Genomic DNA, 115,488 nt, shown 5'->3' on the forward strand with positions numbered 1-115,488 from the left:
CACATTAAACTTATAAGACTTTGATAACTTGCCAGCTCTATGCCCTTATGCATTTGTGCTATCAACTTCTTGATTAGTTTTGGGTTTTGGCGAAGCTTAACTCTCCTCTCTGTTTGGTCCGTGGTTCTAAAGAGTCCAATGTAGATTTGAAGTTTCCCAGGAGGAGGGATTTGAACTTCGTAGTATTGCCTATCGCTAGTTCAACGGCATCATGCAGGGTAACAAATGCTTGTATACTAGTTGAGCAGCCAACGCCATCTCTATAAATTGTCACAAGCTAAAATACTAGTGCTGGTACAAACAATGTATGGTTTGTGCTATCTAAACTAATAAATCATGAAAGTAAAGTTGTCAGAGATACAACTAAATCATTACAAACGCCTCTGACATTTCCGTTGAAGAAACCAACATCTCCTTGATCATTACCCAACTTCAACTTTCAAAGTCTTACTTAAGTCTTATCACTTGCCTAAAACTTGTACTCCAATTTTTCTTTACTAAATTTTCCTCATTTCGCCACGGATTCACCAAAAAAAAAAAAAGATTATTGAGTTGATTATGAATGGAAACTTCGGCAGAAAAGCTAAAAGGATCTCGGATACAATGGAGAGGGAAGAAAACTAACAAGCATGTTTTTGTTTATGTTACATTTTAGTGGATCGAAACCCAATTTCCAACATGTTTTGTTTAGATATAGCCATAGATAACAAACAACAGAAAAACTAGCTTCGATCAAGAGAAGGGTAGTAACTTCTCTTTTTTGCTTTGCTGCTAAGCTTATTGAGATACCAACTAATTTTCTTGTATATACACACATTTATAGCACTCTATATCGGCAACTAGGGCTGTCAATTCCGACACGACTCGATAACACAACTCGAAACCCGCAAGAAATAAAGCGGGTTGAACCCGCACGATTAAAAAGCGGGTCAGCCATGGGTCAACCAGCCATGACCCGTTTAATAAATGGGTCGGCCACGGGTCAACCCGCCAACACGAAGTGAACCCGTATAACATACTTCATCTTGAAATTTTAGACGTTGGGAGTATTTGATAATAGGATTAGACAAATTGAAATATTTTGCTTTATAATTATTGGATTTAATTATTTATGAATTATATATAATTATTTATATTCTTCGTCTTGTGGAGTTTTTAGTGAATTTAATCAATTTATGCATTTTTTTAGTTAAATGGGTCACATTGTTAACCCTTAAATGAGTCATTTTGTCAAAGACGACACAACCTATTTATTAAATGGGTTAAGCGGGTCGAAAACGGGTAACCCGTTTAATAAATAGGTTGGGTTTGGGTTTAAATTTTTGACACGATTATTAAATGGGTTGGGTTTGGGTTTGTATCTTGCGACACAACAAATACCTTGACCCGACACGAACCCAACCCGACACGACCCATTGACAGCCCTATCGGCAACGCCGCACCGCCCAGTAAACCTGATTAGTACGAAACCTTATTCCTTTTTCTTTTGGTTAATTAACCTTATTCCTCTTAGACACATGCATAGACTAGGAGTTCACCATATGGGACTAGGAGTTTTGCAAGGGAAAACAAACGAGAATAAAAATCAGGAAAATTATGCTTGTTTCTGGCGTTGCTTCTACTTATTAATTGCTCCTTTTGAGAATAAAAATCACAAAAGTATGCCCCATGTCCCGCCTTGAAGGTCAGTACAGCTGATACAAAGGGGCTTTACACTAATCTGGATAGTGGATATGATCTGAGCTTTCTCTGAAACAGTTCATCACAAATGTTTTCTTCTCTGTCATGAACTAAGGTGATCAATTTTCTAAGAGTAAGAGGGAATTTGCATACAGGTTAGCCCTATCTAGCTAGAATTAAGGCTTCACAGTTTGTTGGAACTCAGAAAGTTGCTAGTTGTAGCTGGGACAACTTCTGACTTTCAAAGGTTTCAAATTGCTAAAATAACCAAAATTGATCACTAAGCAAACTGATATTGCCAACACATTCATATATATAACCAGAGTTCTTAGATATACAACTAAATCAACGATGAAATACCCCTAATTAATATTGCAATTGCAAACTCAATGTATGATTTATGTGGTTTTCGGTTTTCCCCACTATATCCATTGAAGAAACTACATCTCCTTGATCACAGTCCGATTCGAGCCTTTTTAGTTGGAGTTTAAATTTGCACTGCCAGAGCCAGAGCCCTTTCGACTCTGTCCACCAGTGGCTCTATATTTCTTATCCCAACCATATCCTCCCTCAACCTCTCGAACTTTACATATTTCATTCTCCGCGCGCAGAGATTGATTCAATCCGAGAAGTGCGTTGATGTACTTATACTTTGTGTTGTAGCTGGCCCATTCACCAACCTTGCAGCACTCTCGAACCATCTCTGCACCATTCTTCATTTCTACCCTGAAACTTTCTAGTTCCTCCTTGGAGTGCCACTTGACATCATTCCTCTCTGGTTTTCCTGATTTGCGGAGTGTCAATACGAGATCACCGAGGGGTTTAAAAATGGTTGCACTCCGGTCCTCCATTAGTTTAATACTCCAAAACAGGCTCTGATATGCTGATTCTAATGAAGCATACATTACCTCCGCTTCTTCCTCTTCCATTCGATCAGGCACTGTTAGTGTTAATGTCTAAAAGTTCGGCGGTAGCTGAACCTTTGTTAACGCTGATCCGGTGGGCGGATCGATACTTGTGGTGTTCTCAAAGCTTCCGCTACCTGTCAAGTAAAATACAAAGGGCGTCAGAGGGAGACCGCGATGCCTAAGTTAGTCAATGTATTTATGTTGACAAAGTAACAGTAGGTAAGTATTGAATGCGTAATTAATGAGGAGAGAGGAGAGAACCTTTTATAGGTGAGGAGGAGGCTGACCTCTTCCTTGTTTTCGATGTGGGACTGATGTGCTTAAGTTCCCAGCTTCAGGAGCTTCTGATGTTATCTTGGCGCGGCGCGTGGCGGCGTGTCGGCGGTGATCTAGGGGTGATCCGCTGCTGAGGTTGTAGCCCGCCTGGCGGTGTATCTGTATGTCATTCCTTTGGTTGGAATTAGTACCTTTGGCGGTACAATGAGCGTGACCCATTATAGCTAATTATGCTTGCAAATGTACATGTATGTACAGTTAGCGTCGTCTCTGTATTTCTTAATGACAACAAGGCCTCGGAAAAACCTTCCTGCTTCACTAACATCTCCGAAAGTTTCTCTCTACTAAGCTGCGTTAACTTCTCTGCTATAGCGGAGTGTCTCCTGTCCATTTCATCTACCAGTTGGATTTGCTGCCGGCAATCACAAGTTTCGAAGTCCTTTGTCATCAGAAAATCTATTAGTTGTTTAAATTGTCTGTCGGTCGGTCTGTCCAACTGAACAAGTTGGTCTGTGTAATCATATCTACGCCAGTAGTACTTCCATATCTGATATCTGAACGTTGGAGAACTTGCCTACTACCTTTAGGCCCCTGTCAACCAGACATTCTTTGTCCACAAGGTCCTCAAGTCCCTTGCGTTCTCCTTTGATCCATGGTTGGAGAGGGTCAAGCGTGGACTTGAAATTTAAATTTCCGATGAGGGATTCAAACTCGGTACAACTCTGCATTGCTTCCTCAACTCTCTTGAACAGACGCTCAAACAATGGCCGGATTTCAGCCTCTTTGATCGAAGCCACCGCCATATCAGAAAAATCAGCGTACTTGTTTCACTTTAAAAGCTTTAAAATCAGGATTCTTTGATTCTGAAAGACCTAGGGTTGTCAAGATTTGTTAGGCACTTGATATTCTCCGTTGGTGTTTTATTTATTTATTTTGAGAAGCAACGTAAACACTTTTATTAATCGGACTTGAGTACAATCAGATGATAACAAATCCACCAAGAAGCTTGGAGGACTAGTAAAAGAAGAAGAAACTTTTGAACGAAATACCCACCCAGCTAGGTGATGAGCAACTTCATTCTTCTCGCTAAAAATGAACAACCAAGAAATTGAGAAAGACGTGACCCTATATAATATAGGAGATTCCTATAAATAGAGAATCAAGCTGCGAGATCTGAATTACAAAAAACACGTAATTTTCCCTTGGAGATAGAAAATTTATACTTTCCTACTCCTTGCAGGAAAACGGATTCCACCAAATGAAACCTAACCAGAGGAGAAAAGAAGAGAAAGACATTGGAAAAAAAAATATTGGAATTTATATTGTTTTTCTGGTTGGCCATCTGTATATTTAGTTCTTCAAAGTCTCCATCCGAGAGACCTCCTTCTATTTCCGTACTTTGGTAATAGTAGAATGAATAAAAAGGCCAACCTAGAATGAGTAAAATCCTAGCTAGAGGCCCTCAATTTAATTTAGAAATATTCATCCAAACTCTCTTTTATTTGCCTGCAGTAGCTAGTTGTTTCATGGACAACAACGTCCATTTTTCTATGTCACCTTGTAGGAGTTCAACTCAGGTTTGGAAAGGTGTTTGCCTTTGCCTTGCTTCACAAGCATACAAATTGTAGCATCATAATTGAATTTGTGATATGAACTGCTACTACGTACATGTATAGAACATATATATAGGTATGAACTCGTAGAGTAGGAAATTGGATTATAAAAGCCTTGCTTTTTTTTTTGGGCTGAATATTGTTTAATATCCTGTGGTATGGGTCTAACACCAATTCAGTCCCTCGACTTTCAATTTCATTAAAAACACCCCCGCAATATCATCTTCTCGTCCAATAGTTCCCTCCGTTAGGAATCCTTCAATTTCAGACGTTAAGTGGGGCCCACATGGAAGTGAAATTTCCAAAATGACCTTGGCTCTTCATTGTCAGTTTTGCCCTTCTCTTTCTTCTTCCTCTCTCCACTTCTGCAAAAACAATTTCTTCTCTCTCTTCTAACATCGACGGAGCTTAGCTTCCCGTTTCGATCAGAGCCTTCAGTCTCGCATGTGCTTTACTCTCCTCCTCTCAATCTTCAACCCACGAGCTTCTCTCGTATATCCCCAAACACTTCCCGATCGCCGCCGACTGGGTCTTGAATTCTTGAAATCTTATTCCGATTACGGCGAGTAATCTGTTGATGGTTTGTTGGCCGAGGAGAAGGGGTCGCTGCTGAAATTGATGTCTGAGGTGATGTCGTTGTTGGAGGATAAAGGAGAGCTCGATATATAAATTGGCGGATGGGGATGAGATCTAGGCCGCGTCGGCGAGAACAGATAGAGTTTCTCGAAAAAGGAATGCAAAAAGTGTGTGACGGTTGCATTGGGTTGTTGATATTTTAATTGTCCATATCTCATTTTAACTCGTGAATTTTCCCCACCGATCTTCTGTCAAAGTTTGCTTATTTCTTCTGTTTCTGAATTTGGGCTGTCAAAGTTCGATTCTTTGTTCTGTTTTTGAATTTGGCCTTTGGCGAATGTGGGTGTATTTGGCAATGCGATTGTGAGATTGGAGCTGCATTTGAATTGGTTTTCTGTTTTTGATTTTCAATGAAGTTGCGGCGATGTGGTGTGTGAAAGAGGGATGGAGGTTAGATCTGAGGGTGTACATGTGCGGTGCGATAAGCTTCCGTCGCCGAGGCTCCCATCGCCCAAGCTTCCGTCGTCGGTGATTCAGTCACCCAAGATTCCGGCGCAGGTGATTCCGTTGCCGGGGATTGTGAGGATGCGTTTGCAGGTGTGGTTCAAACGGTTGTGCTCAAGCTTGTTTGGTTGGACTTGTTTGGTTCGTTTGCAGGTGTGGAATTCGCTTTGTTGATGAAATTTAAAAGGATTAATTCCAGTTTAGTATCCTGTGGTTTGGGGGTAACATCATGTCAGTCCCTGCTCTTTCAATTTGATCAGCAACACCCCTGTGCTTTCAATTTCAATCAGCCGTGCCCAAATTTTACTGTTCCGTCCAATTTGAACGTTAACTTTGACCATGGGGCTCACTTTGGGGGTTAAAAATGTCATTTCATATACATTTTCTTCTTTTCTCCTCCTCTCTCTCAGCTCGATGGTTTCGCTTTCTCTCTCTTTCTCTCCTCCCTCTCTCTTTGGGTCGCACGACCCCTCTCTCTCTCTCTCTCTCTCTCACCCACACACTGCCACCGCCGAAAATCATGGCGTCCGGCCACCGATTCGTAACATCGCCACTACTACTCGAAACACAGCACAAACCCGACCCAAACCCAAAGAGAATCGATGATTGGCACGAGCCCAGCCACCGTACACTACTCGCCATCTCTCCCTCTCCTTAAGTCTCGCCACCTCTCCGCCCAAACCTCCATCCTCAGATTCGCTCCCACACGTGTCTCCTCAAGCTTTCCTACAGCAGCAAGCTTCTGATGCAGAGTGACCTAGACAAGCTTGCCGCTAAGTTCTATTTCCACGCCGGAAGCTTCTCGGAGATCTACAAATCAAGCTTCCTATCTGTTTCTTTAAAATTTTATGGGTATAAAAATAAAAGCTTTTGAAGAATTCTGTCACGTTTCTGTTTGGGTCTACTGAATTATTGGCTTCTGAATTCTGGGTTTTGATTGGTTTTGGTCTGGGGTGTTATCTTTTTTCGAAGGGGGAGAATTGGGTTTTGAAGGTTTGCTCTTTGGAATTTCTCCCTTATTTATATCGAAGAATCACTTCGATTTTCAATCCAATTGTGATAGTTTGGCTTCTGGGTTTCAATTTATATCTGTTTCGTAGTTAATTGGTACCTAATTTGCAACTGTGATATATACATTTTTGTGACTTTAGGAGGAAGGAGCCATTTTTGTCGAAATGAAGTGTGTGAACAATGAATTCGATGTTGGTATTGTGACGGGGACGACCAGTCGTTGTGTTCTTTGTTGAGAAAGCAAAGGCAGTAGCTCAAAGAGCAATCTTGAATTCGTTTGTCTGAGGTAAGCTGGAGATTGTGGTTATTGTTTGAACTTTGGTTGTTTTGTCCAGATATAGTTTTGAATAGTGAACTTGATGTGCCATGTTCTTCTGTAAGTTTAGTTATTGACGATTAAGAATTGAAGTTGAATGGGTTACTGTTAGATTTGCTCTTTGTGTTTATGTTTTGATCTGCAAAATCGATAGAGGTTATGGTGGAGGATTTATGGTGCAAATTGAGAGTGGGTTGTCGGGTTTGGAGAGGAGGGAAGTGGAGGAAGATGACGAGCCTTAGAGGGAGATGAGTTTGCTGGGTTATTTGGAGTTAACCATCAGAGCTTAGAGAGAGAGAGAGAGAGAGAGAGGGTCGTGCGGCCCAGAGAGAGAGGGAGGAGAGAAAGAGAGAGAAGAGAAACCATCGAGCTGAGAGAGAGGAGGAGAAAAGAAGAAAATGTATATGAAATGACATTTTTAGCCCCCAAAGTGGGCCCCACAGTCAAAGTTAACGTTCAAATTAGACGGAATAGTAAAATTTGGACACGGCTAATTGAAATTGAAAGCACAGGGGTGTTGCTGATCAAATTGAAAGAGCAGGGACTGACATTATGTTACCCCCAAACCACATGGTGCTAAACTGAAATTAATCCAATTTAAAATTTGCAATTGTGAGGAATCCAATTTTGAATGCTTACAGCTCTGAGAACTCAAAGCTTATAGAGTAGAGTAGAGAGAGAGAGAATTGGGAGGGAATTAATTATTAAAGAGCCAGGGTCATTTTGGGAATTTCACTTTCATGTGGGCCCCACTTAATGTCTGAAATTGATGGAATCCCGACGGAGGGACCTATTGGACGAGAAGATGATATTGCGGGGGTGTTTTTGATGAAATTGAAAGTCGAGGGACTGAATCGATGTTGGACCCATACCACAGGATACTAAACAGTATTTAGCCTTTTTTTTTTTTTTTTTTCAAGATTACAACCCTTACCGCAAAGATAATAAAGATCAATACATACATAGTATAATCAATACAGAAAATCATTAGGCAAACCTAAACGTCATGCTCATGCTAAACTTTGAGTAAGAAACACCGTCTCATTGATGGCATACCTAGCTTGTTCTCTTGGTATCACAAGCTAGAGTACTCGTTTCAAGCTTGCTGAGCAACGCCTCTATATTTCTTGACGAAACCTATTCCTTGCTTTAGATCACTTGCCATTTGCTTTCTCAGTATACTCAATTGTTTCTGAATAGAATGATTCAGTTCAAGAAGTTGGTTCATGTATACATGCTTTTTGTAGTAGCTGCTGCGCAGCACGACACCAGGAGAACTTGGGACAAGCTCGAAACCCTTCTCCATTAGTGTTATAATATCCTTTATTCCTCCTCTGCGAGATCCAATACCTCTATCTTCTCGGCGAAGGGTTTTAAGGACTGCAGTGTGGATTTTAGATCTCCAAAGAGGGGTTTAAACATCGTAGTGGTACTCTTTTCCTCCTCTATAACAAGATCAAGCAACCTGGGAAACATTGTAACTAACTGCTCTTCAGATTGCTTGAGAGGCAACTCTACTTTACTTGATGATAATAAGAGCTTCTCCAAGGTCTCCACCATATCCATTGATAGTCTTCTCTTAACCTCATAGTCTTCACCAGGCCAGTCACATACGTGAGTTCGCGGAATTGCTCCTCCATCACTCTACCTTCTCCATGTCGCCACTGGAAGTCTAACATTCTTCTAAGATACCTATATATCCTCCTTTCCGTAATTCTGCAAAACAGTTTCCTCACTCTGATTTTGGGATTCGCCTTATCGGCCTCGATACGCCTCCGTTTGGGTGAATACATTCCCGAGTCAACAAAAATGACTCATTGTCCTTCAAAAAACCGAGCACTTTGCTCAAAGTAAACGGTTCGCAATTCCTGGTATTTGCTCCGATGATCCTCGCAAAATTCATGAAACGCCTCATAACATCTAAGAAATTCCTCATCGTTAACCTTCAATGGAAAAAAAAAAAAAACAAAGGGTAAATATGAACGGACGGCTAGTTCATGAGACTTATAGAGATATTAAATGGAAAATAGTGATCGCCTTACCATTTCCTACCCTGCCATGGTTGAACTTTAAGGTTTCACATAGCATAGTAGACTGAGGCCACTTTGTGTTTGTTTTATGTTCTCCAATACAGCTTCAAACTCTGCCAACCGGGCTTGACCAAGCCTGAAGTCTATTTCCTTAGGTTCAATCTTCCTTTCCACAATTCTGCAAAATAGTTTTCTCACTCTGATTTTGGGATTTGTCTTATCAGCCTTGATACACCCTCTGTTCGGGTGAACACGTTCCCGAGTCAACAAAAATGCCTCATTGTCCTTTAAAAACCGAGCGCTTTGTTCAAAGTAAACGGCTCGCAATTCCTGGTTTTTGCTCCGATGATCCTCGCAAAATTCATGAAACGCCTCATAACATCTAACAAATTCCTCATCGTTAACCTTCAATGGAAAAAAAAAAAAAAAACAAAGGGTAAATATGAACGGACGGCTAGTTCATGAGACTTATAGAGATATTAAATGGAAAATAGTGATCGCCTTACCATTTCCTACCCTGCCATGGTTGAACTTTAAGGTTTCACATATCATAGTAGACTGAGGCCACTTTGTGTTTGTTTTATGTTCTCCAATACAGCTTCAAACTCTGCCAACCGGGCTTGACCAAGCCTGAAGTCTATTTCCATAGGTTCAATCTTCCTTTCCACAATTCTGCAAAATAGTTTTCTCACTCTGATTTTGGGATTTGTCTTATCAGCCTTGATACACCCTCTGTTCGGGTGAACACGTTCCCGAGTCAACAAAAATGCCTCATTGTCCTTTAAAAACCGAGCGCTTTGCTCAAAGTAAACGGCTAGCAATTCCTGGTATTTGCTCCGATGATCCTCGCAAAATTCATGAAACGCCTCATAACATCTAACAAATTCCTCATCATTAACCTTCAATGGAAAAATAAAATAAAATAACGAAGGGTATATATGAACCGACGGCTAGTTCATGAGACTTATAGAGATATTAAATGGAAAATAGTGATCGCCTTACCATTTCCCACCCTGCCATGGTTGAACTTTAAGGTTTCACATAGCATAGTAGACTGAGGCCACTTTGTGTTTGTTTTATGTTCTCCAATACAGCTTCAAACTCTGCCAACCAGGCTTGACCAAACCTGAAGTCTATTTCCCCTAGGTTCAATCTTCCTTTCCACAATTCTGCAAAATAGTTTTCTCACTCTGATTTTGGGATTTGGCTTATCAGCCTTGATACACTCTCTGTTCGGGTGAACATGTTCCCGAGTCAACAAAAATGCCTCATTGTCCTTTAAAAACCGAGCGCTTTGCTCAAAGTAAACGGCTCGCAATTCCTGGTATCTGCTCCGATGATTCTCGCAAAATTCATGAAATGCCTCATAACATCTAACAAGCTCTTCATCATTAACCTTCAATGAAACAAAAAAACAAAGGGCAAATATGAACAGACGGCTAGTTCATGAGACTTATAGAGATATTAAATGGAAAATAGAGATCGCCTTACCATTTCCCACCTTGCCATGGTTGAACTTTAAAGTTTCACATAGTAGAGTAGACTCAGGCAGCTTTGTGTTCGTTTTATGATCGACATTTCTCTTAAGAGGTTTGCAGTCATCACTCTCTCTAATCATTTTTCTCTTTAAGCATTAGACGTCTAATCTTGTATAGGAATATGCACGTTGTTGAAAAAAGTCACCGTATCCCAGCCACTACAATCATTTTTCGTCTAGTTTTTCCCCGCGCATTCTTTTTCTTTTTTATTTTTCATTTTTTTCTCTTTGGTACCCGACGCTATTGTTTCCTGCTTCAAAATAAATTAACTTAAAGTAATACTAAAAAATAAATAAATATAATTTAAAAAAAAACATAAATAAAAAAATAAAACACAGTACATATTTTTTAAAAACATTTTTTTTCCTTTTTTTTTTTTTTCCTCCGTAAGTCTATTTAAAAGGGCAATCGGGCATGGGATCTTAGAAAAACCAGAAGAGAACAACCCTAGGAGCCTATTGGTATGCGTTGACACACTTCTAGTTACTCACTTTCCATCCGACAAACCGTTCTCTAGGCGTGGTTGTCGGACATGCCGTTTATTATGCCATCGTTTCAACGAGTGGAAGCTTAGGGTAGTTTTCAGGTTCCTCTTTCATTAGCCAAGGATGGATACTTCATTTTAACGATTTCAGTGTATTATTACTTGCCTCAATGTCAAAGTTTTGCCACGTCCTTGAATTAAACTCGATGGTCCTGCCATCGTAGTCACAAAAGAATGCGTAGGCAACATCTCCAAAAATAGTTGCCTATGGCGAATAATCGTGTGCGTAGTTACACTATTTGCGAGACAATGAAGTTCTCCAGAGTCCATTTCTAAAAGAGCTCAGAATTAAAATGGAGTCGATATGAAAAAAACTCAAATTTTATTCGTAAAGACAATGGTTACATTAAAGTCTCTAACAATGAAAATCTAATCCAAACTAGCTAATGCAAACAATGGTCGTCACTTAACTTCTTTCAGTAGCTCCAAATTAGACATGACCAGGGATGAAAAGAAGAGATGTTGGTGGAGCAAGGCTCTCTTAAGTGCCACTAATCTCAACTTCTTTCCTAAACATCATGCCTACTTTTGGTGAGCCTATTCAAAGAAAAATTAAAAACTAAAAACATCTACTAAAAGTTTTTGGCGAGTGCATTATTACATTAATCTTGAAAAATAAAAGACTTAAACAAAATCGGTGGTCTAATCAGAGTAGACCCAAACTACTTTATTACAACTGAAACAAAGTAATCAAAGTTTGGGTTAGACACATAATTCATATATCCTTGAACATTATTATTATTGCTACATTTTTAGGCTAATTTGAAAATGAAAATAATTAGATATGCTAAAAATTGTTCAATTTAAAAGTAATGACATGGTAGATACCACATAAGACGCCACATAATTTAGTATTAGTTTTTTTATATAACTTTTTGATGTATGTAGCACTACTCTTCCCGATAATAGGCTACATTCTTAAGTTCTACTTTACTTTTTCACTTTCATTTATTTGTATTCTGTACAAATTCCAAGATTGGTGCCGTTAATCAGCCTGTTAACTAGATATAGATGCTAGATAATCAAATGGCTGGAACTCAGTGGAATTCTAGACCATCAGATGGCAGCCGCCATTACAAGAACTTCAAACAAACTTCCAGCCATTGTTTGAGCTTCTGTTCAAGAGAGTTGAGGAAGCAATGCAGAGTTGTACCGAGTTTGAATCCCTCATCGGAAATTTCCAGTCCACGCTTGACCCTCTCCAACCATGGATCAAAGGAGAACCCAAGGGACTTAAGGACCTCTTGGAGAAAGAACGTCTGGTTGTCAGACCAAAAAAAGAGAGAACGTCTGGTTAAAAAAATCCACAGGGGCTTAAAGGTAGTAGGCAAGTTCTCCAACGTTCAGATATGGAAGTTCCACTCAGCTCATATCCACTATCCAAAGGCTATCTAGTGTGAATCCCCTTTGTATCAGCTGTTCTGTCCTTTTATTCTCAAAAAGCGACGCCAGAAACAAGCATGATTTTCCTGATTTTGATTGTCGTTTGTTTTCCATATGGTAAAGTCCTAGGCTATGCATGCATCCAATGGAATAAGGTTTCATACTAATCCGGTCTGAGTCTAGTTTTTCTATCTTGTAAATTGCAGAATGGAGGCTTAGGTAGTGGATTATGGTATTCACCAGGGTTGTTTAAAACATAGAATCTACAGGCTGCCCTTTAATCACAAATTCATAACACTAGATTCTTCAGAGAACAAACTATAGCTCCCATCCCTGGGCCATTCAGAATCCACAATTCTGTAGTTTGCAGAATGGAGGCCTAGGTAGTGGATTCTGGTATTCTGAACATTTTCTAACATGAAAGCCATTCATTTCTACCCCTGAAATAAGCATAACACCTAGAAAGGGATTCTTAATTCCATTCTCATCAACAAATACTCACGAGCTTAAATAAGGGTGGATGGATTAGGACTCAGGGTGGGTGCAAATTTGCAATGCTTCCAGACCATTACAATAACCAATGCGATCTTTGCAGGGCCAATCAGTAATAAGGGAATCGACAATGATTAACCAAGTGAACATAGGACTAGAAACAACCAACCAATAAGCGGACCAGAAAGGCAATAAGCAACAACTGAACATATATATAAGAAAACCATGTCAGTACATTTACAATTTCAGGATGAGACCAGTACATAAAGTCAATTGCACAATGCTAACTACATGATGCAGAAACTTCACCGCTGCAATATAAGACACTTTTTTTTAAGAAAATATCTGAAGCAACCTGCTTATACACTCCTAAAGTCCTAATGATAAGGGTATTCAGTATTCACAAGGCAATAAGCAACAACTTTAGAAATTTAAACAAGCTATTAGATGAGAGGGATGTACACTCCAATTGTCACCTTAATCCTCGAGTCCTGATCAACTTGTGCTCGCAACTCCAGCTTGCTTCAGCACTCCCACATTGCTTTCGATCTCATTCACCGCCCTCTCCATTTTCCTCACCAAATCCAATGCCTGGATCGCATTCTTGGCCATCTGCCATCTCAGAATACACACCTGTCTCTGCAGACACTGATTCAGCCCCAACAGCCCATCAATACACTCATATTTCTTCTTGCTGTATCCCTCCCACTTCTTACCAACCCCACCGCTCCTCCGAACCACCTCCACCCCCTTCTCCATCTCCACTCTGAAACTCCTCACCTCCTCCCTGGGCCGGTCCAACACCTTGTTGTGGGCCGCCATCTCCTCCAAAAACGGCTGCAACGAGTACAATGTGCTCTCTATATCCGAAACCAGGTACCTAAACATCCTGGGCGCCTCGTTCTTCTCCTCCGCCTCTCTCACCGCCTCAAACAACCTCCGAAACACAACCAGCGCCGCCTCTTCCTCTTCACCACTCCCCCTCTCCTCCTCCGCCGCCGTCTCTGTTCTCAACGGCACCGTTTCGGCCTCCACGGCCTTCTTATAAGCATCAAACATTCTCCGAAGCATCCCATCCATCAGGTGGTTGACATCCCTATTCTGCTGCCTCACAACCCTAAACTCCCTAACCCAAGTCGTCTCCAGCAGACGCCTGAAGTACCTATCCAATTCCAGAAGCTTCTCCGTGTACTCGTCCAGCCAGAAATAGCTCCAAGACCCGAGCTTGGAGACCTTCGCGATTAGCTTCGCTCCCTTCTGCAATTCGACGACGACGGACTCGATCTTGTCGTCTTGATCGTGGAAAATCTGCTGGCCTTCTTGAACGGGCTGGATAATTCGGTCTCTGAAGGAATTGAGCGTGGACTGGAAAAATCCCAGGAGGGTTTTGAGCTTTGTGTTCTTCTCCATGGATTGGGTGACTTGATCGCAGAGCTCCTGGAAGATCGGAGCGAGGGACGCCGCTCCGATTGTCGCCACCGCCATGACTCAAACGGCGAAAGGTATCAGATGACGATGATGATGAAACCCTAGTCTTGTTGATTTGGGAAACCCTAGTTTTCTTGTGTCTGTTCGCGATTTCTGAATTTGGGGAAGAACCGAAGAAGATAAGACTTTGTTTTTTACGTTACTGAACCGGTCAAATTTTTTGTTCCCCTGTTTTTATATGTAAAAGTGAAAATGACATTCATTTCCCGTCAGAATATTCCATCTTCGTCTACAAAGTACTAGAATCTACTACATAGCAGTTTTTGTTTTTTGAACTTCCGTTACATGGAGTGTTAAGATCTTTAGAAAACAATACGTAACCTATTCCTAAAAAACAAACAGACGATTTTGTAAAACAATTATTATTATAATGATGAACGAAAAATAAGCTGACTAATTTGATCAAAGCTTTTTTAGAGATGTCAAATTGAGTCTTCTTCTTCTAGGGTTGTTTCTCTCGTCTCTCCCGAGGAACAGCCGTCACTTCCCTTTTCTTCTCTCCGTTCGACGGCGCGTCGCCTTGATGTCGTCGTCGGACGGGTCTCATTGGTCTCCTGCTGTTATGCTCCCCCTTTGGGTTGGGTAGTGAGAGTGGGGGCAAATAAGCCCCTGGATCGGGTCCGATCTGGAGCATCTAGCGGCTTGTGAGACGATGGGTGAGGTCATGCACGCTGGGTTCGAGCGGTGGAGGAGGTGGATGTCGGACTCGTCTGGTTTCGCAGTGGTATTCTCCTGATCGTTTGGTCGCTGCTCCTTCCGGTTTGGCTGGAACTTGAAGGACGATGGCTTCTTCCTTCTTTTATGGACTGGATCGACGTGGTGGATGCAGGTGGCGTTGGTGGTCGACGGCGGGCATCCAGGCGGGTTTGGCCGGGTTCATGGTTTGCGGCTGATGTGTTGGGCCTCATCTTGGGTCTCTGTTGCTGGGCTAAGGTTGGGTCTGCTTTGTTGGGCTCTGTTTTCTTTAGGGTTTTTAATCTAGTTTTTTAGATTTAAGCTAGCATTTTTTCTTTTTTCTTTGAGCCTCTGCTTTAAGAATAATATTGGGGAAGGGTCTTGGCTGCGTTCGGATCCTCCCTAGTAGTGTCAAGGTTACTTGAATCATTGGAGCTTAATCCTATGGTTACATTATGTTTTGAGTAGTCTAGGGCTTGCTTTAGGTTATTCATTCATGACTCTCTTCTATCGTTGCCCGGAGTCCGGTTTGTAATATTTCCTACTTTATTATTAATGGACTGACACCCCACGCGTTCAAAAAAAAAAAAAAAAAGCTTTTTTAGAGATGATCTTTCCATTATTATAAAGTGAACATGTGTTGATTCAAAGAGAATGACTGAAATGATGAACTGAAGAATTATCCATTAAGCAACTACAAGTCACTGCCTTAAAAGATCATCTTTATCCCCTTCACTTGATGCAACCTGATGGTTTAACTTCTAAATGTTCAATAAGAGCTATTGAGCTAAATAATTGATAGACATGTTATACTCTCTATAATTATGAGTCATCATATAATATCTGTTTTCTAGTGTGGCCACAAAAAAAAAAAGATATTAGAACACTGAAATTGCATGACGACTCTGAAATTATATGACGGCTCTTAGGGGCGGAGCAGCATAGGGGTCTAGTGGGTCCGGTGACCTATTAGAGTTTTTTAGTATAAATACATATAAGGTTCTCTAATAAAGTTACTCTAGTGTAGTGGCTGTTTGATTGAACTAATACCAACATGGTCATGGGTTCGATGCTTCTTCTTGTAACCTTTGTGGGTCTAATTGTTTTTTTATTTTAGTCTGAACATATGTGTTTATTTATATAATATTATATATTACGTATGTGATAGTATCACTATTATTGTTCTACTTTTGAATTATAGAAGTTAATATAGTTATTGATTTAGACAATTTACAAGATGCATTTCATTTTAATTGTTTTTTTTTTTTTTTTTAATATTAAGTTTTGATATTCCGTGAGTGCCCCACCTTAAATCGAAATCTGACTCCGCCACTGACAGCTCTCATATGAGCCTATCATAAAAATTCCAAGCCAAGGCTCAAAAGTTTGAGCAAATCACTATATTTAAGCAAACTGAACACATGTACTAAAGAAAACCAAAAGATAGAATCAAAATTATCACTGACCAAACTGATATTGCCTAGCTAGCCTAGCACAATGCATAGCTGCAGTATAAACACATGCAGAAATCATATAAAAAAAAAAACTAGCTATGGAAGTCCACTACCATTGACACCTTGATCACATTAAATCAGCAAACCGAGAGTTTGATTCTGCACCACACGGTGCACACGTACCACTGCATTTAAATTCATTAACCGTCTCCACCATCATCCTAAAAGCCAAGGCCTTCCTCTTAGCTTGATACTGCACCACAACACTGCTTTCAATTAGGCCTTCCTCGCATTCTTTGCCATCAGCTCTCTCAGTTTGATTCTGCACCAGATAACTGCTTTTTAATTCATTGGAAGCCGTTTTCAAATATTTCAGGAAAAGCAAGTAATGCCTCGCCTTCCTTGCCTCCACCCATCTCGTTATACATAATAGTCTTTCAAGAGATTGATTCAGTCCGAGTAGGTTGTTGATGCACTCATACTTTCTCTTATTGTAGCCACCCCACATACCAAACCCAGAGCTCTTGCGAACAATCTCCACCCCTTTCACCATCTTTGCTTTGAAATTTCTTAGTTCCTCGTCTGGGCCATCAAATGCTTTTGCCTTCTTTTCCATAAAGGGTTTCAACAATAAGAGTCTGTCAAAAATATCGCCAAGCAGCAATTCAAACATCACAGGCGTCTTCTTCTTGTTCAACACTTCATGGACCGTTTCAAACAATGTTTCAAACACCAACAGCGCCGCTTGTTCCATTCCTTCTTCCTCTTCATGATTTGGCTCCTCCGGAGCCATGGTATTCGACTCCCATGCCTTCTCAAAAGTATCTACGATTCTCTGAAGATTTTCATTCAACGTGTTGTACACTTCGGGGCTCATCGAGTATTGCATATAGCCTCTGATGTCATTCACATCACGTAACTCCCTTACCCAAAACTGCTCCATCAGCTCTCTGAGAATACTATCCAAACGGAGAAGTTCGACGGTGTGATCATCCATGCAGAAATAGAGGTCCCAACGTCGGAGCTTGGAGAACTTCTCAGTTATTAGCTTTAGACCCTTCTGCACTAGTATCATCAAACTTTCAATTCCTTCATCTGGGAAATTCTCGGGCTTTTCTTCTATAGGTTGGATGATTCGTTCTTTCACGGAGTTGAGCGAGCACTGAAAGTAGCCCAAGAGAGTTTTGAACTTGCTATTCTTCTCCATCGATTGGGTAACTTGATCGCAGAGTTCTTGAAAGACTGGTCCAAGCGAAGCCGTTCCGATTGTTGCAACCGCCATGATTATTGGTGCCAGAGCCCTAGTGTTTTCTGTGTATCTACTCTAGAATAAGAGAGTACAATTATACAGGAGCAACGACTATCTTGTTCTCCAAGAAAGAATCTCTACTCTAGATTCTATTCCAGGAAAGGAAATCTGGTAATTAATATGATTATATATGATTATCTTGCCTATTATGTTGCCACATACGCCCTCAAGTTGGAGAGTGAATTTTGTTCTCCAAGAAAGAATATCTACTCTGGATGGGTTAGGAACTTGGGTACAATGCATGAAGGGCAATCTTATTTACAGACTCGAGCTGATGAGACTCAACTCACCTCACCTCACCTCACATCGAATCGAATAGAAGACAATACTCTATGTTTCAGTACTAATGGCAGGAGACCTTTGAAAGCTGAGACTTCCTAGACCAACAAGACATACTTGAATGGTTGAATAAATCATCAGCAAATTCCAACAGAAGAGAACATCAAGTCATCAACAGAGAAGCCAGCAAAGAATGGATCCTCGAGAACTGATATTCAATCTACTGATGGAATAGTATTATACTTCCAAGTTTGGACATGGGCAATTAGCGTATCATTTTAACTGGACCGGGGACACATCCATAAACTAACAGCATCCACCATATAACTATCTGTATGTATTCCCTAATTGCATAAAGTGAACGACATCAAAGAAGAAGGTTAACTTATGTCAATGGCTATTGGCTTGAATCATATCCATCACTACATATTTATGTTACAACCATTGCTGGTAAGATTTGAATCATATCCATCACTACATATTTATGTTACAACCATTGCTGGTAAGATTTGAATCATATCCATCACTACATATTTATGTTACAACCATTGCTGGTAAGATTTGCATACTGGCCACTGCTAGATTCAGAATGCAAAAAATATCAAATAGATTTCCTTGTTGCAGAGTAGAATAATGTACCAGCGTAAGTTGAAACCAACACCGAAAATACAATGAATCATTCAGCCAATTACACTTAATTCATTTTGAGTGATATTGGTATCACATAACCTTTCAAAATTTCCATGAACATTCTTCTGTCCAGTGGAAGAACAAAAGTTTTGCCATTAAGCTACCGGAACATGAGTTTTCAATGAAGGTGCAATGCAATTCTCAGATAGCTCAACTTCCTCTGATATAACCAAAAATGTGTGCAATTCTGGGCAGTTAACACATTTGGAGCCACATGTACGTATACATATGTATATATAACTGAGTCCAACTATCACACAGGTCAACAGTGTTTGGTAGAAGTTTCAAACACAGAGAACATTTGAAGTACTGATCTTGATTGAAATCATGGATGAAATTAGTATAAATTAGCAGATAAATCTCATATAACCTCTGGGATCACTTCGTGATATCAGTATGAAGTGTAAAATAACAACACAATTCCATTTGTAAAAAACGAAAACCCAGAACTTAGTTTCCAAATAGTGATGTCAAAATTGCCAAAACAGATATTACAATTATTATATTTAGAAAGTAGTTTGTCTGTAGAGGCTTATCTGGGCTTCCACCAATAGCTTGATACTCTGCCCGGATCTTCTGCTTCATAGAGTCTGATAGCTCTCTCTGCAATTCACATAGGTAATACTATTGAATTTTTATTCCTTTCTCCTTCATTTAAGACTTCCAACTATATTACATGTGAGTTTGACAGGAATTGAAATTGCTTCATCTTGTATTATTAAAAGAGACGCCACTACAAAACATGACTCTTTTTCTAGTCCTGCAGAAAACCATGAAAATTAAAGACCATGAAAAATTTGTACCACACAAAAAAAAAAAAACTTCTGTAATTGTCTTTAATGCTCAAATATGCAAGGCATTCTTTATAATAATTGACCAAAAGAACAAGGAGTTGAGAGTTCCGTGTTTACAACCTTGCCAGATGAGTATTTAGCTGCCACAAACTTTTCCGGTACAGGTTGTGCACCATCATCGATCACAATACCCTGATCATCAAATTTAAGAAGGTCAAATAGGCAAACCGAAAATAAATGAACATTTTCTACATCTGTGGACAAATGAAGTTTTGGGTGCCCATTATAAGTAGCTGAATCTCCAGAGCCAACAAAAATAGTTGTTTGAGGAAAACTAGAACATATATCTAGGGAAAAGAAAAAGGTATTGAGCTCTATTAAGACTATTATCCAATGAAACGGTGCTCAAGCATATGAAACAATGAAACGGTGCTCAAGCATATCAACAATGAAACTGTTAAAAAAAATTGCGTATCACCATGTCAACTTTTTCTTTCTAATTCCTTTTTAATGAAAATCAATTTGGGAATTAAGTTCCCCTTGCTTAAGCATTAAAAATGGATGTGGCATTGTGGTAATTAAACTGGCTGTACAAGTAGTTCAATCCTATAAATAGAAAACAATAGATTGAAAGCTAGCAAACCTCTGGAGGATCAAATTTGGCTCCTAAATTGCTGAGTTTAGCATGAGCTTCAGCATAGTCCTTGAAGAAGGCTTCTTGATCTTCAGCATACTTCTCAGCAAATACCTGAAAATTATGTTAAACTTCCATGTCATCACATCTAAGAATTAAACTGCCTCGCACTCAATTCTATTTATGTCTTACCTTGAATGATGGGTCTTCAAAAAGAGCAGCATCAGTAGGCAACACTAGTAGATCTTCATCCCTTTTTTCCTTGATATCCTGTACAGAACAGCAACAATAAGCAAAAGAAAAACCAGTACCAGCCTGCAACTCCATTTAGCCTTGTGTTGGGTGCAGTGTCAAATTAAGTGTATTTTCAGATTTCAAACCTTGAAGTAGGAATTATCAAACTTCAACCATTGTGCTGTCCAAGACTGTCCTCCTGGTGCACCTGGCCCGTCTTTCTGTTATGCAAAATAATAGTAGTTAAGATTATTAATACGTTCATCATAGCTGCTGCTACTAAGGAATATCTCTAACATATGGCCAACCTGATTCATTATCCTAAGTAATCAACAAACACAAAAGTAAAGTGATATTTTCATCTAGAGAATGATCTTTCCATACTATTTTAGAGTATAAACTAATGAAGGGTTCTTCAAATAAAATGCTTTCCTAGGTCGGCTATGCTAAAGAATCAATGTTAACATTGTAAACAAACATTTATCAATTCTATATGCGCATAATCTGACTGTAAAATCTCACATCCTCAAACAAACTGCTGGAATGGAAAATATCCAACTCAAGCCATGCTAAACTTATTAATTAATGAACAGGAAATGGTAATGCTAATTCAATACCGTATACTTTGTCTCTGGCTTGCCCCAACCACTGCGTTCAGGTCTGGACCTCCCCAGAGTGTGTGCCCCTGATAATGCAACTATTTCCTACACATCAAATATCTTTATAAGTATACACCACATGCACAGTATGATGTCCAGAAAGCTGTACAAAGAACTTTAACTCACCTTGTCATTTAACCCCATTCTGTAGAACACCTCACGTAGATGATCAGCAGGTGAAGGGGGGCCGGCATCTGAACAAACAGCAGACAAATATTTCAAGAATAAGTTGAGAAACTTAGCAAAAAGGGTGTCTAAATGGAGCACCAAACGATCACTTCCATGTTTATTTATTTCTACGTATTGCATTTCTATGTTTGCGCAATCCCCAAACATACACATATCTTACTAACCAGGAAGCCTTCCTTCTTCTGGGCACTGCTCTGGTGCTGAAACATCAACTCTCCCATACTTCATAGGAATCTTTGGGCCCCCAGCATCCTGAAAATTCCAACAGAATACGGCCATTAAATAATTTTCTAAACTAAAAAAAAAAAAAAAAAGGTTTAATCTACATTGATTGACATGATGCTATGAGTTAGAGTAAGACTAACCTCCACAGCGCTAGCACTAGCCAATTGGAACAAGTCTGCGTATGTGACACCAGAGTACTTGTCTTTGATAGGCTGAATAAGCTTCAAAGCATTCACAAGACCTAAAATACCAACTCAAATTAAACATCAACCAACATTTCCAATGCTTAATTTCAATTTACTTCCAAGTAGCTCAGGTTAATCACCTGCATTAGCGGCGTGCTTAAGCTCAAGCTCAAACCTCAAGCTCCCATTAGCTCCGCCACTCTGCGGCCACTCCTCAATGTTCTTGTTGTAAGTTCCAGAATCGTGCCATCCCAGCCGAACCTGCCACAGTAAAAAAAAAAAAAAAAAAAAAAAAAACAGTCAGTCAGTCAATCTCAACGTTTTGGCGAAGATCGCCATTAGCAGATTAAAATTCTCAGTCACAGAATTGATTAGGTACCAGAATTGGATGGCAGAACTTAGTCTTGAGGAGCTCCTTGATGTCCTCCTTCGCAAGCTTGAGCTGCTCGGGATCGGAAGCCGCGCATTTCGGAGCTGCGGCGAAGCCGCGGCTGGAGGAGCACGCCATCGGCGAGGCTTTGCGGCTGAGGAAGAGGTGAGAGATGAGCGGAGAAGAGCCGAGGCCTCGGCATTTGAGAGACGAAGGAGAAAAGCGAGACAGAGAGAGGGAGGCTCTGGCGGAGGGGAGGAGGCAGCGAGTAGATGTAGCGGCGGCGCCGCCGAGAGCGACGGAGGCCATGGCTGGAGTTGAAGAAAGGGAAGTGTGAATTTGGGAGTGGGATGTTGTTGGAGTTGTTGGGAGTGATGGGGAGAGAAGACTGTGATGGTGTGCCATTTTGGTTCACACGATTCGCTGCGGCGTCTCCTTTTGTTTTGGATGGGCTTTTGATGAACTGTAGAGAGCTGGCCCAATTGGAACGGGCGCTGGGCACACGCCCTTTTTGTGTCTCTTTCCTCTGTCCCTTACCGACTTCAAGAGCCGCTGCAAATATTGGATTTTGGGACAACATTTTGAGGAGCTCTGCCTCTCGTAATGGGTATTTTCACATTATTCTCGTTATTTCCTTTAATTATGTGGGATTCAAATTTGCTCACAACTTTAATTTTGTGGTGATTTCACCCTATTAAAACTTGTCACTCTATTGAGGGAATTGTTAAATTTTTGAAGTGATATGCCCTCACATTATACAAATATTAATAAATAAATTATTTTTATATGTGGATAAGATAGTCAATAGACTATATCATATTTGAAAAAATTACAATACATCCCATGAAAAAATGAGAAGATTCCACAAAATTAGGAGAGAAATTGCTGTAACTTTTTTAATTTTTTTTTAAAAAAAAAACCAATTGAATACTTAAATTATATTTTTTTAATAAAACATCATGATTAACTATAATTTTGTTTTATAACACATGACAGTTTTATATTTAGTGTGGTGAACAAATTTGAATCCAATTATGTGTTTACTAGCTATCAGCCTATCACCATGGGGAATCACTTTTCTATGGGGCCACGAGAAAATTTGGAATGACTCCAACATATATTTTCATTCCGCTGGGGGAGTCGATCAGGCAAAAAAATAGATAGAAATAGAAAAATTTACTTGTGTTTAATTAAGGATTATCAGGCTCGAAATAATGATTTTTTTTTTTTTTTTTTGATCGAGATCACACGGTTCCTCAAAAGCTTCCTAGGCCCAGAGACTAATTCGTGTCGGGGGATCATGTCAGAACGCTTCCTCCCCCCTGGCCACCAAGAATATATTGGGATTTAACTCCAATAAGCGTCGGCGGGATTCAAACCCGGGTGTGGGGGTTCAACACCTAGAGGCTCTTACCAACTCGACCACCTGTGGTGGTTCGAAATAATGATTCATGTTCATTCTCATTCCTCTTCTCTCTAAATTCCTTCTCAACCTCCAATCCACCATTCACCATTCAAATTTAGTAACGAGAATGGTGTAATATGGCAATGGGTCTTTCTAAATGTACCCAACAAATATCTAAGTATACCCAATAAATTTTTTACACCCAGCAATTTTCCAATAATACCCATATGTTTAATTAAACCCAGCAAAGATGAAGAATTACAAACCCAGCAGTCAAATCACCAATACCATAAGCACAAAAACTCAACAACACATTAGAGTTGATATAATTACTCGGCTATCTCCAATTGGGTCTTTCAAAAACCTCAAAACCCCCAATTTTAACACAAAAAAACAAGTAAAAAGTTGCAAATATTAGACAAAAGAGACAACGGAGGGAGGAACATTTTAGTGCTCTTGGGAAGGAAAACATGGAGCAAGAAACTTGGGATTCCAAAAAGGGTTCGCAGAGGGGGAAGAATGTAGTGAATGAGTTGTTGATGGTGAATGATTAGGGAGGCACGTTTGGGTTGCCAGATTTGATGAAGGCCGCGACAGAGATTTTGGGAAATGGAGGATTGGGGTCAGCTTACAAGGATCTGATGGGTATTGGGTTGTCTGTGGTGGTGAAGAGGATGAGGGACATGAATAGATTGGGGAGAGATGGAATTGATGCTGAAATGAAGAGGTAGGTATGGAAGATTAAGGCATAGTATACCCTTGCAACTTTCATATCCTCGTGCCATATGATTTCCTCCAAAATATTCCTTGCAGTATTGCCCTCATTCTCCAATCAAAACTTGAAATGCCCAGCTCGAAAAGTAACATATCAGCATTTGGAAGGTAGATATAGGATTGGTCTTCTTCGTTTTAGAACAGAAGAGTTTGTTGGGTTTGTTAATCTTCATCTCGATGAAGTCTTGCTGGGTTTGAAATAAGGGTATTAACGGGAAATTTGCTAGTATAAAAAGTTTGCTGGGTCTTAAATATTTGCTGGGTACATTTAGAAATACCCCATTTATGGCAATTCATGAGTACATTATAAGAAAAATGAACATCAATTGAAATTTTATTGATCTTTTTTAATGCATATAAAACTGAAGAGCAGTGTGAAGTAGTTGGAGTATATATATATATATATAGTGATTTTTTTATCCCTTCTTCACGTCAAAGGGCTAGTATTCATTCACGTCAAAGGCCCAATTTTATGTATCAAATATGCTTCCTCGCCTCTTCTTCATCTTTGAATTATTCGAGCTAGGTTGAGTATGAGAAGAACACATGAAAATGTGAAATATTGATTAAACACTGTGTTTATGGCCAATTAGCATGTGGTTTAATAAACATACAAGACATTTCTTTCCAATAAATATCGGCAGGTCTTATGTTCGATTATCTCCTCTTTCGATTAAAGAAACAAAAAACAGTGACGCGCTTGCCTGCGTAATCTGGCAATTGAATGGAGTAGTTACTCTAGGTAGGAGTTAGTACTCGATCATTTATGTTTAGCTAGGTTGGGCACACCGTTGTTGACAACGCCCTGCTACGTACAATCAATTCTTGTTGGGTGGCAATAATGCAAAGTGATAAAAACTGTGTGTGTATTTATATACATTGCCTGCCATCCAGGCTCAATCAATCTATGATGTACTCGTATTCGATACACTCCTCAACTGTTTGTTTCTGTAATCTGTGCCTCTGATACTCCAATGGCGACGAAGGAGTTGCAGAGCGTAGCGTTCGGTTCAAAAGAGGCGGCGGCTATGGTGAAGGAGCTGAGGGAAAGTTATGGCTCCGGTAAGACCAGAAGCTACGAGTGGAGAGTGTCGCAACTGAAGAACATTGAGAAAATGACGGAGTATCATGAACAGGAAATCATTGAGGCTCTTCGCTCCGACCTCTCCAAACCCGAATTTGAATCCTACATTCAAGAGGTTCCAAACTTCCAACTCCATCTTAATTTGTCGTGCTCTTGTGCACAATATATGTATTTGTGCTCAAAACATAAAAACTATATGACTGTTTAATTTTTCTTTTTTCTTCTGTTATGTTAGATAGCGCTATTGAAGAACTCGTGTACATTGGCACTTAAAGAACTCGAGTCTTGGATGAAGCCTGAAAAGGTCTATTTGCATGTAATGCATTCTTTTGAGTTTACCTCAAGATCTACATCATGATTGGTAGCACGTATAAGAATTTTAGTTTCTGATATAGGAGTTTTATATTGAAAGTTGCAGTAGCAACATGAAGCATGGAAAGACAAAAAATGATAGCAAACTTGTGCTTGCATGTATTTTCAGATCTCGTTCCCTCTTGACTTCAAGGCTAAGATAAGGCCTTAAATACTACATGAATTTAAAGCTTATCTAACCCAGCATGTGGTTAAGATTAAGCAACATTAATTAAACTAGTTTAAAGCTGAATACATATCTAACCATAAATATCTAGATATTTCCATAAAGCAACAGTGTAAAGCAGGTGCATCAACACTCTCCTAGATGAAGTAGGAAAGGATTAACTACAACAATCAACAGTATGTATTTTACCGGCCTTTTTAACTGCAGGTTAAATCTTCACCAGTCATTTTTCCGTCGTCAGCCGAAATAGTGCCCGAGCCTCTTGGTGTCGTACTAGTAATTTCAGCATGGAATTATCCTTTGTGTACGTTAATATCGAAGCTTATTCTCCAGTCCTAATTTCTGTTTCTAAATAATAACATTTGTGTAATGTTGATCTGTTTTCCAGTGGTGACCCTTGATCCAGTTGTCGGAGCCATTGCGGCCGGTAATGCTGTGGTTGTAAAACCGTCGGAACTTGCTCTAGCCACATCGTCATTGCTTGCGAAACTATTAGGAGACTACATGGATAACTCTTGTGTTAGAGTTGTTGAGGGGGCTGTTGCTGAAACATCTGCACTATTAGAGCAAAAGTGGGACAAAATATGTTACACAGGTTCTTAGTTCTTACTCATTTTATAGTCTGTATGATATAATTAAGGATATAATGATTAAAAAAATAGGGGTTGTCTATAGTACTTAATTGGATGTTTATCATACACTCATTTACATCTAATTGAACCAAAATTACAATTTAGTTGAACCAAATTTACAACATTGACAACAACATTATCACATTTGTTTTACACATTTACATATAATTGAACCAAGTTACTACATCGACAACAATTTGTTCATAAACTTGTAAAAATATCGTAGGTGGAGTAATTACCTCTAATAGAACTAAAATTACCTAAAAATAACTCTATTTAGTATTTACCGCAATGACAACAAAATTGTTGTCAGATCTGTAAATGAGTGTATCACATACATGCAGGTACTGTAGAATTTCCCAAAAAAATAAATAGAATATCTCTTTCAATATTGAAAATGGCTAATTCAGATGGTTGTACGTGCATTGCAGGCAACCGAAGAGTGGGACGGATAGTGATGGCTAGCGCCGTGAAGCACCTTACACCAGTTCTTTTAGAGCTCGGAGGAAAATGTCCAGCTGTGGTTGATTCTGGCATTGACTTACAAGTATATATGGATATCTTTCTTTTCCAAGTCCTGAAACTCTAATTTGTTTTTACATTTTCATCACTTGCTGCTCTATATATATATATATATATATATATATATATATATATATATATATATACAGCAACGTTCCAAAGAGGACGTCCGCGAATTTGAAACTACGGATCAAACACGTGTCATCCATTGGTTGGTCGTTGAAATTTCAACGGAGTCAACTTGATTTTCAAAGCTTATATGTGGGTCCCCACCCATATCATCTTCTCTGTCTCTCTTCCTCTTCCTCTTGAAGGATCCAGAACAAGGGGACTCGTGCATGGTGCCCGGTTCGATCTCGGTCTTTTTCTTGAGGCAAAGTGGCTACAAAGCTAACAAAGGTCGCACTGCTGCAGTTAGTGAAGTTAACAAAGGCTACAAAGCATCCTTACAAATCATCATGAACTATCCAATTTCTATTCCAATTTGTCTCTGTTTTATCAAATCTATGATAAGAAAAATACTGCACCAGAACTTCCAATTTCCCGGTCTTTTTCATCTTTTTTTATCATCCACTAATCTAACTCAAATCATATAAGAACCCATAAGGCCATAAGCTGCCAAAATTTCCAAGCAACCCATCGCAATCCATCAGAGAATCATGACCATATTAAGCATCAATCTCCCTATCTGAAAATCTCAGTTCTTTTTTCTTTCATTTTGAGTAAGGAATGAACGTTGGGTTTGAATCAATGATTTTTGGCAGCTCCTGATTAATTGAAATTTCGACTCCGACCACCGTCGATTCCAGAAGCGGCTTCTGTAAATTCAACTCCATCTTTTAGAGCAACCTCAAACCAACCAATGTGTCTCCAATTCTCCCATGTTAGCATTCGCGCCTCCAAAATGATGAAATCGAACTGTTAGTTACTTTCAGACTCTTCAATTTGAATCATAGCCTATATTCAAATTGTTCAGAGACCATGAACTCTAAGATTTTATAGATCCAGATCCCCACCAATGACACATACCACCAGGAAAAAAAAAACTCCTATTCTTCCTCCAATTCTTCTTCTCCCATCTTGCGATGCAATCCTTATAAAAAAAGCTCCAAAGAAAATGATGATTTCAGCGACCCAATCTCATTCTCAACCTTCCTATGCTCCATCAGAACCAGAAACGAATTCACCCAGTGACCAATTTTCACTTCCCGAAAGAAACCAAGTCAGACCCACACCTTTACTGAGTTCACTCAGATGATTTTGTTGGGCATGATGTTTTTGCTGGCAACAATGATGATTAGAAAGGATGAGAGTCGAAGGGGATGGGATTGTGAGATCAGTGGTGGAGGGGAGGAGAGAATGTGAAGTTAGAGCGGAGCTTGAGGCGGCAGTGGCGGTGGTGGTGGTTGGCGGGTTTCTTTAGGGAATGGGAGATGAGCAGCAACACTAGAAAGTGCTGCCCATTTCAAGATTAACACTTTCTATTCAATCTGCTTTTGTTTTGGGATTTGGAGATTGGAGAGACGGAGAAGGATCGGGATTAAGAGAGGATTCAGTCTTAGAAAACCATATTAGAGTTGGAGACGGAGGAGGAGATGTGGGTAGAACCCACATGGAAATGAAGTTGATTGACTGGCTGACACGTGTTTGTCCGCATTTTTCATTCTTCACGGACGTCCTCTTCTGATCCCTGCTGTATATATATATATACACACACACACACACACACACACACACACACACACGGAGGCGTTCTAAAGATGACGTCCGCACTTTTGCTAAAGTGCGGACGTCGACGCTGCAGCTCTGCTCAGGCCGCGACGGAGCGGCGCCGCTTGCCGGACGGAGGCCAGGGGTCGGACAGACCAGTCTGCAGTCGGGTGGAGTCACCGGCGACGAGGTTGCAGCGCTGCCCAGAAACTTGCAGTTGCAGGTCAGGTCGCTGCCCAGAAACTTGCAGTTGCAGGTCAGGTCGCTACCCAGAACCTGCAACCTCGATCTCCTCCGACCTAGCTTGATCGCTACCCAGAACGGTCTGGGATGCATCCAGCCTCCGTCCGGCAAGCCCCGAGCTGCCGTCGCCGCCTGAAACGCCACAGAACCGTCGATATATATATATGTGTGTGTGTGTGTGTGTGTTTCGGTTAGTCATTTTGTTTTTCCTAGGTCGCAAGTAGGCGGATTGTTGTAGGAAAGCGGGGAACACTACTACAATTATATGCTATAAGGACACCTATCAAGGACACATTATTCATGTGGTGTCCTTGAAGGGTTATAAGGACACTCACATATAAATGAGATTATTTAGAGGGTTGAGACTATTCGGAGGACACAGCCGGCCTCTTTAATGTGGTGTCCTAAATAATCCAATTTCAGTTTACTGCTCCAAAACAGCTCCAAAATTAGATTTCGCGCCCGAGCTCTCTCCCTCCCCAAATTTCGCTTCCTCCCTCCCAAATTTCACTTCCCTCCTCCCCCAAATTTTCGACTTCCCTCTTCAATTGAAACCCACTAGAAGAGGAAAGATGATGTTTCTTTTAATCTATTTCCAGTTTTTAGAACAAAAAAAAGAAACTCCATCTGAAAGGAACTTCGAGCTGATTCGAGTCGGTGGAGGAGGTGGCGACTACAAGGTGACTCGCAACAAGGTCCAACTCGTAGTAATGGTGTGAGACATATCATGGGTTCAGTGGTTAGTGAGGTTAGTTGAATTTGGAGGTTACTCGATCCTTATTTTTTCTAATTTCTTGTTATGCTTGTGTCTTGGGTTGGGAGATTCTGGGAAAAATTTGATAGCACTGAATGTCTTATTGCAGCATGTTGAGGTTCTGAACCCATTTTTGATAGGAAGATGTTTCGCATGTATTGGGATTTGGGGCATGGGGTGGAATTGGAAAAGCAGCGATTGCATATATATCTCTGTGGGTTCTTGTAATTGAACATGATCTGCCAGCTTCTAGTCTTAGTAGTAAACAAGTAGGAAGTACTAAACTAGATGGTGCCTAAATTGAATTAATCTTACACATGTAGTGATACTAATTTGGGCTTAAAAATATAAACTTTTATTGAAGTCATTAGTGAGATTGATATGCCATTGTCTATATTTTGCAGTGTTAATGAATTGATACCTCTTGATACGAGTTTACAACTGGAAGTCTATTCGATTTCTCTTTTGTCTAGAATCTCTTCTTTTTTGCTGCTGGGGGCTTCCTATTTGCTGATTTCGGTGAGTAGTTTGTGTTCTATTTTGTATTGGAATGATATTTTTTTTGTTTTGATTTTGGAAGATTCAGGTCCAATCGATTTTTTTTTTAAATTTTGTTTCAGCTTTTGCTGTTCACTCTCTTCCCGTTGCTGTTGCTGATCTTCGGTTTTGTTGTTCACTCTGCATGCATCGATTGGCTCTTCTTTGCCTATTTGGGTGAGTTGCTTCTTATGTTTTTTTATTTTCTTTTATTTTTTTACTCTTGAATTTGGTTTTTTAGCTTTTTTAGTTCTTCATATTTTTTGTTCAAATCCTTTTGAGTTTGGTTATTTGCATAATTGGTTTGTCTTATATGCATATGGTGGATGTTTGAGCATAGAATAAATTAGACAGTTGATGCATATGATGCACAAACCACAAATTGCAGAATGTTTGAATCATTTGTTAAATGATATTTTAGTTCCCATGCTTTTTTAGTTCCATATTCTGGTTGTGGATGATAGCATCATACATAGGAAGTTCATTGAAAAGCTATATAGTAATTAATTGCTCGAAAGGTAGCTAGATGTCTGTGAATTAGTCACTGAAAGAAACATTGGATTTTGTTTTGCAGTGACTGGTTTTGATCGGTAGTGGAACCGGGGCTTTAAGATAAGTACGGGTGAGTGTTTTTTATTTTAGTTGTGTTTCTATTGCACCTATTTTTTATCTGCTGAGGATATTACAGTGCAACTGTTGTTTAGTCTCTTGAAATTGAGGTTCTTTTATGTAGACACCTTTGGTCATTGTTGAAAATGAAGGATGAGGATCACTTGTATGCATTTGTAGATCCTGGCCGCATCTCTAATGAAGCTGGAAAGGTTGAGGCTAGATCATGTGCGCTATCACTTAGATTAGAGTCTGCACAAGTAGATCAATTAATTCTTGCGCCTTATAATACAGGGTATGCTTATTGTTGTACGGCATTTTATACTTATTTTTCTTAGGAGATTCATACACTATAAATTAGAGATTTATTTTATTTTTAATGCAGGAATCATTGGTTGTTGGCTGCCATTAACCCATTTACTACATTGGTATATTACTTCGACCCATTGAGTAACATTAACATCAATCCAGGAATGAAGAACATCGTAGAGCTGTAATGATTTTGTTCTCTGGTTTTCATTTCAAAAATTGAATAAAATGAGATGTTAGAATGTTTTCTGATTTATAACTTGTTAAGTTATTTATGGTCTGAAATTGGACTGATGTTGTTTCCGTAGTGGTCATCAGATCACTGGCTTACTGTTTTCTTACTGAGCTCTTCATGATGCAGTGCTATTAAGATGTTTAATGCTCAAAAGGGAAGAAAAAATCGTAAAGCAATTCATTGGGAGGTGGTTAAGGTTGTTAAGTTATTTATGGTCTGAAATTGGACTGATGTTGTTTCCGTAGTGGTCATTAGATCACTGGCTTACTGTTTTCTTACTGAGCTCTTCATGATGCAGTGCTATTAAGATGTTTAATGCTCAAAAGGGAAGAAAAAATCGTAAAGCAATTCATTGGGAGGTGGTTAAGGTACTTTTCTACTTTTTTGTTTTCCTTTGGCCTGATGGTAAACCAGTACATGCGCTGAAATTTTGATCTTCATCGAATTTTGTAGTGTCCCAGACAACCTGGATCAGTGGAATGTGGATTTTATGTCATGAAATACATGAAACAAATTACTGGAACTCCAAGCAGCTCAATTTTAAATATGGTTAGTAATACTATTTTAGTGGCTAGTAATGAGGTTAATTAGCTCAGCTTTGTTTACTGGTTGTTTCTACATAGTTGTACGTACCTCAGTTTTGTGCACTACTTGCATGTTTCGATTAGTTGTGATTGTTTACTAGCAGGTTGCTTTTCAATCTGGTCATAAACTTTTTACTGTAACATTCACTATATAATAATGTTACAAAATATATCTATTGATCGATCATTTCAGTTTGAGGGAAAAGAGACTTACACTCAAGAAGAGATTGATGTAGTCCGAGTAGAATGGGCAGAGCAGGTTGATGGATATATCCAAGATGAAGTACTAAAATAGTTAGCATGCAAGTATGTATATTTCTTATTTCTGGTATGACTTGAGTTATATATGTAGCAACAATTTGAATTATGTCTCCTACAAACAGTCATAGTAGTAATACCTTAATTCCGGATGTTGGACTTGTTATCTTTGCAGGTATTAATACTTGTTTTGGATGGTGTATATATATGTAGCAGCAACAGCTACCTAGCAGCTAGTGCTTTGAATTAGGTAGCTAGTTAGCTTCAAATAAGCTATAATACATTTGATATGGTGCATGTTGGACTTGTGGTTAGTTCAATTGTGTTGTCTTTGCAGGTATTACTTGTTTTGGATGGTGTATATATATGTAGCAGCGGCAGCAGCAGCAGCTACCTAGCAGCTAGTGCTTTGAATTAGGTAGCTAGTTAGCTTCAAATCAGTTATAGTACATTTGATCTGGTGCATGTTGGACTTGTGGTTAGTTCAATTGTGTTGTCTTTGCAGGTATTACTTGTTTTGGATGGTACGTATGTATATATATATATAGCAGCAGCAGCAGCAGGCAGCAGCCGCAGCAGCAGCAGCACTAGTGCTTTGAATTAGCTAGGTAGCTAGTTACCTTCAAATCAGTTGTAGTACATTTGATCTAGTGTTGGACTTGTGCTTTTTGCAGGCTGCATCTTTTGAATCTTAGGTTTATATGGACTTGTTTGATGTATACTCGATGTTATCGCACAATTTTTATAATATGAGATCGTATTCCCTTATGGATTTAATGACTCAATTTTCAGAACTTTGAGAATATAATTTATGTGTCTTAGTATAAAAAACATGACACATATGAGAATGTATTTTTGTGTCCTCTTATGAATTTAAGGACAACATTTACAGGTACTTGAGGACACAATTTGTGTGTTCTTATATAGAAAAGAGGACACACTTGATAGTGTATTTGTTGTGTCATCTTATAGATTTAAGGACTCTATTTCCAAGGTTTTTAGGACACAATTTATGTGTTCTTGTATAAAATAGAGGACACATTTGAGAGTGTTGCTTTTGTGTCCTCTAATAGATTTAAGGACTCTATTCCTAGAGATTTTAGGACACAATTTGTGTGTCCTCATATAGAAAAGAGGACACTTATTTGATAATATAATGATGCAATTTAGGTGTCCTCTTATACATTTAAGGACACCACGTACACAGCTATTAGGACACATAAACTGTGTCCTCGTATAGATAAGAGGACACATTTTCGGTGTCCTTGTTTGGGACTTACAATGACACCCGGATAGAGGACTCATTTTTTACGTGTCCTTGTATGTATTTAAGGACACGATTTAGGTGTCCTTAAATCATGTTATTGTACTGGTGGGAGTAATAATGGACAGGCTTGCGTTGCACCTGATTACATGTTGACCACAAAAGATTTTGCTCCTCAGTTGGTATGCTTACTAGCTTCATACTCAATTGGTTCGGAGATCGATGTTTCTATATTCGGTCTTTCATCTTCTCCCATTTCTATTGCTCTCAGGTGGAGGCCCTAAAACGTGAATTGGATAACTTTTTCGGGAAGAATCCACTTCAATCGAAAGATTTGTCTCGTATTGTTAATTCTAATCACTATGCTCGCTTGACAAAGCTCTTGGATGAGGAGGACGTTTCCGATAAGATTGTCCATGGAGGTGAAAGAGATTTAAGCAACTTGTAAGTTACTTGTTAATTATTTCGATCTGATCGAATTAGTTGACATGATAATGTATTGACTAATGCCCCGTCGGATCTTTTAATCACAGGAGGATAGCTCCCACCATCTTACTGGATGTCCCACAAGACTCTCTGATCATGAATGAGGAAGTATTTGGTCCCTTGCTTCCCATTGTCACGGTAGGAACCGAACATTCTTTTTAGTATAGGTTCGAAAGAGCAGATCTGTGTTCTTATGATTGAACTTTTTCGCCGAAGGGATTTGTTAGAAATATGTCCTGCCTTTGTTAATTTATTACAGGTTGACAAGGTGGAAGACAGTTTTGATTTGATCAAAACAGGAACAAAGCCTCTTGCTGCATATTTGTTTACCAACAACAAGAAGCTGAAGGATCACTTTGTAAGGAGCATCTCTGCAGGGGGTTTAGTTATCAATGACACTATCGTACATGTAATAATCCTCTCTTAAAACCACTTGAATCTACCTACACATGCATGTATGTTCATCCATGCATAAGTCAGTCTTCATAGGACGGTTGTGCTCTCTATATAAATATAATGTACATTTTTATTCCAATTAAACATGTCTAGAATCTAATTTATATGCATTTGATGGTGCAGTTTGCTGTTGCATCTTTGCCGTTTGGAGGAGTTGGGGAAAGTGGAATGGGTGCATACCATGGGAAATTCTCTTTCGAAGCTTTCAGCCATAAGAAGGCAGTTATTTATCGAGGTTTTGCCGGAGATTTTTCTCTGAGATACCCTCCATACACAATGGGTAAGTTAAGTCTTCTGAAGGCTATGGTTAGTGGTGATAGTATTTGGGGCATAATCTGGGCCCTGGTGGTTTACAAAATCCTCAGTACTTTTAAATCACTTGCTCGTATACTGAGATCTACCAAATCAGAGTGATGGTTGACTTGATTCGCCACTTCGCCGGACGGCCGGAAACAAAGGGTTTGATCTTTCATTGCCCCATTAGAACAGGTCAGCCGGCCTTTTCCTTTTGGTTGCTGGTCGGTGGGAATCTGTACGTCTAGCCAATATATAGAAGTTTGAGGAATTTATGTGCCAATGAAGTGATGTAATTATCGAACCCATGCATTCGTTAGTTTTCTATTTCTATATGTATCTTACAAAACTTTAGCCGAGTTGAAAATCATTTGTCATTCTTGTAACTCTCACTCCAATATTATATATATATAACAGACATCTTTCATTTGTTTCCACATTTTAGATACCCAAATGGTTATGAAAGTGGTAAAGATTTTGCAAAGATGATTATTCCATAATCTATAGAATAATTAGTTTCGACCATTAAATTATATTTTATAATAATTAGAAATAATCAGACTTTACAAATTTAAATCTTGAAGAACTCCTCTTTAGAAAGAGCATATATATCTATATACACAATAATTCGACATATATAAACAAAGCTCATTGGTATTCGGCCACATGTAGGGGCGGATCTACGTTCATCGAGATTTTTTTAAATTTCCTGGTTTCATGCACGGTTGGCAAACATGCTTTGCTTTTGTTAAACCAACCCCAGTTCGAGTCCTCTCATGTGTTTCTTTTTGCAGGTTACATTCCACTCATAAGTCAAAGGACTTCTTCCTTTTTTCCTTTTTCTTTTTTTTGGTTACTTCTTCTTCTTCCTGTTTTCTTCCATTCATATTTCTTACTTCTTCCTATTGTCTTCCACTTTTTTTTTTTTTTTTCCTTCTCTTTTTTTAAAAGAGGATCAAAGGATTTCACTCCTGCCCCCATGGTGACTCGAACCCATGACTTCGTACATAGGTAGGTATTGTCTTCCACTTATACCATACGCTAGGTTTAATTACTTTTTCCTATTTTCTTCCACTCATACCTATTAAATGATAGTTTTAATGACTTTTTCCTATTTTCTTCCACTCATACCTCTATTAAATAAGTTTTTTTTTGTCGAAAATATTATTTCTCTCATTATGTTCTTCTCTCAAGTTTATTTTTATTCAATAAAAAATGATTCCAAATTATTATTTTTTTGCTGTAATCTATTTAATATTGGTTTCAGGCACTTTCAGCTGTGTCTCTATTTTTGACAACTCAATAAAATAGGTATAATATACTTTAGTCAAATATTGGTGTTGCAATAATTTCTCTTATCACTTTACTTGAGAAAAAAAAATTCCAAGCCCACCCCACTCTTAAATCCTAGATCCGCCACTAGCCACATGCATGCTAAGTTGTCAGAAATCGAGTGCATGCAAATGAGCAATTGAAACCACTCACAAGTCACATCGAAAGCTATTCTTCATTTTCACATGTGAGATCTATAGTCTCAACACACCTCCGCACATGTGGCGAAATTTCAAGCCATACATGTGGACAACTTATATTTGGTGGCGTGGAGCATGTGTGGCCGCGAGGAATGCACACATGTGATAACCTCACTCTGATATTATGATAAAGTAATTTGAGGTTCACATATAAAACTAATTAGCAATGAATGAAGTGGCACAAATCTTTATGTTGATCCCCATTTTCCCATATAGAATCTATAATCTCAACAAACAATAACATTCTCACATCATTGACAAATAGTTCTTAGTTGTTGAATTCCTTGATATCAATGTTGATGGAATCCAAAATGAACACAGTTCATCATGCCTTCTTCATTTTTTGGATTGGTTGTATGGGACCATACGTTATAGGCCGGCACTCCCATTATTATTTTCAGCCACTCAATCAACTTGATCTAGGTTACGCATATAACACTGTACATGCGACATAGCTTGAAAGCGTGATCTAAATGATTTAAGGAAGAGCAACCTAGATTGTTGGACCGACTACTATAGATCTCCACCCATGCAATATATTCATGCATCAAGTTTTTTGGACAAGTTAGGCTAGCTAGCCAAACGTGATTAATTGGTATAACTGTATAACCGCAAACGTTAACAACGTACGTATACGTAAAAGAAGTCGCTGGGAATTCAGAAGGGGGTGTTCAAATTTCAACTGGCTTCTGAAAATTCGTTGGAAACTTGGAAACATGCATATATATATGAATTGAATCAACAAGTCGTTCTTTTTGTCAGGGAATCAACCAAGTCGTTAACCTAATACTACTATATGTGCTTCACCAGTCTCGAAGATTTAAACCAAGTGGGTGGCGAATACAAAGTTGGGCCAACCAATTAACTTACGGGATGACTTTAATAATGGATTTAGCTAGATTAAACACGTACATCATTGAAACAGTATAATATTTGTTTCTGAAATTGTTAGCTCGAGCTTTTATCTTTACACGCTAGTTATAGTGTGATGATCATAATATAACTATTTATTTTCTAACTTTTTAATTTTTTTTTATCATAGCAACTACTCATAATTACAACAACTAGTCTTCTATGAATCGAATTCACAACATTTCACTTACAAAAGGAAAATTTATGCCACTAGACCAAATATGCTAAGACGAGCATATTTAGTAATGCTAGTCATTTTGTAGTTAAAGTTTAGCTAAAGTAACTAAAAAGTTATTTTAATTAGCTAGCCACTTTTTAAGAGCATCTGTTCTCTCTATTCTAACGAGTTTTGAATTTATATTATTTATTGAATGAGGAAAAAATAGTTTATTTTTATTTATAAATTACATAGAATTACTTAAAATGAAAGTTTTAAATATACAAAAATAATAGAGAGCTTCATCTTGTTCTCTATATTTAGGAGCGAGATAGTTAAAAGTAAAATGGAGAGCCGCTTAAGAGTTTGGTGTAACTGTTAAAATTGATAAAATGCTAAACACGTTTTCTAAAATAGTTAAGGAGCCAAGATAGAGAGTCTGCTAAAAATGCTCTGCATACGAATGGAAAACTTATGTCACTAGATCAGATATTACCAGCATTCTAAATTATTTTCAGAATAATTCATTTGACAAAATCAATTAAATCGATGAGAAATTTCTAACAAGGTCCTTTACAATAAGGATCATGTAATTAAGATCATTATGAAGTCATTCGATTTTATATTGGAATAATAAACATTTTTAAAAATTGTAACCTTTCACGAAAAGTTTTTTATTTGTTAAATACGTACAACCCATGATATATTTGTTTAATACAATTTTTTTTATGACTAATAAGACATTCGTGATGATATTCTTTTTTTTCTTTTTTTTTGTTATAGACTATATTATTTTTTTTTTTTTCTTGAACAATTATAGACTATATTATCTATTCACGTCACATTCTCTCTTGGATATAATATATAATTGTATATACAAAAAGTTTATGAAATTCCCAAGAAGAAACTCATATTTTATATCCAAATCGTTTCCGATCCGAATTGCCCTCAAGGACCACTCCGGTGGCATGATCAAGAGTAATTCTGTTTAACTTTCCCTTTCTCAACAAAACAGTTCACCCTTTCATCTCCGACCTCCTTCGAACAAAACAAGAAGAAGACGATGAGCTTCACTATAGGGTTTACACAGTAATTTCATTCTACAAAAAAAAAAAAAAAAAACTGGACCAATTAGCAGCTTAGCTGTGAGGCCCATTAACCCGTTATCGTGCCCAACGTTCGTAACTCGACCCTTCTACGTCACCCCCACCTACCGCCCCAGAAAGCATTTTGATCAGACGCACGAGACAAACAGAGACGCCAGCTCCTCTTTCATATCGCTCCTTGTTTCTTGCGTGCGACTATTCTTATATATCTTTCCCATCCCCCCACTCATTAGGGCACGTACTATATATTTGATATTCCTCGAAGCTCCTTGTTTGTGTTTAATCTGTGGCTCTCGAAATGGACACGGCGGAGGTGGTGCAGAAGGTGGTGTTCGATTCGGGAGAGGCGGCGACGATGGTGGAGGAGCTGAGGGCGAGTTATAGGTCTGGGAAGACGAGGAGCTACGAGTGGAGAGTATCGCAGTTGCAGAAGCTGGAGAAGGTGACGGAGTTTCATGAACAGGAAATCGTTGAGGCCCTCCGGTCCGACCTGTCTAAACCGGAATTCGAAGCCTTCGTTCAAGAGGTTCCAATTCTCTGTTTATCTCTTTTTGTTTGTTAATTCATTTTTTAGTGGCTGCTTTTGGGTTTTGGTGCTTTTTGTTTATTAGTGAACATGTGACGCTTAAGATTCTGTTGCGCTAGATAGGCCTGGTTCTGTGCGAACATGACTCCGGTTCAATCCTGTTAGGTTTCGTTTGGTTTGCAGAATCAAAGACTCAGAAAATGAATTACTTTCCTTTGTTTGGTAACTAAAAACTTCGGTAATACTTTCCTAGCAGAGGGGAAAGTAGGGGGGGAAATCATTCCACTTAAACCCCATGGGATTGATTTTCCCTTTCCATTTAAATGCATTACAAAAGTTTTGAACAACAATACCCTCTCTTGCATAAAAAATTGGTGTACTTTTGAATTTTTATGATGTTGTTTTTATTTTAAAATACAAGGGTATTATTGAAACATTGATACATTTTTATTTATTCCTGCACCAACCAAACACCGGAAGAGAAATCAAATGGTGTTTCCTGAATACTTTCCATGCTTTACCAAATAGAGGAAAGGAAACCTGACAGGAACTTTAGTTTCCCTTTCCCATGGGAAAGACAAGGGAATTGATTTCCCTTCCGTGAACCAAACGAGACCTTAAAGTAGTTGTATACTCGCACGACGTCGTATGAGATTGAATTGTCAATTGTCTGTACTCATTTACTTGGAAGTAACCAAGATTTAGGCGATGCTAGTGGAACTAATTCTGCATCTAATTTTAGAGGCAATGGATGCTGATTATAGAGTACAAAATGAAAACCAGGAGTAAGAGAAAACAACATATGCCTTGGTGATATATATATATATATATTCAAAAAAAAAAAACTCATTTTGAAGTTTAAGAGAAGGGTGAGTCTATTCAAACCTCCTAATTTGCTATTTGAACCTCTCATAATTTTTATAAAAATTTAATCTCTCTTTTACCCTTCTAAAACAAAAACATTAAAAAAAAAAAACAAGCAAACAAAAAAATTGAAGAAGGAGACACCATGATCGTCTCCTCATCCCTCTCCCTCTTTCTATATGGCCATCCTAATAGAACTTATAAATCTGAACGACAGACATGGAACCACTATTATAAGGTACTTTCAAGGTTAATTCTTGATTTGATCTTCAATTGCATAGCCTATGAGTCATCTAGCTGAAAATCATTTCTCCATTGAAATTTTGCTGGAGTATTTTGCAAGGGTAGTAGCCTTGCGTTTGGAGGGCCAGCTCAATTGCTCTATCATACAGTTGAGTTTGTTGATTCTTTGATTGTTTGGTATAATCTGTTTGATGGGTCAGTCCCCATAAATTTTAAATTTGGCTCGAAAATGTCTTTGAAGGGGATTTGCAATTGTGTAGGAAGCCATTGACGACATGTAATTGGACTGAGGAATTTTAAAAAGATGTCAGATGAGCAAATGCAAGGACTCTGATAGGTTGATTGACTGTGTTCATCCTTAGTTTGTTCTCTGTGTATGAAAAAAAGGAGAAGTGGTTCCATATTATGTTGAACCAATTCACGTGGCTGACCCAACGACATGAATGGTGTGAAGGTGAAGATGGTGATAAGCAAGTAGAGGGGAAGGAGGTGAAGTGTAAAGTATAGGGGTAAATTAGGATGTTCGATGAAAAAATTAAGATGGGAGGTCTAAATAACAAATCGGGAGGTCCAACTAGAATCACCGTTAAGAGAAATAGTTTGTGCTTATGGCTTATAATCTCATATTCGACAAACAATTAATTAAAATTACTAGAGTAGAAAGATACTTAATAAGTTAAAACTTAAAAAAAAAAAAAAAACACAAAACCAATACAAAATCCTAGGGTTGTAAAAACTCGAATAGGGATGTTGTTTCTCCCATCTACTGACCCTGATGGAAAGATGTTACTATCCCATCAAAAACTTTCAAGTTCCATACAACTTCATCAAGGTGATCCCAGCAATCAAAACAAATAAAATTGTCCAAAATGATGATGCATATACAGTACACATAAGACATGCACAATAATTGATAAAACTGCAGTCTAAATATATATCATACATGTATGTATGGATTGGATGAACTAGAAGCTGCTAGTATTTGCCACTTTGCCCTTGCCTTATCCCACTTACATCAGCATTTATGTCACTTAAACCAAATGACCAACTCAAAATGATTGGTTATGGGTAACGCAGAAGCCACAAAGATGAAACGTGCAAGTTAGTTAGGCTTATATAATAGTCAAATATTCTATAGTTTTATAAGTTAATAATATTACGAATATTGTGTTTGCGACTTAACGTGTTAGATATACATAAATATAACATTAATTCGAAGAAATTTCTTATCCTGTACCTCTAAATTTTTTTTGAACCAAATCAATCATTTCATTCAACTCAAGCCAGAATGGCACGGATACATACCTTCCCTTGCCATCTTTAGACAAGTTTAGGACGTGGTATGCTAGCACCACCCATTAGACAACCAGTGCTCACTTATTCAAAAGCGAGCCTAATAACTATGAAAAGCAATACATAGCAATTAGGCAAAGTTTAGAAATAAAAAACAGAATTTAAATTTTCTCCTTGCCCTTAACAGTTGGGTTAGGAGGTTTGGAGAGATAAGCAAAACAAGTCTCTTGCGCATCCGCAACCTTCTTTGACTTTGGAGGATTTTTATTCTTTGCTCCCAGAGGCCTTCCTCTTTTCTTCTTTGTGCCAGAGCTTGTTTGCATCACATCTTTAGGCACTAAAATATTCCCAGGAGCTTCAACCATACCCAAAGATCGGGCAGAGAACTTACTTGTAAACATAGGCAGTTTTTGTTTCTTTGCCTGGATATCTGGCAGCAACGGTTTGAATAATTCTGGTAGCAGAATCTTTAGTTGTTGGGGAGACTTTGAAGGAGAGGGGGGGAGGTGACGCTTGTCACCCCTACACTCCTTGTTCTCTGCTTCAACCGGTACAGCTGGTTCTGCATCCTTAGAGGCCTTCGGGCTATTTCTTGCAGACCCTACCTTCTTATCAAATTCCATGCCTTCACTTGGAGCGATAAGTTCAGAAGATGAGACCTCCATGTCCGGAGCTGCAATTACTGCCAACGCTAAAGGTTGGTGCACCTCCTTCTTCATTTCTGTGGCACTTAGGACTCTGTCACGCAGTATGATAGGTTTGCGTGCTTTAGAAACTTCCTTGGGCTGGAATAAGGACCTGTAGATAGATGGCAAAATAGGTGTCTGCACACCTTGAAAACGAAAGGTTCCATCTACAAAAGTGTTAGCTGCAAACCCTAGAGAAGGACCAACCAAATCCTTCCTCTGTTCTCCAGTGCTTCGTCTTATACCTGTTGTGGCATGGCTACCAAGCAAAGGGCAATAGTCTCCCTCATGATAAATCAAATTGCAATGATCACACTTGCCAGCCACAGAAGCGATACCTCTGATCATGTCAGGCTCCTCAAACAATGGCGGAATATTACTAAGTCGAACCCAGAAGAAGAGGACAGTCAGATCAACCTCTTCAATAGCCTTGATGCCATCATACTCCTGAAGCACAACCGGAGCCTGGTTAAAACGCCATGGTCCACCCTTTAAAACCTTGATACGATCCTTGCGCAAATCAAATTCCAGGACAAAACGGTTTGGAGCCCGCTCTTGAATCTTGAAACCTTTGTCAAGGACCCATACTCGCCGGAAAAAACGTTTCAGATCATTCAAAGCAGCCGGTTTCTTCACTAGAGGACGTGCCAACAGAAAAGATTGCTTGGCACGTCGCTGGATTCCACTCGAGGCTCTTGAGACATCTACGACATCACTGCTAGCAAGCGCAAGTGATGCAGCAAAGGACGAGGTTACAGCATCAATGTTGGACATGTTGCTGGGTTTGGGATCAACAGAGTAGCGACGGAGGTCGCTTTGGTTGTTTGGTTTGGTGGCGGCACACATAGCGCTGCCCTAGCTAACAATTACCCTAACTAGCTAGACTATCAACTCGCTTTTCCTGTACCTCTAAATAATAAAATAAAATAAGGATTAAATTCTGTTTAGTTCCTGTAATATGACCATTTTTTCGTTTCAGTCCATAACATTCTCAATTAATCTGAAAAGTCCCTAACGTCAAAATTTCCGTCTGATTGGTCCCTCCCGCGTCAAATTAGGAGTTGGCATTAGGTGAAATGTCCAATATACCTCTCTGTTATTTCTTTTTCTCATTTTTTTTTCTTTTTCCTTTGTAATTTCTTTTTTTTTTCTTTTTTCTTTTTCCTTTTTAATTTCTTTTTTGCTTTTTTATTTTTATTTTTCCTTTTTAATTCTTTTTTTCTTTTTTTCTTTTTTCTTTTTCATTTTTAATGACCATCGTATCCTGCCGGTGATGTTCCCCTGGTCAGCAGCTGACCATGGATTATTTGCTCAACAACCGTCCGATTTCAATCGGACGGTTGACATGTATCATCTCCAAAAAATTTAAATACATGTCAACCGTCCGATTGAAATCGGACGGTTGTTGAGCAAATAATCCCTGGTCAGCAGCTGACCAGGGGAACGGGACCGTGTGCTGCATCGGTAGCGCCACGTCGGCGAACCAATCCAAATCGACCCGAAACCCCAATTCTTGTTCTCCATGCCGGCGGCCCTTTTTTTTTTTTTTTCTTTTTTCCTTTTAATTTCTTTTTTCCTTTTCCTTTTTTTGTTTTTGTTTTTTCCTTTTTAATTTCTTTTTTCCTTTTTCTTTTCTTTTTTCTTTTTTCTTTTTCCTTTTTAATGACCATCGTATCATGCTGCATCGGTAGCGCCACGTCGGCGAACCAATCTAAATCGACCCGAAACCCCAATTCTTGTTCTCCATGCCGGCGGCCTTTTTTTTTTTTTTTTTTTTTCTTTTTTCCTTTTAATTTCTTTTTTCCTTTCCTTTTTTTGTTTTTGTTTTTTCCTTTTTAATTTCTTTTTTCCTTTTTCTTTTCTTTTTTCTTTTTTCTTTTTCCTTTTTAATGACCATCGTATCATGCTGCATCGGTAGCGCCACGTCGGCGAACCAATCCAAATCGACCCGAAACCCCAATTATTATTCTCCACGCTGGCGGCCATTTTCCTTTTCCATCACTATTCTTCTTCTTCACTTCTGGTTTTGGTCAACTTGGCCATCAAAAACCATCATTTCAACCAGACCCAAAATCCAAATCACCATTTTGAGCAAGACCCAAAAACCTCAGGGTCTAAAAAAATGGTAGTTTTTCAGTGAAAAGTTTCCAGATTGAGGCTTGATGTGGAGAGAGAAAGTGAGATTTGAGTGGGAGAGAGAGAAGTAGGCTGTGAAAACAAGAGGGGAGTGGTTTAGCGGAGAATTTCCGAGCTGATTGGGATCTGCTTGTGTTTGGGAGATGGCGTCGGCGATGATGGAGGCAAGGGCGGATCCCAACAGAGGGAGATGGCTTCAGAGAAGGTGAAGAAGTGATCGATCAGCTCCTAGCCTCTTGCTTTTGCTCGATGTCCATCTCTGCACTGCCAAGCTAGGTCTTTGCTGGGTTTGGTTTCAATTTGGGGAGAGAAACAGATGGGTTGTGGAGTTTGATCGGAATGGGATTGGTGGGTTGAGGAAGGAGAAAGTAGGCAAAATGAAAAGAAAAAAAAAAGGAAAAAAAAAATTAAAAAGGAACAAGAAAAAAAGAAGAAAAAGCAAAAAAGATATTAAAAAGAAAAAAGGAAAAAAGGAAAAAAGGAAAAAAAGAAATTAAAAAGAAAAAAGAAAAAAAAAGGAGAAAAAGAAATTAAAAATAAAAAATAAAAATAAAAGGAGAAAAAGAAATTAAAAATGAAAAAGAAATAACAGAGGGGTATATTAGACATTTTACCTAAGGTCAACTCCTAATTTGTCGCGGGAGGGACCAATCAGACGGAAATTTTGACGTTAGGGACTTTTCAGATTAATTGAGAATGTCAGGGACTGAAACGAAAAAATGGTCATAATACAGGGACTAAACATAATTTAATCCATAAAATAATTAGCCTTTTAAGAGTGATGAAGGTTCATATCTCAAATTCTCAATTAAATGAGGGTAGGGCACCTCTGTTTCTGTCATGAGAAGATTTTCCTTCAGTTCTGTGGTGTTGAGTGTTTCTTAGATTTTCGTTGTCTAAGCATATTTCCATTTATGACCTGATCCTCCCTTTCTGTTATGAGTCAGAGCATACAGTACAGTAATGAATTATGATAATGATGTTTGATTACTACACGACTACACTAAAAGTCTAGAATTATGAATGAAATTTGGGTCCTGTTAGTTATTAATTGAATGTATGATAGCTAATTTATACATGATCCAACTATCTCGGTACGTGCTGCTTATAGGGCACTGACCATGCTTATATGCTCCCAATATGTCCTCTCATAAATTCTTTCAATTATAACAGAATGTGACATCTAGTCACATTGTGTATACTATATACCATTGTATAATATAACTTTTCGTTGAATTGTTAGCTAATTTAAATGAAAAAAAAAATAGCGAAAATAATATAATTTAAAACACATAGACGAACGGAAATAGACCCAACAAAACCCGACATGTTAGCATACTAATTCTCTTTTTGGATCCAAATATTACCCGGATACTGTAACCGTATCCAAATCCGATTCCTTTGACCCAGGAGTCTGAGTCTCTCACAGATAGGGCTGTCAATTCCGACATGATCCGATAACACGACTCGAAACCCACATGAAATCAAACGGGTTGAACCCGTAAGATTAAAAAGCTGGTCGGCCGTGGGTCAACTCGCCATGACCCATTTAATAAATGGGTCGGCCACGGGTTAACCCGCAAACACGAAGTGAACCCGTATAACCCGATCATGTTATACTTCTTCTTGAAATTTTGGGGATGTTAGGAGTATTTGATCATAAGATTATACAATTTAAAAGATTTTGCTTTATAATTATTGGATTTAATTATTTGTGAATATATGTAATTATTTATATAATTAGTGAATTTAATTAATTTATGCATTTTTTTAATTAAATGGGTTGCATTGTTAACCCTTAAATGTGTCATTTTATCTAAGACGGTACGACCTATTTGTTAAATGGATTAAGCGAGTTGGATATTGAGTTAAGGTGGCATTGTTAACCCTTAAATGAGTCACAGCCCAACCTCTCCGTCACGAAAAGCAAAACTGCTTTTTTTGCTTTCTTCACAAGTCAGATTTTCACACCTGGAAGTGGATATCAGACGCACATATATAAATAGACGCATCCAATTACAAGTCACCACCATTCACACTGTTAGTCGTCGTCTGCTTCTTCCTCTACACCTTTTTCTTCCGTACTTGCGATGGCTGCGAAGGTAGGTTTCGACGGAGAAGACGCGGCGGCGCTGGTGAACGAGCTCCGAGCGAGCTTCGCGTCTTCCAAGACTCGGAGCTACGAATGGAGAGTGTCGCAGCTCAACGGCCTCCTCAAGCTCGCCACCTATCACGAGGCCGAGATCGTCGACGCTCTCAACTCCGACCTCTCCAAGCCGGAATTCGAGACCCTGATCTACGAGGTTTCCCTAAATTTCCAGAATTCCTCATGACCGCTGCTCTCTTTTATGAACTATCTCTATGATTTCAGTATCAGTATCGTAGTTCTTGATTTTGTTTTTGAATTTATTGCTTGCCTACTATAGCTGAGTTACAGTTTCGGTGGTTGCTGATTGTTGAGCACCACAAGCACGAAACGCGCATGACATGTATCACTATTTAGGTCAATTTTATTTGGTACTGTAGAGCTTACCTATTGGAGTAGATATTAGGCAATTAGGGGGGAAGTTCTTGTCACCTTTGTGGTATTTGTCACAAGAATTTGGTCAGAAGAAGAAGAAAAAGAAGTATGTGGGGTATGGGATAGTGAAGCCAGAACTACCTGCTTGGGACGCGTCTTTAACATAAGGAATTCTATCTATTCATGTTATTTCTGACTTGTTGTTTTTTTTGCTTCAATTCTTGTTTAACCAGGGTCATTTAAGTGTGTTCACAGGGTGATTTTAAGAAGTAGGTGAATCACAGGAGCAATTAATGATATCCCCACTTAGCTTCATGGCATAGGCTATAGCCTTAAAGATGGGTAGCTATGTGGCTTGCGAGTGAGATGACAGATGTGAAATCTATGAACTTAAAATTTGTTGACCTTTTTTGATAGGACGCATGCTCTCCAATTGAGGGCAGCCATCTTCCTTCTTTGTAAAAGAAAGTTTCAAGAATAATCTTAGGATTCATTTAGGTTCAATGTGAACAGTTGAGAATGGGAGAAGCCATGTGTGTCACGGAAAACAACCTGGGGTTTCTGAGGATTTTTGGGTGTTGAGTCTAAATTCCTATTCAACTTCTGTTTTATTAAATATAAAAAAGTTGGTTACCGGTCAGAAATTTACAGGAATATAAAATCTGACTCCAATAAATATCTTTCAGTGTTTTGAGTATTTTCCTGAATTTAGTGAGGAGAACCTTAAAGATTGGGTTTCTACTCATGAATGCAATCACTTTAAACAGGTTTCTTTGTTGAGCTTTTGTTCATAGGTCACCCTTCATAAAAGCAATCTTTTTCTCTATGCACATATGACTATGGACATTTACAACCTGGTTGTACACGAATATGTGTGTGTGTTTGTGTGGATGTGACTCTCTTGCTTTCCTACATATGTGAAATGTAAATTGTTGAAAAGACCACTCGGCTATCCAATATAATCATCCGCCTTGCAAAGGGGCTTTGTCTAATAAATTCTTCTGTTTAACAGCTATATGACTGCTCTATTTTGTTGTGTAGATAGGCATGTTGAAGAGCTCGTGTAAATTGGCAATCAAACAACTGAAGTCATGGATGAAGCCAGAGAAGGTATATTTGATCACATACTATGTTTTGAATGGCAACTTCTAGTAATTGTATTGGCTTGACGGGCATTTGTTTGAGTTTCAATATTTGCATTCAACCTTTCGGAGTAGGTAATATTTTGCCTTTTTAAATGCAGGCTAAAACTTCAATAACCACTTTCCCTTCGTCAGCTGAAATAGTGTCTGAGCCTCTTGGTGTTGTACTAATAATTTCAGCTTGGAATTATCCTTTCTGTACGTTAATTTCACCTAGTATTTTTGTATTTAAGCATTGAGATTAAATCTTAATCCCCAGTTCTATTTTCTATTTCCAGAAAATAGTAACAGTGTGATACCTGTTTTTCCAGTGTTGTCCCTTGATCCAGTTGTCGGAGCCATTGCGGCTGGTAATGCTGTGGTTCTAAAACCATCAGAACTTGCTCCTGCCACATCGTCATTGCTTGCAAAACTATTAGGAGAGTATATGGATAGCTCTTCTGTGAGAGTTGTTGAGGGGGCTGTTGCTGAAACATCTGCACTATTGGAGCAGAAGTGGGACAAAATATGTTACACAGGTACTTATTTTCCTCACTTTGTAGTCTATTAACTTGAAGATTTTGATCCACTAGTTGATCAATATATTATTACTAATGTTCTGTGGTAGATCTCCTTCTGTATGATGTCGAAATATAATGATCGTAAAGATGAAATAAAAAGAAAGGAGAATGAATTTTTTTTAACTCAAATGCAGAGGGTTCTGTATAGAAGCTACTATAGGGAGATTTATAAGAAGGAACCATAAGGTCCTTGCATAATGTAGTGCAGGGCTGCTTTGGTGCTCAGCTCTTCATTGGAGGTTGCATTTTCGCCTTTCTGGTGATAATGAATTGCATTAGCAAAATGCCACTGTAAATAATTTTACAGGTAAAAGTAGCCTGAATCTTGTGGTTTGTCAAAGGATGGTGCAGAGCAAGATAAGAGACCGTTGATGTTCTGTTGAATGGAATGCACTCTTTATTTTTTTGTTAGATATCTGAATTGTCTTTGGCTATGCCTACTTTCTTAAGATCTACTATATTATCTTTGTTAGATTTTATTTTTTTATTTTACATTTGAATATGATTCTTTATGCTTTTGGCATAGAAGTTCAACAGTAACATCGTACTTCAAATTAAAGATTTGTTGAACAACGCATTTACATTTGTAGGCAACGGAAGAGTGGGAAGGATTGTGATGGCTAGTGCTGCAAAGCACCTTACACCTGTCCTTTTGGAGCTTGGAGGAAAATCTCCTGTTGTTGTTGATTCTGGCATCAACTTACAAGTATGGAGATGCTATTTCTTGCATAAGCTCTGTAATTTTGTTATTGCACTTGCCCCCATAAATTTTTTTGTGAGTTCCAGCTTCTGTCTAATATACTTCTATTGTCTATTTTGCTAGGTTGCAAGTAGGCGGATAATTGTAGGAAAGTGGGGCTGTAATAATGGACAGGCTTGCATTTCCCCTGATTACATTTTAACAACAAAAGATTTTGCTTCTAAATTGGTAAGATTAACCTCATACTCTATTAGAGATCTGGAATTCAAAATTTTTTCTGTTTCTAACTTCTCCAATTCTTTATTCTCAGGTGGATGCCTTGAAAAGTGAATTGGATAACTTCTATGGGAAGAATCCACTACAATCAAAAGATTTGTCTCGTATTGTGAATTCTAATCACTATGCTCGGTTGACAAAGCTGTTGGATGAGGATAAGGTTTCTGGTAAGGTCATCCATGGAGGTGAAAGGGACACAAGCAACTTGTAAGCTACTCTCTCTCCCCCTTCCTCACTCTCCCCCCTCTCTCTCTCTCATAGTTGACATGATGATCTCTTACATGGGACTAATGCCCATTTCTTTTGATCACAGGAGGATAGCTCCTACCATCTTACTCGATGTCCCACAAGACTCCCTGATTATGCAGGAGGAGATCTTTGGTCCGTTGCTTCCTATTATCACGGTAGGAACCAAATAATTTGTTTGCGTGAATGTGAAGGATAGCATATCATAACCGATTTAAAATAGCTGTGAAAACACTGTTCCATATGACCTCTGCACAAAGACTTTAGAATGAGCTTCCATGAATTGTGAACTAGTAACAGAGCATCTAACATGCTGGATGCTGCTTTTTTGGGATGATTACAAAGGGAAAAATGTATAGCTACCTTTTCATATGAGCAATAGAAGGTGGCGTAGACATCTAAATGTATGGCTGCTTCTTTGGGACCTTATATATTCTGGAACAATGGCACTGAACGAGAGATGCACTAATTGCTACAATGCTTAAAAAATGGGAACTTTTGAAACAGCAATGTTTAAATGATTGAATTTTTTTCTGTTTTTATATGTAACCAGCTGTAGACATTAATAGAATATCCTCCCATTTGTTCACTACAGGTTGACAAGATAGAAGATAGCTTTGATTTGATAACCTCAGGAACAAAGCCGCTTGCTGCATATTTGTTTACCAACAACCAGAAGCTGAAGGATCACTTCGTAAGGAATATATCTGCAGGAGGTTTGGTTATCAACGACACTACCGTTCATGTAATAATCCTCTCTCAAGCTTCTTGAAATGTCATCCATGCATGCTACATATTCATGTTATCGCGGAATATAGCAGTTCCATTTATATTTGTATATATCATCGTTCGGAACAATTTCAGAATCTAATTTATATGTATTCGATGGTGCAGCTTGCTGTTCCCTCCTTGCCATTTGGAGGAGTTGGGGAAAGTGGAATGGGTGCATACCATGGGAAATTCTCCTTTGAAGCCTTCAGCCATAAGAAAGCAGTTGTTTATCGAGGTTTTTCTGGAGATGCTTCTGTGAGGTACCCTCCATACACAAAGGGGAAGCTAAGACTTCTAAAGGCTCTGGTCGGTGGTAGTCTATTGGGCATAATCCGCGCTCTATTCGGATGGTCTAAGGCTTAAAAAGGGCTCTGTTTGTGTGCTTGATGTAATTTCTTCTTCGTATTGTTAGTCTTCTCTTACAATGTGGCATTTCAGTTCTGTTTACAATTGAACCAGGTTTGGTTACAAATGAAAAGGGATAAGGTTAGGCGAAAGATGTATAAGTTGTCGATAAACGTTACAAGTTTTTCAATATTTCCAAGCATCCGATCTGGGCTTCTGCCATTGTACTCATTTCTAAAGCTCTAAACACTGTTTAGTATAGAAACATCGGGTTTGTTACCCTGCAATATACAAGACCCCAAGCTACTCTTTCTTGGGTGATAACTATCTCCTTGAGCTTCTACCTATCTTTTACATGAGGTATTGGGTTCTATACATTGTGCCATGAGAGCTCTTTACAGAGGCACTTTTTCATTTAACATTCCTCTAAAATAGTATGAACATCTGATCTTTGCTCGTGTGTTAGAGAAGTAGGGAACTCAACCAGGAACGTGACTTTCAGATTTCCTCTCTTCCCTTCCACCTTAGGGATCGGCATACCTTGGTCTGGAATGGTCTTTTCGTAGCCGGGGAATATGATGTCTTCAATTGTCAATGTCGTATTTTCTCCACCCAGAAGAGGAATTGAAATTGTGCAACCAGTAAGGGCCTGTATCAATGGGATTTCTACTGTCAACTCCAAGTCATCTCCTTCTCTTACAAACAAATGATGCCTCTTCTCAGCTATCACAAAAATTATGTCAGCTGGGTATGCACCAGGTCTCTCATTTCCCAATCCTTCAAATGTAATCTTCGTTCCTTTCTTCCATCCCGGCTTCACATTTATCGTTACCAATTCCTCTTCTTGTGCCATTTGCCTGCCATAAAAGAAAAAATGTTAATGATTTGAAAAGATCATAAGATGTAAAAACTCTTGATCTCAATATTACCCCTACATGCATGTGTACGGAGCAAATGATTTTTTTTTTTTTTTTGGTTACAAGGGGGCCTGAAGCCCAAACAAAGAAAACAAAAACACAGAAACTAACAAGGGAGCAAATGATTTAAGAGTGCCGCTATAACCACATTGCTTATCACATTTCTCACAAGTTTTTAAGCAGCATTGCATCGCATGTTAGATGATTTGGGAGCTACGTACTTTGCATAATTCTATTTCAAGGACTTGGTAACCTACCCGGTGTCTTTGACAACAACCCTCGTAACCTTCATCTTCTTGTTGCATCCAAAGCACAGCTCCTCCAAGGTGCACTCGAGCTGCTTCTCGATGGCCGGGGGTTTCAACATCCCGGATGACTGCGAAAACATGATGGTGGTGCTTCTCCTGCTCTCACAATTCGAGAGAGGCCCGCTTTTGGAGAGAGGTGCACTTCTTGAGAGAGGCGTGGTACTGGTTGAGTCGGTTGAGCTTTTCCTCCCCGATGAGTTGGAGGTTTCCGGTGAGGCTGGACAGCTTTTCCGAGTCTTCTTTTTGTGATGAGAACGTGAAGGGGTGTGACTCGCAGATCGTGTACCACATCTTGTGAGATTATGACACGACATGTTAAATAAACCATCGACGCTTGAGTGCTTGAAGAAGCTGCTCGAAGATCTAGCGCTACCGGAATCATTTCCTCGCATTCCTGGGCTGTTGAATCTAAAGCTTTGATATTGAAATCCATTCATACTTTTCTCGTCTTGGATTAAACCATCCTTGCCCTCCCCCTGATCATTATCGATCCTCAGATATCAGTTTATGTAAATATCCATATATATATGCAATGCATGCAAGATATACGACAAGACGTGTAATCGAACATTCGACCTATATCATAATCTTAACTCTATCTTGAAACGAAACATTTGGAGATAGGATCTCTTAACAAAAAAGTTTCTTGCACAACAAGGATGCAAATATATATTTTACCTCAACGGGTACATTGTTGTCTATAACCTTGTGGACTTCATCAGCTTTGGGTTCTTCATCGGAAGCCGGTTTCTGCTTATATTTATGCCATTTTCTGGTGATGGATCTATAAGCTGCTCTGTAGAGGTTTCGAATGGAGGCTATTCCGGAGGCTACACCGGATCGCATGGGTAGGAGCAGGCCACCATGAAAGATAGGCAGATTGGAAGAAGAAACGAAGAGAACCAAAAGAAAGAAATTACAAGTGGGTAACTCTATCCGCAAAAGTTTTACTTTTTTCCTTTTGGGTAAATAGCTAAGAATTTTGTGTTTTGTTTCCTTACAACTATATCCACAAGAACTAAATGCCTCTTTTGCCAAATATATATAGACAGCGTTTTAGAAGGGCTTTCAATCAATTAGCTCGATCTGTTAATCAGGATGAGGACAGCTATTCTAGTTTTATTACTGTTATTGGTCAAACCTTCCGGACTAGTCCAACTATAGCCATGTACAATGGAGACGATGTGAGATTGAAGAGTTGTTTTGAGAGATGTCCAGTAGTTTTATATTTTTCATTTCAGATTAGTAACTAAAAAAACATTTTCAACTTCATTAACGACTTTAATTAAAAAAATGAGGTGCATACAGGTAATAATTTGTAACGAATACTCAACATGCATAACTAATTCATAACTCACTATTTTGAATTGATTACAGGTTATGTAACCATATTCCTTCATTAACAGTAATACGGACATTAGTTCATAATATGTAGAAAAAAAATACAATATTGTTCAACAAAAAAAAAAAAAAAAAAACAAGAAACAGAAAGTATAAAAGTGACCATGTATATTGTATAGACCCCCTGAAATTTTAGATTTGGCCAAATAATTGCCAAAGCATAGACAAAAAAAAATTATAAATAAATGAAGACAGTTTGATTAAAAAAAGAAGAAAAGGAAATTGCTACTTTTTTGGGTTAAAAGTTAAAACCTTTCGGAATTTCGGAGCATTTTGTCTTCTTCCACAGTTCGAAGAATTGCTGATAAATTTGCTAAGCGCCTCCGGTCGCCTCTCCTCAAACTTGGCCGGCGGCGAAGGCACACTGGTAACTAAAATCCCTCTTGTTTACTTTGTGTTTCCTGAGCAAAAAAGCATGTACATTGCTGCACAATAGTGTCATCTTTGCTTTGTGGTCCTCCTCACTTTCAATTTCCAAGTTACACTCCTTTCCCTATTCTGGGTTTTCTCATCTGAGGAAACCCACCATCACATTGATTCTGGGTACTCAAATGTGTGCTTCTTATATTCCAAGTTTGATGCTTTATGTTCCAATTCACAGAGGCAGTAAGAAAACAATGGACCTTGCTCCGTTCAAGCGTGACATTCATGAGCGCTTATAGATGATTTTGCTGCGGTAATTTTGTTTTTTTTTTTCCCTTATTTTCTGGGTGTTGCTCGTTGATGGTTTGCTCATTGGGGAGTGGCAGTGTGAGTCAACAAGTTTTGCTGATCTGAAGAGGGTATGGATTAACAAGAAGTTGTCTTACATTTTCGAGGCACGTCCCTCTACCAACTTGGCCCTCTTTATGAAAGCATTGTATGCCCATTCAATTGGTAGGCTCTTATATCATAAGCTTGACTAGGATTACTTGTTGATCAACACCAGTAGGCACTTTAGTTTATTTGATGGAGTGTTGTAAATGCATAGATGGAAATTTTTCTGGTGTTGTGCTGTTAATCGTGGTAAATGGTCTGTTTGTATGTGAAAAACCTGCAGATAGAACTAAATCCAACTAGTATTGGTTCTCTTTTCTGTCATGTATGTAGTACATTAGTACAAGTTGCTTGTTTAAGTACTGGTGGTATTTTTGAGCATTATGAGTGATATTTAGGAAACAGTAGGTTATATGTAGCTCGTAGGCCTAAAAATTATCCATCTCTTCCACTAAATGGTTCTATGGGTTTTGGAAAAGTCTTATTGATGACCTGAAAATCTAATTCCTTAAATATGTAGTTCATGTTCCAACTCTGAGAATCCTGTTTCTGTTTTGTATTGTGTGAGCGAACTACCATATTGTATTGTGTTGATATTCATACTATCGAACATGTCACTGAAGTATTTCACTGATTTGGTTAATCAACAGTTTTAGTAGCATGTGGTACCGCCTATTTGCCAATGGGCTTGCAATCTTTAGCGCATAGTTAGATACGTAGTTCTTGTTTCACCCTTGAGAATTCTTTATCCCTTTGTTTTATATGAGTGGCCTATCTCAGAGTTTCGATGTGGTGCTTCATATTATCAAAATTGTCCAAATAGGAAGCCACATAATCTTGTGGGAAAACCATTCAAGCCTCGTTTTAAGATCTATCTATCTCTTGGTATGTATGGAGATTTTATTCTGAAGTATTGAACATGATTCGAGTTAGCTTTACGAGTGTGTTTCAATGAACATGGCACTACACCGTATCAATATCAAATGGCACTGCACTACATAATATAATATGAAAAAGAAAGATAGATAGGATACTCATTATTTGTTTGGCCAGGCATTCCTATGCGTCATCTCTGGCTTATAAGGTTGAGAAATTTTGTTACCAGTTCATTCTGTTGTTTACTGTCGGCTAAATTGTATGTGTCTCTTTAATGGTAATATGCATGATTATGTAACACTTACACATATGGATATATGTATGTATTCAAATATGTGCTAAAAGGAGTTGCTGTACAAAATACTGGGGTCAGTATCTCTGTTTTAACTTTCGAATCGAATGTGCTATGAGCGTAAGATCAAGACTGATGAGGAATTGGCTGAATTGATCATTTCAGATCAAAGGCTAGAAAAGAGGAGACTCATCATGGCCAGGTATCATAGATTATACAAGATTTGAATCCCACACTTCTTCACCCACAAGGATTTATTAGCGAAATCGCCTGGGTCGACGCGAAAAGACGCCTCAGTGACCTTGTTGAACCCGTGCCGCACAAAGAACACCACCACGTGATCCCCCGTTAAATTGACGCCTCCTGGGGATCCTATATCCGAAACAACGCTGGAATTGAACTGGCCTCGATAGCCTTCACCGTCGTTGTTGGTTTTGAGATTGTACTCACATTCCAACAGAAACCCACTCCTGGATTCCGACCCATCAAGTCGGAAATCCTCCGCAACAACAACGGATAGAGCGAAACCCAAGCATGAGTCTACGGTTGATGTTGTATGATGAGGAGGAAACTTGATGTTTATCTCACATCCCTCACTTTGATAGCTGAACCATCTAGGAATTTCATTTCCTGGACAAAGACCGTTACAGAACAACCCTCCTGTAAACGAACAATTAATGAATCTAGTCATGAATATTTAGTAGCTGCACTATCCAAAAACTTAATTATAAAAAAAGCGGAGGAACCAACCCACTTGAGACTTGAGAGAGAGAGGGGTACATGTTTTGATGATGCCATTCGCGTAATTCTAAGCTCTGCATCATCCATTATGTTGTTCTTTGCACTCTCATCCAATTCGAAGCAATCAGTAAATAAAACCGTCTCTCCACGCTCTCTATCAAACGGACGCGGACGTTTAAGTTGTTCCCGAGGTTGCATCAGTGTACTCCTTGAACTTGCCACGCTTTTCAATGACCAGCAGGCACCCGCGTCCAATTCTTCTAGCTGCGATGGGAGCTCTGGTACATATCGAAGCTTCTTGCATCCGAGCAAGCATAGAGAGCGCAGCTCGGAAACATATTTGATGCTTGCAGGTATTTTCTCAATCATGGTTCCACGTAGATCTATATCTTCTAATGTGGGTAAGCAATTGAGACTATCAGGGATTTCTGATACTGCACTGCAGTGTCTGAGATTCAGAGTTTTCAAAGAGCACAATCGTCCCACAACTGACGACGAGAAAGGCCATCTTTTGAGCTTGCGACAGCCTAAAAGATCCAATGTATGAAGCTTTTCGTGAGACCAAATTGATGGCGATATTTCTTCTATTCCGCTCCATCCCAAACATAAGAATTCTATATTACACGGCATCGCCGAAAAGATTTTCAGATTCTTGCAGCCTTCCAGATTTAAATAAGTAAGATTCTCAAGATTTTGAAAATATGAAGGAACTTCAACCAATCTTTTACACCAACTTAGATCGATCCTTTCAATATTTGGACTACTAGAGAGATCTGGAACTTCAATCAGGTGTTGGGACCAATTAAGATTTAACTGTTTTAAGCTCCCAAGATTCTTGTAACAAAAATATAATAAAAGAAAAATTAGAATGATAGACTAACATGAATAGCTTTCGACACTACATATGTAATTATACAGGACCGATCAAGGGCGGACGTCCGCACTGTCGCTAAAGTGCGGACGTCGACACAGCAGGCGGCTTCCAGGAGGCGACGGTGGCGCGGGGCTTGCAGGAGGGAGGCCGGAGGCGTCCCGGACCGTTCTGGGCACCATTCGAGGTCGGAGGAGGTCGGGCTTGCCGGTTTCTGGGCAGCCACCTCACCTGCAACTGCAGGTTCTCTGCAGCACCCAAAACCCGTCGCCGGCGACTCCACCTGACCGCAGACCCCTCCGCACGACCCCTGGCCTCCCTCCGGTGAGCCGCGCCGCGCCGTCGCCCGTCGATCGAGGCCGGAGCAGCGACGTCCGCACTTTTTCTGGGTTGCGGACGTCCGCTCTCGAACGGCTCCGTATAATTATATATCATATATTTTAATCAACGCATGAACAAGACATAAAACTAATCCATACCTGGCCATTATTCCAAAGTTGCTTAACTTGGCTATGGGGCATATGAATCTCAACAAGCTGTTCAGGAAAATATTTTGATGGCAAAGATTTCCAAGGGTATCCATCCCAATAGAGATATCTGAGCTCTTCAGGCAGAGACTCGAGACCTCTAGGAAAGTGTACTTTCCAGAACTTCCTGAAAACTTCATCATCATAATCACAACCTTGTTGTATGAATCTAGCAATCCCCAGATCCTTGATTTGGCAAGGAAACACAGAAATGCTCCGACCCTAGGAAGCCAAGGAAATGGGCTCGGCTGCTTCTCCTTGACAGTCCATCTTTTCTGACGTATCCATCCCGAATGTGGTACATAAAATTTTAGCAACTTTAGTTTGTGCATATTCTTGAAGGCTGTAGGACTCAATTGTAACTCTGGAATCTTAGACATGTCAAGGTATATGGCTTCAAGTTCTTCAACTTTTGAAGTTCCCTACAAATCAAGAGCAAAGTACATTATAGAAGGCAATCAATTCAAGATTAGATTTTCAGACATCCACAAACTGAATCGGCAAAAAAAAGAACCAAAAAAAAAAAATCTAGAAATTGAGTTCTCCATGGTGTTTACTCTTTCTTGTTCTAAAGATGTCAATCTTACTTAAAAAAAAAAAAAAAAAAAAAAAAAAAAAAAAAAGATGCCAATCAATAAAGCTCTTACGTACTGTTTCATTATGCAATACATGATAGCCATCCTTAGCATTCCACAATCTTTTGCGTTTTCCAAGTTCTTCAATACTACCAGCAATTGCCCTTCCCATTTCCTGCAGCAAATCATGCATCGCTATGCGGTTGTTTTTGATCGATATAAGAGACATATCTTTGAGAAGTTCAATTCCCGACGATGGAAAGAACCCAAGCATTTCCAAAATTCTTTTTGCATCACATATATTCTCCCCTTTGAGAAAACAGGCAATATCAAGAAATATCCCCTTCTCATTTGCTTCTAATCCATCATAACTCAATCTCAACACATCCTGTATCTTTTCGTTAGGAAATTTTTTCAATTTTTTCAATTCCTCTTCCCAGGCTTCTTTATTATTGCAGTGACGGAATGAGGAAGCCAAAACTTTAACAACTAATGGATTGCATCCAGCATAATCGACCACTTTTTTTGACAAGGTTGAATAATCTTTTATAGAAGAGTCATCTTTAAAAGTAATTGATTGGAAGAGCAGACGAGCTTCAGCAACAGACAACTCACTCATCTTGTAGATATGATCCTTCAATAGGCACCTATCTCTCGTTGTTATAATAATTCTACTTCCAGGGCCAAACTGAACTTGATCAAGTAAAAATTCTAATTGCCTTAACTCACTCACATCATCAAGAACTGCAAGGACCTTTGTACGAGAAAGTCTATCTATAACATAAGGGTCTATGGATGGAGAGTCAATACTTAAATGTTCTTCCTTTAACAGCTTACGAAGAAGTTTATCTCGCAAATGATATAGTCCATGTTTCTTTGATTCTTCCCTAACATCTGCTAAAAACACACAAGCATGGAATCTAGATGAGTTTCGGTGAAATACAACATCAGCAAGGGTGGTCTTACCACAACCAGCCATACCCCAAATAACTACTCTGCGAAAGCAAACATCTTGTGCAGGAATGCATAATAACAACTCAAGTTGATGAATGTGCTTATCCATCCCAAACAGGCCCTTTGCAGCATATGACAAGTTTCGATTCAGTTTCGTCAAAATATCCTCGACAATTGCCTCAACTAGTTCATACTCATGCCTGATATATATGGATCAAGATAAAAATCGATCAAAGAGTTAGCATGTAGCGATATTACTATTCTTCTATGAATGAAACCTAGATATTTTGTGACTCGTAGAAACTACTACAAAATGAAGTTATAAAGTTAATTACTTGATATTTTGTGATTGTGAATCAAACCCAGAAAGATTGGTGTTGGTGCCAATTTCGGCATCAACGAGTCAACGGAAATTCGGTTGAAATCCAAGTGTAAAGTGGTGGGGTTGTTTTCTTCAAGTGGGCCTATCTTTCCCTTCGATTAGTTTGACTACGTGAGTAGCCCTGGTCGTCCACTTGTTACTGAAGGTATGGCCTCGGGCTTCCTTCACCTGATGTTGGGTCTCCAAGCTACCTTGTTTGGTGGAACTGGTAGTCTCGTCTCGGACTTCCTTCACCTGATGCTGGGCTTCCAAGCTCCTTTCTTGGGTGGAACTGATGGCCTCACGTCGGGCTTCCTCCACCTGATGCTGGGCTTCCAAGCTCTTTTCTTGGGTGGAACTGATGGCCTCACGTCGGGCATCCTTCACCTGATGTTGGGCTTCCAAGCTCCTTGTTGGGTGAAACTGATAGTCTCGCCTCGGACTTCCTTCACCTGATGCTGGGCTTCCAAGCTCCTTTCTTGGGTGGAACTGATGGCCTCACGTCGGGCTTCCTCCACCTGATGTTGGGCTTCCAAGCTCCTTGTTGGGTGAAACTGATAGTCTCGCCTCAGACTTCCTTCACCTGATGCTGGGCTTCCAAGCTCCTTTCTTGGGTGGAACTGATGGCCTCACGTCGGGATTCCTCCACCTGATGTTGGGCTTCCAAGCTCCTTTCTTGGGTGGAACTGATGGCCTCACGTCAGGCGTCCTTCACCTGATGTTGGGCTTCCAAGCTCCTTGTTGGGTGAAACTGATAGTCTCGCCTCGGACTTCCTTCACCTGATGCTGGGCTTCCAAGCTCCTTTCTTGGGTGGAACTGATGGCCTCACGTCGGGCTTCCTCCACCTGATGTCGGGCTTCCAAGCTCATTGTTGGGTGAAACTGATAGTCTCGCCTCGGACTTCCTTCACCTGATGCTGGGCTTCCAAGCTCCTTTCTTGGGTGGAACTGATGGCCTCACGTCGGGATTCCTCCACCTGATGTTGGGCTTCCAAGCTCCTTTCTTGGGTGGAACTGATGGCCTCACGTCGAGCTTCCTCTACCTGATGTTAGGCTTCCACCACCTCGAGTTGGCGGAGCTCTATGGAAAGGACTATGCATTTTGGCATAGCTTTCGGAGAGAAGAGAGAGTTGAAGTCCCCCCTTCAGCCTTGTGAAGGCTGGGCATTTATAGGAGAAGAGAGTTGATGTGGAAAGGGAAAGGCATGGCTCAATCCCATAAAATCGGGGTGTCAGCCTCCCACTCTCTGCCTACTGACACTCTGGGATGGGCTGGCAGAGTTGGTACGTGACAGGTGTCACCACGATGTGGTCCGATATGGTTGGTGAAGGGTCAGAGACAAGTGTCGCCTATCCAAGCTTCCCTTTTTCCTGGAATTACTCTTAGGCCATGCCTTATGTCGGAACTTGACAGGTGGCATGGTTGGTGAGATTTTGCTTTGATTGGTGCTCCATGTCTCATCATGACGATTACATGTGCGTGAGCTTGGAGGTCGAGGCTTTAGCCTTGGAGCTCGTGGTCATGATCCTTAGAGGTCGATGCTTCTAAGCTTGGGGGTCGAACTCTTGGTCTTGGGGGTTGAGACTCTTGGTTCCTTTGGACTGTGCTATTCTAGTAGTGAGGTCGTGATATGCTTTTGCCTTGCCATCCAAGATGGTGAGTCAATCACATGGCGACCGTCCAAGACTTAAGAGGTGGAGATCCAAGGTCGAAGACTTGGAGTACCAAAGTGAGGCATCTCACTAGTCATGATTATTTCCATCTTAGGGTTATCTTTTCTTTCTCGATGAAAGGTTTAAGTGCGTTGAAAGGTCAGAGTCTTGCGTGGACTCTTTGACATTTCAACGCATCCTACGTGGAGTGGGTTGAAAAGTTAAAAGTATTTGTCGAACCAAATTATGACATCAACAAGCCCCCAGTTCCCTGGCCAGCCAAGGCCTATGTTGGGTAGGGAACTCAATAAGGAAGAATTTGGTGAATTAAGCTCGACTAGGTGGTCATTAGTGAAAGGCCAAGAGTGAAAAAGTTAACCTTATTGTGTGGGGGTGAGTTCTATATGTGATAGGTCATCACTATGGTAGTTTGAAGATTGAACTACGGAGGTCCTAAGTGGATGAAGACGACATCCTTGACTAGGGGTGATGATAACCTTGAATGTCGAAGGTCCACGGTAGGAGACGGAACTCATTGTGATTGATCTCCAATAGAGAGAAGGGTAACATCCTTGACAAGGGTGAGGATAGGTTAAATGACTTCCTTTTGTTTCCCTTTGAGCTTTAACTATTGGCTCTAATTTAGCACATAAGTGCATTGTCCCTACCTTTGCCATAACTAAACTATTAGCATAATTTATAAGGGAGTGTAAGACCTCTAACTATTGTTCGATCTAAAAGTCTCACAACTGGTGGTCATGGTGGTTGAGAGTCAACCGACCTCAAGTGTTCGTTGCGAGTTTCGGCCATTAAGACTCTCTCACCTGGCGACTCAAGTGAGTTGGACCTCGAGTGCACTATGTGTGTTAGTCTCAGTTGTTAAGACTTGCTCACCTGTGACTCAAGTGAGCTGGACCTTGAGGGCACTCTGTGAATTGGTCTCGGCTAGCGAGACTCTTTCATCGGTGGCTCAAGTGGGTTAGACCTTGAAGGCACTCTGTGAATTGGTCTCGGCTAGCGAGACTCTTTCATCCGGTGGCTCAAATCCTTGGGGTGTTGGAATAGCAAGGATGTCTATTATACAAACTACTACTATATTTATCTTAGATGGACTTCTATTGAGATAGCTATACCTTTGTGTTCCAATAAACTTCTAGGAGTTTATATATAGATAGATTTGTGGAACTGGTACCCCACTTGGTCCGCGTCTGGGCATTGACACAGGTTCAACAGTAATGAGCTGATGTAACCAGAGTTAATTAGTCATATGCTTAGCACGGGGGTCTTTGCCGAATTGTTGAATAGATGGATATATTTTCAAGCTAATTCGTTTATGCAAATTCCGATCTCAACATGATTTATAACATGCAAATAGTATAGACACATATAGTAGATACATAGAACGCCATATAAGATGTAAAAATCAATACATAATAGAATTGAGCCCCCAACTATCTAGGGCTAACATATTCCTATTGATGTTCGAAGATTCATCACTCTTGGCATATCAAGGAAATCTTTAAAGAGGATATAATGGTGCATGTGATCATGCTTTATGATAAGACAAATAAGTAATTTAGAGTAGGGTGTACCGTTTGAGGTGTAGCTCGCTCCTTTGAATGTGACTTGTTCCGGACGGTGTCTCCATGTGGGCACTTTCTTGATGCAGGCCTTTGGCAACAAAAGGGTTCAGTAGTGGCACGTCGAGACTTTTTCGATGGGAGTGCAGGTCTAAGGGCAATAAGATGGTGGGTTGAAAGCTCTTCCTTCTTCTGGGGTTGGCTCTCCTAGCCACTGATTTTTCGCCATATTGGTGAATGGGTATTTTCGCCATGCATGAAAGACTCGTAAACCCGTCTATGAATTCGACTCATGCGGCGGTACTCCAGCAACTCCAAATTTCAAGATTATCCGAGCATTGAAACATGATCAGTTGGTGGATGCTGAGTTGCCAATGAAGGTGGAGGGTAAGGCCAAATCACGTCTGTTCTTAAGAGTCAATTGAATCTTCGTGGCATGCGAGCATCGTGGTTCAAGCATATCAGCATTGATGAAGCATTGGGCATGTGCATCCTTTAGCTACATGTTACAACTGTGAGCTAAAGTCTCTCCCACCTTCGTATGATGGTGGTAATTGGCGATGGAGCTCCAAGCTTGTTGAATACCAACGTCAATCAGAGTAGTGGATTGTGGATAGCGAGACGTCGCCTATCATGCATCTCGATACTTCTTATGACAACAACGGTGAATGATTTCTAGCATGAGTGGATTTGAGTCCTTCGTCTTTGATGGGCAAGTGGTCTTGTCGTCAGGCATTTGGCGTTAACTTTTTCACTCTTCCTAGCGACTCCAAAGCTTTTACAACTCTCTCCTATTACGCCAGTGTCCTGGGCTGCCAGGCGTTGGAGGTTCGAGGCCTCTAATTCGATCCAAGGTTGCTACTTCATCGAGTGGTGGTCGCACAATGTCACGAGAATTGAAGTTGCTCGTCATTGACTATGCGTCGGAGGTTCCTACGCGTCCTTGTGAGCTATCATCTAATGACCTGGATGTTGAAGGTAGGGCCGTTGCTGGATTTCTAGTAGAAAGATTCTCCGTGTCAGGTAGCGTGCGTGATCTTTGCGTGAATCTCCTGACTACACCATTCATCAAATCTACAAACTTTGTTTGATCATCAGTTCCCGGCTTGAATTCTAGTGATGGCGCTCCAACGATGATAATCCGCTCGTCACCATCCAGTGATAATAATGATTAGCAGGGGTGATATGAGGATTAATTGCGTTCATCAGCCTTGGGTGGTGATGGTTGCCTCGTGTTCGCCAAACCATCAAAGTGTTTGTCTTTGCGACGTTGGTCACCCTTGGTCTCCTCATCAGTGGCATGTTGGGGGGAGTACACATATGACAACATCATGTTCAAGAGTGGGCTATCTTCCGTCAAATAGAGACATATGGACAAAGATTTGTAGATATGAACATTGAGTGTCCACCCTCCGGTTAGTGTAGAAGGTGGAAGCCGAGGTCTGTAGTGGTAAGGGTTGGCGGACTTCTCCTCTATTCCTTGCAAGCATGGTATACTCGACCTTGTGCTCCTCCTCGTAGGTGGATGTCCACCCTTGCCCAATTTGTCATTGTTTCATCTTTCATTCGTAGTCGTAGGTAAGGCTCTAGACATTGAAGGTCTTTCCGGCATACTACGCGCTTCCTTCTTAACTAAACCAGTGAACACGCGCCAAGCGTTCAAGGTTCCCACAGACGGCGCCATTTGTTGGTGCCAATTTCGGCATCAACGAGTCAACGGAAGTTCGATTGAAATCCAAGTGTAAAGTGGTGGGGTTGTTTTCTTCAAGTGGGCTTATCTTTCCCTTCGATTAGTTTGACTACGTGAGTAGCCCTGGTCGTCTACTTGTGACTGAAGGTATGGCCTCGGGCTTCCTTCACCTGATGTTGGGTCTCCAAGCTACCTTGTTTGGTGGAACTGGTAGTCTCGTCTCGGACTTCCTTCACCTGATGCTGGGCTTCCAAGCTCTTTTCTTGGGTGGAACTGATGGCCTCACGTCGGGCGTCCTCCACCTGATGTTGGGCTTCCAAGCTCCTTGTTGGGTGAAACTGATAGTCTCGCCTCAGACTTCCTTCACCTGATGCTGGGCTTCCAAGCTCCTTTCTTGGGTGGAACTGATGGCCTCACGTCGGGCTTCCTCCACCTGATGTTGGGCTTCCAAGCTCCTTGTTGGGTGAAACTGATAGTCTCGCCTCGGACTTCCTTCACCTGATGCTGGGCTTCCAAGCGCCTTTCTTGGGTGGAACTGATGGCCTCACGTCGGGATTCCTCCACCTGATGTTGGGCTTCCAAGCTCCTTTCTTGGGTGGAACTGATGGCCTCACGTCAGGCGTCCTCCACCTGATGTTGGGCTTCCAGGCTCCTTGTTGGGTGAAACTGATAGTCTCGCCTCAGACTTCCTTCACCTGATGCTGGGCTTCCAAGCTCCTTTCTTGGGTGGAACTGATGGCCTCACGCCGGGCTTCCTCCACCTGATGTCGGGCTTCCAAGCTCCTTGTTGGGTGAAACTGATAGTCTCGCCTCGGACTTCCTTCACCTGATGCTGGGCTTCCAAGCTCCTTTCTTGGGTGGAACTGATGGCCTCACGTCGGGATTCATCCACCTGATGTTGGGCTTCCAAGCTCCTTTCTTGGGTGGAACTGATGGCCTCACGTCGGGCTTCCTCCACCTGATGTTGGGCTTCCACCACCTCGAGTTGGCGGAGCTCTATGGAAAGGACTATGCATTTTGGCATAGCTTTCGGAGAGAAGAGAGAGTTGAAGTCCCCCCTTCAGCCTTGTGAAGGCTGGGTATTTATAGGAGAAGAGAGTTGACGTGGAAAGGGAAAGGCATGGCTCAATCCCATAAAATCGGGGTGTCAGCCTCCCACTCTCTGCCTACTGACACTCCGGGATGGGCTGGCAGAGTTGGTACGTGACAGGTGTCACCACGATGTGGTCCGATATGGTTGGTGAAGGGTCAGAGACAAGTGTCGCCTACCCAAGCTTCCCCTTTTCCTGGAATTACTCTTAGGCCATGCCTTATGTCGGAACTTGACAGGTGGCATGGTTGGTGAGATTTTGCTTTGATTGGTGCTCCATGTCTCATCATGACGATTACATGTGCGTGAGCTTGGAGGTCGAGGCTTTAGCCTTGGAGCTCGTGGTCATGATCCTTAGAGGTCGATGCTTCTAAGCTTGGGGGTCGAACTCTTGGTCTTGGGGGTTGAGACTCTTGGTTCCTTTGGACTGTGCTATTCTAGTAGTGAGGTCGTGATATGCTTTTGCCTTGCCATCCAAGATGGTGAGTCAATCACATGGCGACCGTCCAAGACTTAAGAGATGGAGATCCAAGGTCGAAGACTTGGAGTACCAAAGTGAGGCATCTCACTAGTCATGATTATTTCCATCTTAGGGTTATCTTTTCTTTCTCGATGAAAGGTTTAAGTGCGTTGAAAGGTCAGAGTCTTGCGTGGACTCTTTGACATTTCAACGCGTCCTACGTGGAGTGGGTTGAAAAGTCAAAAGTATTTGTCGAACCAAATTATGACATCAACAATTGGCTGCTGTTGTGAGAGCATTTCTCCACTTGCACACCTTGTCCCTTTTTTGTCTTTGAATCTCTCTTCAAGAACTGCAAATGCATCTGCATAAGTCCGTTTCTGCTGCCGTACATCTGAAGGATCAATGTCATAGAAAACGGGTACAACAAGCTGTCCATATGCTTCTTTACATTTTAGTATATGCACAAGTTCATCTAAGCACCATCGAGAAGAAGCATAGTGTTTTGAGAAAATGATTATCGAAAGCTTGGATTGCTCGATTGCTGTCGATAAGGCAGGTCCAATTTCATCTCCACTCTCAAGCGACTTATCATCCATGTAGGTAAGGATTTGTTTCCGCTTCAAAGCAGCATAGAGATGGCTGATAAATTTAAGACGGGCCTCACCTCTGAAACTAAGAAAGAGATCATACTTTTGTTGAGGGAGAACATCAGCAGCCGTAGAAGAAGAAGCAGCCATATTCATAACCTGTATATTCATATTCAGAGGACTAGGATATAAATAAGCTAGCTAATAACTCATATACCAGACTTTCTACTATAGATAAAACAGAAGAGTGTCGACTAATAAGTTGGTTGATGAAAATTCTGCAAGCTAGGGTAAGTGAGTGGGATTAATTACCTCTAATTAAGAAACAACAAATTGCAGAAAGATTGAGAAGTTCAACTAGCAAGATCAATTCGTAAACAGCAAGTTTCGGTTTCCAGAGAGATTTTTAGCAAGGATTGATTGAAAAGTTGCAGAAAGCCAATCTGCAAAGATCAAATTTTGGCAGTGGTAGTTGTATGGTGTGTATTGTATTTGAGTGCGCTATTTAATCGACTGGAAAGTGGTATAGTAAACGGACCCCTGACCTTGACTTTCCACCGAAATAATCAATGAACAATGGAGAAAACGGAGATGGAGCTTAATTTCCTGGTAGATTCGAAGAACCTCTCTGGTCCCCTTCTAGCTAGTGTGAACTGTGAAGTTGTATGGTAGGTGAGACTGAAGGGTATGGTAGGGACTAGGGACTGCTATTCATGAGGTTTTTACTAACTTGGACTCTTGGATGGAGGAGTCATTTCATGGATTTCCTAGGATTTCATGAGTTCTTGAACGCTGTCGATATTTCGGTATCACTTTTTTTTTTGTTAAAAAATTATAAGAAAAGAAAAAGGTACAAAAAATAAAAATAAAAAAAAACAAACTCAAGAAATTCTCAGAGCATCTTTTTAAAATACGTTTATCAAACCTGTTCTTTTGATACAACTATGTATGCTTTTAAAGTCTAAACTACACGTTAAGTAAATTTTTATACCAAACATTTGATGATAGGAAAACAACACAAATCAAAGGAAACAAATGAGAAAGAAACTTTCATAGTTAATTGTTGACCACTCCCTTACATGTTATCAATGTATGTAATATCTTAAACTGTTACTCAACCTTACACCCACTCCACAAAAGTCTTTCAAAGAAATACAGAAGAAAGAGTATAGTCCTATAATCATAAGAATTTCCAAATACGGAATCTATTTTATTCATGTTTCAAGATTCAAAGTTTGATTTTAGCTTGCCATGTTGTTGAGAGTTTTCTTATTTTTATTAAAGTTTCAAGAACAAATACATACAATGGTAATTTTGTATTAATATCTAATGATATGAGTATTTATTTTGCAAGTATAATAGAAGATGTTGAGTTCGTCTCACAGACTATTTCATGACCAGATTACCCTTGGGAAACAATGAGTTAAAATTAAAACGCAATGGGCAATTTCGACCTTGAAACCTGGACAATCTCTCCGCGTGGCGTTGTCGACGCGGTCTTTTTCCGCTGGCGCGCGGTGAAACTTCCCAAGTTCCAACGGACTTCCTTCTAGAAGAAAGCTGACGCCAGCGACTACTATTTACTCGAAGCCTTACACCCCTTTTTTGATCCGAATCATAACGACGACTCAGACTCAGACTCCCTCACCCAGAGATGGCCAAACGGTGTGGATTGACATTGACGGCGTTTTTGGTTCTGGGTTTGTTTTTCTCTTGCTGTTTCTCGGAAACCAATCACCCCCAGACGAATAAGAAGTCGGCCCACTTGGACAGCTTTGGTTCTTCTGCCGTTTTCCCTCTTCACGGAAATGTCTATCCTCTTGGGTATGTATTTCATCTTTTGCGCCTCTTCGCTTTTTAATTCATTTATATATTTTTTTTGTTTTGTTTTTAATTCACTGTTTGCACGAGCAAATCCTTGTTGAATTTATGTCATTGGTGAGTGGAATGGATATGGGTTCTTGGAGCTGGTTGGGATTAAAGCTTAATCTTTGATATATTGTTTATTATTTTGTTAAAGTTGGTTTCTTTTTTTGAGGGGTTTCTTGACCAACCTTTGACTCCATTTTGTATTGTTGGATTCTTTATCAGTTCTTGGATTCTGTTTTTCTTTTTCATTTACAGTTTTGGGATTATGGGTTTGCTTGTTTTTGCTGAGCAGATGGCTTTTCGAATGGTTAGAGTAGTGTTTCTGTGCTTAACTTTTGGAGACCCTTTTTCGCTTTTTTATTGTCTGATGGCTTTTGTTACCTGAACTTGATCACAATCCCTTCTCTCTGTCCTGTCAGAAGTTTGATCTCTTATAAGGGTGCATATTGGAAAGTTTTGATCTTTCCTTGGTCACTTTAGAAAAGGGGCAAAGTTTCCAGTCCCCACCCCCTTTTTCTTTTCTTTATTTAGGTCTTTTTCTTTTCTTTATTAGATGGAATTGCATGGTATTCTGTCTGTTTTTCCGTTTCCATTTTCATCTGTTCTCCTCTTTGATCTGGTGTGTGAATTTTTATAAGATTTGATTGTGATTTTGCTCTGCAGGTACTACTCTGTGTCCCTCAGCATAGGCAACCCAGGCAAGCGTTTCGACCTTGATATTGACACTGGTAGTGATCTCACATGGGTCCAATGTGATGCTCCCTGTACTGGCTGTACCAAGGTAAAACTTTTTATATATAGGTGAGACTGCTGGACCGACATTATGATGACCATGTTCTCACCTAGTGCTTGTGTGTGTCTGTATCTTTGTAGCCCCGCGAGCATCTTTACAAACCCAAAAACAACCTTGTCCAATGTGAAGACCCTCTTTGTGCGGCATTTCACTCACCGGCAAGTTACCCGTGTAACAACCCAAGTGACCAATGCGACTATGAGGTTGAATATGCTGATCAAGGTTCATCTCTGGGTGTGCTGGTCAAGGATTACTTTCCCCTGAAATTCACCAATGGCTCTCAACTTGGTCCTCGTTTGGCCTTTGGGTGGGTTTTTAGTTGTTTGCTTTTCATATCCATTACCAGCATTACATACTTTTGATATTGCTCTTGTTATCTTTGAACCTTTCGATTTCATAAACATTAAGAGGTGAAGCTTAAGAATGCAAGTAAGCCAAAGTTTATGCAATGGATGAAGCTTGAAAAGAAAGCTTCTGACATGTTATGTTTATGACTTAAACCTAGCTGCCTGTTCAGAGCTAAATCTTATACTGTTTTCTGTTGCTGTTGGCTGCAGGTGTGGATATGATCAAAAACATTCTGGTCTAAGCATGCCCCCAACCACTGGAGTTCTTGGCCTTGGTACTGGCAAAGCAAGCATTGTGTCACAATTAAGTCGCTTGGGTTTAACTAGAAATGTGGTTGGTCACTGTCTAAGCAACCAAGGAGGATTTCTATTCTTTGGGAATGATCTTGTCCCTTCTTCAGGAGTCATGTGGACTCCAATGTCACGTAACTCGTGAGTAGCCCCCATTTATCCCATGTCCTTTGTAATCGAGTATAATGTCTAATTTGTATTCATCTTTGCCTATTTCATAGAAATCACTACTCATCCGGACCAGCAGAACTTGTCTTTAATGGAAAGCCCACTGGTGTGAAGGCCCTTAACTTGGTTTTTGACAGTGGGAGCTCCTACACTTACTTCAATTCCAAAGCTTATGAGGCATTAGTTAAACTGGTGAGCAGAAACAATTGCTAACCATTCTTCTATAGGTAATTGTTCAAATAACTTGCAGAGAAACTGACCATCAATTCTTGTGTTTAGGTGAGAAACGATTTGAAAGGAAAGCCTCTGAAGGACGCAACTGAAGACAAATCACTGCCAATTTGCTGGAAAGGCAGCAAACCTTTCAAATCTGTTCACGATGCACAGAACTATTTCAAACCCTTAGCACTGAGCTTTACTAATGTCAAGAATGTTCAGCTGCATATATCACCTGAAGCTTATCTCATAGTTTCAGTAAGCATCCTTATTTTATTTCTTATTTTACCCCCTTCTGTTAGTAGGTGAGAGAAGAAAACACTTGAAAAGCATATCTAACAAAATCTTATTTTCAGCAACATGGCAATGTGTGCTTGGGAATATTGAACGGCTCTGAAGTAGGACTGGAAAGTACGAACCTCATCGGAGGTATACCGACAAAAAAATCCCCACTCAGTAATTTCTTTTCTTCTCTTCTGTGGTCAAATACTGATATCTTTCATTTGTTCTCTTTACAGATATTACTTTGCTAGATAAAATTTTGGTATATGACAATGAAAACCAGCGAATTGGATGGGCTCCAGCAAATTGCAATAGGCTTCCCAAGTCCTGAACCTTACTCTTACAAATTTATTTTTTGCCTTAATGTCCGGTGAGGGTTTCTCATCAGGAAACTCTTTTTTCAGTGTAGATCGGAATATTGTGGAGGTGTTTCCCAGCGTTATGTAGCCAATTTGGAAGAGTTCTGTCCTGCTTTTGCTTCTGATGATCAGTAATGCCATGTACAAAGAAGTCTCCAATCCAAAAAGTAAATGCAGAAATCCCTCTACAGGATTTATGTAGCAGATACATGTTGCAACTTTTTGATCACTAGTGTTGCAACATAGTTGCTACATATTACAAGCAGGCAAAGCTGTCGTTGGTTGTATAAATCTTTTGGGCCTGATTGCCTGTACTAGAAGTTACAAGCTGGGAAATGTAAGTGGGTAAATATCCCAATAGATAATAAATACATTCAACATATATATAATATTCTCCTGTTACAATCCCCTAATTAGTCACATTAACATTAAGTTTCAATCCCCTAATTAGTCACGTTAACTTTAAGTTACTAGACAATTGCATCTCCTAGAATATTGCTTCCTCCAGTAGTGAAGGAAGTCAGTTGATCTGGTCACTGTTACCAAACTGTACAAAGTACATTATACACTGCTTACTACCTGCAATAGCAAAGTTATATTCATCAGTTCCATGCCGCTCTTATTCCATGGTTTTAACGCTTGAAGAATTCGAGCAATGCATAGTGAGCAGTATAGCAATGTGCATTTGCTAATAAAATATTGGACAAAACTAACCCGAAATACCTAAATCCGTGAATCTGGGGATTAAGTGAACTCAGCTCGCTATAAAACACGATTTGCACACTGCATATAGAAAATACCCAACATTATCAATCGAAGTTCTGGCTCCAATTGTCATCACGGAAAAAGAACAGGGTATCAGTCGCAACTACTTTGATCCAAGCAACAAATATTCACAACTGGACATCATAACTGAGTAGCAATAATTGCATGAGTTGAATAATTTAAGGTGCAAATGAAAAAAAAAATGTAGATGATCCTTTTTTTTCTTTTGGTTTAGCATGTAGATCGTCCTTAAACATCAAGTTATCAACAAAATAGACAGAAGAATCACCTTTGCATGGCAAATCTTTGTTATAGCCTCAACATGAAGGTTCTGCAACTGTTCAAGAGCGGTGACATCCAGACCAGCAACATCTTCACCCTGAATATACATAATCTTTTTTAAACTCTATGTTTCAATTACAGAGCTCCTTGAAAATGAAAATCCAAAGTTATATTGTAATAATAATAAAAATAAAAAGATTTCACAACTACAGCTGAAGTGTTGATAAAATTATAGATGGGGATAATAACCCACAAGATCATTCATGGATATACAGTAAACTAGTTTCATGGATATACAGTAAACTAGTGACTGTACTTTCACCAGATTAGTTTACAAGGAACATACCTTCAACCTAGAAATATAGGATTCTAGCTCTTTGCATCTTCTCTTTTCTTCCAGATAGCTAGCTCTTAAATCTTCTAATGTACCCATCTCATTCAAGTTTTCATTGCTTTCATTGTCCTTGAACATAGCATATGAGTGATTATTAGACGGCACATTCCCATTTCTAATTCTCGTATGTGAACTTTCAGACTCAAGAACCCCTTGAAGAGACACATCCTCAGCATTATTACCAGACTTCCTCAATTTTGCAACTCGCACCCACATATTTGCCAGCTCATTTTCCAAGTCAGCTTCACGTTGTTTCACATTCTCTAGTGTTTTTCGTAAATCATCTTCTAACTGATCTCTCTCATATAGTTCTTTCTCCAGAGCAGCTTCTCTTTGACATCTTGCAGTAAGTTCCTTCTGCAGCTCCTCAACCAAAACTTCATCCTCCGACCTTTTATGGAATCCATTAGCTCGAGCCCCATTTATGCTATTTTTCTTGAAATCATATGAAGTAGACCTTTGGCAATAGTTTGATCGGCATTGAACCTCTTTTGCAGCAGCAAGGTCACCAGTCAGCTTGGCGTTTTCATAAGAAAGCTTTGTTACTTCTTCAGCCAAGTTTCTAAGCTCCACTGCTGCAGCTGAAGCTAACTCTTTGGCATAGGAAGCTTCTTCTGAAAGTTTCAGATTCTGAACTTCAAGCCCCTCCTTTTCCTCAGACAGTATCACCTTCTCTTGCTTTAGATCTTCTATTTTAGAAGCCTAAGAAAACAAATTATTATGGCATTGGTGACCACGTAGCAATATAGACAGCAAAAACCAAAAGGAACAAAAGGAGAAAGGATATTGGGTTTCCCAGAGCTGAAGATGCCAGGAAAGTAAAGGAATAACCTGTGCATGGATTTGGGAATTAAAGTATGCATCTTTGTTACACTCTTTGGAATCCTCAAGCGAAAGGATTCTGTTTAAGCTCATCACACTGGTCGGTGTATTTTCATCAGCACAGGTTTCTTCACATGGAGCAATCCTATCTCTTTCATCATTGTTCTTTTCTTTAGAACTAAGCTGTTGTCTTAGCAGCAGAATTGTCTCTTGCATTTCTGAGTTTTCTGAAATCTGTAAAAAGTGACAACATAATAAAGCACTTGAAGAAAAAGAATCAAGTACATCATAAGAGATCCTTATAATATTACCTTCATCTGTAGTTGCTCCTGAAGTATCCTATTGTCTGCTGTCTTGATCTGAATGATTATCCCAGGACCAAACTAATCAACTTAGTAAATGGTTTGAGCATTTATTACAGAATCATCAGTGTTATGAAAATATAAGGATAACGAACCTCAAGTTCAAAAGTTTTCTCATTTAACTGAGTCGTAAGCTTGGACAAAGCCTACATTAGAATGGAGCAAACTGGTCAGAAAGCAAAAATAATGTATTACTAAAATATTTGAAAACCAGCAATTTTTTGTTAAGCATAGTTCCATCTTTCAACAAAACAAATAAATGACACTCAACAAACCAACAGAAACCCAAGACCAAGACGGCTAAAAGCTCATTACGTATTATGTAGATTTAAGTGGATCATGTGAAATGTAGTTCTAATCATCAATAAAATGATACTGGCTAAGGTCTGTAATCAGAGTAGAGTGAACTCTTTTTTTCTTTGCTATTTAAAATCCCTTGCATAATTGATATTGTTATATCTAAATATAGAATATCCCTCTCAAGTTAACGACATGTGCTTGTTTTCTTGTTCTATTGAAATAGCTTAACCATGTGAAAATGAAAAGGAACAATGGACTTTTACATTTATTTTATGAGAAGAGACTTAAGGATCTTCTGATGAGAGGAGAGACATGTAGCAAGGGGGCCAGTCTCGGCTGTAATGGTATTAGAAAGTTCAATAATATAACAGTCACTCATAGTAGAATGTGAAACGGGAAGAATAGTCTCTTTTGTATTTTTGATTTCATAGAGGCCTAAAAGATTGTTTATCAGATTATTATCTGTCAATCCAAATTTTTACATATAGAAAGATTTGTTCATCCAGCTTCTCTTCAAACCATCAGCAAAAAGAATAGTTACCTGAGACATTTCACTATTGTTCGACCTGTGTGGAGTCATCTCAAGTGATCCAATCATGCGTTGCTCTAGGACACGTATCTGAAACTTCTTTTCACTAATTTCATCCTTCAACTTTTGCATTTGTTCCTATTTTAACCAACATTAGCATCAAAACATCACCACAAGGATACCAATCAGATTTATAAATTTGTCTCTAAGATTTAAAGGGATTTCTCACCCTAAGTTTTGAATCTTCTGGGTTGGTAGCTGCTTGCTCGGACAATCTTTTCAGAGAACTTGTACAGAATGCTACCTCCCCAGCTAACATTTTCACTTGCTCACGAAGGAGATCCATTTGATCGGTTATTGTGAATCCAGTCTGCAAAAGAGTAGTTATAGCAAACCCAGTTAGCATTATATCTTCATGCTCAAGTGTAATGCAAATGCTACATATCACATTGATATTAGACTTATTAGTTCAGCTGATGCAGGGAACAAAGAGAGAAAGAAAACATACCCTATTTTACAATGTCTAATACACAAGCATGCACACACAATTGCTTCTCATTATATTATTTCCATAAGCTTGTATACACTTGGAACATATAATCTACTCGAAGCAAAAACCAAAAAGATGGATAGAATTTCCCTTACTGGAGGCAACTGGCGACCACCAACTGCAGCAGCAAACAAATCACCAGCTTGGGTTCTTTCCAGAAATGAGTCAGTGATGGTATGATCATCACCCCGTCTACTGACAGACTTTCTTTGTCCATCCTTCAAATCATTGGAGTTAACTCTATTTTGAGAAGATTTTGAACAAGGTGCTGGTGAACCACTAGTAGAAGAGCTCTCACTATCAGCACTTGGTGATAATCCATTGAGATTCTCAGGTTTCTGTCGAGAATGCAGTTGAGTTTTGTCTAGATGAGTGTTCAATCCATAGAGTATTAATCATTTGCTACTACAATAAAAGTATATTTTCCTCTTGTATAACTTAAATGAATAACCAAGTTTTAGTAGTGTGTATTGACAGAGAGTCGGAGAGTGATGAATATGTAGTAATATACAGATAGTGACTGAACTAACTAATATCTTATTGGGGAAGAAATAATAAGGCTTAACAATATATCTGAGCTTTCAACTTAATCATCCAACAACAATGCATCCTTTTAATGTTATGCCCACCTATCTATATGAAGCTCAAGTCAACAAGACATGCAATCGTTTCTTCCAAATTTACATCTGCTCCTAACATATAAAGGATGAAGTCTAGGCATTAGCATACAAAAAGAAAAAGATGGTTTCTAGATATTACCAAATCAAATTAGTGATAAATTTTTTTGAAAAATACATGTTACAAAATAGTATAGTTGACGGGCATTGACTTATATATCAGTCCATATGTTTTACCGAAAACTCAGAATGAAAGCAGAGTAAAGAAGACAACCAAGGTGTAGCTTGAAAGTAAGTATTGGCTTAAAAAGGGGAAGGGGGACTGTCATCGCATTAACTAAATCCTATATTTTGTCCTTCTGAAACAAACTCTAAATATATCAAAGCCATACTGAAGTCAGCACTAAAGAAACAAATGAGTACTTACTTTCAGTTTAAACCATCCGAGCATTCCACGTCTTCTGTTTCTTTTGTAATCCTTGACCAACTCATCAAGATTAGTGATATCATCTCTTCCTTCCACTGAAAGCTCGGAAGCATGACTTAGAGCATCATCATCAATCACATATTCCCGTTTTTTATCAGGCAGATATGCTAGCTGCATTGAAAATGGGTCAATTAGTAACCTAACGAGGAAGATCACAGCAGTGGTTTACAGTTTCTAGTTTGAGAAATCCAAATCATAAAACAAGCTCTCACTCAAAACAAAATTCAATGAATCTGTAATCCATCCTAACTGCTGAAATACTAGACCACCCACCTCATCTTCCCCAAATGAATGCCTCCGTCTGTTGCTAGGCAAAGATATGCTATGTGGTATGGTATTTTTTGTGGAGACTAAGATTAGTTTAGTCAATCGTTGTATTCTTCCCATTAAAGCTGCCTTGGCTTCTTCCTCCTCTTCCAATCTTGACCGCAATCTCACCTGACCAGCTTCCAGCTTTTACATGGGAAAAAAAAATCATTAAATGCAAACAACGAACAGGGAAAAAGACAAATGGCATTGAAAATCTTAGGAAAAGATAAAAGCAAAAGAGAGAGAGAGAGAGAGAGAGAGAGAGTAATATATGTGTAAATATACATTTATTGTTCTAGCCCCCTCATATATTTTCATACATATGTAATATATATTTATCATCTCCTAAACGTCCTTAAACCTCAGATCAATAGGCTAGCTTGTCAAGCTGTGGTACTATATCTCAGCTTTGATCAACTACGGATGGCTGAAAGGTCCAATGATAAGATGCATTTTAATGTATCTACTCTTATGATTTGAACTAGAGGAATGCTACCTCATTTACTGTTTTGATGAAGGACCTTGGGATAGGTTTTTCATAGATTTCCCATTTAAAGCTTTACCAATAGAAAATTAAATATAGAGGAAAGTATGCTAATATTTATGAGTTCTCTCACTGTAGCTGCACAAACCTGAAGCTTTAAATTAACCAGGTCTTCCTGAGTAGATGCAGGTATATTTGGAGTCTCCATCATGCCACGTTTTAACTGCTGAAGCTCTTCCTTTAAAATGGTAATTTCCCTTTGATACTTTTTGATAAGAGACTTTTCATCGATAATCTAAAAGTAAACATCAATAAAATAAAAGATTAAAATTGATCAATTAAAACAAATAAATTTGTAATTTCATACTAATAGCACTCGAGATAAAAAGTGAATCTGAGATTCACCTTATTTTGGGCAGCTTTTATTTCCACATACTTGCTCCGATGTGCAAACTTTAGTGTGTTGTGTGTCTCCTCAGTATTGCTAGACGCAGGGGTCAGAGTGCAAATGAGCTAAAGTGACCGTAACAAGAACATTTCCCAGCGTTAGTAACTATGTTGCTAGTAAAAAGAGAGACTTTACATGACACATGATTGAATAGTAGCAAACAGAAAAATATGATCATGTGAAGACTGGAAAATATGAATTGAATGGGACTTACAGATATACGACCATGACCACTGAGGGAGGACTGCAACAAACGGGTGAGTTTTGAATCTCGATAAGGAACATGAGTTGCCTTCCCATCTGTAAGTTTAGATATCACCTGCAACAAGAGACAATTATTAGATAAAAATAAAATTTTCAAATGTGTTGCAAATTTCAAATGAGAATATCTAATAACTAAATGCAATCATATATGCACATGAAAATTCTTGAGCTCTACATTGTAGCATATCAGCTGTGGTCGATCAGCTCTCCAATATCATGCCATGAAAAGCAATCACAGAAGGCGACCAAGTTATCACGTTTTTAGGCACAATTGTACCCTTGAGTTATAAATATGACACGGAATGGTATTTGGGAAGAAAAGAGTATTGGAGAAATAAATAAGGGTAATTTGTGTATATACGAGGAATTGTATATATTCGTGGAACTGAAATCAAAGGCCTGATATAAGCATTATCTTACAGTGCCAAGTGTAAGCAAGCTTTTATTGATGTATGAGCCCTCCTTTCTCCTCAATCCAGTTGTTTCGGTTTTAGAACTTTCAGATCCTGCAAGATCAATTAAGTGCTGCCAAGAATGAAGGAAATTTGAATTATATACGGCTCATCATCAGACACTGATGAAAATATAATTAGAACTCATAATCAAAAATCCATCAGATTGTTGGACACTTGGACCAGATAAACTACAGTATTGGACAAGTCAAAATTGAACTTCGAAGAAGAACAACAGTACAAAAGATTACCAACTGGGACAAGGTGACATCTTCTTCTCCATTTTCACCTCGCGGACTGCTTTCAATAGTCTGATAATTTTATATATTAGCAAAGGTGGAATAACGAGCAATGCAATTGATACAATAATAATGATATGTTAAATTGCTTGATGAGAAATTCTTAGGCTTCATCATCTCTCAAGTTAATTAAGCATCACAAGCTTTTAGTTGACAAAAGTACTCGACCGATATATTCACAAATTAAGAGAAGACTCGTGGAAAAGAATGATTAGAACCTAACAGAATATGGCTTCATCATACTAACAGAGTATATTACCACTTTAATCACATAGTAAAGATAGTTACCAATGTGAATATAGTGTGGCTGCGACTGCTTAGTAGATTAAAATTGTTAGAACCAACGTGTCTATGCTCTGCAAATGAACAGAAAGAATGTTAAAGATCAGCCGCACAAGAGGTGGCTGGCAAAAGATACAGAGAATAAGGGGATGTAAGGAAAAGCAACAGCAAGATAGGGAAAAGGACAATAGTGTTCCCCAATTATTATGTATTCGTAACATTTGACTCAGACACAAACATTAAACAGAGACAACAAAATTTACACCCAGAAGGTGTAGATAAAAGTGCATGTTTCTATACCTTCTCCGGTTGCTATCAAGGAAAGAGCATGAGCAGGAGACAAAACAACTTCCTCTTTGATTCCTTCAACATAAGTTCCCTGCCCAAAGAAATACCACTTTCAAAACAATTCAAAGGCCATATTTTAGATGGTTTCTAGACTCTAGAGTATATTACTCAGGTGAAAATACTCCAAGTGACCAAAGACTATCCTCAAGCATCTGCTCTATTACACTAATATTTCCTTTTTAAACTTTTTTTTTTTAGGGGGTGGGTTGGTTGGTTTCTTTCCCCATAGAGTCATACTATAGTTCAATGAAGAACACTTCCAGTACGTCAGTTTAAGGAAAGAAAGATAAATGAGTAAATATAATTTAAAAGCAAACATATTCAAGAGTATGTTTGAACATATTAAGACCCAAGAACAAAAAATGACTTGTAATTCTTTTATGAATATAAACACCTGAGCATCCTCTCTGATTCGTAGGTTCTGTCCTGTTGGATCAAGTAAGTCGTTTATGACCTGTAAAAGAAAAAGGATGAAAAACAACATAAGCTAATAAATACAACAGCATTACAAAACTGGCTTAATTTCTGTTGACGTTCTTCTTTTTGGTTAAATAGAGGCCCAAAAGACCAAAAAAAGAAAAGAAAAAGCCTTAGCCCATACGGCACATTCCTAGTTCACCAGAAGAAAACATTATATTTCTTTGTATATTGTTGTTTTAGAGTTTAGGACTACCAGCTCACCGAGTGAAACAATAAGTGATACGTAAAGTTGGTCAATCATATGTACTACAAGGATACAGAAGGAAGAAATGAAACTGATCAACAGCTTTTGTCCAATCTTATTACGGAAGCGGAATGGTCTGTGGATCCGCCAGAGGGCTGCTTTTCTCTGTTAACTGCAGGTTTAAGGAGTTGTGGAGAAGGGAGAAGGTCAAAAATCTTGGGCAATTGCAGAATCTTGGTGGTTACCTGGGACTCTGGGTAATTTGGTTGGAAAGGAATAACTGTATTGTAAGGAGCATGGAGAGACGGGGGGTAAGGAGTCGTGGGGAAAGATAGTTTATATTGGTCCTCTTTCTGGCCTTCTATTTCAGCAGCTTTTAGGGGTGTAAGTCTGTCTTCCATCTTGTGAAACTGGAGGACAGCGATCAGCTAGAGTATTCTAAGGGGTGTGCTTGGTAATCTACAACCTAAGGAAATATACTTCACAAGAATACATGTACTTACATACTGTACACAACAATGAAAGCACTACCTCAGTAAGCTTCAAATAAAAGACTTAAGATAAGACTAACCTCATTGTAAATTTCAAGATATGAAACACGAAGAAGAAACTCTCGCCCAGGTGTCTGACATCATAAGAAGGTTAAGTAAGGTAACAAATAAATATTGCAAATTAGTTTAGGAAAGCATCCAGTACCTCTTGTATAATTCCAAACACATCCTTCACTGCCAGTGGAATAACACCGGGTGACTTCTGCTCCCCCTGGATCACAAAATGAAACACAAAAATTTGTACTTCATAACTTGCAAACACTGAAAAGTAAGACACACAATATCTATGACAGAAAGGTACGAGCAGAACTTGAGCAAGACACTGCCTGGAAGGAGGATTTGCTATCATAATGAAGTAAGAAAAACAATCAGAAGGCAAATCAATTTGTCTTCAAGGAATCTCCCTTCACCGTGGTGAAATATAAAGAAAGCAAAAGAAGGATAAGGGCCACATATGACATAGACTTGTATCAATGAACTATAGAAGATCTTGGCTGCAAGATGACTACTGCTTACTATATATACAACTGTCAACTTACATGCATTGTATGCGTCTTCCCACTACTAGTAACACCATATGCAAATACAGTACCTGCACAAAAACAGAGCAATTTTAAGCCAACAGGAAGTTACAAGTCGTCACTATATACACACACCTTAACACACATAGTTGTGTTTGTATAGACAGTGACTTTGACTGCTAAGTGTAACCTTCCAAAGTTACTGAGGCATCAAAAAAACAACTGACACTGAAACTAAAGATATGTGCAATGGTAACTAAGTTCAGTAAAGTATTTACCATTAATCCCTTGCATAACACCACTGACAACTTGCTGCGCCGCAATATCATATACATGGCGCGTGGTCGTTGCTGGACCAAAAACCCTATCTGCCTCACCCCCACAAATAACATAATCAGTCACAAAACCAAAAACCCAAACCACTCTAACAGAAACATCATAAACACACATCGTATCCACATCTCCTTAATCTCAAAATGCAGCTTATGGGTGAAATGCTTTTCTCTATTTAAGAAGTAAAATAACTTCATGAAGTAAATTAGCAACACTTCAATCAAAAAATGACTAACCAAAGCCATAAGCAATGTTAGAATTGAACTCATTCCTCACTGTATAGTCCCCATCTGCATACCACGCAATCTCGTCCCCTTTGTTAATCTCCCGAGCACTGCACAAAAGTCAAAAGTCAAAATTTAAACCCAAAAAATTCAAAATTTTAACAGCCATCGGTGACGGAGCTCCAGCAGACCTGAGGGGGCGAAACCTAACGGTGACGGTGACATTCTCCTTGGACTTGGAGACATCGGGCGGCGCCGGCGGGCTCAAGCTGGAGGCGGAGGCCGGCGAGACAGAGGGCTTGGACGGCGGTCGAGACGAAGACGTGGAGGAAGGCGTGGCGGGACGCACGTGAGGCTTGGACGGCGCCGGCGACTTCCGGGACCGGAACGGCGAGATTGACGATCTCTGCTGGGACCTGGAGGTGAAGGCGCCGGAGAACATTGGCGGTGGTGGGTGAGTGTAAAGAGAAGAAACTTGAGGTGTAGAGAGAGAAAGTGAGCGGTGGTGGAGGAGAGAGAAAGAGCCGTCTGGGGTTTTGGTTGAGACCTTCTCTCTTATTAGTGCTAGTCCTCCTCCTCTCCCTCCCTCCAAAACAAAGCTTTGGACTTTGGTATTGGTTTCTTTGAAAATTTTTGTTGGCTGTGCCTGTGGGTTTCAATGCGGGGGAAATGGCGGAAATGCCCCTGGGAAGGTACTTTTGGCCTTTTTGAATTGAATATAAAATTCTAAAGGAATATTGTCTTTTGGCCTTGGGATGGCCGCTGGCCATCTTTTTCTGGTGTGTTTATTTTGTTGGGAAAAATTGAAATATGTAGGTCTTACTTGCTGTCAGTTTCATCAAATTTTTTGTTGAATTTTCAGACCAAACAAATGGATTTCTCCAGTTAACCAATGGCATTGGGCTATAGAAATTCTGACTTTTTCACCGTTGAGACTATTTCAGATAATCAACGGACTACTACAGTTCACTAATGTAGCAAAATTCAAAATACTATATTTTCCCCGAAACTCGAATCATTTCATTAGAGCAAGTTCACTCATTGGGTTACCGGGTCACCTACTATTCACTACTTTTTAGTGTATATTTTCATTCTCTGGGTCACGAAATACACTGTGCCCGTGACCCAGAGCACGAAATACACTGTGCAGGTCACCCCATGGTGACCCAGAACACTGTACAGGGTGACCCAGGGCACGAAATACACTGTGCTCGTGACCCAGAGGGTGAAATTAACACTAAAAAATAGTGAATAGTGGGTGACCCAACGGGTGAACTTGCTCTTAAAGACTTCTTTAACATATTTTCAAAACTCATGTATTTCTTGTAAAATAGGGTGTTCTGTACATGAAGGAATTTGAGGGATTTTTTTTTTTTTTTTTTTTTTTTTGTCCCCTATAGTTGGGGACATGAAATCATGTTGCAGCATAAAACTCTTCATTCTATGGATAATGAAGGCGTGACTATACAACTGCTGGGCCTAGTGGCATTAAAACCATGCCCTACAGAGAATAGAACTTGGGCTCCAGAATATAAATTTCAAAATTCAAATAGCAACCATTTGGTGCAATGAGTCGAAGTGTCAAACAAAAGCATAGAATCTTAGCAGTCATGTCTGCATAATACACACACAACTAACTTGATGTAAAATTGTCTCATCAGTACGTACTAGTGCGGAATTACATTATTTTGGAAAGACTAGCTATAGTTTCAGTATGCATCAGAGGCTGCTAGTAAGCTCCTGCTCTGATAATATGAAGTTGCACTACTCTTGGCTTGACAAACTCAAAGATCACAGTGTCCCCATGTGAAGTTTTGTTTGCTTTGCATATATTTGACAAGCCCAACCTCATCAGCACACGATCATGGTTAGCACGGAGTCTAAGATGCCATGACATCCCAAATGTATCTTGAATCTTTATGGCCATCCCAGCCTTTAAACCTTCCGCTATGACTACTTCCATCGGAATATACTACAATTCGGAAAACGTACATTGATATATATCAAGGGGAAAAACAAGAAAAAGAAAACAAATGAGTAAGTTATACTAACTTTTAAAGTTTGAACAAAAGCAAAAGGATGAGTAATTAACCTACAACACATGCATTCTAGCCAGAACTCTTTTCAGTTCAGATGCATCATCGTTGAAGATTCTCAATCATTAACAAGTAACGTCGGTTCGTTCAAGATCAGTTATGATGGAGATGTTTTTGCATGAACTTATATCAAACCTGTTCAATAATTCATTTCCCAAGTAATGAAGTAAATACATGGAGAATAACTCGGTCACTTGAACCACCTATTATAGCTAGTGTCCTTCCAAAGATTCAAGTGACAGATGAATGTTGCTATGCTTCAATTAAAAATAAAGAGAAATGTCTTGAAAGATTTATTTTACTATGGCTACATGCTTTAGAATTATTTGAAATGAAAAGAGGGAAAATGTTTTTATTCAGAAAAACAGTTGGCTTGCATATTGGGCGACCAAGTACTCACCACTTCATACAATGTACGTGCCTTCAAAACTCTACAGATAAAAGAATTCTTTGATTGGAATGGAATGGGTCGAACAGAAGTTTCTTCTACATCATCAACTGCTGGTAAATTAAAATGCAGTAAAAGAAGAAGCCATCACAAAATTGTTATAATCAAAAACTTCATAAGCTGTTGAGAAGTAAAAATAGATTAAGAGTATAACCTAGCTAGCAACTTACCCCTTCTTTTGTCAGCATGACTGTCACTTCTCCTTGGCAACTTACCACTTCTTTTGGCAGCAATACCATTACTGTCACTTCTCCTCTTGGCTGCTTTTACATTCTTCTCACAGAAAGTTTTGCCATATATGGTCACATCGAACATGGACACACCATCGTAACCGAAAATCAGAAAATCCCCAACTTCTAGAGGATGATGCTTCACAAATTCCTCCCAACCCTTATGGAAAAACAATCGATTGCCTCTCTTTTCCAATTCCACAACCCAACATTGTCCACTAGGGCCTTTAAGACGACATATGTGCAGTGAGCGTCTGTTCAAGTTCTTGATAAACGCTGATGGTATACGCTGCAAAAGTACCAGATTCTTAAAAAAGAATTCATATACTCAAGACCACACATGAATCCAATCAAAATCATTACATCGATCTACACCATGTTCTTAACCAAAGATTGGTAAAACTATAACTACTTGCAACCAGGCGGAAAATCTCCACAGACCAAACCTCTATATGTATATGCAGGGTCTATAATCACAAATTGATATGTTTCTAACACGAAGAAGGAAAAAGAAACAAAATGTATTTATGTACTTTGAAGTGGAGTATAAGTGGGGAAAGTACGGTGTTGAAAGAAGGAGTGAGACCCCTTTTTCTTTTATGCAGAAAACTCTCAATGTTGTAGAACCACCTGAAGGAGGACTATGGAAGCAGATTATTTTTTCCTGGATATTAGCTGTGATATATTATATGCAGTGGGCTTTTAAAAAATTTACTAAAGATAACTCTATATGGTAGATTTATTTGGTAAAGAAACTTGTTGAGTTACTCATACGAGTTATGTATTATCCTCAAGTCCTCATCATATCCCGGGCCATTGCAAAAGAATTGAGATTCCTTGCCAAAGAACATCGTACGATACCAGAAAGAAGTGGACTCAAACACTCAAAATATTAGTAATTAAGCTAGCAACCATCAAAGGAAGTTCATGAGCATCAACCAGAATGATTCACCTATAGATGAAATTAAGATCTTCTATGACAAAAAGAAAAAGAAAAAAGCGGTAACATACCCTAGTAACATTACTTGCAAAGAGAAAAAGAGATCAGAATGATACCAGATGCTGAGAAAAATCACCCATAAGGGCCTTGAAAAATGCTTCTCTTCTTGCTGGATGCTCAGTCTTCCTAGCCATTTGAAGCTGCTTTTGTCCAAACTCCCCAAACTTTCAGCTCTAGAGTTGAAACAAACAGGAAACCAAGGTCAAAACAGAAGAAAGTGGGTAATTTCAATATGATAATTGGAAGAAAAAAAATAATAACAAGCTGGAAAAAAGAGCCAACCTTGAAGCTTGAAGAAGTAACAAGAAATGCAGAACCAATTGCAAAGTTGCAAAATACTAGAACAGGACTTATAAAATGTAATAAGGCTAGGATAATAAAGGACAATGGAAATAAAAGTCCAAGATGCACAGAAGGCAGAACCACCTTGCCATTATTGGGCAGAAGACTTAACCAAGTAAATTCCCTTGTTGTCCGGCTATAAATGATGTCCTGTGCCATTGGCCAAACCCCCCTGTGCAGTCTGCATTAGCATTCGTCATCAGTCATGCCTATTCTGGGTTCTGAATCCTGAGCACTGGTTAAGCTTTAATAACTGTCCGCCTCTTATTGTGCAAGGTTTCTCTGTTTTGGTTTATTCTTTTTTATTGCGCGAAGAGAGCGGTTTAATTTTCTGATGGACTCAAGCTTTGGGCTTAGGCTTGGGGTTTGTTGCCTCTCTTTTGGGCCTGGTATCAGGTCAGGCCGGATAGGGTGACGTGAACACTCTCGGCCTAGCAATGTCATCAAGCATGGCTTGAAAAAGGAAGGGATGAGCTTAAGGACACCTGCATAATCTTATCTCTTGATCAATACTTCTTTTAGCTAAGTCATCAGCTACCATATTTCGCTCCCGATAAATGTGTTGTATGGAAAGAAATTCAAAGGAATGAAGCATAGTCTGACAGTTGGATAACAAGGTTCCCAAAGGATGAAGATCAATATCACAATGCATCATGAGCTGTATAAGAACAGCTGAGTATGTTTCAACTTTAATATGGGTAATACCCAAACTCCTTGCAATGCATAAACCAGTCATATTTATGTTGATCAGTTTCTGATAGGTCTTTTAAATTTTGCTTATTGATTTTTTTTTTTTTTATTTAGTCGATTCAATTATTGGTTTTAAATTTGTGAATACTCAAAATGAACGCTTAGGTGGAAGATATGGTGTATTCACACTCCATGTTACGTGTGAACATCTTAGCCATTCATGTTGTCTTGATTCAATTTTATGGCTTAGTGGCTTAGTGGTTCTTGCCTAGTTGGGTGTGCTCCCCAACCTAGGTTCGAACCCCGAAGCTGTCAAAGTGGCGAGGCACTGTGCTGCAATGCACAGTTGGAGCATTTCACATGCGCCGAAGGGGTTTATCTTGGGCCTAGGAAGTCTTTGGGTTCCCCTTGACAAAGTCAAAAAAAATGTTGTCTTGATTCAATTTGTAATTTACTAAAAAAGAAAAAAATTAATTAAATATTATAACTAATTACAATTTATGACCAACTTCGTGGAAACTAGACCACAAAATTTTCAAAAAAGAAGGAGAGCAAAAAACCCTAAAAAAAGAGCCTGCGAGAAAAATTAAGTTTTCCCCCCTGTCAGGCGGCGAGCCCTTCCGCCGTCGTCGGACGGGCCTTTGTTGGCTTCGTGTGGGTCGGAAGAACGCCGGATTCCTCGAGCGACGTAAGGTTCGGATCGGGGAGATCGTGGTGGCGGGTTTTGAGGTGAGGAAGGGGGAGATCTCGGCGACTGTTGGGTTCTGGTGTGTTCCTCGATGGTCTAGTCGACGGAGTGGATTGGTGGAGCGAGGTCGGAGCCCGCTGGGTGGTGCAGTGTTTGTGGTGGCGTGGCTCGAGTCTGATCAGTTCTGTCAGATCTAGGTTCGTTCCTTTCGACCTGATCTGGTAATGGTTCGGTTTGACAGAGGTTGTGCATTTCCATGGCAAGGCAAGGATAGAAGGATGCTGGTGGGGGGTATCGTCGTCATGGCGGTGCGGATCGGTTTCTGGGTTTGGTCTCTTCGAGCTAACCCTGGGATGGGTCTGTTTGACTGGGCTGATGTGGTTCTGGCGGCGAGGTGCAGTTGGTCCTAGGTGGAGGCTTGGGCCTGGATTGGGTTGGTGTTTTGTTTCTGTGGTGGTGGTCTGGAGGCGCGACCAGATGGGTGACGTTAAGGTGGTGGGGGATGCGTTCTGTTGGGGATTGGCCGGCGATGCTTGGTTGCCGGCGATGGCGGTCTGGGCCTGGTGGTATTTGGGCCTGGGGCAATTCTCCAGGTCTATTAGGTGTTGTTATTTTTTTATAAAGTTTTTAGGGTTTGGTTTTATTTATTGTTGGTAATAAGACACTACTAAAGGTGTGGCAGAGACAGTCTTCTCTTTCGCAGTCTTGGGGGTCGTTCCTGTTCTGGAGTTGGGTCAGCAGCGGTGGCAAAAAAGTCTGGCATAGACAATCATCCTTGGCCTTCTAGTGGGTCCTTCCTGTCTGGGATCGGGTCGGAGGCGATGGCGTTTTGGAGCAGTGGTGGATGGATGGTGTTGACAAAAGGGAGGTGATGGTGTTGGTTTTTTAGTCCCAGGTCTGAATGTCCGGTAATCCATTTGGTTGAGTTTAGGTCACAACGAGTGTTGGCTTGGTCAATCAACTGTTGGTTAGGAGGACTCTGGTTTGTGAGTTTAGTGTCGACACAAGTGAGTTGTCTAGTCTTAGAGTTATCACTGGCTGAACGAGAGGTGTGATGTCAAGGATTCACTGCTCCTGCGCTTTTGTCTTTGTCATACAGTTATAGTGCAAGTTTAGAGTCGGTCATTATAGAGTTCCAGTGTGAAGTCTAGAGGCCATTTCTGGGTTAGAGATGTCGCCTAAAACTCGTTGTAAGCAGTTCATTATTAATGAAGTTCTTATTTGATCAAAAAAAAAAATTTCAAAAAAGAAGAAAAAACATCATTTCTCTAAGACCGTGATTTCTACTTAAAGTTGTTGACTATAACACGATTTGTAACTAAAATAGCGTGTTCTTGTTTTCTTGCACAAATTTTTTTCACTTAACACTTTAAAAATGGAAAACGTCCGAGATTTTGGCACTCAATCGAAACATGAATATATTTTACAAATGGAATATGAGCATTTCAAAAAAAAAAAAAAAAGTATTAACAAAATTTAAAATTACGTTTTCCTCTAATTCTCAAAAAAGAAAAAAAAAAAAAAGGGACTAGCTAGCTACAAAGGGTAAAATCCCGCCCTCAAAACAATGAAGTTGGCGCCATCGTATCACTGAAACCCTCGATTCCGAGTTGACCTGAACCCCATTGGCTGACCATGGCAGAGCTAACCACTCCCATGGACATCGACGGCGACGATAACAACCCCTCTCTAAAACCCAACAACAAGGGCAAAAACGTCGCCGTTTCCGGCCCCTCCCACGGCAAAGCCACTCCCTGGGTCGAGAAGTACCGCCCTCAGTCCCTCGCCGACGTCGCCGCCCACCGCGACATTGTCGACACCAGTAAGCAATTCCCACTCCCTACAATTAAAGATTTCACCTTTATGTAACTTTCAAGGGTTTTGCTTCTGGGTTTATGCCTGCCTTTAGATATCACATTTTTACTGTAATTTTGTATTTGGCTGGTAAAAATGTGGGAGCAAATGTGTGATATGCATGTATAAATCTGAGTGAGGGAGGTAAAGAAAAGACCAGTAATTTTCAATTTCTTGGTTTCTCCTCATTTCCACAAATGTGAGGAGAAATTAGGGTTTCTATACTAGGGGAATAAAAATGGTTAATGTCTTATGCTTATAGTCCTATTTGGTTGTTTGAATGATGAGCATTGTTCTTGTGGTTGTGTCGAATAGTTGATAGGCTCACTAGCGAGAACAGACTGCCGCACCTCCTACTGTATGGCCCTCCTGGCACTGGAAAAACTTCCACGATTCTGGCCGTCGCACGCAAGCTCTATGGTGCACATTACCACAATATGATTCTCGAGTTGAATGCATCGGATGACAGGGGAATCGATGTTGTGAGGCAACAGATCCAGGATTTTGCCAGCACACAGAGTTTTTCGTTTGGGTATGTATGTCACGGAAAAGGCCCTTTCCTTTGTTTTTTATTTTTGCTTATGTTTTTATTCTGGTAAATATCTAGGCATTTTGGTTTCTGGCTTAAAAGCACTTGATTGTAACTGATTAGCTACGGTTCAGGATTGACAATGCAAAGGCATCTGTAAAGGTGGTCTTACTGGATGAGGCAGATGCTATGACTAAGGATGCTCAGTTTGCTTTGAGAAGAGGTATAAACTGTTTGTATGCACTAGATTTTATATGCTCCAAGTTATTTCGCTGATTCTCTTTTGTTCCCTACGTTTGTTTTGGTGCAGTGATTGAGAAATACACAAAGAACACCAGATTTTCACTAATCTGTAACCATGTCAACAAGATTATTCCAGCTTTACAGTCAAGATGTACTCGTTTTCGGTTTGCTCCACTTGATTCTTTTCATGTAACGGAGCGACTCAAACATGTTATAGAAGCTGAAGGGTAAGAAAGATTCTTTTCTTATTTCTTTATTGCAGAGTGCAGAATTTGCAAACATGTGAGTGAATGTTAAAATTTGGTAAATTGTCTTTGACATTTTGTGCATTGGACTAGGCTTGATGTGTCTGAGAGTGGCTTAGCAGCAGTTGTACGGCTTAGCAATGGTGACATGAGAAAGGCGCTGAACATTCTGCAGGTTATAATACCTCTGTCAAGATGTTTCTTTTTTGTATCTGTCTGTTGTTATTTTTTTCTCTTATAAATCTTAGAATATTATGGATTGCCAAATCTGTCATGTGGGCCTCTAGCCTTTTTAACAATTTCAGTTATTTTATCATTGGTGGATTTTAAATAACACTGTCAATTCTATTTCAATGTATTGCAGTCAACTCATATGGCTTCACAGAACATAACAGAAGAAGCAGTATATCTTTGCACAGGAAATCCATTGCCTAAGGACATTGAGCAAATATCTCACTGGCTTTTGAATGAGTCATTTACAGAGAGTTTCAAACGTATTCACTACCTTATTCCTTTGTTATTCTTACAAGCAGGAAAAGTAGACATCCAAAAGTTCTTTTAATGCTCACATTATATACTTCTTCTCTTGCAGGAATTTCTGATATGAAAACAAGAAAGGGATTGGCTTTGGTAGATATCGTAAGAGAAGTGACTATGTAAGTGCCGTTATATTTTCTATATTTCCTCTTGGTGCTTATTATCTGATCTCATTTACACTGCTTTATTTGAACAGGTTTGTTTTTAAGATCAAGATGCCACCAGATGTTCGAGTTTTGTTGATTAATGATTTAGCTGACATAGAGTATGTATCTCTGTGCCTTACTCTCTTTTCATTTGCATATCATTCTTTCAATCTGGGCTAAGCATTAATGGGGATTAAACTTTTGGCGATGTGATAATCAATGTATATGTGCACATAATGAAGGATAGAAGTGTGTTTTTGTGTGTGCGCGCGCACACACGTATTAACTTGCTTCAGAAATGTGTTGCTTAATCTAATTCAATATGTGGCATAGATAATATGGTTGAGATTAAGGTTAAAGCATTCACTGGAGAAGCAATAATCTTCATTACTGAACTGGTGGAGGATATAATGCATTGGCAGAAGTTATTGTGGGGCTAGGATAGTTTTGAGTGGTTGTGGTCAATATGCCTGACCTATTGTTGTTATTAGCCTTACCAAATTCTTAGATTTGGCAGTTTTGATCGATATAGTATTATTAGTTTGTTTATTAATCAGCACAAGTTGATTAACATTTGCAGGTACAGATTGAGCTTTGGGTGCAACGATAAATTGCAACTTGGATCAATAATTGCTTCTTTTACGAAAGCTCGCTCTGCACTTGTTGCTGCTGCAAAGTAGTAATATGGGTCTTTTTGTGGCTTTTGATTGAAGTTTAAGAATGTGAAGGTGTTATTTCTTTAGTTGGAACGGTTAAGATTTCCGCTTTGGTAGTGGTTTTCGACATTTAACTTCGGTTGTGCACAGCATTCTTGAGACGTTCACTTTCTTTTGTTCTCTTGATCTGCTTGATGTAGTTTGCTTCTTTCTTTCAGTCTACTTTAATCTCACTCAATTCATGACAGAAGGGGCACATGAGTGACATGACAAAGGGGGCAGTTTGATAATCAGTTTTTGATCACTCACAAGGTTTTCGAGTTCATTTGATTAAAATGTTTTCAAGTTCAAAATAAAATCATGTGTTTGCTCTGAAAACAAATACGGTGCCAGGTAAAACAAGACCAGTACATGTACAGCTCATAATGAAAGTACATAGTACAGAAAGCTACTCCAACTTTCCAAGAACTTCAAATTCTAATCGCCAATCTTTTGAGTATCTTAAAATTGCTAGCTATAGACTGACCTGTACAAAATTCTAATAAGCTTTTATTCCCGTGTACCGTGGGAATGCCTTTCCAATCTATTGTTTCTGCAAGCTAATAATATAATTTACACTTCCTCAAGCACAGATTGATCTTTCAAACTACAAAACTGGACCTTCAAAAACATAAAAATAATTACAAGCAAACCAATCTTCTTCCCTATTGGGATTATTTTCTGGCATTCTCAGCTTTATCAGAAGCACCTGACGCTCACATTTCATCATCGGGCATGCTGTTGGACCAGATAATCTCGATTTCTAGTGTACGTGAAGATCCATCTTTGTTGTTGTCATGGTTTAGGCTGAATAATCCACTGTATACTCCTTCTGACACAACTTTATCGATCTGGATAGTCACTCTCCCCAGTGTTGACTGAAAAAAAGGAAAACAAACCATTATCAGAGTTGCAAAACAAAGGATTAGAACTAAAGATTGCTGCACCAAGGCAGGACGGGTACTTGTAATATGTGCAAGATTTAGAATTTTAGATTCAAGACCCACCATTTTATGAATGCATGCCAAGGGTGTCAAAAAAAAGATTGGGGGTGCTGTTAGTAACATACCCCAAATTGTTATTAAAACTTTGCATTTTTGAATTTGTTTTATTATATAAATTGTCAGTAATTATGATAGACTAATTGTCATCGTTATAACTGTCTTGGAAAATAAAAAGGTGTGCAAATATCAATTTTGGGTGTGTAAATAACTATTAGTCTCTCATTATTCTGTGAAATGGTAATAAAATTCGTTGTATGATGATGAGCATAGCATATAAGATTCAAGCCCACGATAATTAAATCATTAGCCTATATAGGTGGAAAAATAATTACCTTTCCAAAGGTATTTTTGCTTTTGCAGATGATGTGGAGCTTTTGTCCCTTCGGGGGCACATCAAATGCCCACGTAAACCCTTCTTTCCATTCGGGAGAAGTACTGTGGCTCACTACCTAATGACAGAACATTAACATAACGTCAAGCTGTAAGCAAAGACCTGAACATAATAATATACACTATCAACTTAATTAATATTTTGCGGTCCTCTCCAACCATGTGTTGACAGATATGAAGACAAAGCAAATCATAAATCTGCAATGCTTCCTTGAAGGGGAAAAAGGAAATAACAGGATTTTTTCCAGGAATATAGATCAATTTCTTATGCCCCTAATCTTAAGAGCAGATTCAGCCAACCCTATAAGACTATGAACTAGATAGTTTGTTTTTGTACATTACTATATGGAACTACATTACCTTGGTTTGTCGAGGAGGACCGTTGCCTATTGTCAATCGGCAAAAAGCATTTGTGCCTCCCATAGCCTGTTTAAGGTTGTTTCCACGCTTGATTGTAACAGTCAAACAACCTGGTAAGCAATGCAACAGGCTGTCTGCTCTCTCATGGAAACTTGGTGGGCAGGTTTTCATAAGCATTTGTAAGATGGGAATGGCTTCAGCAGCAACCACAGATTGAGACTTTGCAATATCTATTGGCATGGTTGACCAAGAATGTCTCAACAAGCAAAGGGTGTCCAACACGACATCCTGAGCTGCCTCACTGCCAGATTTAAGGGCTCCAATAAGATTGGGAATGCAGAGAGTGGCTGCCTCGGAAATATGGAGCTTAGGAAAGTTGGTAAATATCATATGTAGGGCTCTCAACACCTCTTCATTAATAGTTGCTGTGGACCACAACTCTCTCTCTAATGCGGCTGCATGACAAAGCAATCATTGGAACCCATATTAATGGAACAGGCAGAAAGAAAGCAAAATTTACACGCACACAAAACTCCTCATGACAACCTTCAATGATCCTTAAAGAGTCCCCAAGGTAAGAGTTGTATATTGCTGATGTCTTACCAAGACACTGCTTTGAAACAGTTATATTTTAGGGGATTTTTTAAGATGGAACATGACTATTAAATGCATTATATAATTGTTAATAAGTCCGCCAAAATATGTTCTTTCTTCTGGGTCCAACAAGAGATATCAATTTGAGAATGCAGGATGCTCAAGAATGATAGATAGTAAGTAAGATTCTCAACAAGACTATAATTACTACTGTTTCTTTACTAATTAACCAGAACTCAGCCATAAATTAACTTCAGTATAGACTTTAGATAGATATGGCATCAGAAGTTTTTTTCATATACTTGCATCCTATATTCTAAATCACAACTCCAAATCTCTACAAAGCATCTAGGTGCAATTTTGTATCCAAAAAACAGCCCTTCTGACAATCATTGTCAAACAAACACCTGTGAGACAACAAAATATGGTAGATGAAAAAATTAAAGGGGAGAGTAGGAACATATTACTAAGACATGCTAACAACTCGTAAAGATGTATAAGGAGCATTTCATATATGAGAATGAGACTTTGAAACAAAAGCAATTTTAGTCTACAGAGGAACAGATTAGCGCTCAAACAAAAGCAATTACGGATTACCTGTCAAAGATCTGATGAGCTCGTTTGACACATATTCTTGAAGTGTGTGATTAGAAAACAAAAATTTGATAAGCAACGCTGCTTGCCCAGCAACTTCTGCATTGAGAGACAGTAGTAGTTCTTGAATAACCAGTATTCCCCCTGCTTCTGCGACAGCACGCCGATTCGTTCGGCTGTTCATGACAAAATTTTGCAATGCACAAGTTGCCACCATTTTCATATCTTCTGTGGGCTGATCTTCAAGCAAACTTATTAATGCCCGACATGCAGAAACAGAATCACTGGCTCTAGCAAGCCCTTCGTGTTGGGAAAGGTCTCCAAGAGCTAGAGCTACGAGAAGTTTTCCAGATTGTGATTTGGTTTGTGAATCCAACAGATACTGTGATAAAGGTGCTATTGCATACTTGGAAACCTTCATTGCTCGTATCCTGACATTGTTGAATAACGCTTCAAGTAACCTTCCAGATGCTTCTTCACACTGATGAGATGTTAAAAGGTCCAACAAGGCATCTATAGCACCATTTTCAGTCATCTGTTCAGCACTTAGCTTATCACTCCTTTCATGAACAAGTAGTGCATTGAGAGCCACCGTAATAGTGCTATCCACTGTTGAATGCAACATTTTAACAAGAACCACCACAGGAACCTTAAAGTAGTACTCAGCATTGAAGCACAAAACATTTGAGAGAACTAAAGCAGCTGATTCCCACAATGCATGAGGTGGCTGAGGATCATCTTGTATAATAACCTTTCCAAGCTCAAAAATACCTCCAGCATCAGCAACTGCCTTTGGCCATCTTGTGGATATTTTTTCCAATGCCTTTATCGCTGTTTGCTGTAAGTTCAGTATTCCAATTCCCGCAAGTTGCACAAGAGGAACAACAGCATTTTTTGTTGTAATATCTTGCTGAAAATGTTCTTGTGCAAGAAGATGAGATAGCAATTCTGTACCAAGCTGCTGGATGGCTAGAGATGGGGATTCAAGAAATGAAATCAGAGGCTCAATGACTTGGCTAGGCGTAAGTTTTAAAGTGGCAAGGCTTTGTGGCTTCTCCAAAATATTTACTAGTGCTTGCAATGCACTGTGCTGTCCCCACATACTGAAATCTGGACGAAGTAAAACTAGGAAAAGGGGTTCTACAATTGTTGCAGCAGCTGAACTTCTAGCAATTGCATCACTGTTTGTCAAAATGCGAAATAATTCAGCAATAGAAGAGCATAATGAACTGGCTGCAACAGGGAGTAGCTCAAGACAGTTATCAATAATGCCAGCATTGATCATATCCGATTTGCATTGGGTCCGGTCTTTCCCCAACTTTATGAGAGAGCAGATGCTAGCCTCAATGAGCTGACTGTTCGTACCAGAAACTAATCCAACAAGAAGATCGACAACATTATAGTTCACTGCAAGCTCTACCTGGTGTTCATCATCCAACAATTTTTCAAAGGCACAAACCCCAGCTTCTACAGCTGCATTTATACCAGAAAGCATCAAGGAAATAAGAGGCTCTATACATTCGGAGGCAATTGGATTTCCTCTGACTTTGGTACTATCAAACAGTACACAACATAGTTGTGCAGCAAGTCTCTTCAAATCCAAGGATGAAGCAGAAGACAATATTTTAAATAAACTCTCCAGTGGATTTCCCTCCACATCAGTCAACAAAGCTGCACTAGAAGAATTTCCGGAAGTCAGCTTAATTACAGCAACAAGAGCAGCCTCTTGTTCATTCTCTGATGCGGCGTTAAGCATGTCAACCAATGGCTGAACAGATTGCCTGGCTAAATCAGAATCTCTGATGTTCTCAGCATCAAATAGTTCATGAAGAGCTCTTGCAGCACTGTATCTAGCATTTCTTGACCCCAGACGCAGAACAGCTATGAGCTGATTCAACGAACTAGCTGATGCTTCATAGCGAATCAGATCAGGATGGCTAAACAATATTCTGAATAAATCAGATATTGCAGCTTCAGTTGAATCTTGTGGGCTCAAAGACAGGTACTTTGTCAGAGCGTCCAGAGCTCCAGCTTCAGCCATGACTAATTTGTTTGTATCACTTCCATCAGCAATACAGGTCAAGAGTTTAAGAGCAACTGGGGGGGCACCAGGTCTATCTGGCATTGGTCTCAAGAGATCCACCAAGAGAGGTATAGATTTGCGTGCTGTGGATCCAACTCTTACATCTTCAAAATCAAAAAGGTATTCCAAAACAACTTGATCAGGGTTTCGCACCAGAGAAAACTCTTCTGATAAAGTAACAAGGTTAGGCATATCAGATTCTACGTAACCAATGAGGGTTATCAATCCAGCAACAGCACCTGAATTTGCAATGGCAAGAATTATTCCCTTATTACCACTGCAAACAAGACTGGCCATTGACTGGGCAGCAAAGAACCTATCAATCACCTCATCTGATCTCAGCAGAAGCGCAAGAGAAGCTATGATCCGCATTGTTGTAGGAGATGAAATGACATTGGCATCTTGGAAGAGAATAGCCAGAAGCAGGGCACTAATCCATATACCTTCAGTATCCTCATAATCTGCCTGTACATGAAAATTACCAATTGAGTAAGCTACATAAGTTATATTTCCGAGAATGACTACCAAAAAAGAAGGAACAAATAAAACTAGAACAGTATCAAATTTTAGACAATAAGAGTTTTAAAACAGTAAATAAGAAAGTACCAAACAGCTCAACAGTGATTTATACTCTCAACCTATTAAATATATTATAAGAAATGGAGTACAACTTATATATCCACATATGACATAAATTAATTCAATAGAATGAGCAAACATTGGTATTCCAATCCTCATCAGCACAATGTATAGTAAAGTACCAGCACGCCACAGAGAGAGAGAGAGAGAGAGAGAGAGAGAGAGAGAGAGAGTTTATACCTGTGGATTGGAAGTGTGGCTCTCAAGCTTGTCACAGAGAGCCTCAAGACCTCCGGCTTCCATAATGGTGAGTTTGCTCTTTGCATTACAGGAACCAATTATACATAGCAACCACAAAGCAACAGTACCCCCCAAGACAATGGCTGGATCAGGGGCATCAAACTCATCCCCTTCGTGGAATGCAGTTCTTTCCATAAAAGCTTTAGAAGTTCGGACTTCAATTTCTAAAGAGGAGCAGCTACAATTTTGCTTCATCATATCCACTAAAGCATACATTAATGGTTTTAAATATCCTGACACCTCAAGTACTTCCATCCACTGCTCTTTGTGCTCTTTTGCTGCACAAATGAGTAATGCAGCTCCTCCAACTCTGACTTCTAAACTAGATGAGTTCATTATTCTGTTAGCTAGTGAACCAAGGGATCCAGATCTTGCAATCAATAGATCACCAAGCACAACTGGTTGCTCCCCGCAAAGCCTAGACAAAACTTCTATTGCCTTATCCTGAAGCAAAGGAGACCCTTCGGCCAGACAGCGGACAAGAGGTTCTAAGCTCGATTCAACTTCAGCAAATACAGACCATGGAGGGTAAGTGAAGTTCACACCCTGTTTGGTTCTGGCCAAAAGTGCTACTACTTCTAAAGCATCAGCAGCATCAGTCTCATCCATATCCAATGCATTTAAGGAATCAACAACAGCAAGAATAGCAAAACGGCAATGAGCATTTCCTGTGAGCACATCACCTACTGGAAAATGCTTCAACAATTGATGAAGGGCACGGGATGCATTCTTTTTACCTTCTGTAGTTCCATCTCCCAGTACTCTTATCAAAGCTGAAACAACATCTTCTGCCAGGGCTTCTGCAGCAATCTGGGGATCAGAGAGAAGATTGGCGAGTGCAGCAACTGCAGTTTGAGCAGCATCAATTGAAGAAGTTTTTGCTAGTTTGATGAGGGGTTTAACATCCCCTTCTGCAATATAAGACATCTTGCTTATTGTTTTGGTCTTCATAGGACGGGAAAGAGCACCCAAAGCTCGAGCCGACTGTGTTGCAACAGCTTGTGTGCTGCTGGTCAAAAGCTTCATGCAAGGATGCACGATCTCATCAGTTGCAAGAGTGTCACAAATATCTTGTCTCATGCTGAATAGATCAGCTAAGACAGACGCGGCATACTCTTGAGTTTCTTCATTTGATGAGTTGAGAACCTGAACAAGAGACCTCAACCCTTTATTAGCTGCCGAACCCTTATGCACAAGATCCTTGTGTGATGCCATTGTGAGTACATGACCCAACACCCTGATAGTATGGGCCTTTGAGCATGGAGAGTCACCTAAGAGCAAAGCTAACAACTGATTAATGGTAGCCGAATCGGCTGTTTGGATAAGCTTTGTAAGTGCCATAGCTGATGCTTCTTGCCCCCTTGATCCACCACTTTTTAGAAGCCATAAAAATGCTGGAATGGCTCCTGCACTTTCAACACATGCACGAATATCCTCACTGTGACAGCACAAGTTCCACAACACATGAGCAGCGTCCTCCTTCGCCTTTTGCGATCCCGTCTCTAACAACTGCACTAGAGGAGGAATCCCACCAGCAGCAGTAATAGCCCACTTGCTGTCATCAACCTGGTCAGTTAAGATCCCTAGCAACTGAACAGCATATTCTTGATGCTGCTCACTGGATAAGCCAAGCAATGAAATAAGTAGCTGAATTCCTTCTCTCTCGCCAATGGACTCCCAGATTCCAACACCATCACAGCATAAGCTTGTCAAAGAGAGTATCAGAGACTCTTGTACATCAGCAGCAGCCATTGTTATAAGTCCAATAAGCACCTTCTTCGCTTCTGCATGATTGAGCCATTTTGAGAGATGAATGTTGCCATATAGACTAGCCATGGCCTCAAGGACACGCTCTTGAACAAGCTTATTATCACGAGGCTTTAGCAGCATTACAAGAATATCCTCTATCTTTGTTACCTTAAAAGATTCCTTACCATCACCAGATTTTTGCTCAAAGACCATTAAAGTGTATGCAAGAGCTCCAATAATATCAGCAACTGGGGCAGCTAGGCGAGCTGACTGTGAAAGCTCTCCAAGATAAAGTATTAAAGCAGACACCCCACCACAAATATTTGCTAAAGCCCTTGTTGAATGCTCCTGGAGAGCCTGCCCGCACTCACCTTGCATGCACTCCTTAGATGGAGCAACAATAGCTCCAATCAGAACTAGAAGACCATTTGCATCAACAATAGCTTTCTTAGCGCCAGTTGACTTTGAAGAAAGAGCTTCCAGAGCATCAGCAGCACTAGCACGAACAGAAACATTATTTTCTTGACCCACAAGCCGAAGCAAAGCTTTGACAGCTCCAGAATCTATTACTTTGGGGATGCTATCACTGAAAGCCAACATGAGACGGGCCAAAAGGGACGCAGCATTGGACTGGGCAGCCACATTGTCAGAATAAAGGAGACCCACAGTGATATCTACTCCACCAGCCTCAAGTGTTGCTCTCCAGTAGCCATCCTTGTCACCACAGAGATTTCTTAAAGCCCCTGTCACAAATCCCTCTACCACTTTGTCCTGGTTGCTGTTTGGATTGAGCTGATTCCACAAGTTTGGTACAACACCTTCGGTAATAAATATTTTTACGCCAACGTGATCATCTGAAAGCCCACCAGAGGAAACTTCATATATAGCTTCGGCTGCAGCCTTCCTGGCCTGAGTTGATTCGGACTTCAAAAGTGAGAGTAACGGGGGGATGCACCCACCTAGAAGTACTTTAAGACGCAAGTCTTCATCTTTACACAGGACACTCAGAGTTGCCGCAACATTAACCTTTGCAACAGGGGTGCCACTCCTCAGAATATTTATGAACAATGGCATGGCCTGGGAATGTGAACCAATAATTGTTCTTGCATCCTTCCTTGCTTTGGCAATACCTAGCAAACGTGCTGTAATAAGTTCTTTTTCATGCGGTGAAGACATGCTGGCATGTAGTTTCTCGACAAATTCAGCAACACTTGCCATTGTACCTTCTTCATCATCCATTGTTGTTTCATCTAAATCCCTGGGTGTAACATGAAGAGGTATCAATATATTGAAAAGGAATACTTAATCATTTATATTATAACAAATTAAAAAATTAAAAGTTTAAAGATCCCACTGAAATAGCTTCTCTTTTTGTTATCTCAACTTTGATTTCAGATATAGTTGTAAAAAAACTTTAGGGAAGGCATTCGTTTTCTAAACTTAAAATACCAATTTGTCAGCCCACTTAGAGTAAAGACCAAGAAGATAGAGCATTGCTAACCTAGACCGAGAAGTAGAAGAAGACACGGGTTCCCGTAGTTCAGGGGAGGAAGACTTTGACATTTGCAGTATACGCCTCTTTTGAATTTCTCCTTGGCCACCTGAAAATCACAATAACCATTCAATTTTAGTAAATTACAGAGTGATGAAAAGTTTGGAGTTTTACATGGATCAGCAATTGTTGAACCCCGACCACCACTGCACCAACTTTCAACTTTTTGTTTTCAATTGCTATACTAAATAAACCTTGCGAGAAAGACCTACATCTGCTGGCTTTCCTTTCCCATAGATTTTTAGTTCTACCTCTACCGATTAATTTGCCCTCTTTTATCACCTCTCTTCTCTTTAGACCAGAAAACAAAACCGTAGCGGCATATACAGATCAATCCCCGAAATTCAAAATTATAGGCACTTTACAATATTAACTAAAATACAATAAATCTGGAAACAAACACAACTCAAGGAGATCAACGAAAATCACCTCACTGATAATGCAAATGCCTAAGACCTCCCCTCCTTCGGACTACTTCAAAATCCAGCTTCTCTTCCTCAGTAGCATCCCAACCTCAGCTCCTCAACACTCACAGACTACACACAAAACAAGCACCCCACCACTGTTCAAAAAGGCACAAATGCTACAGTGCAAGCTTCCTTCCCGGTCCAAAACAAATCCAACTCTCTGCGCCACCAAACACAAATCAAAACCGAATTAAAATCAGATCTCTATCTGCTAAATCACGATGAAGAATAATTGAGCACAGTAATAATGCAGCTAGTCACAAATTCCCAACCGGAGCGAATCAATTACAGTTAAGGACAAGTACAGAGATCGGATCAGAGCAACGTCACAGAATCTAGAGCAAACGAAACGTCGATTTCGAACTGTCACCGGAATTATAAAATAATTATCCAAAAAGAAAAAGAAGAATAAATTAGCGTAAGTACAAAAACGGAAACTACCTTGAAATGGAGGGAATTCAGTGCCGGAGAATGACCGGAATGAGAGTGGAGCAGCGGCGGAGATATCAGAGAGAGTAGTGAAAATGGAGGGCTGACAGAGTGACACAGAGAGCAGCGAGTCCCAGTCTTTTCGTTTCCTTTCCATGTGTGTGCATATTTGTTTGTTCTCTCTGTTCCCCATTTTCGGTTTTCTTTTTTCTTTTTTCTTTTTCACTTTTTCTCATTATTGTAATTTTTTTTTTTAATAAAATAGTGATAAAAGCATACTAGTATCACTTCTAGCCTAAATCAAACTCCTTGGGTTTCTGTTATTGTATATTATTCTAATTATTCAGGTTTTTTTATTTTTTTTATTGGCTCGAGAAGGTGACTCGGCGTCAGTTGGAAAAGGACGGTGATGATTGGCTTCTGGGGCTCGGCTTCTGAGCCAGGTACGGTCAAGCCAACTGTGGGTTGGCCTAGGGATCTGTGCTGGCTTGGATTTTTGTTGGTAAATTATTTTCTACTTTTGCTATGGTTTATCATGTAGTGAATTTAGTTTTGGATCTCATGAGTATGGGGCTGAAAAATTGGAAAAGTCATGTCAATATAGTGGCAATGGAGGGGTTTGATGTAGGCCGGAAATGGTGCGGATCGGTTTGTGTTTTGGTTGGATCGGCTTACGGACCCGTGATTATATTTGTTTCGGTTTTTTAGCGTTGAGAACAAACTTTTAATTGGACCATCGACGATAATATAGTCCTTTGAGATCTAAATGCAAATTTTGTTATAATTTTGATGATACTAGAAGAAAAAAAATTTAAACATAAGAATGGATAAGGAGCACAAAGGATCTGCATAATACATAATTGGTTATTACTTATGAACTTTGTATGTGAAAATATCGACTCACAATAATTATTGATGTGATAATAATTGTATCAACATTAGACATGAATTCTAGCTATCTTGTAAGTAATGTGATGGTTGCTTAGTACAAACAGAATGTGATTGTTGCTTTTGAACCACCTAAATAATGGTCTCCTTTCATTGTTCAAACTATTCAAACAAAATCCTTAAAAAGGGCTTCGTTTTATTAAAGAGATATTTGCAAGTATATTGAACCCTCTTGTTAGTGAGTTGCTAACCTAATAATTTGGTTTTTCAAGAAATCACAAAAACACACAATAACAGTGTCTTTTGAAAACTTCACGATCGTTAGAAACTCAAACAGCTAATAGCCGGTATCAATTTATATAATGCACGTTGTTTAGGATTGAGTTGTTCGAATTCAAACTATATGAAATTCATACTATAAATAATTTCTTATTTCCAGCTTTCATTCAACTAAATTGAAATGTGAGGATCAAGTAATCTAAAGGCAGGGTTAACTGGTGATAAACAAAGGTTCTCTCTTCAACTTTACAGCAAATTTATTGAATTTAAAACTGCTGTCCAGGGGCCTTGAATCTTCATGAAGCACGCCACCAAGTCATGAAATGGTACGCTAATGGTACCACTTTATTTAATTATTCTGGATACCAGTGAAAAATAAACTGGGTCTCTGCCTGCATGTCTGTCACATTTATTTATTTAAAATTATTTCTGTTAGATTCAAGTATCTACTTTGATTAATTATTATATATGGTGTGCTATAATATATTTTTATAGACGTCACAGAAACAAAATCCTGATTTTATGAAAATGAATCTTGGTGATGTTTATGTGAAAGTTGAAAACAATGTTCATGTAATAGGTTTATGTAGCCTGATATAACATATAATTGATGTGGAAAGCATCAAACCACTCATTTGGTCAAGCATTAGGTAGACCCAATCTAGCTACAACATAATAAATCAATCTATGGACCATGCATAAACCTTGGAAAAATAACAATGCATCAGATAGATCACTTCATAAGTAATCAATTTTCACAATTTTTCAGCACTTAAGGGGAGAGTTGATGCTTCGTGCATGAAAAATTGTCAATGAGCAACTAATGTCGCCTAATTTTTATCTTAATTCTAAGAATTTGTAGTTTTAAAATTACACGCAAAACACAGTTTATTCTCTCTCAATTCAATTTTCCTAAAACACGTTATCAGCAAAAATTTTCTCTCGGAAAACCCTAGAAAAAAACTCTCTATCTAGGACGCCATTGGCAGTGCTTGTGCCTGTCCGGCTGTGCCCCAGCGTTGGCGACGGCCTCTGGCCTAGCCGGCGCATGCGGAGTGTGGTCGAACAGGTTGTTTGTTTGGTGGGCGTGCCTAAAGCTCGGAGGATGGGATCGGGAGGTGTCCTGCATCTTCTCTTTCGGTGGATGGGATTGGCTGTGTCGTGGCTGCAGGTTGGGATTGGAGGGAGATTGGGACCTTGCCGGGTCGGAGCAAAGTCTGGTGGGTGTCGGTGGTCAATGGGCCGGCTTCGATGGATGAGATCGGAGGTTGGTGGGTTGGCTAGTGATGGTGATCGGACGATTGTTTCGGGTCTCAAGGCAGAGTTTCCAGGTACTGGTTGGTGTGGGGTAGGAACGACGATGATCGGCGTTGATCGTCAATGGTTGGACGACGCCGAAGGCTGACGCTAGTGCTGGGGAGGCGGACTTGGAGGCGACGCGTTGCAGCCTTTGCCTTGGGCCGAGAGGGATGGTTACGGCCCAATTCCTGGTTTGACCCTTTGGGCTTGGGTACTGCTAGTGGGCCCGTGGTGGGCTGAAGATTGGGTTGGAGCCTTTTTGGGCCAAACCTTAGGTTATATGTTATTTAATATTTTTATTTATTTACATTTTCTAGTTATGTTGCGCTTTATGCGAGCAATAATTTCCTACATTAGTTGTGTAGGGCTAGTCGGGTTATGTGTATGTGTGTGCACTCAAAGTGCCTTGTCTGCTCTAGGTAGGTGGCGAGTTCCTGGTTTCGTCAAATAGTCGTTACCGCCTATTGGTAGGGTGAAGCTAAGTGTCGTTGAATCTATCCTCCAGCGTCAACATAATGGGAAAACTGTGCATCTGGTAATTATGCTATGTTGTAATCGTGTTACATATCGAGTTATCTTTCCGTTATGTCATTGCTTTGTCAAATCAAATAAAGTAGTCAGTTGTGCACTCTTTGCTAGTTGGTGCTTGTTAGAATACATGATTTTTGTAGAGATTCCTGATATTATTTCGGGACATACTCTAGATGCATATTGTAATAAGGGGTTAGGTTAATGTCCCCTCATTGTATTCGACAGTTTCATTAATCAAGGTTTGAGGGCAGCCGCACCAGCCCTATATTCAAAAAAAAAAAAATTACACGCAAAACTTAAATTCCGATTCATTTGTTAACATGAGCAATACTCGATCAAAATCAATGTTCATAATTAATAATTTTGAAATATTCAGGAGATAAACATCGCCCAATTTCTATTAAAAACAAAAAACAACAACAGGTAGAATGACAATGGTAAAAATTTTCTAAGAGAGACAAATGTAAATGTGGTTCAGAAGGCAGCTGAGCGCAAATCTTGGAATTAAATTCATATGAAAGGGGAAGGGTGATACTGATATAAGTAATTTAATGAATGCAGATAATTTTTTTTTTTTTTTGGTTACAAGGAGGTCTTAAAAAGAGCTGAATGCAGATAATATTGCCACCTAAACAATTTGATTTACTATAAAGGGGAATCTTCTTTCTCTTGAAGCATCATTGTCAATCACTCAAACAGGGCTTTATATCGATAGGTGTAAGTATCAGGGCACATAAATCCCCCCAGATTCTGATATATACAGGCATGTGGTATGTCTGGTATTGAACCTTCACATCAGGAGACCACTAATGATTATATAGATGGAGTAAAAAGGATATTTTTTAAATCGAATTATATTTTCGGTTCATGTAAAGTAGTAGTTACGGTAGTTTAATCTCGATTATTGCTCTTTTTTTTTTACGATTATTGCTCTTTGGGAGCCATTGTTGGTATCTATGATTTTTATAATATGAGTACAAATGAAAAGCACGGGATTTTAGCATAAAACATAGCTAAAGAATAAAAATTGAAATTTTAGAGCATCTTTAGCAATGTTAGCCATTTTTGCGTCAATTTTTAGCAAGTAGCTAAAAAGTCATTTTAGCTAGTCACTTTAGAATTACGTCTGCATCAATGCTCTCTATTTTAACTATTTTTGAATTTATATTATTTTTTAAATAAATATTAAATAATTTAAATGTATTTATAAATTACATAAAATAACTTAAAAGAAATGTTTTAAATTATAGAGAGTCTCATCCCGCTCTCTATATTTAGAAGCGAGATAGCTAAAAGTTATAATAGAGAGCCACTTAGAAGTCTGGTGCAGCAGCTAAAATAGATAAAAAGCTAAACATGCTCTCCAAAATAGCTAAGGAGCCACAATAGAGAGTCTGCTAAAGATGCTCTTAGTAAGTAAAACTTATTTCTTACATGTTCGTTTTGTTAATAGAGATCGGTGGATTCTAGTTTTAACGAAATGAGATGTTAAAAAAAAAGCCACAAGAATATCGAAGTAATTAGGTTTACAAGAAAAAATATGTACCTAGCTAGCCACCATCCTTGATAACGAAGCACCAAAAATTTCTATAAATTACCATTACAGTTTTCAATCTTTGGCAAGTACCGGTATTACATACAAAATACTAGAGTTCAATGCAGTACATCACATTTTTATTATCGATATTTCACATCGTGGATATGACCCTTTGGTCATGTCATGGACTCATGGCTTTTCTATCTCATGAGTTTTACTGTTTAGTCGATCACTAAAAACAATCAGAATAATAAGTAGGTTGACTGATAAGGGATTAAGGCCATAATTACCACTCATGATTCTCGACTTGGTTGCTTAAAGTGAGAAGTAGTGGGAGATGATGGCCTCAAACGATGATTAAACAAGTAAACTAACTTTTCCAGAAGTGAAGCCAATTAGATTATCTTTATGATCCTCTAATCCTTAGTTTAGTGATTAAATCCTTGACTTAATACGTTAAGCACTGTGACACCTGCCCACTTCAAAGGCTTAAAAACTGAATTAGTGTGGAGGTTCAATAAAGCACCTCTAAAAAAGTCATGTACTTCATTAAAAGGTATCATTAACTCATTGCACATATGAAATGTAAAACGTGCTTCCTAAGCTCTTCATGTTACTTTTTGATAGGCTAGTGATAAGATTTAACTCAATTATTCGACAAGCTTTACTCAGATTCAACTTTTGTCCTTTAGTCCAGGGCACAAAATTATGAATCAAAATTAAGGATGGCTAAATTTATCTGTAGTTAGTAGTTACCAAGTTCTTCTTAAGTTAACTTTTTTGCTTGTTGTGCATGTATAAATGTATATTACATATATGTTAGATATTAAACGAAAAAATGGGTGCCCCAGCAATACCCAGCCTCCCTCGTTCCGTCCTTGATAAGACTGCACTTGGTTTGCGGATTTGCATTTTTGGAAAAAAAATTTCATCCATTTTTTATTTAAACACAGTGATAAGAACACATTTCTTAGAGGAAGAGAAGTAGTGATGATCCCGCCACTGCACCAACAGATTCATTTTTCCTCATTATTTTTTCATGTATTAATTACTCATCTTTTGCATTAGTTACGAATTCTCTTGATCAATTTTTCTAGTATTACTAAATATTGGAATGAAAACTACATAGGAATATTAACTTCTAAAGGTGTGCAAAACACGGTATAAACCGGCCGATGAATGTGGTTTGGTTAAAGTTTTTTAACTTTAAAAATTGAAAGCCGGTTCAATACTGAACCAAAACAATTATGAACGGGGTTGTTTGGTTATCTTGAGCTTAAATCGCGGAACCCAAACCGACTGGTATGTTTGAAATATAATAGTAAAAGTCTTACATTTATATACATAATAAATATATATTCATTTGTCCGGTCTGTTCTAAATAATTTCTAAATCTCTAGTCATAATTTTATTCTCAAATAATAAACTATCATATTGAATCCAAGGCCTAAAGGCCTAAAACCCTAGTTTATAATCGCTACAATTTCTTTGATCCTCTCACATAACATCTCTAAAAGAAACCTTTATTACTACCTTATTAAGCTAGTACTGATAGCTAAGTTAACAAATAAGTGAATCACTGAATCTATTCTAGATTTTGATCTTTGAATGTACGCTTTGGATTTGATTATTGAATTTTAAATTTAGATATTGTTTATTTAATAGAAAATTGAATTTTACTATAAATTTTTTCATAAACAACAATGTTAATATTTTACAGGGTATTTGTCCATTTACGCCATTTCTATGGATTTTTTTCCCACTTACCCCATTAAGTTTTTTTAATGAATTAAATACTGTTTACTCCCTATACTTATAGGGTTTCATCGTTTCAGTCCCTGACCTTCGAATTTCACATAAAAAGTCCCTGAACTCACAATTTCCTCCCAATTGGTCCTTGCCGTCAAAATTTTCTGTTAAAGTTTCTGAAAATGTCTATTATGCCCTCACTTACTTTTTTTTTTAAATTTATTTTTTTCCTCTCTTTTATTTCTTTTTTTCATTTCACCTCTTGAAGGTCTGTGGATTGGAACTATCTTGATGAGGAGATGAAAAGAAGGAGGCGAGAGAGCCGGAAGAAGAAGAGGTAAAAAGAAAAAAAAATAAGAAAAAAAAGAGAGGAAGAGAAATATATATATTTTTAAAGTAATTGAGGGTATAATAGACTTTTTAAGGGAAGATAATGGAGTTTTTGATGGATGTTTGACGGCAGGGACCTATTGGGAGGAAATTGGGAGTTCAAGGACTTTTTAGGTGAAATTCAAAGGTCAAGGACTGAAACGATGAAACCCTATAAGTATAGGGAGTAAGCAGTATTTAACCCTTTTTTAATTCCCCCTTACCTAAAACACTCTAAGGAAGTCTTCCCTAATACCCAATTATGTTTTTTTTTAGACTATTTTACCCTCACATTTTTGTTACTTAGAGAGAGAGAATGGAAGAGAGAGAAACCATAGGAGATGGAAGATAGAGAAACCATAGGACTCTTCGCCAGAGCCTCGTCACCGGCCGTCGGATTCTTGTTAACTTTCGCCGGAATCCGGTCACCGGCCGCCGCCCACCGAACTTTTCTGAAAACCTCGCAAGAGGTCCCCAAAGAGGTCGTCGGAAAGGTTTATTGCCCCAATAAACGTCTATTGCCCCCAATAGAACTTTCGGTCGCCGGAATGGGAATTAATCTTCCTAAAATTGGACAAATAAAACTTTGATTAAAGAAAAAAAATGATGAGATTATATCAATTCAAAATGTTTATTGCCTTCCAATAGACGTCTATTGCCCCCCAATAGACATTCAAAACTTTTCTTTCTTTCCTTCTGCCCCATTACTTAAAAAAAAAAAAAAAAATCTGATTTGGGCACCCAAGTCAAGAGCCGGACCAAAAGGAGCCTTTCTGATGGGTCCGATAATCTCATACCAGTCGGAAATGAGAGATCGCAGACGAATGGAGAGAGAGGAGAGAGATTGTTGGCATGGAAGTAATTCAGTAATTAAGTCGAGGGCAAAGTTGTCATTTTACTTTAAATGTGGTAAGAGGGAATGAAAATCCTTAATTGTTAGGGTAAGTGGGATAATTTTCCCTCATTTTGGTGCTTTGGGTCAAGGACCTTATTACATAAGGTAAAACCGCCTAACTGACCGAACTAAACCATCTTTAATTGGATTGAATTAAGTTTTTTTTTTTTATGACCGATTGTCCAAAATGCCTAAACCACTCACTTTGGCATCAAAATTGATCTAACCCAATCTGTGTGCAGTCCTATTAATTTCCCAGGCCTATAAAAATTACCAAAGGATTGGTTTTCTTTCAACCAACAAAACCATACCCAAAGGTGATGTGGAAACTCATAGAAAAATTTGTTTGTTGTGTGAGACTTATGCTAGATTGGATGAAAGCCCAACCAAACTTAAAATTTGGGCCAGAGTTTTAAAATGAGCAAATTGAGTTACAAGACTAAAGAGTAAAGACGGTGAAACAATTCATACCATTCAGACCTTAAAAAAAAACTAAACATTTAAACCCAGCACCACAGTATCATTCTTTTCCATTTCAGCCCAGTTGGCTTTGCCTTTATTCTTCTTTCTCCTTTTCTTTTCCCTTTTGAGAAGTTCAATAGTCTTTGCAAATTGCAAGTCCATTTCAACAACCAAGTTCTATCTGTCATCGACAAAAAGAACCAAGTTCTATCTCAAAAAATTAAAAGTTCACAACCAAGTTCAAGCAAAATATGTGGTTGAAATAAGCATAAGACTTGTCAAATTATTCACAAGACTAACCTTTTTTTTTTTTTTTTTTTTTTTTTTTTGCGAATCATAAAACTAGCTTATCATGACATCTCATCCTTATCCTTTGTGGTAAACTTGGTGAGTCAATATCTTGAATTCAATAATATGTTATACATCTTTCTTTCTTTTTTAAGAAAAACACATTAATTATATGAAAAAGATAGAAACAAATATTAGAATTTATAAGGGAACCTTCAAAATCATCTATGTGAACAACATATCTATATCTATATGTACATGCTGCACACATACTAGGATTTTATTAACCCCCCCTCTACACCCCCTCCCCCCCTGATCAACGGCCCCAATTCACTCCTGGATCCAAATGCTGGACCCCCGCAAGCGAAGCCCCAATCGTACCCCATCAAAGTCTAAACGTCTAAATCAACGCACTAGAACTCGCAGAAGGCACACTCATTGACATGGGTCTCCTGTTGCCGTCTGATTCAACCGAAGTGCGTCGGGACCCAACCAAATCCAACCGTCCACATCAATAGGGCTTCTGCAGGTACATGAAAATATCCTGCAGCGGCGACATCTGATTCCCACCCTGAAACTGCGCCCCGAACCCCCCGTTTTCCACGGTGGCATCCCCGTAATTGTAAGGAAAATCAAGGGCCTTCTCCCACTCCTTCCACTTGGGCTCGCTCTGCACCTCGCTCGTGAACTCCGGCGACACCACCTGCTCCGAGCAGCTCGAGTCCGTGTGCAGCCGCGGCACCGAATCCGAGTTGTCAAAGTACACGTACTCACTCGGGCGCGTGGCCGCCACCGCCGGCGGTGGTGGGCACGCCATCAGATTCTGCGGCTTCACGTCCTCGAATTCCGACCCGCCGCTTACCGCCTTCCGACTCATCGGCGGCTGTTGCTTCTCCGCCGTCCCCTTTTTGTTGTATATGCGGCACAGAACCCAATCGTCCAACTGTAAAATTAATCAAAAATGATTAGATACTAATCACAATTAGTTAAAGAAATCCCGACCACAAATTAAGCTCCCTAGATAAAATATCAGTCTTATCTTTTAAGCACGAAAACGATGGAAATGGAATAATTTCTAGACGTAGAAATTAATAATTTACAATTGATAACTATGCCAGCGTGCTTCTGTCCCCATCGAGAAAAAAGAATTTATGGATTTTTACGCAAAATGGAGAATTAATAACCCAAATAAATTCATAATTAGGTTAAATCTCGACCGTTCACACTATGGCCGCCAATTGCCAAATCATTAACAAGGACAGGTGAAGTCGGCATATGGAACATTTTGGGAATATTGATTATGTTAAAAAGTACGATTGGGACGACGTCGTGTCATGCGTCATGCAAACAAACAATTTTATAATGGCGATTATGCCCATAGATTATCGAGGAGATTGATTATATTACCCTTAAGCTGTTTCTCTTGCGAGGCGTTCGATCCACGTCGGCGAGGCGATACTCGTGCATAATCCAATTGGTCTTCTCTCCTCTCGGGGCTTTTCCGGCGTAGAATACCAAAGCCTTTTTAATCCCGACCGGCTTCGGAAGCCCGATCGGCTTATCGGCTCCGGTCGCCTTCCAGTAGCCGCTCCCGGCAGCCCGGTTCGGCCTCGAACCGTTCGGGTATTTCCGGTCCCTCGGCGAAAAGAAATACCACTCCTTCTCTCCGTACAGAGCCAAACCTGCAAATCAAGAATCGATTAATAAAAAAGATAATCGGAGAAATTCAATTCCGGGATTAAATTGTGAGAATGACAAATAAATATTAAAAAATTTACCAGGGAGCTCCCAGGGGTCGTATTTGTAGAGATCGATTTCGGCGATGATAGGAACAGAGATCGGTTGGGACTGGCATTTCCGGCAGAGGTAGTGCTTGACGAGCTCTTCGTCGGTGGGGTGGAACCGGAAGCCTGGGGGTAACTGTAACTCCGAGGACGACATTTTTCACCAAGATGGGGTTTTTACTCTCTCTCTCTCTATGTGGCACAGTGGCAGTAACTCAACTCTCTTCCTGGGCTAAGCAAGTTACTGGGCGCTTGAAACTTAAAACTTAAGGGAGAGCGACGAATATATAGGGGGAAGGGAGGGACACGTGGCTGAAGGAACCGGTGGGTTCTAGAATACACGTGGGCGATAACGTTTTTCTCTAAAGGAGTGGTGTGGGTGCTGACCGCAGCCGGACACGTGTCGAGCGGTGAAGTTCGGTGCGGTGGTGTCGAAATGCTCATGTGGGGGGTGGGATGTAGTCACTGCTTACGTAACCGGTTTTGGACGGGCTCGCGAGGCGCCAATTTGGTGGACTAGGGATCCGTTTCGGAGTCGGCGGGTCAGGTCAAGTAAGCTGACATATTTCACGGTGGAATCGAGTGTCCACGTCAGCATTGTCGCCATACACGTGTGGTACGATTTGTCAGCTGCTGAATGCGATCGGTTAATATTCAACAGAAAAAGTATATTTATTTTATGGAAAATGCGGAAAATTACAGTGGCGTTACAAAATTATTTTATTTGAATGGTGTCTTAATTCTTTTTATGTCGACCGATAAATTTTTCTATGCTCCCGTCACACCACGTCAATCGTGTGACGCCCCAACCAAATTTCAACACGTGTTCTTTTTTACACAATTAAAACTCCTTAACTTAACACCGTTAAGTATTATGAGGAAAGAGATTGATATGCAGCTTGTTATCTCTTTTTGACTCTCTATCAAACTCATCAACTGTAACAAACCCATATTTAAACACCATGTTTTTCTATTTCAATCTTTTTCTTCTTCTTCTTCTTCTTCTTCTTCTTCCCCTTAATTTTATATCTATGAAATTACCATCATCTTTGAGACAAATTTCCACTAAAATTCTTAAATCAGAAAACCTAATACTTTTATGCGAAAGATTTTACATACCCTTGTTTTTCCTGACTTGGAAATTCGTCATTAGGGATCTGGCCATCTGGATAAGATAACCAAATAATACCTCAAACCTGTGTATGTCTTGAGAAGAGGAAATTTGACTTTTTCTTTAAGACCAACATACTCCCAGATCTTCACGAGTATGGATATTAAAAGCAATAGAAGAGAAAGATGATGTGATTGTGAAAAATAAAATTAAAGAAGTTTGCTTTCTTGATTATCAACAAGAGATAAAAGCTTAAAGTTGAGGTTGAATCTGGGTTTGATGAGCTAATCTGCAAATGAGATGAAGAAAGTGCAGAATCAATGATGTTGAAGAAGAAAACGAGAGGCCAAGGTTATTTGGGTGTTTTAATATTTTATTATTTTGTTCATTTTCAAAAAACTTTAACTGCGTTAAGTTTTTAAGTCTAATGGTGTAAAAACAGATACGTGTCGAAATTTAGTTGGACGTCACACGACTGACGTGGTGTGACGGGAGCATGGAAAAATTTCTCCCCATATGTTATCTGTGATTTCTAAGTTAAGTAACACGCAATGATGTATCATACATGCACAAGCTTGATGTTTCATTAATTTTTGATGACTAAGCAATTACCTAATTTTCAGTCAATGATATCCACTGATTTATATCAAGATTTAATATATATATAGGTAACTTAATTAACTTTATATTTACGTACTTTCTGCTTGAAGTGTTTTCAACCAGTTTAAAAAGATAAGCTTAATATCTTAACTTCAAATCTCAAATTCTACAAACAAAAATTGAAATTATTTAGTTAGAAGGTTGTTTTTTTTAGTAAAGCCAGGAGGGCGAAATAATATATTCATCACAAGCTAGAATAGGCCGTTACATACCCTTCCGCTGCCATTTATAGACAGACAAGAAGCTAGTGGTGGTACCCACAAGTGGTACGTACATATAGTCCTACTCATTATACATTTAAATATGTAAAGGTAGCGGATACCTCCTTTCAGTACTACTCCAGATGCGCTAGAAGTACATAGAGTATTCATAAAACAAGGAATATTATTGTAATTAGATAAACTAAAAACATAGGGATGAGCTGAGAGCAAAACCCTAGCCCAACTTATTCAGCTCAAGACAGATCCATAGAGGGGCCCACGCAAAGCCCAACATTCCTGACTGGGTCCAGGCCTCAGGGCCGGCCCTGAGGGCAGCCGTCTCAGGCCACCGGTCTCCAGCGGCCTCCGAGGTTTAATTATGTATATATCATACTATATATAGATATATACGATTTTTGCTGAAAAAGATACATCGAACCATCTTGCACCAGCGGTAGCCCAGTTACTCTATCTACCTCACAACCTAGGTTCGAGCCTTAGCTCTAACATGTGTCACTCTGTTTTTTTTTCTTTTCATTGAATTAAGTCAATATTCTCCTTTTTCTTTTCTTCTGACACACCTTGCGGCCCAGTTTCCATACAAATAATTTTTGTATTTCAAAAATTTATGTATGAATTAAAATTTAATACTTTTGTTTAATTTATTTAATCAAAACACATTTTTTTTTTTTGGATTGAGTTCAAAACATGCACATGATTTTATATTGTCATTTGGCGAATATATATATATATATATATATATATATATAATATATATATATATATATATATATATATATCTACTTGAGATGGCACATTTTAATTCTTCGCCTCAGGTCGTTAGAATCTCAGGACCGGCCCTGCCAGGCCCAACCTACATCTCCACACACGCCCAGCCAGCGAACAGTGATCTGGCTTTGCTCCGCCGACCATGCCACACCGGCTCCGCCATGATTCCACGGCCACGACTTAATCACCACGACCCAAAGCACCCGGAACCGCTCCGCCACACCCAGCATCACCACAACTTTCCCCGATCCAGCACCTGCAATCCACGCCGCCACATAAACCACTCCCCGAAGGCCGTCGATCCAGAAAGCAGCAAATCGAGGTCTCGGTCCAGCTGCGTAGCCGCAGCATCATAGAGATTGTACGCCAACCTAACGCCCAAATCAACCTGCAAAAACCACACGCTAGGTCTCTCATAGGATCTCCCCGAACTCTAGCACTCATTCCCCGTCCGGCAGCAGACCGCGCGGCGTCGGCGAGGCCAGTCTTGAGGTTCTTGATGCCCTGGGCGAAATTTTTTTTGGTGCCTAGAGCTGGTCCGAAGATTTTTTTTACGACGATTCTAAGATTAATTTGGCTTTGAAAAGTTACAATTAACAAGTTTTTAGAATAATCAACAGAACCACAAAAACCAAGCAACATAACTTCTAATATTCATAATTTCAAAATTGAAAAACACCCAATACCTATTTTGATAAATACTTCAACCCACATCATGGAATCTCAAAAATTTGTCTAATCACCGTAGAAGAATAGAAAAATAGAAAGAAGAAAGATTGGGAGATGAAAAACAGAGAGGAGAAATATTGGAGGCACCAATTATAAAAATGAATTGAGGGATTGAATAACCATTGAAACCCTAACTTTAAATGTAATTTGTTTGATTTCAACGTTTTGGAAAGAGTGAGAGACTCTGCTATAATGATGCTTGACTTTTTGCAGTTCTCGAGGACTTGAATAGTCGAAGAAGAAGAAAAATATAAAAAAACACACAGCTAGTGCGTCTAGAATTCGAAAATAATAAATTAAATTTTTTTTTGGATTAAATTCAGTTTACCCCCCTTAGGTTTGGGGGTAATTTCATGTTAGTCCATGTCCTCTTAATTTAATCAGTTTACCCCTCGAGCTTTTCAATTCTCCTCACCGTGTCCAGTCCGTCCAATTTGGACGTTAAGTCTGAAAAAAAAAGCCACTCTAAGCGCTAAAATTGTCATTTCAAGGAAAAAAAACACTATGACAAAAACAAAATTTCTTCTTCCTTTTTTTTTGTCATGTTTTTTTTTTTTTTTTCTCTCTCATTGAAAAAGAAGAAGAATTTTTTTTTTGGTCATGGTTTTTTTTTTTTAAATTCTCTCTCATTGAAGAAGAAGAATAATAATTTTTTTTAATTGTCATTTCAAAGAAAAAAAAAACCATGACAATTTTTTTTTAAAAAAAATTCTCTCTCATTGAAGAAGGAGAAGAGAATTAAAAAAAAAAAAAAAAACCATGACCCAAAAAAAAATTATAATTCTTCTTCTTCAATGAGAGAGAAATAAAAAAATAAAAAAAACCATGACAAAAAAAAGAAGAAGAATTTTTTTTTTGTCATGGTGTTTTTTTTCCTTGAAATGACAATTTAAAAAAAAAAAATTTCTTCTTCTTCTTCAATGAGAGAGAAATAAAAAAAAAAAATTGTCATGGTTTTTTTTTTCCTTGAAATGACAATTTTAGCCCTTAGAGTGGCTTTTTTTTTTAGACTTAACGTCCAAATTGGACGGAATGGACTGAGGAAAAATGGAAA

At 39.3% G+C, this 115,488-nt stretch overlaps 13 protein-coding genes and 1 long non-coding RNA gene across 24 annotated transcripts; 6 read left to right on the forward strand and 8 right to left on the reverse strand.

Moving 5' to 3' along the window:
* Positions 1 to 19,081: 19,081 nt before the first annotated feature.
* LOC133736812 (probable L-ascorbate peroxidase 6, chloroplastic/mitochondrial) lies at positions 19,082 to 22,491 on the reverse strand. 2 transcript variants are annotated; one of them, XM_062164407.1, is made up of 11 exons: positions 22,066 to 22,491; positions 21,827 to 21,947; positions 21,642 to 21,742; positions 21,441 to 21,528; positions 21,214 to 21,281; positions 21,046 to 21,132; positions 20,575 to 20,649; positions 20,387 to 20,464; positions 20,204 to 20,308; positions 19,681 to 19,752; positions 19,082 to 19,369 (listed from the first exon to the last, which is right to left on the reverse strand). In XM_062164407.1, the coding sequence occupies exons 1-11, from the start codon at positions 22,459 to 22,461 to the stop codon at positions 19,217 to 19,219; spliced, it is 1,344 nt and encodes a 447-aa protein (XP_062020391.1). In that variant the 5' UTR covers positions 22,462 to 22,491; the 3' UTR covers positions 19,082 to 19,216. The 2 variants fall into 2 exon arrangements, with proteins under 2 accessions (XP_062020391.1, XP_062020392.1); XM_062164408.1 differs by having other exon boundaries at positions 19,164 to 19,526; positions 22,066 to 22,488.
* Positions 22,492 to 25,134: 2,643 nt separating this feature from the next.
* On the forward strand, positions 25,135 to 30,109 carry LOC133736813 (aldehyde dehydrogenase-like). Its single transcript, XM_062164409.1, has 5 exons — positions 25,135 to 25,434; positions 25,555 to 25,635; positions 26,065 to 26,161; positions 26,246 to 26,452; positions 26,921 to 30,109. The coding sequence occupies exons 1-5, from the start codon at positions 25,210 to 25,212 to the stop codon at positions 27,076 to 27,078; spliced, it is 768 nt and encodes a 255-aa protein (XP_062020393.1). The 5' UTR covers positions 25,135 to 25,209; the 3' UTR covers positions 27,079 to 30,109.
* Positions 30,110 to 33,400: 3,291 nt separating this feature from the next.
* LOC133736814 (aldehyde dehydrogenase family 3 member H1-like) lies at positions 33,401 to 35,136 on the forward strand. Its single transcript, XM_062164410.1, has 5 exons — positions 33,401 to 33,696; positions 33,786 to 33,958; positions 34,048 to 34,138; positions 34,260 to 34,409; positions 34,580 to 35,136. Exons 1-5 carry the CDS (start codon positions 33,664 to 33,666, stop codon positions 34,868 to 34,870), a joined length of 738 nt encoding a protein of 245 aa, XP_062020394.1. The 5' UTR covers positions 33,401 to 33,663; the 3' UTR covers positions 34,871 to 35,136.
* Positions 35,137 to 38,640: 3,504 nt separating this feature from the next.
* LOC133736907 (aldehyde dehydrogenase family 3 member H1) lies at positions 38,641 to 50,997 on the forward strand. 2 transcript variants are annotated; one of them, XM_062164515.1, is made up of 10 exons: positions 38,641 to 38,983; positions 47,768 to 47,836; positions 47,970 to 48,066; positions 48,180 to 48,386; positions 49,019 to 49,134; positions 49,252 to 49,356; positions 49,439 to 49,611; positions 49,718 to 49,808; positions 50,246 to 50,395; positions 50,545 to 50,997. In XM_062164515.1, the coding sequence occupies exons 1-10, from the start codon at positions 38,756 to 38,758 to the stop codon at positions 50,782 to 50,784; spliced, it is 1,476 nt and encodes a 491-aa protein (XP_062020499.1). In that variant the 5' UTR covers positions 38,641 to 38,755; the 3' UTR covers positions 50,785 to 50,997. The 2 variants fall into 2 exon arrangements, with proteins under 2 accessions (XP_062020499.1, XP_062020500.1); XM_062164516.1 differs by lacking the exon at positions 38,641 to 38,983 and adding an exon at positions 46,151 to 46,508.
* LOC133736909 (uncharacterized) lies at positions 50,923 to 52,984 on the reverse strand. Its single transcript, XM_062164517.1, has 3 exons — positions 52,670 to 52,984; positions 51,941 to 52,467; positions 50,923 to 51,623 (listed from the first exon to the last, which is right to left on the reverse strand). Exons 1-3 carry the CDS (start codon positions 52,835 to 52,837, stop codon positions 51,182 to 51,184), a joined length of 1,137 nt encoding a protein of 378 aa, XP_062020501.1. The 5' UTR covers positions 52,838 to 52,984; the 3' UTR covers positions 50,923 to 51,181.
* Positions 52,985 to 53,665: 681 nt separating this feature from the next.
* On the forward strand, positions 53,666 to 56,058 carry LOC133736650 (uncharacterized). The gene is made up of 3 exons (XR_009859648.1): positions 53,666 to 53,759; positions 53,994 to 54,068; positions 54,142 to 56,058. It is a non-coding gene; the product is annotated as an uncharacterized LOC133736650 (long non-coding RNA).
* Positions 56,059 to 56,733: 675 nt separating this feature from the next.
* Positions 56,734 to 67,025, reverse strand: LOC133736649 (disease resistance protein RPP2B-like). 3 transcript variants are annotated; one of them, XM_062164227.1, is made up of 5 exons: positions 66,721 to 67,025; positions 59,733 to 66,567; positions 58,107 to 59,666; positions 57,408 to 57,877; positions 56,734 to 56,891 (listed from the first exon to the last, which is right to left on the reverse strand). In XM_062164227.1, the coding sequence occupies exons 3-5, from the start codon at positions 59,091 to 59,093 to the stop codon at positions 56,876 to 56,878; spliced, it is 1,473 nt and encodes a 490-aa protein (XP_062020211.1). In that variant the 5' UTR covers positions 59,094 to 59,666; positions 59,733 to 66,567; positions 66,721 to 67,025; the 3' UTR covers positions 56,734 to 56,875. The 3 variants fall into 3 exon arrangements, with proteins under 3 accessions (XP_062020211.1, XP_062020210.1, XP_062020209.1); XM_062164226.1 differs by having other exon boundaries at positions 58,107 to 59,184; positions 59,320 to 66,567; XM_062164225.1 differs by having other exon boundaries at positions 58,107 to 59,184; positions 62,591 to 66,567; positions 66,721 to 67,015.
* On the reverse strand, positions 66,058 to 66,558 carry LOC133737865 (TMV resistance protein N-like). The gene has a single exon (XM_062165343.1). It carries the CDS (start codon positions 66,556 to 66,558, stop codon positions 66,058 to 66,060), a length of 501 nt encoding a protein of 166 aa, XP_062021327.1.
* Positions 67,026 to 67,969: 944 nt separating the features above from the next.
* LOC133740945 (aspartic proteinase Asp1-like) lies at positions 67,970 to 71,140 on the forward strand. 3 transcript variants are annotated; one of them, XM_062168881.1, is made up of 9 exons: positions 67,970 to 68,232; positions 68,941 to 69,058; positions 69,151 to 69,377; positions 69,628 to 69,849; positions 69,930 to 70,068; positions 70,156 to 70,350; positions 70,449 to 70,521; positions 70,611 to 70,698; positions 70,784 to 71,140. In XM_062168881.1, exons 1-9 carry the CDS (start codon positions 68,063 to 68,065, stop codon positions 70,866 to 70,868), a joined length of 1,317 nt encoding a protein of 438 aa, XP_062024865.1. In that variant the 5' UTR covers positions 67,970 to 68,062; the 3' UTR covers positions 70,869 to 71,140. The 3 variants fall into 3 exon arrangements, with proteins under 3 accessions (XP_062024865.1, XP_062024866.1, XP_062024867.1); XM_062168882.1 differs by having other exon boundaries at positions 67,971 to 68,232; positions 70,779 to 71,140; XM_062168883.1 differs by having other exon boundaries at positions 67,974 to 68,232; positions 70,611 to 71,140.
* Positions 70,995 to 81,629, reverse strand: LOC133740944 (kinesin-like protein KIN-7C, mitochondrial). Of its 2 annotated transcripts, none has more exons than XM_062168880.1 (26): positions 81,212 to 81,629; positions 81,033 to 81,130; positions 80,742 to 80,831; positions 80,482 to 80,534; positions 80,088 to 80,153; positions 79,963 to 80,016; positions 79,122 to 79,181; positions 78,680 to 78,758; positions 78,386 to 78,453; positions 78,050 to 78,109; positions 77,767 to 77,871; positions 77,297 to 77,401; positions 77,040 to 77,147; positions 76,783 to 76,929; positions 76,115 to 76,294; positions 75,782 to 75,952; positions 74,833 to 75,075; positions 74,417 to 74,557; positions 74,200 to 74,325; positions 73,454 to 73,504; positions 73,308 to 73,355; positions 73,006 to 73,230; positions 72,127 to 72,876; positions 71,788 to 71,877; positions 71,457 to 71,516; positions 70,995 to 71,312 (listed from the first exon to the last, which is right to left on the reverse strand). In XM_062168880.1, exons 1-25 carry the CDS (start codon positions 81,460 to 81,462, stop codon positions 71,496 to 71,498), a joined length of 3,390 nt encoding a protein of 1,129 aa, XP_062024864.1. In that variant the 5' UTR covers positions 81,463 to 81,629; the 3' UTR covers positions 70,995 to 71,312; positions 71,457 to 71,495. The 2 variants fall into 2 exon arrangements, with proteins under 2 accessions (XP_062024864.1, XP_062024863.1); XM_062168879.1 differs by having other exon boundaries at positions 71,448 to 71,516.
* A 971-nt stretch (positions 81,630 to 82,600) lies between these two features.
* LOC133735758 (B3 domain-containing protein At4g01580-like) lies at positions 82,601 to 85,262 on the reverse strand. 2 transcript variants are annotated; one of them, XM_062163198.1, is made up of 5 exons: positions 85,077 to 85,262; positions 84,851 to 84,967; positions 83,735 to 84,083; positions 83,517 to 83,614; positions 82,601 to 82,992 (listed from the first exon to the last, which is right to left on the reverse strand). In XM_062163198.1, the coding sequence occupies exons 2-5, from the start codon at positions 84,926 to 84,928 to the stop codon at positions 82,750 to 82,752; spliced, it is 768 nt and encodes a 255-aa protein (XP_062019182.1). In that variant the 5' UTR covers positions 84,929 to 84,967; positions 85,077 to 85,262; the 3' UTR covers positions 82,601 to 82,749. The 2 variants fall into 2 exon arrangements, with proteins under 2 accessions (XP_062019182.1, XP_062019181.1); XM_062163197.1 differs by having other exon boundaries at positions 83,517 to 83,617.
* A 2,786-nt stretch (positions 85,263 to 88,048) lies between these two features.
* Positions 88,049 to 90,946, forward strand: LOC133736861 (replication factor C subunit 3). The gene is made up of 9 exons (XM_062164456.1): positions 88,049 to 88,336; positions 88,684 to 88,900; positions 89,032 to 89,120; positions 89,208 to 89,367; positions 89,479 to 89,560; positions 89,750 to 89,879; positions 89,978 to 90,041; positions 90,119 to 90,187; positions 90,649 to 90,946. Exons 1-9 carry the CDS (start codon positions 88,150 to 88,152, stop codon positions 90,746 to 90,748), a joined length of 1,098 nt encoding a protein of 365 aa, XP_062020440.1. The 5' UTR covers positions 88,049 to 88,149; the 3' UTR covers positions 90,749 to 90,946.
* Positions 90,947 to 91,118: 172 nt separating this feature from the next.
* Positions 91,119 to 101,039, reverse strand: LOC133736860 (protein CELLULOSE SYNTHASE INTERACTIVE 3). Of its 3 annotated transcripts, none has more exons than XM_062164455.1 (9): positions 100,877 to 101,039; positions 100,725 to 100,798; positions 100,398 to 100,595; positions 99,918 to 100,017; positions 96,608 to 99,674; positions 93,709 to 96,253; positions 92,518 to 92,972; positions 92,100 to 92,216; positions 91,119 to 91,641 (listed from the first exon to the last, which is right to left on the reverse strand). In XM_062164455.1, exons 4-9 carry the CDS (start codon positions 99,977 to 99,979, stop codon positions 91,480 to 91,482), a joined length of 6,408 nt encoding a protein of 2,135 aa, XP_062020439.1. In that variant the 5' UTR covers positions 99,980 to 100,017; positions 100,398 to 100,595; positions 100,725 to 100,798; positions 100,877 to 101,039; the 3' UTR covers positions 91,119 to 91,479. The 3 variants fall into 3 exon arrangements, with proteins under 3 accessions (XP_062020439.1, XP_062020438.1, XP_062020437.1); XM_062164454.1 differs by having other exon boundaries at positions 100,708 to 100,798; XM_062164453.1 differs by lacking the exon at positions 100,725 to 100,798.
* Positions 101,040 to 109,273: 8,234 nt separating this feature from the next.
* Positions 109,274 to 111,208, reverse strand: LOC133738646 (NAC domain-containing protein 2-like). The gene is made up of 3 exons (XM_062166224.1): positions 110,940 to 111,208; positions 110,569 to 110,843; positions 109,274 to 110,104 (listed from the first exon to the last, which is right to left on the reverse strand). Exons 1-3 carry the CDS (start codon positions 111,100 to 111,102, stop codon positions 109,673 to 109,675), a joined length of 870 nt encoding a protein of 289 aa, XP_062022208.1. The 5' UTR covers positions 111,103 to 111,208; the 3' UTR covers positions 109,274 to 109,672.
* Positions 111,209 to 115,488: the final 4,280 nt, after the last annotated feature.

This window comes from Rosa rugosa, chromosome 3 (assembly GCF_958449725.1).
Source record: "Rosa rugosa chromosome 3, drRosRugo1.1, whole genome shotgun sequence".
NCBI classification, from domain to species: domain Eukaryota; kingdom Viridiplantae; phylum Streptophyta; class Magnoliopsida; order Rosales; family Rosaceae; genus Rosa; species Rosa rugosa.

Bases quoted from the DNA above. Each gene is read 5' to 3' on its own strand.
- LOC133736812 (XM_062164407.1), bottom strand. From the start codon at position 22,461: ATGGCACACCATCACAGTCTTCTCTCCCCATCACTCCCAACAACTCCA. The intron at 21,282-21,440 runs GTTAGTAAGATA...CTGTTTGTTCAG, and splicing joins AGAAGAAGGAAGGCTTCCTG to ATGCCGGCCCCCCTTCACCT. The intron at 20,309-20,386 runs GTAAGACATAAA...CATAATTTTCAG, and splicing joins TTGAAGACCCATCATTCAAG to GTATTTGCTGAGAAGTATGC.
- LOC133736813 (XM_062164409.1), top strand. From the start codon at position 25,210: ATGGCGACGAAGGAGTTGCAGAGCGTAGCGTTCGGTTCAAAAGAGGCG. The intron at 25,435-25,554 runs GTTCCAAACTTC...CTGTTATGTTAG, and splicing joins TTGAATCCTACATTCAAGAG to ATAGCGCTATTGAAGAACTC. The intron at 26,162-26,245 runs GTACGTTAATAT...TCTGTTTTCCAG, and splicing joins AGCATGGAATTATCCTTTGT to TGGTGACCCTTGATCCAGTT.
- LOC133736814 (XM_062164410.1), top strand. From the start codon at position 33,664: ATGTTGACCACAAAAGATTTTGCTCCTCAGTTG. The intron at 33,959-34,047 runs GTAAGTTACTTG...TTTTAATCACAG, and splicing joins GAAAGAGATTTAAGCAACTT to GAGGATAGCTCCCACCATCT. The intron at 34,410-34,579 runs GTAATAATCCTC...TTGATGGTGCAG, and splicing joins TCAATGACACTATCGTACAT to TTTGCTGTTGCATCTTTGCC.
- LOC133736907 (XM_062164515.1), top strand. From the start codon at position 38,756: ATGGACACGGCGGAGGTGGTGCAGAAGGTGGTGTTCGATTCGGGAGAG. The intron at 48,067-48,179 runs GTACGTTAATTT...CTGTTTTTCCAG, and splicing joins AGCTTGGAATTATCCTTTCT to TGTTGTCCCTTGATCCAGTT. The intron at 49,809-50,245 runs GTAGGAACCAAA...TGTTCACTACAG, and splicing joins CGTTGCTTCCTATTATCACG to GTTGACAAGATAGAAGATAG.
- LOC133736909 (XM_062164517.1), bottom strand. From the start codon at position 52,837: ATGCGATCCGGTGTAGCCTCCGGAATAGCCTCCATTCGAAACCTCTAC. The intron at 52,468-52,669 runs GTAAAATATATA...GATAATGATCAG, and splicing joins ACAACAATGTACCCGTTGAG to GGGGAGGGCAAGGATGGTTT. The intron at 51,624-51,940 runs GTAGGTTACCAA...CTTTTATGGCAG, and splicing joins GTTGTTGTCAAAGACACCGG to GCAAATGGCACAAGAAGAGG.
- LOC133736649 (XM_062164225.1), bottom strand. From the start codon at position 62,832: ATGGCGAAAATACCCATTCACCAATATGGCGAAAAATCAGTGGCTAGG. The intron at 59,185-62,590 runs GTACACCCTACT...CATATATATCAG, and splicing joins AGCGAGCTACACCTCAAACG to GCATGAGTATGAACTAGTTG. The intron at 57,878-58,106 runs GTACGTAAGAGC...CTTGATTTGTAG, and splicing joins ATGTATTGCATAATGAAACA to GGAACTTCAAAAGTTGAAGA.
- LOC133737865 (XM_062165343.1), bottom strand. From the start codon at position 66,558: ATGGCTGCTTCTTCTTCTACGGCTGCTGATGTTCTCCCTCAACAAAAG.
- LOC133740945 (XM_062168881.1), top strand. From the start codon at position 68,063: ATGGCCAAACGGTGTGGATTGACATTGACGGCGTTTTTGGTTCTGGGT. The intron at 69,059-69,150 runs GTAAAACTTTTT...GTATCTTTGTAG, and splicing joins CCTGTACTGGCTGTACCAAG to CCCCGCGAGCATCTTTACAA. The intron at 70,699-70,783 runs GTCCTGAACCTT...TTTTCAGTGTAG, and splicing joins AATTGCAATAGGCTTCCCAA to ATCGGAATATTGTGGAGGTG.
- LOC133740944 (XM_062168880.1), bottom strand. From the start codon at position 81,462: ATGTTCTCCGGCGCCTTCACCTCCAGGTCCCAGCAGAGATCGTCAATC. The intron at 80,535-80,741 runs GTAAATACTTTA...GTTTTTGTGCAG, and splicing joins TGTTATGCAAGGGATTAATG to GTACTGTATTTGCATATGGT. The intron at 77,402-77,766 runs GTAAGATAATGC...CTCTTGTTGCAG, and splicing joins GCTTGCTTACACTTGGCACT to GTGATATCTAAACTTACAGA.
- LOC133735758 (XM_062163197.1), bottom strand. From the start codon at position 84,928: ATGGCTAGGAAGACTGAGCATCCAGCAAGAAGAGAAGCATTTTTCAAG. The intron at 84,084-84,850 runs GTATCATTCTGA...GTACTTTTGCAG, and splicing joins GTGATTTTTCTCAGCATCTG to CGTATACCATCAGCGTTTAT. The intron at 82,993-83,516 runs GTGAGTACTTGG...TCCGAATTGTAG, and splicing joins CACGTACATTGTATGAAGTG to TATATTCCGATGGAAGTAGT.
- LOC133736861 (XM_062164456.1), top strand. From the start codon at position 88,150: ATGGCAGAGCTAACCACTCCCATGGACATCGACGGCGACGATAACAAC. The intron at 89,368-89,478 runs GTAAGAAAGATT...GCATTGGACTAG, and splicing joins CATGTTATAGAAGCTGAAGG to GCTTGATGTGTCTGAGAGTG. The intron at 89,561-89,749 runs GTTATAATACCT...AATGTATTGCAG, and splicing joins AGGCGCTGAACATTCTGCAG to TCAACTCATATGGCTTCACA.
- LOC133736860 (XM_062164453.1), bottom strand. From the start codon at position 99,979: ATGTCAAAGTCTTCCTCCCCTGAACTACGGGAACCCGTGTCTTCTTCT. The intron at 96,254-96,607 runs GTATAAACTCTC...TTTCATGTACAG, and splicing joins GCCACACTTCCAATCCACAG to GCAGATTATGAGGATACTGA. The intron at 92,973-93,708 runs GTAATCCGTAAT...TTTGTCATGCAG, and splicing joins GCTCATCAGATCTTTGACAG to CCGCATTAGAGAGAGAGTTG.
- LOC133738646 (XM_062166224.1), bottom strand. From the start codon at position 111,102: ATGTCGTCCTCGGAGTTACAGTTACCCCCAGGCTTCCGGTTCCACCCC. The intron at 110,844-110,939 runs GTAAATTTTTTA...CTTGATTTGCAG, and splicing joins CGACCCCTGGGAGCTCCCTG to GTTTGGCTCTGTACGGAGAG. The intron at 110,105-110,568 runs GTAATATAATCA...TTAATTTTACAG, and splicing joins GCAAGAGAAACAGCTTAAGG to TTGGACGATTGGGTTCTGTG.